Source organism: Phymastichus coffea, unplaced genomic scaffold (genome assembly GCF_024137745.1).
Source record: "Phymastichus coffea isolate CEN01 unplaced genomic scaffold, Cenicafe_Pcof_1.1 PCOF00095, whole genome shotgun sequence".
Lineage (NCBI taxonomy): Eukaryota > Metazoa > Arthropoda > Insecta > Hymenoptera > Eulophidae > Phymastichus > Phymastichus coffea.
Genome location: NW_026706906.1, coordinates 441,524 through 563,419, shown reverse-complemented (window position 1 = coordinate 563,419; position 121,896 = coordinate 441,524). Strand labels below are relative to the sequence as shown.

General features: G+C 40.6%; 8 protein-coding genes across 14 annotated transcripts; 4 read left to right on the top strand and 4 right to left on the bottom strand.

Moving 5' to 3' along the window:
- The first annotated feature begins 1,731 nt into the window (after nt 1-1,731).
- LOC131669656 (high-affinity choline transporter 1-like) lies at nt 1,732-31,711 on the top strand. Of its 2 annotated transcripts, XM_058944697.1 has the most exons (15): nt 1,732-1,933; nt 3,093-3,182; nt 16,206-16,399; nt 21,889-21,996; nt 22,514-22,742; nt 23,513-23,741; nt 24,047-24,284; nt 24,361-24,467; nt 25,621-25,724; nt 25,841-25,971; nt 26,046-26,317; nt 26,537-26,951; nt 27,303-27,493; nt 28,322-28,515; nt 28,750-31,711. In XM_058944697.1, exons 3-15 carry the CDS (start codon nt 16,231-16,233, stop codon nt 29,150-29,152), a joined length of 2,790 nt encoding a protein of 929 aa, XP_058800680.1. In that variant the 5' UTR covers nt 1,732-1,933; nt 3,093-3,182; nt 16,206-16,230; the 3' UTR covers nt 29,153-31,711. The 2 variants fall into 2 exon arrangements, with proteins under 2 accessions (XP_058800680.1, XP_058800681.1); XM_058944698.1 differs by lacking the exon at nt 3,093-3,182.
- Nucleotides 31,712-31,851: 140 nt separating this feature from the next.
- On the bottom strand, nt 31,852-43,924 carry LOC131669613 (serine-rich adhesin for platelets-like). 2 transcript variants are annotated; one of them, XM_058944615.1, is made up of 10 exons: nt 43,726-43,924; nt 40,599-42,754; nt 39,870-40,517; nt 39,405-39,776; nt 38,964-39,293; nt 37,833-38,888; nt 37,183-37,748; nt 35,460-37,111; nt 34,951-35,381; nt 31,852-34,388 (listed from the first exon to the last, which is right to left on the bottom strand). In XM_058944615.1, exons 2-10 carry the CDS (start codon nt 42,633-42,635, stop codon nt 33,666-33,668), a joined length of 7,815 nt encoding a protein of 2,604 aa, XP_058800598.1. In that variant the 5' UTR covers nt 42,636-42,754; nt 43,726-43,924; the 3' UTR covers nt 31,852-33,665. The 2 variants fall into 2 exon arrangements, with proteins under 2 accessions (XP_058800598.1, XP_058800600.1); XM_058944617.1 differs by having other exon boundaries at nt 34,978-35,381.
- A 991-nt stretch (nt 43,925-44,915) lies between these two features.
- On the top strand, nt 44,916-46,935 carry LOC131669654 (zinc finger protein 135-like). Its single transcript, XM_058944693.1, has 4 exons — nt 44,916-45,295; nt 45,433-45,863; nt 45,935-46,045; nt 46,132-46,935. Exons 2-4 carry the CDS (start codon nt 45,435-45,437, stop codon nt 46,930-46,932), a joined length of 1,341 nt encoding a protein of 446 aa, XP_058800676.1. The 5' UTR covers nt 44,916-45,295; nt 45,433-45,434; the 3' UTR covers nt 46,933-46,935.
- A 2,029-nt stretch (nt 46,936-48,964) lies between these two features.
- On the bottom strand, nt 48,965-65,985 carry LOC131669653 (protein dopey-1). Of its 3 annotated transcripts, XR_009302388.1 has the most exons (29): nt 65,453-65,985; nt 64,596-64,873; nt 63,779-64,134; nt 63,055-63,230; nt 62,708-62,971; nt 62,015-62,620; nt 61,410-61,948; nt 60,600-60,991; nt 60,147-60,409; nt 59,462-59,841; nt 58,863-59,377; nt 58,463-58,780; nt 57,952-58,386; nt 57,559-57,869; nt 57,269-57,467; nt 56,796-57,197; nt 56,378-56,514; nt 56,092-56,245; nt 55,646-56,017; nt 55,431-55,569; nt 55,188-55,359; nt 54,905-55,116; nt 54,674-54,826; nt 54,401-54,596; nt 53,498-53,509; nt 52,853-53,020; nt 52,664-52,772; nt 49,178-49,479; nt 48,965-49,085 (listed from the first exon to the last, which is right to left on the bottom strand). XR_009302388.1 is itself a non-coding variant. In XM_058944691.1 (28 exons), exons 1-28 carry the CDS (start codon nt 65,506-65,508, stop codon nt 49,258-49,260), a joined length of 7,521 nt encoding a protein of 2,506 aa, XP_058800674.1. In that variant the 5' UTR covers nt 65,509-65,984; the 3' UTR covers nt 49,252-49,257. The 3 variants fall into 3 exon arrangements, 2 of the variants coding, with proteins under 2 accessions (XP_058800674.1, XP_058800673.1); XM_058944691.1 differs by lacking the exon at nt 48,965-49,085 and having other exon boundaries at nt 49,252-49,479; nt 59,477-59,841; nt 65,453-65,984; XM_058944690.1 differs by lacking the exons at nt 48,965-49,085; nt 53,498-53,509 and having other exon boundaries at nt 49,252-49,479.
- LOC131669655 (uncharacterized) lies at nt 49,938-52,635 on the top strand. Of its 3 annotated transcripts, XM_058944695.1 has the most exons (4): nt 49,953-50,065; nt 50,157-50,318; nt 51,517-51,710; nt 52,124-52,635. In XM_058944695.1, the coding sequence occupies exons 2-4, from the start codon at nt 50,246-50,248 to the stop codon at nt 52,406-52,408; spliced, it is 552 nt and encodes a 183-aa protein (XP_058800678.1). In that variant the 5' UTR covers nt 49,953-50,065; nt 50,157-50,245; the 3' UTR covers nt 52,409-52,635. The 3 variants fall into 3 exon arrangements, with proteins under 3 accessions (XP_058800679.1, XP_058800677.1, XP_058800678.1); XM_058944696.1 differs by having other exon boundaries at nt 49,938-50,318; nt 51,517-51,680; XM_058944694.1 differs by having other exon boundaries at nt 49,938-50,318.
- A 1,576-nt stretch (nt 65,986-67,561) lies between the features above and the next one.
- On the top strand, nt 67,562-69,702 carry LOC131669634 (mRNA-decapping enzyme 1B). The gene is made up of 4 exons (XM_058944642.1): nt 67,562-68,156; nt 68,340-68,981; nt 69,062-69,362; nt 69,429-69,702. The coding sequence occupies exons 1-4, from the start codon at nt 67,945-67,947 to the stop codon at nt 69,693-69,695; spliced, it is 1,422 nt and encodes a 473-aa protein (XP_058800625.1). The 5' UTR covers nt 67,562-67,944; the 3' UTR covers nt 69,696-69,702.
- Nucleotides 69,703-72,293: 2,591 nt separating this feature from the next.
- LOC131669635 (BMP and activin membrane-bound inhibitor homolog) lies at nt 72,294-97,042 on the bottom strand. Its single transcript, XM_058944643.1, has 3 exons — nt 96,753-97,042; nt 72,970-73,281; nt 72,294-72,586 (listed from the first exon to the last, which is right to left on the bottom strand). The coding sequence occupies exons 1-3, from the start codon at nt 96,898-96,900 to the stop codon at nt 72,294-72,296; spliced, it is 753 nt and encodes a 250-aa protein (XP_058800626.1). The 5' UTR covers nt 96,901-97,042.
- Nucleotides 97,043-107,099: 10,057 nt separating this feature from the next.
- LOC131669636 (uncharacterized) lies at nt 107,100-114,677 on the bottom strand. Its single transcript, XM_058944644.1, has 4 exons — nt 114,551-114,677; nt 113,862-114,021; nt 111,972-112,346; nt 107,100-107,254 (listed from the first exon to the last, which is right to left on the bottom strand). Exons 1-4 carry the CDS (start codon nt 114,633-114,635, stop codon nt 107,176-107,178), a joined length of 699 nt encoding a protein of 232 aa, XP_058800627.1. The 5' UTR covers nt 114,636-114,677; the 3' UTR covers nt 107,100-107,175.
- Nucleotides 114,678-121,896: the final 7,219 nt, after the last annotated feature.

Genomic DNA, 121,896 nt, shown 5'->3' with positions numbered 1-121,896 from the left:
AAAAATAAAGAAAAGAAAATTGTCAGGCTCAGGTAACGGTTCGATTTTTTTAGAAATAGAAAAATGAGAAACGAACTTATTGTTAGTGGGGTTCTTATTACCTGTAGGTAAATACCTAAAAATTTGCTACATTAGATTTAAAATAATATAACTAAATCTACGGATTTACTTAATTGGATTTTTATTTACCAGTCAATATCAACGAATGTTAAGCATGTTAAAGCATAGAATTATTTTATGCGGTGTATTTTTTAGAATTTTTAAGTTTGTCTATAAATATTCTTTTAGTTGATTCAAGCACGAAACGTGAATATTAGCATAAATGCAAGATGAGGGCATGTAGAACGCTTGACAATACTAGTGAATCAATTGATTTGAAATATTAATATTTTATTACTGTCTGTTACGTAGAAAATTTTCATTAAGAGTACAATTATGCATCAAGCGCACTATAAATATTCAATTCTAAACTACAAATATATTATTATGCTTTACTCAATTTTTAATAAAAAAAATTACATTTCTCAAATTGTCGCGGAGAAATATAATTTTGATAATGTTGCAGTTTTTTTCGAAAGCATTTTCAATAGATTGGAAAACAACGTTTGCTGTACAAAGTCTATTTCAAAAAATACTCCGTGAAACTAAAGAAACAACTTTCTTGTTAAATTCGAGTGTGAAAGTAACTAAGATTTTCCAGTGATTGAAGAAGCTTAAAGAAAAGAGGGTAACTCAAACGAATATACTGGCGCTCCAGCTTCTTAAAAAAGTGCAAGCGTGAAAAGGGTCAAAAACACTAAGGAGAGGAGTGAAATGGAGGGGACTCGTGGGGTAGAGAAAAGATAAGAAAGGTAAGAAAGATGAGCTCAAAGAAGGCAATAAGACATAGATTACAGCGTAGAGATTAATTTGAAGAGATTTCGTGAGATCCTAATCTGGTTACAATTGCTGCTAGACCTTTAAAAATAACTGGCAGTTAATATTTCTTACTTTTTCAAACTTTGTATCTGCACTAAATTCACAGTACATTCTTTTTTTATGATTGTTGACAAAAATAATTTTTTTACAATTTTTTATTCACTACGACCTTTCAAATCATATAATTACAAGCTACTGAATTAGTAAATAAATTGTCCAACAATTTCACGTTTGCTAAAATAAAAACAGAAATATAACTTACGTTATTTAAAAAAACAGTATATTTAAATCTCTCAATCCCATCTATACAAAATAGTAAGAGAAAAGAAAGTTTGCATTCAAAAGGATCAACATCCAGGCAGAATCAGCTCCAAGCGACGAGCTTGCAACATAAAGAGGACAGCAACTCAACAGATTATCAAAAAAAGAAGAGAAAAAAAAAGAAGAAGCAGCACACTCCATGGACCTGAATCTCTCTTTCTCACCCTGCCTCGCACAATATCCTTAATTCCCCGCATCACGCGGAGCAGAGCAGCTGTCGTAGAAAAATAAGGTATCAATAAGAAAGAGTACAGTTATAACTGCTTCACGCACGTACAGTTGTGAACGTAGCTTGAAGCAAGCTCGCAGCAAGAGAGAGAGAGAGAGAGAGAGAGAGAGTAAGTCGGGGTGGTACGGATCAATACGCGCACGTGGGGCGCTTTTACCCTCGCAGCTTCCTTCATCCCCGCGAACTATAGAGCCACCCCTCGAGGGAGGAGGCTGACTGCTACTGCCGGCGGATGCTGCCAGTAACGCGCTTGCCGTCGCCGCGACGACGATTTTCACTCTCTCACTCTGCTTCAATACTATCGGTTCTGCTACGTATCTTGTTTTTTTTTTATTTATTTATTTTCTTTTAATTCTCGCTCAAGGTGACGTCTCAAACGAAGCTGCTGTTAAAATTCGGAACTCGAGCAAGGATCGGACAAAGTGCACACGATGGAGTTTGCGTGAAGGAAAGAGGCGTTGTATCGTAAGTGCGCCCATGCGTTTCTGCGTGCGTACACGCTCCCGCGAGCTTTTCTCGTCTTTCTCTCCCCCTCGCACTCTTCGCCCGAGTCGAGTAAGCGTGAGACGCTTCACTCCCTTGGAGCACGCCGTGATTATTATGGCTATGAAGATTCTTCTCCTAGTTAGAGTTTCTTCTATTTTTTCCTTTGCTTGCCCTCTGTCTGTCTGTCTGTCTGTCTGCCTGTCTGTCTGTGTCTCTGTCTCTGTCTCTGTCTCTCTCTCTCTCTCTCTCTCTCTCTCTCTCTCTCGCATACACGCGCGGTAGTAATATGGACTACAGCTTTTTAAGATTCATACAGGCATGACGACACTGCAATTATTCACGTGCTTACTTTATCTTGTGTATACATTAGTCCAACTAGTGTACATATATGTAAGAATTTTTATACTTGTCATATTTTGTAAAAGTCACACTTGAAGATTTGGCTAATATCGAATATAATTAGGGTAGTATCTTGAAAGTCATTGAATAGATCAAAAGCTAGTGACGAAATGCGATTATTTTCTTGCTCAAAGAAAGCATTGCACCTGATTTAACAATTTAACGATACTTGATGATGTCCTAACTGGAATAAATCATGACAATGGAGCTTGATTATCCTTGACAATTCGAACATAAAAAAAGAATAGTTCACATTAATAATTAATTTGAGTCAAAGCTAAATATCGATCGAAAAGTGTTTTTACATTAAAAAAATTCTATAAAAACACAGAATATCTTTATTGTGAAATGAAAGTCGCCTACAATTCACTACACTCGAAAAGCAAACTTAATATCTATTTGTAAAAGAATCACGTAGCCAATAATAAATCGAAATCCATTAAACTCATTTCGTTCTTATTGTAACGGCACAGCTGGTAAATCAAGTATTAGCGAGAAGAACGAAACAAGCAATAATCATAAGAAGCAGAGGGAGAGAAAGAGAGCCGGAAGAAAAGAAAGCACAAATCACGTTTCGAGAAACTTCATCGTGACTACACTCGCGGTGTGGCTACACTCCAATTAACCTCTTTTCACTCTCTATATCTCTTTCAACGACATATCTTTCCTCGAGTCCCAGACAAACAACAACAAAAGTCAGTAAGGTTGATTTTTTCATAATTTCATCTGATTTGTACAGTAGGAGCAGCGACGGTGCGGTGACTTGAGGGGAGAGAGAGAGAGACAGAGAGAGAATAGGATGAGGTGAAGCACGGAAATAACGCTTCAGGTGAGTGACTTTGTTTTCGTGGCCGGCCATTGTCGTCTCCTCGTCGAGTTTATTCACGGAAGAACGTCGTCTCCGTGGAATTTCTTTGCACGAACGTATACAGACGATCGCGTGCTGTGTGCGTGTGTAAGTACTGAAGCTTGGAAAATTGAATCGAGCTTGCGTTTGACGTGGCTGCTTGCGAAATAGTTTTCCGCTAGACCGATTCAATTATGTAGTTGATAAACTTGTCGAATAACTGCCACACTCCAAAGAGATCTCTTTTTTGTCACGGCGATGTCCTGTTGTCAATGGCAAATGCTGCTTCGTCGATGTGCTTTCCACGTAGGATTCGCACGGACGGAGCGGATAATTAAAAGTTTGCCGTGTTACAAGTTCGGATGGCTGCTTCATTAGAGAGAACGGAATCTTTTCATTACTCGATGTCCAGTCACTTTCTGGTGTGTATTTTTTGTCGATTACGAGTAGTAGAAATATCAAAATTGGAGTACGCCAAAACGTTGGAGTATATAAAATAAACTTTGTTCATTAAAACGACTGGCGAATATGTTTATGACAGCCCTTCAAAATTCGCGAGTTTACAAAGTTTGCGTGCCGCGAGTTAAAATCCATTTAGGACGTGAAGCTTTTACGACGAGCACGAGTAGAGCAGATCATAGAAGCGTAGCTTCGTAATTAGCTTCCTTCGTATAGGCTTAGAGAGACCAGATATACTTTTACAACTTTTTTTTCAAGTTTAAAATCCGCACGTAGCAGCCTATGCTAGAAGTCCCGCAATTTAATTCCATCTGTGAATAAAAAAAAGATGGATAAGCTAAGAGGGCGAAATGAAACAAAGAGAGAATTTCTTGATAAAATGAGAGGAAAATCCGTGTCGTTTTTCTTTTGCTCTTCTAATATTTACTAATCTATTGAGTCGTTAAAGCTCGTACTTTTATGAAGATTTTTATTTGCATGAGGTATTAAAAAAAAATAATCAAGGAGCAGGAAATTCCAAGAAATTTTAATAGCACGTATCGCTGGAAATTAAAATTAAATAAATCTCAATGCTATTACTTATTTACTAGAAATAGGAACAAAGCCAGCGAATTATATCCGTCACGTTGAAATTACCGACTACGTTAAAACAAAGATCATTGTAGATAGGGATAGCATGAACCATGTAGCCTAATTGGAGCACAGCAAATGATTTAATATCAACGCTTCGAACTGTTTGTTTTCAATTCCTCTTCAGAGCTTCAGTTATTTATAAATATAGTTTATATTTAAACGTTCGTGATTTTCATCGTCGTTGTACAAGTTCACGTTCGTCATTACTTTGTGTTGTTGGTTGTTGGAATCTCAATGTTACTTTAATTTCATTGCATTATGGTAAGAAAGATAACAAATCTATGGAAATTTCACTTCCACTTTCAGTGAAGTTAAAAAAAAAAGAAAACCCTGTAGAACGACGACGAAAATGTCGATCTTCGACAAATCCATTTATACTCGTACATCGTCAAGTAGAATCACGAACTTTTAAGCTTGCACTAAATTTGATTAAAAATTACAGCTCTTAAGAGTGACCGAAGAACAATCCACATGATTAGTAATAAATAATTTCCTGTGCTCCGATTGGGCTTAACACGGTTCATTCCATTCCATTCTACAATCATCCCCATACATATTGGAGCATCGCGCACAATTAATGAGTCCAACAAAGAAGCAGGAAGCAGATCAACGTCGGTTCGAAACTCATCGTCGCAATCCTATAGCGCGTACATCTCTAATTTTTAATGCAATATGCTACGTCCCACGAGACCGTCCACGAGCGCATTTCAGAATTGCAAAAGGCAGCCGCGTGCAATATGGATCAGGCGCGAGACGCGTGCCGCGCACATAATGCAATGCGCGATCTGAAAGAGCTGTGAAACTGCAATATAACTCAGGCAGGCTGCAAAAATCTATACGTCACCGCGCCACGGACAATGACATTGTCGCGCACCCTCCGATGAAAATTTAAATCCACCGGAAAGTTTCTCTCGCGGTAACCTTCCAGATGCCAGCACACAAACATGTAATTGATGTATTTCAAATTTTTAACGATATTAGCAATGCAAATAATATTCTGAAAGAAGATTGCAGTTGGTATTGTTGACTTCTGGGAGCTTCTTCAAATATTGGCACGCGAATATCGAGGAGTAGTTGGCTTTTAATAAGCGCCTCGAAAAATTTAAATAATGTGCCGATAAAAAAAAAATCGGACTTGAAAACGAATCAAGCAGAGCCGGACAAAGATTGCAAGTCGCAAAAGCGAAATAGAAAAAGAGGGAGATAGATTGTGAATGCGAATTGAGACTTGCCTCGTATTGGCGCGGCGCACGACTACTCGAGAGACACATTCTCCCAATGCAACCTGAAGCGTTGAATGACAGACCTCGGTGTGTGGGGAACGCACGCGAGCGCGTCGACTTTTGGGCTCTCCAACGGTATTTTCCTCTGTGAAATCCCGCGTGCAGCGCGTCTGACCAATGCCGAACCGGCATTTTCCCTCGTCGCCGTTCAATCTCGCGGAAAGAAGCTTGCTACGGTTCGCGTAATTTTTTCATCAAATCCTTTCTTCTCTTGTTGGCCACGCTACTTTCGAAAACTCACTTCGAACTCGATGTTACTTAATTGGCAAGCCGCATCAGAAAGGAAATTGAAGTGCAGCGTCCCAAACCATAAAAGCCGCCGCGGAGAGTGAAACAAATCTCATCGAGCTTCAGCAAAGTGCTTTGAGAAAGAGTTCTCTGTCTATCTCTCTCTCATTTCAAAAACCAACCTCGTCGTCGTCGTCGTCGTCGGGGCGGCGGGGGCGGCGGCCGACCCCATTCGCGAAGTACGCGACTGAAAGGCAGCTGGCGCGTTGTACGCGCTTCCGGCTTCCGGACTTACGCTCTACATTCATAACCTGGAAATGCCTACCTCGACTTATCACCGCGTATGGCTTGTAATAATGGAGCGATCGAAGGCACGTGTGTCGCGCGACGACGCTTTTAATTAGACCGAATCGGGACGGCTGCTGCTGGCGGCGTAGCGACGAACTCTGCTAATTTGCGAGAAAGCTTGCATCCGTCTTTTCTCTGCGCGCGTCAATTCAAAGCTTGTATTCAGAGCGTGTGTGCGCCGTGCAGATGTTGAGCTGAAAATTGAGCGACGTGGTTCTGCGATTTTCTGTTCTTTTTCAACGAGCCCTACGGAATGTACGCATGCCCGGCGAAAAACGTGTAAAAAATACTGTACTTAACGTGTTCGCCAAAGAGATTATCGTCTCGTGTGAGACAACAATCTGCTTTCCCGCACTGCTCAAGTAACGTGCTATTCCCACCGCGATTGGACTTTTACTTTCAGTCGTTCGACCGCGTTAAGATTTGGAACTGGAAGCCATGATTATACATTTCGAGTGCAATTTTCGTATTTAAAAATAAGCTGCATTCAACTGCAGAATTCTTTTCGTATCATTTTGATGCCGTATCACAATGAACAAAGACAAAATGAAACTGAATTTCGCAGGATGAAAAAATGAAACTAGAAATAGAAAACTGTTCAAGATGAAATATCGTCTTAAAGCTTTCGCTTGAGTAAGCGTCTTACTACCTAGTAGTAACGACCCGGACATACTCAGCTTCTCGACTCAAAGCTTCTCTATAAAGAAATCTCCTCGGGTCTTCTTTTTCAATCTCGTCGCACATTAGGTATTAAAGACCATCAAAGCTCGGCTACACACAGCATTATGGACTTAATGTAAATAACGTGTACTATATATAATACCATTATCAAAATTATAGGCCGTAATAAATTATCGTTCAAAAACAAATTACTATTTCCAACTAAGCATTATGCGAAACTTTGGTAGTTATGCAAGCTTCAATTGAAATATATCTCGCGCGAACGGTAATTCTAGTTTGCCTATACGAATATTAATCTCTGCCAGCAAGTTATTTCGATAACATGATCTGACAGGTGAAAATTTCAAATCAACAACTTTTCCATTCCCAGCAAAAATAATAAAATTCAGCCAACGTGTATGTATCTACTCTCTCGATGGATTATGAATTGAAGGAGATCTCCAACAGAACCATCAAAACTTTTCTCTTTTCCCTATCCATCATGTATACTACGAAAAAGTAGTAGCGTGAATCTACACAATGAAATTTAATCCACTCTCTCTCTCATTGACAACTGCAATATCGAAAATTCTAACTAATCGCCAAGTTGCAACATCCCTTCTACCCTCGGCATCCAGTAATCCATGGCATCAAACTAATCGCGCGAGTTTGGGGATCAGCCCTTCTGGACCAATTTAACGCGCGAATGAAAAACCCAAAGGGATCAAAGTGTTATCGCGAACTTGGAGCAACTATTTTCTCTACGTGTAGCCTTGCACGCGCTCGGTCGCGCGCGCGTGCACACACACACTCATACTCGAGTTGCTTTCCGAGACCCTTGCAGGTCTCGACAATAACATGAATATTCATGCAGTCGCGCGCCAACGTTAAGCCCCCTCCAGTTTTTAGCGATGTATTGCATTTTTCTCCCAACACCCTTCCGAAAAAAAAATCTTACTCGAAATTCCAAGTGGGTTTGCGTATACGTTAATGTGTATACGCGAGAGAGAGAGAGAGAGAGAGACAAACATTCAGCGCTTTTATTTATCTGGGTTAAATAAATTCATTTACATGCAAATCCCGAGGCCGAGCCTGGTGGTAGTGCGTTTACTCGCTTTGACCCAGTGAGCCTTTCCACGACGGCCCGCGGCTGGAATGCAATCTCTTTCAAATGAAATGGAGTTTTCGATTGAGTTTATTCTAGAGATCGCCGGCGAGAGAGAGAGAGAGAGAGAGAGAGAGAGAGAGAGAGCTTCCCAAAGTTTTTCAATTTTAAATACGTCCATCCGCGTGCCAACGGCAAATCAAGGTTCCAACGAAAAATCCATCACAGTGACAAATCAAGGCGAAGTCGTTGAAATACGCAGACAAAACATCGGTATTAAAGAGCGCGACCGAAGAATGAGCGTAAATCTCGGGTCTCGAGACGGGAAAAATAATAAAAAAAGAAAAAAAAAAGTGAGCGCGAGCCTGTCGTCCGCGCTCGGAATCTCAATGTGCGCCCGAGTGTACAGCCAATGTCCCGAGACTCCCTTTTTCTCTCTCCGATATATATTGCATCCAGGGATTTCCGCCATCGCACCGTTGCGCGTTTTACCGGTTGACGAGTCGCGCGCAGCAGCAACGTCGGATTTGACGAATATTTATCGTAATACGAGCGTATTTATTTGCATGCTGTCGCTGTTGCATTTTCGACTTGTCGGTAGAGTCGTATTTGCCTTGGGATTTTTACTCTGCCGACTGTTGTACCCAGTCGACGCTCTCTCTCTCTCTCGTTCTCTCTCTTTCTCTCTCTCTTTCTCGTTTATTCAGTATTTAAATGATCAAAGTCTGTGTTTGCGTCTGCGTAATACTGTTGATGTATTTGAGAACTTTATCATTTCTTATGGTGATTATAGTATTTACATAAATTGCTTGCCTTTGCACACTTTTTTGTCATTCACCGGTATCTGGGTTTCCTATTGCCTTTTCATTGAAACCATTCATTTAAACCATGCGTGTGCAGGCTTTCTCCGGATTCCCAACAGGTCACACTGTTCTTAATGTTTTCTTTTGAGCAAAACTTTGATTTTTTTATAATTCATCCTTTTCTTTATATATACTTTTGATAGTTTTTTTATTTCATTACACAGTAAATTCTTTTCAATGGTTTCCCGTCACCAGTCTTCTGCCATCAATTTCTCGTAAATGTGGTCACGTATTGGCACTTGTGTGCGGTCCAATCAACTATTGTCGAATATGGATACAGATACGTTACGCTACGTTAATTAATCATCTATACTCGAAAAAATATTAAAATTAAATTGTTTGAATCCCTAATTGACTCTACAAAGTGCTAGTTTTCTATAAGAAAGTTGCTTATCGTACTATTCGACAAAAATTTGTACAGCAGAGCTCGATCGTAACTCTTCGATGGTTCTCAGTTAATTGATTTCTTTTATATAATAGTTTCGCGAGCTAAGTTGCGTATGGCTGTTAAAAAAGAAGCAAAGTGTTAACTCGTATCGCATTAAAATACACGCTCGTCTTTGGTGGCTTGAATAAGCCATAAACATCACGTTGACCGAAACCCCAAGTAAAACTCGTAAGCTGCTTTTACCCTTATAATATTTTTTATAATTCACATTTGCATGTAAATCGGGAGAAACAAAAATGCATGAAATCAGCTGCAAAAATAGCTTGGACAAATAAATTAATCTAAAATCAATGGCAGTACACGAAATTCACTTGGACCTTCGTACTACTAGAAACTTCTTGTACGTAAATGCAATGATGATCACATTAATAACGATACAATTCAAAAACACAACTAAAAGGTCTAGCACAAACAACCACAGCATAATTCTCTGCAAAGTAGAAACCGCAATAAAATTCAGATAATCCCACAAAGCTCGGATCAATCAACGTCAAAATCGAAATATCCATGTGCTCTCCTCGACCGCATCACAGTCCTAAAAACCATCGATTCTACGAGCGGTTGGGGGGGGGGGGGGTCCTATTAATACAGATTCGCGACAGCGATTGTTAATAGCGTTCGCCTGGGGTATATTGCTACACGTAAGCGCAGCAGCAGCAGCAGCGATGTCGGTTCGCTCATTAGACGTTCTCTCGTCGATCGATCGATCGCCGACGTCGACGCTGGTACAATAATGCTGCATGCGCTTCGGTGTATATCGTCACACGGGCGTTATTAATCATGTTAGCCGTAATGAAAGGTTAACGGCAAGCCGAGACTATTTATAAAAGACGACGGCAGAGCCGTGATCTTTCGACCGAGAACTTTTGTTACAGTAGCGAATCGATGATACATGTGCGCGTTCCCGCGCCTTTACATCTTTTTTAGCGCGTTAATAATGCCGCAGTCGCGAAAGCTGAGCCTTGTTCTCCGAACGATGCTTCATTGCCGGCCTAGAAAAGTGAAACAGATTTACGGACACGTTTTCCCACGAGACAGAGCGGACAAGCCATTGGCTGTGAAACTCGCCTGGCTTAATGGCTTTACACTGGCAGTCTCGTAAAAATATATACGTATATCTCAATTTGTCATCTTTACTCAGCAATTCCAGTTTCCTTATCTTTCGCGGTAAATATACACATAACGACGTATCATTCCGCGCGGATCGCGTTTACGAAACGAAAACGAAACTGCCTTTTATTGCCAAACTAAGATAGATGCTAGCTTTCGTCGATGATGGAGTACGGAAATTGAAGTATAGTAGAGAAAAAACTCGATCTAAAAGAAAGTAAATTCATTTTTAAGCAGACCTATCTGCTGTAAAATACCTGTCGTCGATTTGAAAATCTGTTTTGGTTATAAGGGTTTGTCAGAGACGCGAGACTCGTCACAAAATTTTGGACTACATTTTTTATCTTTGAACAGATATAAAAAGAATATCAAGTTAAAAAATACATTTTTGATTCAACTTTTTCGATCAATTTGAGATTTCTTTTTTCGACATTGCCATCCCAATTTACAACGTCTTTGACGAGTAAATTCATCGAGTAAAAACAATTTACACCCTTGCACACAAGTTTGCGCAGCCTGTCAGATAAAAGAACGTCAAAATTAATAATTTCTTTCGCGCACGCAATCACCACGCTTTGTATCAAAATTTCATAAAAAAGGTTATGGATAAAACTTTTTTGCAAAAGACCAAAGCCTCTTGGTCAGGTCGAAGTAAAAGAGAGCGAAGTGAATAATAGTCCATGGAGCAAGACGAATTCGCTAAATTTATCAGGCTTAAATAATTGATCAATTAGCTTGGCAGTACTGTACAGCTTTGAAGCTTAATCCCTCTTCTCGGCCGCAAAGGCAGAGGAAGATGCTAAATTATTGATCGACAAGTGGAAAGGGAGAGGAAAAGTGGGGAAATTTCATTTTCGCAGGCATCATAGGTTATTTGTCTGGTGCTTTTGCGAGAGAGAAAAGTGGATGTAGTGGAGAACAACAGCTCATTCACCGACGGAATAATTGACTTAGTTTGGCCCACAGTTTGTCCGTGGCGAGCTTCTTCACGAATCGGATCAATTTGGTGGGGAACGAGACTGGGCTAGAGAGTATGTACCTATTGTTATAGAGTGGCGACGTTGAAATTTGATCGGGACACTCGTGCAAGGAGTAGTATTTACAGTGAAATATTGATAGAGCCGTACATCTTTCAAGGCGGAAACGACTTTGAATCTGTTATCAGAGTCGCTCGACGAAATCCAATGTTAACAAGAACACTCCACGACGAAAACTTTGGAATATTACTACGTAGAACAGGCGGAGGGACAACGTGCAAAAAAAATGTGCACTTGCAGTAAGTGAGGCGTGTCCGTGCAGTATCGAGAAAATCTCGTTCGTGAATAAATAAATGGATTGCGAAAGAGATAGCCGATAGTCAGGCGCGTGATATATCCCTGAGCTTGCAAGTCCATCTCAAAGTTCACGACCCGAATAGCCGATATCTGGGTCACTTTTGAATTTTAATCTCAACGTCCTCGCTCGCCGCCCCTCCCCCCCTCTCTCTCTCTCTAGCAATTTCGAGTTCTTGAACCCGAAAGAGAGTAACGAAAGCGAAAAATCGACATCCGTGCATCCCCTCCCCCCTCTTTGCTCTTTGCAGCCGATATTTCCAATTAGACTTTTTAATAAAGTTGCCCGACTGGCCAGCACGATTCCTCTCCGCAAATGCTAAACATTTCTTTCCTATTCCGATCGCGGCGGCGGAGATGATAGCTTTTATCTCTCCTCCTCGCTGTTTTATTCAATTGACAAATCCCACAGAGTACCTCGCCAATTACCACTCACTGCTTTCTTTCGTTTCGGAGAATCCACTAGAAAGTTTATTTTGAATATCGACCGACCGCGTGTACCGTGAATTTTCGCTCGAGCTTGCACACATCGCAGAACAGAGCATCGTGGAATAACATCCTACATTTTTCACGTTTACCAGGCAATCGTTGCTCGCCTCAATAATTAAAAAGAGCCGCGCCGAATATAAAAGTCAATAATAATTTGAGCGATCGATATCCACCTTCAGCGGCAATCAAATTAACGCAGTAGAAATTAACGAGTTTGCCAAAGACGACCGTGACTACGTATATCAGGGCACTCGAATTATGCGTGTTGATGCGCTTGTTTGCGCAGCTCTCTCTCTCTCTCTCTCTCTCTCTCTCTCTCTCTTCTCTCTCTGCTGCTATTCCATAATTGGGCGAGATACGCTCTTACACTGTATGTTTGAGCTTGGCAATCGATATTCACATAAAAAAAATAATAAGAAAAAAGAAAGAGAAGAGATCGGAGAAAAATACGCTTGCAATTGCAATCATTGGCAAAGAGCGTGATTGCTAATAGAAGGGTGCGGATTGGAGAGGCACAGTTGTAAAATGGAAATTGCGGCCGTCTAGGCACGCCGAGAGCGTGTTAATACCATCGAAGCTTTGTTGCGGATATAGCATCAATTTGTTCTTGTTTAGCTGTTCAATTTTTCAGTTTCGGACCAAATGAGATTCCACCGAGCTGCGGTTTCTGTTTGTGCTTCGTTACAAGCTTTTAACGCGTTTTAAGCATTCTATTTCGCGAGAAACGCTACGGCAATTATAAAATTTATTATTAATTCCACTTGTCTCTTGCGTCCTTCACAATAATAACGCTTCTTCAACCCCTTGACTAACAGTTAATCAAAAGTGTAAATATTTAAATAACTTTGTTAAATTTGTATAATTCAGAGTGGTGGATCTAATGCATCTTTTAAATAATTTAAAAAATCACTTCGATTTAACAAATACTTGACAAATAAAATTTTGACATTGACCTGACGTTTCTCCCAAAATTCAACACCACAACTTTTGCTCTCAATCCCTTCTGGGTTCTGTATGCAGAAAACTCTTCTTAGTGAGTTCGAGGATCCCAAAAAAAAATTAACGTATATTTATAAAAGCTATAAAAACCTTGCCAATTGAGAGTTTCGATATTTGGTCACATATTCAAAATAAATAATTATTTGATAAAATAGAAGTTGATTAGTGCTTTAATTTTTATTTTCACAATCAGTTGGTCCTTTTCTTTGCATTCTCATAGCAATCAAACGATAACTCTCATAGATACAAAAGCACAAGTAGACTAACAAAAGGCATGTAAAATGAAAAAAACATCAGAGAGGGTTGTTGGTTATAGTAAATGACGCCGCGGGCGTCTTCGTATACATATATATCGAGGTAACGTGGGTTGCAGCATTTATAAGGCCATGCTACGGAGATACACACACACACCCATGAGGGCGAACTACTCTCACCAATTGTTAATACGTGCGAATCTAGCCGTTTACCCTTTTCGTTTCCCCTTCTATTTGATCCTGTGATTTCCGGATTCGTTTGGAACATTCGTTCTTTGTCGTCCTGCTACGCTTTATTGCATTGTAGAAATCGAAAAGGTTATATCGTGCAAGCATCTCGAAAGTAGGCAAACGTACACTACAAAATCGACGATAATGGCGTACCAAGCTATTGTACTTCTCGAGTATAGTTCCCAAGTAAACCCGCGCGGTATTTGTACTCTGGAAAGTTCAACTTGTCCTACTTGAAAATAGTCAAGATTGACTCTTCGTAACTTAGCTCTTGTCAAATAATTATGAAGGAGGAAAAAGGGTTCTATAAGAATCAAAGTTTATTTTGTTATCTGAGAAAAATTGTCTTTGTCTTTCCGGCCTCTTTGTCAAGAAACCGAGTGAGCGGACAAAAGAGTCAGAGCAGAAGAAAAAAACCGAGAATAGGATTAAAAGTTCCTCTCTTTCCCTTTTTCTTCCATCAGAGCGAGAGCTCGAAAGACTCGCGTATCCATTTTTTTTGTAACAAGTGCAGCGCTCCGCAAAGTCACTCCTCGCTTCCTCTATTCAACAACTCCCTGTATTCAATCTTACAGACTTTTGACTATGTGTTCTGCAAGAACAGTTTTTCGTTATGTATTTCGATCCACGACAGTATTGGCTCTGTTGATGCATCGTTCTCGTCCGCGCGAGAGGCAACCGCAAAGAAGTCTACAGAGCGAAGCATTTTTCCGGCAGTCGGCGGGCTTTTCTACGTACTTTTTTTTTTTTGCGCGCGCTTTAATATACTGGGCGTAGACGCTGAAAGAAAGGAAGCTACCGTGCCAAAGTGACGGATGGTGGAAGAAAGTAGAAATCCGGCGAGCGCGAAAGCTACGCGCAGTGCGAAATGACTTGACAAAGAAATCGTTCTTTTCGCATCGTCGACGCTGTTTTCAAGGACTGAACGCTAATTTAACGCAGTCAGATTTATGTTCTTAAGCCAAGTTTTTTGCGGTACTCCAACTGCCGTCAGATAAATGCTGTCGCATTCCAAAAATAAAGTTTCTTTCAATGCGAAACGATAAGAAAATTTCATTCAAGGATTACTGAAGCTGAAGATTATATAGGAACAATCCTTCATTCTCCAAGCAGCCACTACGTTATTGCGACATTGCGAGAGAAATCGCTGAGTTTAATTAACAAAGCCCTCGAAAGTTTCGCGGACTGCCCCTTGTAAAGTCAATCAAATAGAGCGAGCGAGGGCCGACGATCGCTCACAAGATCTCACTCGCAAAGTCCCTGCCAGTTAAAAAAAAGTCGGACTCGCTCCCACACTCCATCGTCGTCACGGCGAGTCGAGATTAATATATCTGCAGTGCGAACGCGAATCCCTAAAAAAAGGAAAAAATTCCATGGCGGCGCAGCGGCGTTGTACGAAAAGTCGAGGGTTGCGAAAAATCTAAAAAAGAAAGAAAGCTCGTCTGGGCGCTCTCTCGCAAAGGAATACAGCCTCGTTAAGTTTTGCGCCGCGAGCCACTCTACAAATCCACCCTCCACTTTGTACACACTTTGCGCACGCAGCCAACGCCATTTAATTGAGCCTTTCGCCGCACCGAGCTTTCCGAGTATCGAAATGCACTGCCGTGAGCTGATTTTACAATCCATTAGTTTCACCGATACTTACCTACGATTTTCCTAAGTTGCTAGGAGGCGATGGATTTTTTTTGAGGAAGTTCCAATTTTCAATCGACAGATTGGAGGAAAGACTTTCTCGCAAATCAAAAAACTAGAGAGAGAGAGAGGAAGCCACGTTGAAGGCGCAAAATCGAACGAAGCTGTTCGACCACTCATTCTCGCGTTTGTTTGCCAAACTTTTCACCCGCGGAGATATACTGTCAATTTTTTTTTCCTTTCCGAGTAAAAGATTGCGTTTGAGCGAATACAACTGAAAAGTTCGGATAATATTTTCCGTTTTAACAGTGACGTAGAGTGTAAATTGCAATTACGAATTTGTAAAGCTGGTTTGTAAGTTTTGCTTGGGACACGACACATTGTATTTCCAAAGTTGGAATTGAACCGATTTAAATATTCATTCCAATCGCGCAAGTAGCGTGTGTCAAAGTGAATGTCGTTTCGAACAAAAAAAAAGCTTTTTCACCTTTTTGAGTATTTAAAAATCAAATAAATTGAAAAAGGTCGAGAACAATTTTTTTTCTTTTTCATTCAAATGAAAAATTCTCCGTTTTAGAATTTTTTCCCGCGGCGCTCAGACGTTAAGTTTTACGTAAAAAACGGAGTAACGGGGAGCACTTAGCGTCCCGCGCCTACACGTTTTATTTTTTTTCTTAACCGTCGGAATGAAAATAATTAGAAGCGATATTTTCAAGAAGAAAAAAAAGATAGCGCGTGTTTCGAAATCCCATCAGCAGAAAAAATAAGAAAAAATAGAAAGAAAATTGACGTCCGCGTAAAAATCAGCGCCATAAATCGCCAAATAATGTTCATAAGATGTATGGCGCCTGCAAAAGTTTCCTCTCTGTCGCAGCGTGCAACGAAATCGCGGCAACAGCGGCGTTAATCGGGTAATAAATGTGGCGTTGCAGTTGCAGCAGAGGCAGTGAGAGAGAAATGTACGTGCCAGGGGCGGCAGGTTTAGCAGCGTTGTATGCGCTGCTCCTCGGGCTGGGCGTCTGGGCTGGGGCGCTCAACAGGCGCAAGCCACTAGCTGCCGCCCACAACCAACTCATACTCGCTAGACGCGAGGTCGGACTTTTTCTCGGGATCTTCTCGCTCGTTGGTAAGCTAATCTTCTGTCTGCGCATTACGTTTGCTATTTAGCTTTGTCCCCTTGATTTTTTCACTCGCTCGGCTCTCCTTCCGGCAGCCTGTTTTTGTTTTTTTTTTGGTTTCTTTTTCAGTTTCACTGGGCTGACTTCCTAATTACCTGGATTTTAGGAATCGAGGGTATATGATTTTGCATTTAATAGAATCTTTTTGACTCATTGTACTAATATATTGAGCTGTTTCGCGCGAATTCACCAAGTTTACTAAATTCACTTTCTTCAAGAAAGGAAGCCCTTCAGAAATTTAAACTATGAAATTTATTTAGCAACTCATCTTTAACTCAAATAAACCATGAACGTTACAATAGATACAATAAACTGTTACAAATTGCCCTTGTTCTAGTATTTCCTTATTTATGTTAGTTGTTGTATTGTAGAGCTTTCATTGCGTAAACGAACCTACTACACTAATTTTGCTGCGAGGAGGTATTGAACATTCTTACATGATTATAAATCACGATATAAATACGTTATTAATTGGTATCAGATAAATCTTGAAACATTTGTATAACGAAGTAAAATAAGCAATCACATTTGATAAAATGTGTAGTTTTATAGTTGAAAAGAGATCGTCTGACAAAATTGATGAATTCGTTTAGAAATTCAACATGAAGTTGGTTAATTTATAAAACTAACTGTAGTGCCGCTACTTTGAAAAAATTGTACGTGGACTATTTGCAGCGCCAACACTGCTTCGGCCAAGCAGTTACGCTTTTTCGAAAGCGTGAAATCTCATCCTTCAAGCTACGCGACCTGTCACATTTCTGCAAACCAGCGTAGACGGGCGAACCGTTTGTCGCCGAGGAGAATGAATAACGCTCGCGGCGTTTCTTTGCGGCAAACGAATCTCCGCTGCGAGGTACGCGCGCGATGCCACTGCCGTGTAGTGGCGCGATCCACCTGTGGTCGCGCTATACGTGTATCGCATCGAAACTATCCGTCGTACGTAGCGGCGCCAGCGCGGTGCAGCCGCGCTATTCCGAAACGAAGGTAGCCCCGTACCTGCACAGTTGCGGTAAAATATCGCGAGTATGTCGTAGTGCGGTGCCTGCCGCGCCACTGCCCGGCCCTATTGTGCGCGCGCAAGAAAGCTAATTGAAATGGAAATCGTAACGAACGAGTGGTCGTCGCGGCTAATTTATCCGCGGCAATTAGCTGGCATAATTGGCGCTCGAGAGTTAATACCCGTCGCGACAATACCGGACTGCAATTGCACAATCGAAAATGCCGACTGTTCACCACGCGAACCATTAAAGCTCGGCGGACCAGCCGCTTCACTGCATCGTTCCTGGGAGTAACCGACAAAGGGCGCAAGAGAAAACTGTTTTCTCTCGCTCGTCGGGGCATTTACATGAAGGAAGCCGCCCGCTAGGCAGAGCTGCGCAGAAAGAAGCGAAGAAGGAGCTTGTGCTAGGAATGAGAGAGAGGCAGTGGCGAGCGTTAAATCCGATTTCATGGAAACGAGTGCAATAAAGCGACTACGCGCGCGGGGCCTTTATTACTTGCCACCGACCAACTCCTTGGCTGTTCTCGGCCGAAAAATCGAAAAAAAGAGGCAGAAAGAGAGAGAGAGAGAGAGAGAGAGAGAGAGAGAGAAAGGGCGAGAGAAGAAAGTTGCGCGCGCGCGCGCCCACAGTCCTTGATATTCGAGTCGAGTGGCCTTTGGCCTTTGTGCGCGTCTCGCGCAAGCCGCGAACAATGCATCGCGAGCACAAGTCCAGAAAACAGAGACGAGTACCGTCCGGTAGCTTAATTGGCCCACCACTGCCACCCTTCGCGATCTTTTAATTATGAGGAGCACCTACACGCCCAAACAGTTGGCGAATATGCAGATCCATCCTTTTCGTTATATATACGTGTACGCGCGTGTATATGTACGTTCAATTTAATTAAGAATTGTCACGGCTTTTTTCGAAAATCGCAAATGTTGCACCTGAGGAATATGAGTTGTTCATTCGCTTGATCGCAGACGAAGACTCGTCTGGCTCGAACTCGCTGGAATTTCGGCGACGTGCTTGCGAGCGCGAGCGTTCGATTAACTTTGTTACACGTGGGGAAACGTGCTGCTCCGTTCGCAGCAGCAACACCGGCAGCTGAGTCGGTAACGAGCACCCATACGGTTAGGATTTTTTTTCTATTTTTTCGCCGAGTCGCGTGTTCCAGTTTCCTAAAATTGATGCGACTACGGTGGAGCATCTACGACGAACGACGTCGATCAATGCCTCTAATTAGCGAGGTAAGAACTAGTGTCGTGTCGTAAAAAGAAAGGCAACGTAAACTTAATCGAATGATACGCAACGTCGAAGAAGCAATTAGGTTAAGGCGATCCCGTGAAATAGAATCTCCATGAAACGTCGACAAGCAATCTTGCTTGAGTGTTAAAATGTACTTAAGGATTCGCCGTGGCGTTTGAAATTCCCACGGAATGATTAAGACTGAAAGCGCGCGCCCAATTGACTTGCAGCCGACGGCCTGTCGGCGGAGGAGAGAAGCTCTCGGGCAAAGTTTCGACTTTCGGGTATTAAACGCCGCTACGCCGGCGACGACCTCGAGGGAAATCTGAATACACAACCGCCCACTCCCCCGGCCCTCTGTCTTCTGCACGTACGCGCGAGCTTTTATAAGGCTGATTTAATGCGACAAATATTTTCAGCGCCCCGAGTCGGCCGCGCGTCGGTAAATAATGCGAGAAATTTGCCCCGGTGAGCGCCGCGAAAGTTTCGGGCGTGGCAGTGCGCTGCCGGTCGTCTGCTGTGTGTGTACTTGTTGCGGCGTGCGACTCGCTGGATATTGTCGAGGGATGAAAAGTTACTGTTTTCACAGCGGCCACCGACGAAGAACAGAATTAGAAGAACGACATCGAGCAAATCTACAAATGAAATTGAAAAATATCGATTATACAGGAATTAATTAGACGCAAACAAAGTTCCGTTTATGCGCGACGTAGCACTGGTGCCTCTATAATGAATGACATTTACCTGAATGAAATCGCCGAGTGGAACCAAAGAAATGGAATTAATTTTTTTCCAGTACGCCGAACCCTTTCAACAAGATTGAAGCTTCGGCGCTCGTAGCTAAAATACATTAATTAGCGATGAAAAGAGCGAGCTATCTGTTACCGAAGAATACGTATATTTTTTCACGCTATTTCAATGCGAAGACTACTAGCTCTTTAATGAAAAGAAGAAAAAAAGAAACAAAAAACGTTTGTTAAAATAGAGCAAATAAACTTTGTTTTCCGCGCGAATAAAATAACGGGCGTTTTTCAAAGCTTTATTGTATATTTTTTTGCCCCGCGCGATTAATCAATTTATGCATCAGTGTAGCGCGTGAATACAGGCGCGAGTAGCACACTTCTCCACGGTAACGTATTCAAATCGTTCAAAAATATCAACTTTCCGACTTTCAATGGACTAACGCCGAGCAGGGAGCTTCGTTCCCGTTCTCGCGACTTTTTCCTTTCACAATGCGCCGATGACGCTTTAAAAATATAACTAAACGCGAGTGGGAATTGCCATGTGCGCTCGCGCATCGTCACGCGCCCGCATAAACCACTTCTTTGCTCGTCGCATCGGAATCCAATTTGAAAAAAGCAGGCGCAAGCGCCGATAAAACCAAACTCCAATACCAGGCGCGCTAATTCATTCGACTTATCGCGAAAGGCTTTGCAGACGACCAAGGCTGCACGCGAGCGTTGAAAAGCGGTCAACGCAAAGCGCGCCGGTATAATAAAAGCCAGCAGCTGCGCATCCCGACACCCCGTTCCATTTTGTAAATCGCGATGGACCATTACGCTAATGAAGCTGCTATAGCCGCGGCGCATGAATGCGATCGAGAATATATGGGCGAGTGAATGCGTGACCGGGGCTTCGGAGAACACTCGAGCGGCGCCAAAGATGGAAAGTGCAACATCCTCACGGCGACTCCTAAATGGACTTTTGATAGACATCGCGCACAGAGCTGGAAAAAAAAAGCACAGACGGACTTTGGGGGGGGGGGGGGGGGCAGAAACGCACGGGAGATGCATTTTTGCATAACCAGAACGCGGCATGAACTTTTTCAACCGAATGTAGATTGGACCAAGATATTGAGTCATGAAATTAATTATCAATTTTTTTTTGGACTTATTCGGCATTAGTGCTGATAATGAACGAATTCATTAGTGCTGGTTCAACGTTTTTATTGTTATGTCACCATTGTCAGTTTTAAGCAATGTTGCATCGCAATTTTCTTTTTTGGGACTTTACGAGTGCTTACAGTAGTTATCTTTTGTTAGCTGTGAAACGAGGTCACGAAAAATTACTCAAAAAATTGTTTAGACACCTTTGTTTTGAAATTCCTTTTTTCACGAGCATAATGCAGCCACGCTGAAGAAATATGGTACAGAAGTTCACTTTGATACGATTACTGTTCTTTGATTCACTATTATTACTGTGTAAATTTAAAAACGCGACTAGTATGGCTTAAACTGTATAGATAATAATTCCTTGTGTATTCGAAATTGGATTTTGATGCCAATAATTAATATAACAATTTTATTGGTGGGTTCATTAAAAATCTCCTGCAAAATTTTATTTTTTACTCGCAAAAACACAGTTACGCTGTAATGTGATCAAAGTCCGAGCAAACTTTCTCTTTACAAAGTGCACCCTCTATCACATTGCAAACACATTGAAATGCGGCTACGTTCGATATATTGAATTTGGTTTATATACATAGGATGACGTTATTGCAGGGAGGGGAGGGAGGTATAATATTTTCAGGGATTTACCACTTTTCTACGTGCGAGGAGAAAGCACTATACGGCGCTGCTAAATCGGCTTTCGATCGCTAAAGTATATCATGCAAGAGATATATTTTCTTCAACAGTCCGGGCGCGAGGACTCGATTTACGCGCAGGTTTGGGAGAAAGCACACATCAAGAGTTACACACATGTGCGAGAAAGTGATTTCAGTAAATGACCACGCGTCGCTCAAATCACTTTCTCGCACTAGTATCCAAATGTACTACGTTAGTCGTAAACGATAATCCGGTGGAGCAACAGATAAAAAAAACAGTATGGGTATATGGAATTGGCTCTTGCGTTGCATTTCCATATGATGTACACCGTTCTCCTGCAAAATTATCCGCGATAAAGGTGCTGTATATTTTCACGTGGAACGGAAAAGCAATTATCAAACGGTTTCTACTGAAATGTACAAGTAATAAACCCAGCGCCAATAGAATATAAATGGTTCGAGTCAACGCCGTTTTCGCGCTCATTACACGTGGACAATAGACCTATATATTAAAACAGCATACCCCTCGTCAATTAACCTTTCACTGAGAACTCGTCATTATCGCAATTAATCGAGATAGAATTGTCGATGCTAAAATCTAGCAGACAACTCTGCCGATAGGCATAATAATAATATCAATTCTTTACGCGCGCATATGTTACAGCAACGTGTATCGGTGCGAGTTTCGTCAATGGGACCGCAGACAAGATATACAGCAGAGGCCTGGCCTGGTGCCAGATACCCATTGGCTATGGGTTCAGCCTACTCTTTGGTAAGCTTAACAAACAACCAAAAGAAGCACGTATAAAAGACGATAAAAGAATATCGACGATGAGGCGAAGGACAAGGCCAAGAGGGATTTGTCGACAGACACACGTGAGAGTGTGGCTTTTCACTTTCACGCGGCCGAGGCGGCTTTTTTCTCTCTTCTTGCCCGAGTGCATATATTGAGAAAAGCTCTTGTTGGGATGACTGCTTTCGGTGGAAGTTGACGCGAGTTTTGTGCCGACGAGATCATGCATGTCACAGGGTCATTTATGCCACTTTAATATAATCATACGATTCGAAATGACCTTTGCCCGCGATAATCGTTTAAAAATATAAACCAACAGCGCCATAACTACTCGAAAAGAATCAAACTACAACTCCCTCTCTCTCTCGCAAATCCCTCGCGAAGCCCAACTTATACGTCCAAAATCATGATTAGAGCAAACTTGTCCGAGTAAACTCCGATCGTGGAGGATTATACAAGTTTTCGGCAGTGATGGTAATGAAATTAACCGTGCTAGGCGCACTGCTGTTCGCCAAGCCGATGCGCAAAGCCGAATACACAACGATGCTCGAGCCCTTCCAACAGCACTATGGAGCCCGTGTAGGTGGACTTCTGTTCTTGCCGGCGCTGTGGCACGATCTGTTCTGGTGTGCTGCTGTGCTTAGGGCTTTGGGCTCTGCCCTTGGCGCCGTCGCCAACATCGAGCCGAGCATCGCCGTCTGCGTTACTGCACTTTTCGTGGCCGTGTGAGTATGCACGTACAGTTTTCCTATTACGTGCGTCATTGGCTTGCCGATCGACTCATTTCTTTAGCGAGCCATTCACTTGTACGACAACTTTGACACGTTTTGAAATTGCAGTTTGGACGTAGCAATTTTCTTATACCAAATGAATCTTGGAATCATTTCAGCAAAGAAAAAGAACATTAGTTCTTGGTCGTTAGCAATAGTAAAGCATTTCTTAGAATCTTTGACAAATCTTTGATAATTAATAACCGAGTGCATTCAAATACGATTATCGATATATATTAAATCGACGAATTTTCGAAATGCTTCTATCGAAACAGCTACGGTAGCTAAAGTACATTGATACGCAATCCTGTATAAATTATTCTCAAGTTAGTCAACCGCAAAATTACAAAACACACGACAGCGGCATTTTAAAAAAACAAAAGGGAAAAAGATAAACCTGCAAGTTATTCAGGACTAACAAGACTAAATTTAAATATCGGAGAAAGACCATCACTTCACAAAATGGAGAAGCCACGGCCACGGCATAGTCGCTCGCGAGTCACACAGACAGGTAGAGGGGAAGCCAAGCAGGTATCCTTCGTTGCCTCGACAGTTGGACAGGTAGCCGCGTTGGCACGTGGGTGGGGATGACGACCTTAAAGGTATAAGCGCAAGAGGCGGGATATACATCGGGCGTTTCACGCCATTGCTTCGGCAACGCAATATGCCATAAGAATACTTTTATTCAGGGCTCGTCGGTATCATGCTGATATTCTTTTCTGCAGATACACTGCGAGCGGAGGACTGTACTCGGTACTATGGACGTCTGTGCTGCAACTGCTTTGCATTGGCGCTGGTTTGGCGCTGGCTTCGATCTATGCAGCACTTCATCCGGCAGTCTCGTTCGAAATCAAACTACTCGCCATGGATTGGCTCGGCGAGATTAGAAGCGACGATCTTGGCGAGTGGCTTGATTACATGCTGCTCGCTTTCTTCGCCGGGATTAGCTGTCAGGTGAGATTGTTTTTTTTCTTTTTTTTTTTTTATTGAAATTCAATCGAGACATTATTGGACGAAAAAAGTTACGGATACGTCACTTGAATAAACACTGAATCTGTGGGTAAGCTTCGTAATCGATCCAACTATATTTACATTTAATATCGAAACCGATATTACACGGTGTGCCGTCGAGTCTAGCGTACGTAGTATTCAACTGACGTACGACCAAGCGGTGTTTGAAGAGCTTATATACATATCCGATCAACAGATTAAATATACATTTGACGAAAGTGTAGATAATTCATTATCGATTGTCGCAGGGCTACTACCAGCGAGTACTCAGTATCAAAAGCGCTGCATATGCGCGAACATTGTCAATAGGCTCGATGATCGGTTTTCTGGCGTTGTCCGTGCCTTTCGCTATGATCGGCGTCATTGCACTTGCGACCGAGTGGCCGAGAGTTGATTTCTTCAACATGACCACTTGGTTCAGAAGTAGTAATTCTGTGTTTCCGATTGTCGTAAAATTCCTCACTCCGCAATGGGTTTCGTTTGCCGGTGAGTTATTATCTCAGATTGCTTGTGAGACTTGCGAATGCTATTATGTTGGAAATCAATTTTTTTGTTTGATCAGGGCTCGGTGCGGTTGTGGCTGGTGCAATGGCATTGGCTGACTCGTGTATGTTAAGCATCGGTTCGTTGTTCTCAAGAAACGTTTACAAGTCAACGATGAGACCGAAGGTGAGTTTTTCTCTTTAAATCTGCATGATTCGTCGCTTTCTTTTCTAATTTTATTACTTAATGATTTTGACGCGCTTGCAGTCCTATCCTCTTTATCTGCTCTTGTCTGCATTAAATTTAAGAACTCACCTTGTAAAAATTTCCACAAAAGCTTTCTCCCTTTCTTACCTTTTAAAGTTATAAACTACTTAGACTCTTAACTCCTCACTTCCACTTTGCCTTGAAATAACACTATTTGACCCTTCTTCCTTTCTCGCTTTGTCGCAGCAATTTGGCTCAATTTCAGCGTAGCCAGTGGACCTTTCAAATAAGCCGTATTGGAGGATGAAACACTAAGATCTTGCAACAATAACCTTTCCCTTTCTAAATCCAATATCACTTCTTTGATCCGCACGTCTTCAATTCTATTTTGCGACCGTCATGCAAGTGGTCTTCCATTTTAGCAAATATACTTCTAGACTTTTGATATTCGTACCGACAGAGATAGCATAATTTTTCCAATACAGTAGGATCCTTTTTTAAAAAGCATTGACCACTGTCGAACCTTACTTCTCTTGTGAATTTCATGTCATTTCTATGGACACTTTTATCTTTTACAAGTGGACATGAAATTGCACTTAAAATAATTCATTCTACCCGTGTTGGGGATTGGTTTGATTTTCTGTACGACGTATTGGATTTGTTTCTTCTGACCAGGCGTATCATATCCAATAAATCGAATTTGTTAATGCGACTCAAAACTTTTCAGTCGGGTCACCGATGGAGTATTTCTTGGTTTTATACGATTTTTTTCTTTCAATCGACAGAAAAGAGCTTTACCTTTGACCACCTTTACTCGTGTAATGCTCTTTTTTCATATATACCAGTATTCCGAGTCATATTCTATATGGTTAAATTATAAAAGCAGTGCTTACACGCAGTTACATTACGATGGTATACTTTTTTGTATTAGAAATTAATTCATTTATTTTTTGTCTCTGTTTTTTTATTTACAGCTTTTCCACTTGAATTGCTAGCTTTTATGAATCGCGTATTTACGTACATTCCTTTGATATGATCGATATTACTTCATATTCATTATTGCTTAAATATTAATTTGGGCTATAAAAAGTTTCATTGAGGCAATAACAAAAAATATTGTATTTAATCGCAGGCTACCGAACGAGAATTGGACTGGATTCTTCGAATATCCATCGCAATAGTTTCGTTCGTTTCTGCTGGAGTTGCTCTAAGTGTCAGAAGTGTACATGAGTTAGCGTAAGTAGTCTATGCAACCTTCTCTCGCAAGGAATACGATTAGAAACAAAAGTTTACATTGTCAATATTACTGAAACAGAAAATATTATTGAACTACAACAAATAAAATCTTACAGGCATCTGGGTACGGAACTGGCATACGTGGTGATGTTTCCTCAACTTTTGTCAGTAATCCATTGGCCATCGTTGGTCGACTCATATGGTTGCCTCGCCGGTTGCGCCGCTTCATTAGCGATTCGCATTTGCGGTAAGTTCGCCAATTTTCCAACTGATAAAACGACCTGAGCGCGCACAAACAAACAATAAGATAAAACATCCCAGGCGGTGAAAGCAAACTTGGCATCCCAATCTTTGTCGAATATCCATTCTACGATCTTCGCAGCCACGAGCAGAAATTTCCATTCCGAACTGCAGCAATGTTAGGCTCAATCTTCGCTCAGTTGATCGTCAGTTTCTTCACGCGTAATCTTCTGGGCGAGGGTTACCTGCCACGTTTTTGCGATCTTCTTGGCGTTTACACTGCTGGTACTAAAAATCCCAACGGAGTTGTGCCGAGCAGTTCAGGAGCCGCTCTCATCGATTGCACGATGCACGTGAGTGATTGAGAAAAAAACGAAAGTCCATGTGATTCATTTTCACGCTTTTCTTCGACTTACACGCGCTGAACACTACGCTATCTTATGTTCTTCATATTCGTGTAACTTTTAATATCGAGGCGCGCGAGATAAAAAAAATATATAACACAGCGACGTGTTGTGTTAGATTTAGCGTAACGCTTAACCACTGATTACAAAAGAAATTTCGTTTCGTAGGACGCATCGCCAGGCCATCTGTCGGACGCGGGAACCTTATCAAGCAGTCGAACGGATTACGACGCGAGTAGCACGGACACGCAATTACAGCAATCGTGTCAACAACGTTACGAGACTATAAGCGTGCTGTACAATGAGTCAAAACCACCAATTTCTGGTGGCAGTAGTGCGGCTCATAAAGCCAATCAGAGTCTTCAAGGGTTGCATAATCTTCGAGAGTCGATGAGTCCGAAAACGCCGACCGCCACGGTTTCTGGAAGACCTGGTCAAGCTGCTCATCATTATGCTCAAATGATTGGAAGTCCCGTGGCATCTGGACAGATATTGGGTGTAAAAAATTTGACTCTTACGCCGGCTCACGTTGGCGATTGCATTCAGCCACCGAGGATCATGAGTCCTACTACACCGTCTATTGGTTAGCTTGGAAATAATGTACCTTTTCCGTTAAGCTTCATCTTATAAAGATATTATTATAAATATTAAATACGATATAATTAAATTTCATTAAATAAGGATAGAATGCATAAAACATCAATTCATTGCACGATTTTTTATGAAAGAAATAGACATGATGTGAGTATCATGATGGTGATCAAATATAAATCGTATTTATTAATTTAGAGCATTTTTAATTTTAGAGAGGTTTTCTTGTTAAACAGTAGAAATAAAATACTAAATTGAAATATCCGAAACCATACTAAGAAAATAGAATTTCTAACGCATTTGAATAATAAATAAGTTAAATAATATAATTTTCATTACTCAGGTACACCTTATGCAAAAGTACCTACGACAATTCTTACCAACGGGAGGCTCGAAGGGGACAAAGCAGGAGATCGGAGCAACATGGAACTAAATCTGAACCTTACCGACAGTACTGGTATAGTGAAGAAAAACATAAAAGGTGTCAAGTTGATTGGGATGGAGGGGGGGACGCTTAGGAGGCCATCTTTGCAGGCATGTTTACCTTATTATCTGAACTTTTCTATTTTTTACGATAGACTTTGACAATTTGATAAAAACTTGTTTACAATCAGAATGTTATAAGAAAATTACGATAACGGTTCTATGAATTTGCAATGATAAATAAACATAACTCACCGACACGCAGCACGGTTTAGTTGAAACACTTGAGTGTTATCAATTTCATACATCGAATAATGTATATTGCCATGGGATATATTTGGTGAAGATAATTTGTTATTCCAGCCTTTAGTGGTTATACTCCTAATTGTACTTCATTTTATTTTATCTCGCTTACAAAATTGCAACTTTTCTCTTTCAACTATTTTGCTTCTAAAATGCGAACCGCACACAAACAAATTATTACTACACAAACAAACGAAAGCCGTAATCATTTAAATATTTAATTTATTCACTATTTATAATTATAAGCTTCTCAGAATGAAATATAAAATATGTCTATGATGGCAAAGCAAAGAAATCTGTTTCGTAGCCTAGCGTGTCCGCACTTGCGAACGCAGCAATCGCTAACTGACTTGACGCTGCTTGCCGACAAATTCCATAAACAGGAACGTTTGACAATGGCGGCTGTACGCGCTTATATCTTATTTTATTTAAAAAAATTAACTTTTGTGCTAATATTCTGATAATGCAATGTATATACATTTGTTGAATTCGCTTTCTTAAAATTTACGTAACAAAATGGGGTAAACGATCGGTTGTCATTTGTGAAAATAAAGTCAAACCGGAAGTTCGTATTTTCGTCAATCATCAACGAGACACTTGAAAATTCTGATTCATGTCGAAATTACTGATTTTTAGGGAACTTTTTCACCAACGCCATCGGTAGAAATGGTCAATATATTTGACCGACGGCAAAGCAGCGGATCATTCGGTCCAAGCTCGTTATCACCGATTCCCGGTGTCGAAGCTTGCAAAACCCATGGCACGGCAGCCCACGGCCAGGTTGGCGCCGAGCACTGTAGAATCAAGCGTGGAATCGTTAGGCATCACAGGTAAGGCATAGATTTTTCACGTTTAATTTAACTTTTATTTGCGTTCCGATGAATAATTAAATTCGATTAGCGAATCTCACATTGCATGCGTCTTAGATTTGTAGTCCGAGTTAAAAAGCTTAGCGAATTGTGAGCGCTAATTCGCATCGATTATGATTTAATTTGAAATATATATTTGTAACGCCATACTTAAAAATTATCACTCATGAAACTCACCGAACGCTCGTTCAAAAGCGCTAATCTTCTCGACAGCTTCAACGACACGGGTGACCGAGCGCTCACGACCTTAGCCCGCCAGCCAAATTATCCGTCGATGCCGTTGCGAGCGGAGGAGTGCCGCGTGAGCTTGCAGCGCAAGGATTGCAATCAGCAGTATCAACAGCAGCAGCAGCAGCAGCAACAACATCAGAAGAAGTCAACGATCAGTCTGATGGAAACGGGACTGAGGCCTGACGGGATGACGACGTTGAGGAGGGATAAGAGCTGTCGGTCCGCGCATCACGCTGCTATGACCAGATATTCCTCTTGTCTCGAAGGCGGAATGGGACATATGTTGGTCAGCCCGACTTATAGTATGTACACGTCCGCGGTGAAGAGCTGTTCTTACTTCGATGACGAAGCTGTCAGCAGGTTTTAAGCTTATTCTTTTCGACTATATTTGCGTGCAATACTCTAATGTGCAATTTAGTTGGCATTTGATGGTCCGTTATGAAACTTTGTGCAATAACTTAGTATTAACTAATTCGAGCTTTTTCTTTCTTTTTCATAAGGCTGAATTGCTATCTCTAACTTGTAATCGTATCGCCACACTAATGGCATTAACCTTATACATTTCCAATTAAGTCTGAACCTAATCAATTAATATATCAGGGAGAAGTCTTGCAATAACTAATATATACACCCCTATTGAATTCCTATCTGAATATTCTTCAATGAAGCGTTTTTGGTACTATATATTTATATTTCTAACCGTATTTAGCGTTATAGATCTTTTTATATATGCAAAATCAATTTTTTATCCTAATCTTAATATTTTTATTTATACTAAAAAATTTGTATTTTTACGATTTAGTATATAAATACATTACCTAATGTAAATACCTAAGCCACCTTGAACTCTCATCGAACTGATTAATTTGAATGAATAGTTTGATTCATATTGAATAGTTTTTTGTAAATATATTGATCAAACGATTTCACAGTGATGTGGCAATAATAATATTGAATTTCAACATTTTATAACCGAGGAGTGAGATAATATGAAAAGTTATAGCATGTGACCTAAAATGTTGTGTTTACAAATAGGAATACGTCCAGAAAATGTGCAAATTCACGACAACTCTACAAAAAGACATATTTTTGCACCAAGCTAGTTAATTAGCTACTTAGAATAGGAGTATTTATTCAAAAGCAAGAGAGCTGATATTTCGATTTATATTGTTTTTTCGTCAATGCTACTAATTTTTAAATGGTCTGCTCTTTTGTAAAAAATGTAACGATTACCAACAAATTTTACGTAGCGAATTTCCGGTACGAACTATAAAAAATTGATGTACATTTAGACTGTAAGTCCTTATACACCTTTCAGGAAAATTTATTAAATATTTTCATTAATTAAACAGTCCATTACTGCTTGAAGCTGCCTTTCGTTTGCTTTCATTTGAAAATAGACAATGGATATTTTGTTACGTTTTTCATATGAATTCCTGATTATAAGTTTTTTTTGCTATATTATTCAATTCCTATAAAGCATCAAAATTGAACTGGAACTTATATACACGGAACCTACCTTTTTTAAAACATTTACACTTTGATAAATTTGAAAAAAAATGTTGTATCTTTTTCAAATGATTTTTTAACACTTTTCTAAGTGTTTTACACCCAGAGAATTTCTTTTTTTACCTAGCAAAATGCGCGAATTTTCTATACTTTTGTATAAAAAGAAAATTAATGTATGGAAAATAAACCAAAAACGTACATCTTATACCTGTTATCAGTATTAAAAAGTAATTTAAAATTTAAGAACGAATTTCCGTCTATTATGAATTGCGAGCAAATGTATATGAGTAATAATTACAAGGTAATCAACCAAAGTTGATTGCATTAACATTAGAAATTAAAAATAATTTATCTCGGCGAAATTAGATCGTAATGAAAAAAAGGTATGCGTACCTTCATACATTGTAAATTATTCTATAATCGCATAGTTAACGCATAATAATCACAACTGTAATTAAAAATAGAATCTAAGGTGCAAGTAATTATTTCTTATAAGAAGAATCAATTTTATTTTTTATGCTTGATTATTAGTAATTATTTTCAGAAACGAAACAATAATGGCCACAAAGTATATTAAGTGTTTGTTTTAAATTCGTCTGAATTATAGTTTTAAAAAGTGCCTCAAAATTAAATGAATAAAAAAGTAATCAGCAATCATGTCTTCAAAAGTGTCTAATACACATGTAATACGCTAACAGCAATTAATACTTTCTTGGGCGTTTGATGTATAAAAAAATCTACACATTTATAAAAGGAATATTTAAATGTATTAATAATACACAGAAGTATGCAGTATAAAAATGTAATGCAGAAGTAGAGGTAATTAATTTTAAAAGAATGTAATTTTTTGAACGGATGTCCGTAAACGAGTGACGTCGAATGTGAATTATGTGCCAAAGCTTAAACGAGGTAATGCAGTATAGTAGTGTATATCTCTTGCCTAATTGCAGATGCTTTCAGGCTTGAGTACAGATGATTAAAAAATTATGCATTCCAGCTCATTATACGCATTTTAGTCCTATAGCAAAATTACCAAAATCAATGTTTACAAATTTTTCATGAAATAGTTTCACTGTAGGTCTATTGTCAGCATGAAATTATTGATAAGTTGATTACATGTTAAATTAAAAATCAGTCAGCTTAATGCTGTAATTTCATGTTTCTTCATTTAAAATCTAGCAAACTTTTTGCATAAAATAATCTTTAGGCATGGCAATTTTGTATCTATATTAACTTTAATTATTAGACATTTTAGTCATACTATTTTTATTTCTGTATATTCTCATGTAAAATTTGAATTATAAACTGTAACATGACAACTTATTTTGTACTTATAAGTCACTCGAAAAACTGTTTAAAAAACACAGTGGTTGTAAAAACATGTATCTAATCTCTAAATAAAGTGAAATTTTTTAGTCCATAACCGATCAATTTATTAAATAATTAACATTCATTATCCTCACTTGTAAGCAACCACGTCAACATTTCAAAATAAAATTAAAATTTTATCTGGTAAAAATAAAATTCAGAACCCAAAGCTTTGTGGTATACTTAGACTTTTATATTTTTACAAAATAATCTTATATGTACAAAAAAATTTGCTGGAAATCTTCAACAGCAATCTAATGATACATATTAGTAATGTATTAATTGAAGCTTAGAATTAAATTATCTTCATAAGACCATTCAAGTACCTTATCAGAAAGTTAAAAATTAAAGGTATAAAAAAATAAGATAAAAAATGTAGAAAAAGTGTCACATTTATTACAGCAATGCGGTGTCGTAATGATTCATTTACATGAAATAATAAACTAAAGTGGCGAATATCAATCGCTTTTTAATTAAACGTTCTTGTATAGAAGAACGTAAAATACACTTGAAAACGCAAAAATTAGATACATCTTTACGTGAATATATTCGGCATAATTCCAACAAATGTATATTTCTTTTATGGCTATTTCGAGGCGCCTTTTCGAACCTATTTTATACAATAATTTCTTTCATTAATAACGAAATTGGAATCTGGTTCAATTATATTTTATGTGCTTTCGATGACCTGAAGTATAAAGTATTACGAAATAAAATATTTTGCTGTATTTCTTCATATTTGGAAATGAAAAATTTGTAAATTTTTTTTACTTATCAATATTTAGGACATGAAAACGCTGATATTAACGAAATATGAAAATAAAATCCAACAGCGTTTTCTAAAATCTAAATAATTGTTTTTTTTTTTCAATAAAAACTATTACAGCCAAATAGCAATGTACTTAGTAATTTTTGCAGCATATTACTTTTTTTATTTTTGTATTCACCTACAATATTACTTGACTACTTATATTCAACTGCTTGTCTAAAAATACAAAATCAAACGAGAATTTTTATAGTAATATTGATTAACGATCTAAAAGTAATCCTATTAATCTTTTATCAACCTAAATATGAGCACTTACGGAATACTATTTGAAAAATATATGAAAAGTTATGTATCAAAATTTTCATCGTGAATTCAGCAAAGTTATTTCGACGTCATAATGTTACACGTTTTCCGTCGTCATTAAAATGATATTAGATATTCTACTGTTTTTACGTTATACTTATTTTACAAAGTTAACTTATTTCTTTTCTGAAACACAAACAGGCGTTTCTGGCAACGATTTTTTAGATACTGTTTTGCAGAACTATGAAATTTGAAAAATTACAAAAATTGTTCCAATAATTTTAGGATTTTCACATTATCCATGCGCAACTTCTTTTTACAAATTATTTTACAACTATCAAGTTCATTTTCTTTACGTTTAACATTGTTATAACAAAAGTGACGATCTCTTTTACTTTATAGTTAAATAGTTTTGTTCAAACGTTTCTCTAGAACAGGCGACATTGTGTGTGTTTTGGAATTATTCTATAATATAGCGATACACCGCTTCAGAAAATTGTGGAATAATTAATGACCTCTTGTCGTAACTACGCGTATGTATCAAACATCAAAGTAAGTTGGTGGAAACATTATTATAATATGAAATTCAAAATAACAAAAGTTCAATAATGATCTAAGCACAAATTCAAAGCATTCACACAAATATAAACAATACGCCGATACTATGCTCAGGATAGATTTTCTTTTTCTCCAGTTTAATCAAACTATCTTTACAATTACGAAAAAAGGGCTATAGATACGTTTTGCAATGCTTTACATAAGAGCAAAGCTCGTTGTACTCACTACAATTCTTTGAATGAACTTTCGTCTCGCTCTCTCTCTCTTTTTCTCATTAAGATTCAAAAATTCCACAGTTTGTCTCTTTAGATATTCGTGATAAATCTCAAGAGTCGTCCTCGATCTCACTGTCATTATTCGCTCTTCGTCGACATCAAGTTCTCCTCATGTGAACTTCCATGTGTAACATCAAGTCTTCTTTGGAGGGATACCTCTTGTTACAAAGCTCACATGAATGATTATGACTGATATTCATGTGTTTACGTAGTTGATCTTCTGTGTCGAAGATCAACGGCGATGGACAGTAGTCGCACACGTAGCAACAGACTTGATTGGCACCACTATGCATCGACGACACGTGCTCAATCAATTCGATACTAGTTGCACAATTCAAGTTGCAGATGCGACAAGTAATGCGTTTATCCGTGTTACTAGAAACACCCGGTGGTCGACTGGTAGGTACGGCGTGGCGAGTTCTTTCGGGCATTTGGCTGACGGGAAGAAGACGCGGAAGTTGTTGCTGCTGCTGCTGCTGCTGCTGCTGCTGCTGCTGCTGCATCTGTATCTGCTGCTGTTGTTGGTGATTGTTCGATGTAGTTGGAAGCTGTTGAGACTGTTGTCCTTGTTGAGGCAATAAATGAATTGTTTCGTGGGCTCGAATACCGGCAAGACTAGCTGAACGGTAAAAACAATTTGGATGCTTGCAGGTGTAAATGATGTTCTTTTGTGGTGCCGGTTGTCGTGGCTGCGATTGTGGGACGCTTTGGTAGTTTACGGTGCTGTTCATTGTGGAATAATTTATGGTGGTTGAAGTTGGCCCATACGTTTTTGAAGCGGATGGTTGTTGAGGCGGTGGATTATAAGTGACGGTGGCACCCTATTTTAAATAAAGAATTTTAAATTAGCGATAACTTTACAAAAAGTATTTATTAAAAAAAGTTGCAAAATTAGGAAAAATATTCAAAGACATAATAACTTTGTCACGTGCAAGTTCAAAGCAAAAATACTATTGTATACACTAAACTGAATCATAATATCCCATAGAAAGTATTACACAGAAAATATAATCTACGGCAAGTAACTAAATAATTCCAAAACCATTTACTCTTTATTCCAAAAAATATGTGATTTATATAGTCACTTTCTGTGCGTATCAAACAGAAGGTAATAATAGTAATAGCCCACGCTTTAGTCTTGCTCAGGCAGTTTCAAAAAAACTTAAATTTAACATGCCGTAGTCATCGCTCAACCATTATCGATACAAGTGATAATGTTCAGTACACATTTATTTTTGATACTGAAATTTTGAAACGTCAGTTCAGATATAATTAGACTTACATCTCTTATGCTCAAATGAATTCATTGACACTTTCGCTGATCAATTAAATTTTTATACACTACTAAATAAGAGAGTACCAAGCAAACAAAAAACTATTTACCGAGCTGTAACCCCAAACCGAACTTACGGTTTGACGGTTGCCCATATCGTCGTAACTTTGCAAACTTTGTTGAGGAATCCTAGTTGCTGCGCCAGATGGTCTTTTCGTTTGCGGTGGAATATTACCCGTCGTACTACGCTCAGGAAGATGTATGGAACTTGGTCGGCCAGATGCTATGGAATTGGAAGTGCTAGGGTAGGGAGGTGGAGGCCGAACAGTCGTGTAGCCAGTTCTGTTCATCGGTGCTGAGTTGATTGCTTGTCGAAGAACACTCTGTTGTGGTATTGATTGTAACGACTGGGTTGTATTATAATTTATGTTTGACAGCGACGAAGTGGTAGTGCTAGTCGTTGGATACCACGATTGCTGTTGTTGGGGCGGTAACACAGGTTGATGAGGAAGTACATTTGGCATCGCTCTAGTACGCATATCTGAAAAATAAAAATGAAAATTAATAAATTTTGAAGAATACGATGTACTCTACAATAACATGTTACAATATAGCATACATGTACTGGCGTTAGAAGCGTTTGATCCATTGGACATGTTCAAAGCCAACTTCTGCTTCATTTGGGTTAGAAGCACAGAGTGAGAATCATTAGTAGTTTCCTTGCTAGCCGGTGTGACCATTGGTGAAATCATCTGCACAGGAGTAGTACGCTCGATTTCACCCATAGCTCGATGCTGTTTCTCGTGTTGCTCGAAAGCATGAGGCGTTTCGAAGCTCAGACCGCATATCGAGCACAAGTTAATTTTTATGCTCTGAAGCTCGGCAACCGAGCGAACACGTAAAAAGGATTTTGTTTCAATACTTTCTGGAGCTTGTTGCTGTGGCTGTTCATCTGACATAGCGCCAAGATTGTCATTTTTGTCTTGATCAGAATTTTCGCTAAGTTCGTCTGTCACGAGTACCACTTCAAATGGCTGTGGAGTCAAAGTATCAACTTCCGCGGGTGTAGCGTTATCGTTGCGATTAGGTCGACCTTTATCGGAATTCGGAGTGCTGGTGCTATCGCGATTTTCTTGGTTGACAGCCGTTGTCTTGAGAATCGTTTCGAAATTTGGATTAACTTTAGTCATGTAAACCTTTTTCACGGCAGCAACTGAATTCGAGTTGTTTGAAGTACTTGCTGTTGATGAATCCAACACTGGACTGTTGGACCTTGAATCGAGCTCTATCGTTTCCACGACCTTCTCAGTGGCAGATTGTTGTTGATCTCGAGAAAGAGCCACATTTGAGTGTTGTGTTGGACCTTGAAGTGCACCTTGTAATAAGCTACGTATCTCGGTGTTGTTGTCCTGTTTGGCAGCCGTGGCATTTGGCAGTATCACCATGTTCGTTGTTGGTAGCATTATTTGATTACCAATAGCGGGAATCGGTTGGCTAATTTGACTAGGTAATTGTAATTGTGGTTGATTTGGCAATTGAGTCACTGTCATTGGGCCAACAAGAGTTCCCTTTATATTAGGATACTGCACAACCACTGGGTGTAATCTTCGTCCTCCGTCCACCTGTATATTATCAGCCACATAAAAAGTTGCAGTCTGTGTGGCTGCCAAAGGTAACGGAGCCGTTGAATTTTGCATAGAGAAATTTTGAGTCGTAATCTTCTTCTGATGTACCAACTCGTGTTCTTTCATTGACTTCTCGGTCTCAAAACCAAACTTACAAATATTGCACACGTACCTAGCAGTAACAAAATACACGAGACAAGTAATTACTTCGCTCTTATGTACCATTCGACAATGACGTTCAAACTTCTCGTATGTGTAGTTGGCCACGTCATTCGAAGGCACGACGTTACAAGTTTTACAAGTGTACAACTCCATTATGGGACTGTGCACGCGCTTCCAGTGTTCTTTCATTTCGTCTAAGGTCTTGCTAAGGCCACGACACAAACTGCAGACAAACACTTGCTCAGTATTGGAGACAGGCAGCCGAGAGAACTTTGTGATAGGTGTTTTAAGATGGTTGCGATCGTTGCAATGTTTGTCGAAATTATCTTTGCTGACGTAATACTTTTTGCAAAGATCGCAGATGAGCTTGATCATTTGAAGCCGACTGTTCTCCGGTGGTTCTACTCGTGGGATGACAGATTGGGGAGATTGACAAGGATGCTGCTTATGTTTTTGAAGCTCAGGGTCTGAGCTGAATGGTAATCTATTAAGTAAAATAATTATAAATAAATAAAATAAAAATTACATTTTTAATTTCAAATAAATAAAACTAACCTGCACTCCCGACAAACATGTTCAGCAATATAAAAGAATCCTTCCTGACTTTTACTAGTTGTCATAGTTCCGTTAACGTCCTCTAACACAGAAACCACTGACAACTTGGGAAATGAGTAACGACTAGCAACAAAATTCGGCGACTTTGTATGATTGAACCAATGCGAATAAAAGATCCCTCCAACACCAAAGAAAGCCACTTTGCAGATGTTGCATAGAAAAGTTACGGTTCCTGTACAGTTTTTCTCGGCGTGTTCCTCCAAGTGAGCACGCATTTCCAAGAGTGAGTTTAAAACGCATCGACAGCCACTGCAGAAGAGCTTTGGAGATTTGGTCACTTCGCTATTAGAACGCTTGATACGACACTCATTACTGGTACGGTAGTGCACCTCGAAGCAGTCGCGGCGACGATAAATGACATTGCAACCCGTGCAAAGTAGAACCATTTCGATATGTAAATCTTGAGTTGTTAACTCGTGAACATGGCATTGGCATACCGTTAAAACTTTATCGTTAGATGTGACTGGTAGACTTTGGGTGGTGGCTGAAACATCCAAGCCCGAAACCTGCAAAATTACAAACATTCATTAAATTTTATAATGTAATATTATTAAATGTGTGTATATTTTTTTAGTATATTGAAACTGTACCTGTTGTGAAATTGCATCAACTAATGAAGTAGCGACTCTAGCATCATCAATAGCCAATTCATCGGTGCTGACTGCTGTTGATGAACTGTCGGTACTTTTCCTATGTTTCGATTTCTTCTTCTGCTTTTTGCCTTGGGCTTGTTCCTCGTCTGTGTCTTCTGTTTCGCCAATTTGTTGAAGTTTAGCGAGCTTAGCAGCCTTATAAGCTTCTTGAAGGTCTTTCTCATTGTGCGTCATTATATGATCAAATAACAGTTCTTTTGTCGCAAACGTTTCTGAACATATAGTGCACGTGAGATTATTGCTATTACTTTGTTTCAACTTCTTTGATTTTTTCTTCGACGATGCAGGACCTGGAGCGCTTTTTTCGATAGATTTTGAAGAAACAGTTGTATTAGAGCAGGATATTTCAGCAGTACTATGATTTTCATGAACGTGTTTTTGAAGTAACTGTTTCTCCGTGAAAATTTTGTTGCATAGAGTACAAGCATGCACTTCCGTTCCATTGACTAATATCATTTCAGAATCTTTCATGCGTCCGACCGAAACGTTATTCTCATGGGTATCACATTCCGCGTTCGAATCGACTGGTCTCATATTCTCAGCATCTTCTTCAACGGCTGCTGGCTGACTCAAGACTTCCGAGATATTGATTGCCCCGAAGGTTTTTTCTTGTGAATTCGTCTCTGGGGAGAGCAATGAGATTGCAGACTGCCCGGCGGACTGCTTGTTCGATTTTTTGGGAGATTTGCGTTTCAGGCTTTCATTAATGGTACTTTGTTCTGCATTTATATCGACAGAATCCATAGGAACTTGTACCTCCTCGAATGGCAATGGTTCGTTATCTTGAGATTCCATATCGGAATCTCCATCACCACGTACATCAACCGTACGAGTGTACGATGTTGCAAGCTTAATCGGATTGACACGCCAAGTGTCACATGCAAAGTTTGAATTCATCAGCATGTCGATATACTTGTTTGTCAGCAATTCAATTTCGCCAGCTGAGTAGTCCTTGTAATCGCTACATACCGCCTCCAATTTTATAAGTTGAACCTGAAAAAGAATAATCTAATGTCAGTTTGTCTTTTTTTTACTTGATTATTAAGTAAAAAAAAACGAAAACAATACCCTAATGTTTTTTGTACTCATTTCCTTCTTCCTGTCAGACTCCATAAGCTCTGACGCAGACTTTGTGACCTTAGATAGTAATTTATTCTTTTGAAAAGTGACAGACCTTCGAGAAGTAGTAGATGCACCACTTCGTGAACTATCACTTTGAGGTGTACTCAGAATTTTTTTAGGCGTGATTGATTTATTTGCGGAAACAGTGGGTGTTGAAGGTAACTGTTCACTAGAAATTTGATGGTTGAGACTAGGAATTTTCTGACACGTACTCTTACTTGAGCCAGACGGAATGAGTCCCATCTTTTCCATCTCTTTATTGAGTGTTTCTTCCATCTGAAGATTAATAATTAAAATGTTTTGTTCAATAATAAATAATTTATATATAATACAATACAAACAAAAATAAAAATAAATACTAGATATCTTATTGTAAACAGAACATACCGACTTAAGATCTCGAAATAGATCCTCTTCCAATTTTTTATTGTCTATTTCGCTTGTACTAAACACTTTAATGGGTTTTTCCATCGACATGCCAATATGCGGAGTCTTTGATCTTGTGGGATATTTCGAAGTACCAATTATCTTTTTCTCAGCGACGCTTTTACATCTCATTTCAGTTTTCTTAAATACATCTAAGGCTTCCATATTCTGAGTACGCGAGCAATCCTGTTCAGAGTCTTCATGATTAGAATCTTCAACTCTATTCTGACGACCAACTCGTGAAAATTCCTCGACCTCCATGTCATTCTCGTCTCCATCCAGAATACCTTGAGTATCAGATTTGTTACGATCATGTAATATTGATCCTCGAATCTGTAAAACATTCAATTTTTGAAGATTAATTATTTATTTTATATGGTAACATTTCATGGAACAAAGTTAAGAGTTTAAAATATGTATGCAGACCTGCGATCTCAATTTTCTGAAAGACGACTGATTATCCTCATCCGAATCACTAAACTCTTCTAAATAATTGACAGGTCGCTTTTTTCTTTTAGCATATAAAATTGGAGATTCTGAAGAAGTCCTACTAGATGCACGTCTTCGCGACCTGGAAGTAGACGTTCCAGTAGACTGACTGCTAGTATCTTCGGTTTCTTGACTTGGTCTGAACGATGAACTAGAATCACTTTCTTGAGCTGTTTCTTGCATAGTCGGAGGAGTAAGATTGTCTTTGGTAGCTTGTCTTGATTTAGAAATAGGTCTTTCTCTATCAAGTTTCGTCTTTGAAGTATCACTGCTACTTTTTTTCATAATTATGCGATTATAATTTTTTTTTGCACTAAAAAGATCAGTCTTTGCAATATATTCTTGAATTGCAAGATCATCCATATCCTCCAATCTAGTGAGCAAAACGTAAGCATCAGGTTTGACATCGGTCGATTTTAACGATGAGTCACTATCAGAATGATCATGTTTTGTACACTTGGTTGAAAAAAATGAACAAATAGTTTTTCCAGGCGAAGGAACTGGAGTACCAGTTTTATTTGGAGTGTGAGTTTTAGTATCTGATGATCCGACTTTGGATTTTTTAGTTTTCTGTATTTCCTCATCCTAAAATTTAAATTTAAAGAAAATTTAAAGTAAAGACTTTAATGCTAAATAAATATAAAATAAATTTATCTAATTACTTACCTGATTTTCGTCATCTGAACTCAATATTCGACGTTTTCTTCTGAATTTCCATTCACCATTCAATACTGGTGAAGTGGTCGAGCTTCTGGTATCTGAATTATTTAAAGGTTCTGTTGTAGAGTCAAATTGTTCACCATCTTTACTTGTTACATTATTTTCAGTTTCATTTTGACTTGTGTTTTCAGGAAGTTGATTGACTTCCTTTGAAACTAATCGATCAGAAGTAGGTTCAGGGGGTGCAATTAGATCATTAGATGGAACTGAACTAATTTTTGGTGCAATGGAAGGTACTTCAGTCTGAATTGGTGCTTCTTCAATGATAAGTAGTTTATTTTTACCTCGAAAGGGTACTACTCTTTGACAGCTCCAGAAATTTCGCACTATTGCAAAGGTTGATGTTATTGATTTTGTATCAAACTCTTCCGATAAGGTGTCTGACTTTACACTAACATTACTGCGCCAATTAGAACATTTTTTAACACTCCCAGAGGACCTCTTTCTTTCTCTTATAGTATCTGTTTTTTCTGACACAGAATTAGTTTGCTCTTCTACACTTTTTATTGCTGTGTCTAATTTTGTACTCTTGGATAACTTTGATTTTGCTGTTGTTTTATTGGTAGAACAATCTGAATCCATGTTAATTTTATTTGAAAAGTCAGAAACAACCTTTGTATCTTTTAAAGGAATGGCGATTGGTTCATTGGCTAGCTCATCAACTTTTTCTGATAGAAAATCAGCCTTTACACTATCATCATTTTTTAAAGATGATACAGATAGAATTTTTATTCCTAAAGTAGACTCTATGTTTAAATTGACATCTTTTGGAAAATCAAACAATTCAGTTTTATCAGCTGCTGTGGAATCCAGGTTATTGGTATCTTCTTTGGGTAAAGATTTTTCATTGCTTTGATTGTTTGAAGAATTGATTTCTATTAGCCTTTCAGGTACACTAGCAATGTGTTTTCGAATAGTTTTACCTACAAACGGCATTGTACGACTACAACTTAGTTCTTCAATTTTAACACTTTCTTTGGTTTCAATTATTTTTGATGTGGATCCTTGTGATGGCTGATTTATCACTTTTTCATCAATATCCATCACAGATTGTGTTGATGGTGAGTTGATCACTATTTTGCTAGTATCCATCATAGTAGATTTTGGACTTTTCTCAATTTTGCTATTAGTTTTATCATTGCTTTCAGTTTTCTTATTTGATTCAAAAAGTGATTTATTTACACCTTCAGTTCTACTTTCTTTACTTTCTGATGGAACATCCTTTCTATTAGTTTTATTGTTACTGTCAACTTTTGGCTCTGTCTCTCCTTTCAAAATTCTATTAGCTATCTCATCCCTAGATTCTTTTGTTAGTAATTTCCCAATGAATGGCTCTGTTCTTCTGCAACTGAAATTTTCTTCTTCCACATATATCGCATCTAATTTATTTTCAAGTTTGAAAACACTTGCATCGGATATGCTGGACATTGTTCTTCTCAAACTTTTTTTTCTCTGTGAACTTTCTCCATCAATAGCACTAGGTTGCTTTTTCTTTTCAGACTTGAGATGAATGGATTCATCTGTTTTTATTTTCAAACTTTCAGTTGTCTTAATATTCTCACTAGTATGGTTATTCTCGTCAATGCCATTAACCAGTCCTTTACTCAATGGATTTATTTTAATATCTTTTGCATATTTTTTTTTCTTTTTCATTATACCCATTTTCCACTGAGACCTTTTTCTTCTACGCATTTTATTTTCTGTTGCATTGATTATTTTAGGCACAGGATTTGAGTTAAGACGGGTGACATCTATTGAAACTTCCTTACAAGCACTTAAAGTTTCATTAGTATCAAGGTTAGATAATTTTTCTTCTTTTTTTTTATTCTTCATTTTCAATGCAAAATTTGTTTTAGCAAACTTCTTTTTTGGTAAAGTTTCTTGCATACCATTTTCCTTCAAAGAATTGTCTTCATTTTTATTATCATCACTTTTATTGTCTATCTTCTCTAGATTTGATGTTGATTCTTCTAAGGACTCCATGATGTTTTGGAATATTCTTATAATAGTGAATGATATATTTTTTCACATAACTTACAGCATCAATGAGGATATTTCGGCAGTAATCATTTTTAAAGCCAAGGTATACAGTTGACAATTACCTGCAAAAACAGATATGTTTATCGAAAAATATTATGCAACTTGTAATAAATTCTTGGGAACATGAAATGGTTCTGACATTAGCACAATCAAAAAAACAGTTCAGGAAACAGTACTACTCAACAGTTGCATTTACAGACTTAAGTAATGGTAAAAATTTGTCAAATATTAAACATTTAAATAATAATTCTTGAAAATCAGCGTCTATTATAATACATAAAATGATAATTTAGATCAGTGGACAAAGAAAACATAACTTTTTCTAGGTTAAGTTCACTCATCCACGAGTTACGAGTCGTAAAAAAGTGAAAGGAATTGAAGTAAATTGTCGAAATAAATTCATAGAATAATTAATTTTAAATGAAAAAAAAAATACTATTCATATGTTATATTTATTTAACAGAATCCGCATGATTAACATCATAATTTGACAAGAAATTGCGTCACTCCATTGATAGATATGTTCACGATTCTGCCATGTAAATTTGCTTATCAAACTCCTCTACATTAATGCTCCATAATTTTAATATCGTTAATCAATAAAAATCTATAAGGTTTCACTTGCATCGATTATGTACAACCACTAAAATCACTCTTCTATTATACCGGAGAAAAATATAGCGAATAATGGCAAAAAATGTCAAATGTATCTTAAGCGCTATGAGTTGTATACTCTTAAACATTTTCTTAAGTTGAAGAGTATTCAACAATGAAATGCACGACTATTCCTAAGAACTGTATCTATCTATCAATGAATAAGTAAGAATAAACAAAAAATTCTATTCAATATAATAAGCGTACGTGCAGTTCCACCCATTTTTTGCTTCTAACCTAATTTTTTTTCAATACACCAATATTCACGTCTTACGAGCCTCAATGATGATTCTCTTACGCGATTCTACACCCCAAGAAATCCACGTCAAGTAGATGTATAAACATACATAGCAACGACATTTTTATTTCGTATACGTACCTTTTGGAGCTGCTGCATTGTGGCATAATATACAACGACCGAGACAATGACGACCAAGCAAGATCAATTAACGTTTTTCATTTGCACTGGATAACTTCCAGGAGAGCTTTCGACAAAAAATCCGCTCGAAAGCCTTTTATACTCAAAACAATCTCGCGGCTTACCAGTCCATGGAGTCCATCTGCAATTTTTGCTTACTACACTTAGCCACTACTTTACTCGCCGCCGCACGCGCTGTACTAGACGACTCGACAGTCGACTGCCACTACTGACAATGGCGCGCCTGCGTGGGTGAGCTGTAAAAGTCCGCGAAAATTTTCAGACCGCAGCACGCTTGTCAATTATTTTGAAAAATTTGTGATCAGTACAAGAGGAAATAACGAAGTGTCATTTGTATGCAAACTTTCTTGTCTTGTGTCATAATAAGATAATTTTCATATTTGTAAAATTATACTCGTAGCTTCTCTAAAACTATGCGAAAAAATAATTTCAATTTCATTGAAATAGCAGACGAATGAAACAAAATATTTCATTATCAATCTTCATTTGTTTGAACAAAGATTTGTTAGTTATCATAACAGAAATGTAGACGAAGCTTATGCATAATGCAGACTCCTGGAATGGAGTCGATCAATGTAGGTGCAGCTTCGAGATAAAAAACGTGTGTCACACACATATATGTACAGACTGTAGGTTGGAAAGCATTGGCACATATATATACATATATACATACATGAAAATGCCATGCATCCTACGAGTAAATAATGTGATAACACATTGCAAGTTCATCGCGTGAAATTTGATTTCGCGCGAAGAAATCCTTTGATACGTAAAACTTTTAAAACAAATGTATCGTGAAGTTAGGTAATAATTTTTTTTATGAAGTGTTCGTACATCTATATTATTGAACGCCGAGGCCAGAAAGAGAGAGAAAAGAGAGAGAGAGAGAGAGAGAGAGGAGAGGAGAGAGTGGCGAGAAAGGAAAGAAAAAAGAAGAGAACGAAAGCTACAAAGGAACTCACGATAGTGGGAGAGAGAGAGAGAGAGAGAGAGAGAGAGAGAGAGAGAGAGATACACTCAGCAGGAAAGGAAAGGGAGCGGGATATTGGTATATACATATAACGAGTCGGGAGAGAGGAGAGGGAGAGAGAGAGAGAGAGGGAGAGAGAGAGAGAGAGAGAGAGAGAGAGAGAGAGAGAGAGAGAAACAGACAGAGAAAGAGAGAAAAGAAAGAGACGCTCAATGCGCCATGTGGAATTATTGTAGACTTGCAAAGAAATTTATCCTACGAAATATAGTTTTACAAAACCCGGAGTACCGAGTATGTTGAAAAAAAGTCAACAACAACAATAACACGTGATAATGGAACATAGAGCTTCAACTTTTGCTATCGCGGAGGACTCGATTCGACGCTTTCGTCGCTCGCTGCCTCGCGCTTGGCTGTTTCAGGGATAGGCTCTCTCCGCACTTGTAATGACTCTGAGCTCTGCTTCGATTGAGACGTCAATAACAGCAGCCGAATTGTTTCTACTTTTCACTTTACTTTTCGCCTTTTGAGGCAACTACTTTTGTAAGTATTCATTTGATTACCATGAGAGAAGCTTAATCTTTGAATGAAATAGTCTAGGAATCTCTTAATCAATACACAATGTTACAAGTTTCAATTAAGAATTTCAAATATTTGATTAAAACTAAATTATTTTTCAGTAATGTTCAGAATGGATGGTGAAGATCATCATATGATAGTATCAGGTGATGTTGAGACTATAGTCATAAAACCAGAATCCATAGAATTTTTGTTTGAGACAGATGATCCTATCTGGTCAGAAGAAGATTTGTCAGAAGATTCAGACATAGAGCTTACTAATTCTAACTACGATGAGTGTTGTTTTGTTACAAAAACTGGAGAAATTGTTACTATCAATAATGAAGATGTCATCAAGACTCCATTTTACTTAGAAAGTTATTTTATAGATCACGATTTTAGAAGATCTTTAGAGATGTCTCAACATGTCATTGAAATAGATAGAATCACTTGTTATGAGTGCGATATTGTCTTTTGTAATGAGGATAGATTACTTGAACATCTTATGACACATATTGACATATACAGAATGGGTTGCAATATTTGTGACAAGGTCTGTTAAAATTTGTATTTGATTTACTGTATTTATAACATACTTGACTTTAAAATACCTTATATTTTTAGGATTTGAGTTTAGAAGAAAAATTTCAGTTACATATGATGGCTGTTACCTGGCAAAGTGTATACTACTGTGATTTTTGCAGAAAATCATGCGCAGGTGTCGTTAGATCTAAAGTATGAAGTTCCAATTTTATTCCTTATTTTTCAATATACTTAGAAAATATGGTTAATTATTAGTAACAATTTTTAAAAATTTTTAGAGTCAACCACCACCTCAAGGTAAATTTTACATGTGCCACGACTGTGAATATCAAACTAAACAAATAATGAACATTCAAAACGGTATTCACATGCAACAAAATATAAAGACAAAGCCAATACATTCTCCTGAATCACCAGTGTTGCTTCAAATACCAGCACTAGTACCTATACAGCAAGAGTTGCCATCTCAAGCTTCTCATACAGAAGTTTTACAAGATCATAAACAAAAACCCAACAATGAGGCAAAGTATGAAGAATTTGAAAAATGTTCTACTCACAACACTACCTTAGAAGAACAAGACTGTTACAAACCTTGCAAAACCTTGCAAAACCTATCAAAACTTCCTCCTAAAAAGAAGGAAAATAAGAAGCATATGACATCGAAACCTAAAGTGCAGATTGTTAGTGAGAGCATGAAACAAGCTCTTAAATTAACGACGCGAAGTCGTACGAGGACTCAAAACAAATTGGCAAGTAGTTACAATTGCCGTTATTGCCCGTCTTCATTTGCCGAAGATTTCAATTTGATGACGCACCTGCGCGAAAGGCATGAGTTTCATAAGCTCAGGTACGTGTGTAAAATGTGTGGCAAAGACTTTAAGCAGCAACGCTGCTACGAGAATCATATGAGCTTCCATCAACTGGCCAAGAATCACATGTGTTTTGTGTGCAGTCTCGCCTTTTTGTCTAAATGCGAGTTGGAGCAGCACGCGAAAGTTCATGACAAAAGCGAAATCATAAATGCGTACTGCGATAATGTTGCTTTAGATTTACGTAAGAAAAAAAGTCGTGCTGCGTGATGAGCAACGTGCCAATGCTCGGTGCGATGTGTCTTATCAATTTATGAACAAGGCTAGTGTGTAATTGTTCAAATTATTTTGTACAATTTTAGTTTATTCATAACTTCAAGATGACTTTCTAGAAATTAGATAATATACTACAATGAACATTATACAGTTCATTCCTTGGTTGTTGATCTTATTATAGTTTATTGCTGATATCACGAAATTTCGTAAATTATTCATTGAGTTACCGTGGAACAAAAGATATTTATTCTTTATCAAGTATGCACAATAGTAAATAATATTTACTTTTGTGTAGCTTATAAATTCTATGAAATTTACCATAAAAATGAATAAACTAATAAACTTAGTATGATTAATTTTTTAAATATAAGAAATACAATGCTGAAGTTGATGAATTTATTATCATACTTGTTTGCATGTCTTTACGATAAGTTTATAATTTTCAAATGCTACGTTATAAACATTAATTTTTCCAATCAAAATTTATCTTTTTTTCAAATTATTTTTCAATTAATTTAATTTCGATCAAATTCGAAGATGGAAACAAAAAAATTACTCTTATATTTATATTTTGTAATTGTAAATAATAGAAAGCAAAAAATTGAATATGCTATTTATTGTATTGTAAAATTAATTTATAGGGCTCGTAAAATAATTACATTGATAATACAGAAATGCACGATCCTATCGTGCTCTTTTGCAAAATGATGATGCATACCGTACTACAAATTAAAATATCGAATGATTAGTTATAATTCAAAGTAACTAGAAAGCCATCTTATGCGTTCAAGTCTCTTACAATTTTTTTATAAGTGTCTACGTGCAGCTTGAATGTTTTATATTTTATCGTATTTACGTAGCAACATGATTCGTATAGTATGCATAAGAAAATTTAAGGGCTCAATGATTATGAGTATAAACGGCTATGTACTAGCGAGAGAAAAAACAAAGTAGCATTTGGATTTGGTGTTACTGACAATTTATTTTGCATTTAATTTAAATAATTACAATGTCACGATTTAATTGATTGAAGGGCCTTTAATTCAAGTTTTTACGTGAGTACAAAAATATTACAATATAAATTTTTTCATGAGCCAGACATATACGTGATCATTACATTTATACATGTTCTTTTATAATAAACAAGCATACATTATATTATATTTGTACAGTGTCATTTTTTAATTTTTAAAATATATACTTTTCCCTTTTCTCTACACGTTCCTTTTTCTATGTCTAGCCTTTTGGGCAAGTTTCTAACAGCACATTATCATAAGGCGGCGTACACTTTTTTTGTTTCTAATTCTGTACGACGTGATTTTAGATTTTTCTTTGTCGCATTCCTTAATTCATATTCCAGTGCATGCAGATGTATTTCCATACTCTGTCATTTCCTCTCTTGACATCACGTCACAAGCGGAATTTGCACTTTCATACGTATTCACAACCGAATGAGGAGACGATTAAAAGCTTAATAGCAAATGATTTCATCTTAAACATATATTATCAACATCCTTATAAGTAATTTCACATTCAGATATTCTACTTACAATCAACATAAATTCAACGAAAGCATTCTACGTGTATAAAATATTATCCACGAGTTTTCTTCATTCCAAACTCGTGAAAGCTAAATTCAACGTTTGATATATTTTTAAATTCAAAAACAATTTAAATAGTAAACTGTATGTACTATTAAAACGAAGTCAAGTACTTCGTTGAATTTTCTAATAATTTGAATGTCTAAATAAAATTGACATGAGTACTTGCAACATCATTATTGATATGAATGCATGTACGACATAAATCACACAATATCGTTCTCTAAATCTGCACAATGTATATATAATCTAATAAAAATAATTTATCTATTGTACTTTAGAAATCAACAAAGTGATCATGATTAATTGAACCATTCTCGCGATGCATACATCACGTGTAATGATATATCTACACTTGTTCAGCAAAAATTGTGCTCGTGATCAGAAAGCGAATGAAAATTAAGGGAACTGAATGAGCACCTAAATTTTAGTTACTTATTTCCCAACGTAAGCAACTAGAAAAAAAGCGAGACGCTTTATAATCAGTCTTGAAAGCAAACTAATCCATACCTTACTGCAAAATAGAATCTGCACCTTCAGGACTAGCTAATCAAACAAAGTCAAGGACAAACATAAAGCTCTGATTAGTAGCACTCGTTATCGCGATGACGATCACATGTGTATATATATAGTAGCACCTGACGATAATAAATGCGTGATTGACAATTGATTATTATCAGACGAACGCCAGCCCTGGCGAGAATAACAGCGAAAGCTACTATCTGGTAGGCACACTTGGTATCTTCTCCAGAAAGTCTTGCTCGATCACCGCTTCTAACTGGGCAACGTTCAGATGGGATTCTGACTGCGTCGACGTACCCTCGCGGCGACGACTCAATGCCACGAAGAAGTGATGCAGGTCTTGCAGCGAGCGTATGTTGCTCGATGTGAGCAACAGTTCGCCTGGTGGTTGCGACGACGGCGATTCGCCGTTTTTGAACTGAAAATGAAATACCATTGCAGTTTCCGTCCTAATTTTCCATCGATTGACTTTTTATTATTCTTAGAGATACATTGTTTTCGATAAACCGGGAGGCATCTACTATCAAATGCTTCATTGCGACGACAAGCATTCTGTTTACTACCTGATAGCATAATTCGCTAGAACGAAGAGCGCATCAAGGTAGCAGAACAACCAACGGAAAATTTTTATTGCCGAGCTTTTCGAGAAAGAAAAAAGCGATAAAAGAAAACGTTGATGCTAGTAATTACAGCGACTAATTTCCGTTCTCGCTTCGTCAACTGTCATTTTTAAAACGCATTTATTTTGAACGACTCCCCGAAGAACCAGAAGAACCATCGAGCACTCCTCCTCAAAGAGTAGTGCGGGTCTGCAGGAGAAAAGAGACGCGAGTTGAGCGCGCACGGATCACCTGCAAAATCTGAAAACTCCGGCAAAACAAAATCGGGATAGTTGGCTGTAGTCCAGCCGCGGGCGTTATTTATACCGTACGGTCTCACGCCGAGCGCACGGGCTACGGTATTCTGCGTCGCTCTGACTGGCCGTCAGTGAAACACGTCCCCAGGTACGAGCGGCGCTGCGCTTGAAAAGCCAGCAGCGCCCAAGCCGCTCTTCTAATTAGGCGATGCGGCAAAATTGAAATCGCTCTGTTGCAGGAGCATCGCGGCGAGAGCTTCGCGCCGCGCGCGCACTCGCCCGAACACTCGGCGCCGAGCGAGAGCATAGTGCGCGCTCGGACGCCGCCATGGCCAGATCATCTTTAATCGCCGCGACGACTTTCTGCCTGCTTCTGCAGTTTGGATTCGCCAGTCTTAGCCGTGAGTAATGTCGTGCTTGCAAGCTCTCTCCCTGGAGATTCCGTGCTAACCCGCGAATTCGGAACAATCGGACGATTTCCGGAAATTCGCTGACCATGTCTAAGATCGGTCGTCGGAATCGCGCACAACGCGCATAGCTTTCGCGCTCTCATCAATTGAGCAGATTCTAGAGCGCTCTCGTAAATGACTGTAATTTACAGTTAATTACAGTTTGCGATCCAATTACTTAAAAAATTTTTATTTTATTTTTGAAATACGCGCGTTGATAAGTCACCTTACCTTCATTTAAATGACAAAAGGCTGCAATTCTCTTGTACGATGAATTAACATGACGTCAAAAGCTTGATAAGACATTACCTCATAATTGATCTACGCGCGAGCTCACAATTCGTTCACAAAAGAAGCCAAATTTAGTGACAGTCAAATTACGTACTGCAGTAAAGTAAGCCCAATTGGAGCCTTCGTCAGATTCACAACAAGAGACTCACTCGACACAAGCAAAAAAATTATTTTGTCATTATCCAAGATAAATTTAGCTGAGATTTTTCGAAAATGTCATTATACGTACACTATGAAATTCATTAACAAAACCCTTTAAAAATTAGTTACGAAAAGGAAGTGGATCTAGATCATTAAAGTTCTTTCAGAAGTGTTAATACCTTCCGAACTGTCAAAAAGCACGAATCTCCAAGAACGCGTGGCTCGGCCAACGGCAAAAGCACTTTTGACGCGCCGCGTTACACTATTAGGGCATGCTAAAACTCCCATCCGCGTGCTTTTGTTAGAAATGATTCTTCAATGAACTTCAGCTTAATAGTTCGCTCGTTAGAAAATTATCTTTCAGATTCATATAGTCAAGTTTACGCAAGACTAAGTCTCAATTGGGCCTCAAGTGCTCTCTCACTTTGATTTTTTTTTCATTCACGTGTGAGACGTGCCATTTTACAGCGACGATTACATTTTCGCATCAATCATGAAATTTACCCGTTTCTTCATTTGAAAATAACCTACTGAATCATTACTTGCTTTCGTTGTTAATTCGATCGTAGTTTATGATTGACTCAATGTTAAATCACGTAAAAAGCTAAAACGAAGCAAACGCAACAAAACTCATAGATTCCACTGAAAACAGTCGCGACTAATTGCAAATTTCAAGAGAGCTAATAGATCCCTCAAGTAATTGTGAACATCATTGCAGAATACACGGATGACTCGGACTATGACTTTAACTATTATTACAAAGATCTTCCGGAAAAACAAGGTGCGGGACGTGCAGAGGATGACTTTTACATTGCGAACGAGTCCGAGGAAGAGAGGAGTCGTCGACTGATGGTAGAGACGCAAAGTGACCAAGAGACGGATGTAAGCGCGTGCGACGCGACCACCAAGGCGGTTAGAGAAACAGTCGTGGATTTTTCTCTCGATTGATCATGAAGGCTTAATTATTACAATGGCAAGCTGTATTGTTACAGCCGTCTTGGAACTGAAACCTTTAACTGTTCGCTATCGCGCTTTCGCACTCACGCTCATTATAATGCAATTGAATGTTTCTTGTTAAACACGGTCACTGAATTTAACAATTCCGTTGAGGTTGGAATTGGCTGATGATCTCATTATTCGATTTGGAAATCAATTGACCACGCAATTAGCAATTCAGTTTAGCGATGAACACTTTCAATCAAAATCAATGTAGCTGTCATAAACGTGCAATCGTAAATAACAAGTTTGCTGCTACGTATGCGTTCATTTCCTAACCCCGCATAAATCTTTCAACTGCTTCCATGATTATGGTCCTTATTTTTCAGCCAAGTAGATGGCCACCTCAAGAGCGCGTCTATCGTTACACGAAGCACCGAATCCCTGGTTACGACTACGACGAATTGCAACTGAGACAAGAACGTTGCGACGATCGCTCCGTGTGGACGCATTGTTTATGTCAGTTCACTTGTGCCCGTCCCAACGTCGTTGACTGTTATACACCCTGCGATAGCGGCTGTGAGTGTCGCGAGAATTACGTGTTCGACGAACGAGCTCGGATGTGCGTCAGACCCGAGGAGTGCCAGCCTGACGCTGATTATTTGCTATATTAATTGTCAAACACGTTCGTTGATTCTTTTTCAACACCTAGGATATAATGTGTGAGTGTATGGATTTCTTTGTTTTGAACGGAACTGATGGATATTGTTGAATATCGCGTCTAATTGCTTTTGTACTTTATATTCCTACAACTTTTAATGCTTTATCGTTGGACCGAAGACAACCACTTAAAGTTCGTACGTAGATCATCTTACGATTGCGCTTTTCTATTTTGTTCAAAAGTAAGATTACTAAAAAAAGATACTCACTTTACTATCCATAAGTCTTGCTATTCTAGTAATATGTGGCACGAAATCAGAATTACTATTATTCTTCGTAATACCTGATGCAGCGTCTCCAACGAACGCCCAGCGATACCTAAAAAAGAATTACAAATACGAACTGTACTACGACTCTTGACTTCAAATTGCATTGCATATGAAAGGAAAATCTCTTACATTTGGAATTGCGGTAGTCGATGCGCGGGCAGCAATAGCGCAAGATCTAGCAACTTGGCGGCGGCTAGTTGAAGTTGCAACCAATGTGGATGTCCGTGCGCTTGAAGACCATTGCTGGCGTTTACGGCCCATGACGAATCCAGCGCTGACAAAAGCTTGATGTGCGAGCTATTTGTTCAAGAAATGTGTTGTGATTTAGTACAACCTATATCTGTGTACTCATCATTCTAAAAATATACTCGAATTTTTTCTTCTTTTCTCTTAATGGCAAAGCTGCTACAGTACTAAAGACTGCAACTATTATTAACCGGATAGACTTTGTTACTGAAATGTAGGCTTTAGTATGGTAGTGATAGTAAATACTTTTTTTATTGAGACTCTCAAGCTGTTGCAATGAAACGCCTAATTCTTCAGTTTTACACAAAAACTACACTAGCTTATCTTCTACTCTTTTTATAATAGAAAAACGAATATTGTATATATATATATATATATATATATATATATATATATATATACACATATATATATATATAGAGAGAGAGAGAGAGAGAAAATGTGAGGATAGTTTAGCAATGACAATTGAAAAGGGCCCTTGTCGCCGACGAGACGAACTTTCGCGAGACATAATTTTTGATGTATTACCTGCTCTGACGACTGACAGTCCCAACACCAAACAACCAAATGGTGGCACCGAAAAATCCCCATCAAATCGGAAGTTGCCAAAACAGAGCGAAAAAACATCACATCATTAGGATATGTCGACTGTTAGTAGGGGAATGATTGTATATGTATAAGTAAACTGTAATTTTTATAATTATAGTACTTTTAAAAAATTGTCTCAATGTCAAAGTATTTGTATGTTGAGTTAATAATAATATATGCTAATAACCGTCTACTTATTATTTAAATGTATTTAAATTTGCTTGGCTATAATAATAAACTAGAATTTGTAATAATCATTACTAGTTTAAACTTTTATTCTATTTATAAGTCAACATTTGTAAACGAGAAACAACCACCAACAAAAGCTACAGTATACACATTAATAGATTACATACTTTTTTCAAATTTACGTTAAACCATTGAAATTACAAATGACCATTCTTAACTGCGTGTAATACTAAGTGCACAAAAAATTAATAAATAACGCTCAAGCAGCTTGTAAGGTACGTGATTATATTTATTGTAAGTGAAGGAAAATTATAGTGGACTTGAGGTAATTGAATACAGTGATTGATGCCATAATTAATGATGCTGATAAAAGCGTAAAGAAAGACCAGTAAGCATTCACCTCCAATTTAAAAAGCATATGACTTAATTATTCCTAAAACAAACTTTTTTTTATGAAAACTTTTGATGGGTTAATAAGTGATAGTCGTCGATTATTAGTAATTTGAACAAACAAATTATCAATTGATAAAAATAAACTAGTTCACAAAATATATTTATAAAGTTGAATTAATTAAAAAGACAAATGATGATATATTAATATCAAAACAATGCAAATAAGCATAAGTTTGAAACACAACGCAAGTAAGTCCTTACCTGAACTCTTCCGTGTCGGTTGACAGTTCTTGCTCAATGTGCAAAAACACTTGAACTAATTCGCTGACAATGACCGGCCACAAAGACGTTGCGTGTTGCGGTGAAACGCGGAGCAAAAGTACTCGGAAGCAAAGAAACACTTGCGCTTGAATTGAAGGAATGACTTGTGGTAAACGTAAACTTTCAGCAAGTCGTTCTACGCGGAATAAAATTTTATTAATTTTAGAAAGGCGAGAAACTAATGCGTCTTTGAATCATGATCGTAAGCATTACCTTGAATCTCAGGCATGTATTTGTGATATTGATCCATCTCGCTACAGAGAATAACGAAGGCCAGTCTTTTCAAAAGTTGCGCTCTCTGCTCATATTCTATCTCTTTCGATGAGAATATACTTATGGTACTGCTTTGAGCTACTGAAACTTTGGCTGTAAATTTTATTCAAAACTAGTAATGATGACTTAAATTTTAAATAATAACTAAGAAATATAGTTAATTAAACTTACTCAACAAATCTCTAAATGTAGTATTGTCATGCGTCATCAAATTGTCAATAATCGTCCTCCAAAAAGGCAAGCAAGCAGCTGTCATTTGGAAAAATGCTGAGTCTAATAGCAAATCTACAACATCTTTTCGCCAAGCTTTCCGCGTATACGGATAGCCAGATATTGAACTAAGAAGTTGCGAGCAGGCAGTGAACGAAGCAATATTTTTCGTTCTGCAAAAATGAAAAATTCATAAAATCATTCCCATATTTAATGCCAAAAATTTTAGACTCAATTGACTTACGTATGGTTTTTCAAATAAGGTGTAACATTGTACATAAGATTTGTCAAAAGCGTAGCAACTCGTTCCTTTTCCTGCGAACCATAGCTGACATCAAGTAATGGTGCCAGAATTTCCGCTAGTACAGTCTGCGCTTGAACACTATATGCCGAATTTGGCGGAGTACCTGGTGTTACTGAAAAAAAAAGAAACGTTATAAACTATATGATCTGTAAGATAAATATTCAAGTTTTAAAATATTCTTACCATTGCCAGTCTTTCCTTCTTTGCCATCGGATAAACCTTCCGACACGTCCAAAACGTCTTCGCGTACTGCTAAATTTCGTCGCAACCAAGTGGTTTGCTCGAGACACGCTCCAGCTATTTGAGAACACGATTCAACTAACTAAAATAATATGTTAAGTATGTTAATTAATCAACTGTCATTAATTATTGCTATATCTTATTCTAGTAGTATTTGCCTTTGCTGAAACATCTTGCAAGTCTCTTATGTCCTTTTTCTCTTGCATGGGGGGACACTTTTGTACGTATTCGTTGAGTATGGCCAATAGAAGAAATTGTGCTGGCGCAGTCAAAGATAATCCATCCTTCAATAAACCCAACAGCGAAGCCCATGATTCAACAAGTGTTTGAGACGTATTGCTTTGCATGTAGATATACAATAACTCCAAAACGGATACTTCCAATGAGAAATCTTGCTTCACGCCACTAATTGGCGGTGGAGATTTAATGACTTGATGCACAATTTGTACCAAGGTATCTATTGGCATGACTCTGATTGCACTGACTAATTGCACCAGTATTTGCTGATTGAGACAAGCTTCTGGCAATATCTGAATAGAAAAGTAGAACAGCAATGAATATTTTTTTTAATTATCATAAGAATAGATTAATGATCGACAGTTACCTTTTTAGAACTAGATGGTTGTCGCCTTTCATGCCATGCTACAGCAACTGCAGCTAAGAAATTCACACCATGGTGAAAGGAGATGGGTGAAAGAAGCTCTAATAACTGATGTTTTACTACGCGAGGACTACCAATTACACAGGTTGCCTGTTCACTATAACATATATTTCACACACTGATTTCGGCAAATACACTTATTAATGGTAACAAGAAATTTTTTTTTTCATTAAGGACAGATGATTGTTGAAATTTCAATAAATCACTGGACATCTCAAATAATACTTACTTATCTTTTGTGACGAGTACAGCTTGCCAAAGTGCAGACAATGATGCAATTATTCTAGGCAAGTGACTTAAAGCCATTCTTCGAGCATTTAATAGTTGTTCATTCGCAGAGCTCTTATCTTTTGGATTACTTGACTCCTGTGAATAGAGAATCGTAGAAATTAGTATTTCAAACGCTATCAGCTATTTTAATAATATTACATTACGATACAAGCGCGGAAAAGTAGATTCTTGTCTCGTGTTGCGTTTACGCCCGAGCGAAGCGAGGGTGGAAAGGTACACGAAACTCTTTCCCGGACATGTGCCGTACCGTATTTTTTTATATGTGTGAAAAATGCGATTTTCAATGCACGTTTTCTGCGAGCGTGCGGGAAAGACGCACTTTGCGCACGGAGTATCGAAAAAATATGTAATCTTACTGTAGCAAGAGGTGTAGGCATAAAAACATGAATAAGGTTGTTGAAGATTTGCCCAGGATTATTTCCAGACAAGCCAGTCTGTATAGCACTGTTTGGCTGATTAAATGAAAAGACAATCTGTTGGGAAGAATCAAGCAAACAGTAGTGCATTAAAAACGTCAAAGCTTCCAAATGCGTAACTGTGTAATCAGCAGGTAGGCAACATTCAACCATACTAATATCTTCATTTTTCTTAGTTGAAATAAGTGCATCTTCGTTAACGTAATATGATGCCAATTGTTCAATATTATGGCAAAGTTGGTGAATGACCGGCATTACTATTTGCGTTAACGAAGAGCCCATGAAAGGTAAACTAGATGTCACTAAAGTTGTCCAATACTGATGCAAGTGCCTCATATGTTCCTAAAAATATAAACATTAATTAACTCAATGGTACCACACATTGACCAAATGACACTACTTCATCTATTTACCAGTTTCAAAGCACTAAGTATGCTTGCAACAAACATAGGTTGTTGCGGGATCGGTGCTCCTGAAATGTATTTTAAAGTGTTTCCAGTCAAACTCGGAGCATTTTTGTATGGGCTTATCGGTGTCGGTGTGGTGGACACCACTTCTTCGCTCTTTTGTGCTCCACATTGATGCTCCAACATTATTAATGATAATAGTAACCTGCAACAACATGTGTAATAACATTGACTATTCTGCTGCTCATTTTATATCTCAGTCAAGTTTAAAAGGTCAAAGGCAACATGTAAAGTACCTTAATAGTTGCATTTGAAAGGCTTCTGTATGATCGCTAGCTCTAAATTTACATTTATTAACATCATTTTCCGTGAGAGGATCATTGAACTGGATTATCTCTTCAGTAAAAGTGAAAACCTCGTCGCTATCTTTCTGTGCATTTTTCATCGTTAAAACGCTTGAAACGAGGCAATGAATAGCAACTTTCTGGACTTTGCATTTCGTTAATAAATCTATGATATAACAACTGAAGCCCTTGCCAGAATCACGGACTATAGGTATCAGCTCAGAAAATATAAGTGTCAGTAATTCTGTGCTTGCTAATTGAACCTGAAACAAATCCCCATATATGACAATTCGATCGATATAATTTTTTTTTTCAAACTCCAGTTAACAAAATAAAATAAAGTACCTGTCTATTCCCTGAGATTTCCTCTTGTGTTAGTCTCATTTGTCCCAAGTTCGGATAGTAACTTCTCGCAAAATAAAGGCATACGCTGATTAGCAGCTCCAGGTACATGCTACTTCTATAGGCTGCCAAGAATTCCGTATTGGCAATATCGCCATGAAAATTTCTACCAAAAACACTTTTTCGGTGTCGCGCGAGCAAATTTAGCAAAGGGCCACTGCGCGGATTATTGGTAACACCAGTTGTTGCTGCGGCGAAGAGGAACATACGTGCATTGGTCATTAATTCATTACGAAGGATTCGTAGTGCATAAAGACTGCGAGTTGAATCATAAACACCACAGTAGAGCAGCATATGGGAGTGGAGGTTGTGTACACCCACGCCACCGGTACTATTACGCTTAACACCACCACTGTCAAGCTGGATTGATTCTTCGCTCTAGAATCATAATTGAATCAAAAATTAAATGCCGTATATTCATAATGGATTCCTTTTTAAAAGAGAAACTACTTACAATTTTATTTTGCTGATTGGCTTCGCACATCTCAATTACCCTGTCTACTACATCATTCAGCACCTCTTCAACGACACTCACACCGCTCGAGTTGCTGAAATATTCCTCGGCTGTTGTACTCGTTTCCAACTCGTTCTCTTCGTCGCCCATCGTCCAACTTGGTATCTCGTTTGTAGCCTCAAAGCTTCCAACGGCATCGTTCACCTCGTAATTAGGATTGTTGAACTCACTGTTTACAACGTTGTACTTGCCTTTGATCAATGTACCCGCTATCTCCCTCGCGCTATTCGGCATCATTACAATATCCTTCTTAGATTTCTAAAATTAAAATGTCATTCCATTAGCCACACGTTACGACGAATAAGTTAACAAAGTTTTATGAATATTGGATAAAGTTTACTTGTATCTTATTCCATATTTCAGGACTAGACTCTATACTATTTGTGATAGAGTCCAGTGATGAAGATCCAATGTCTCCATTAAGTTTCTTCATATCCTCGCTTTTCTCTTTTACTTTCGTCGTATTTGCGAGGGTTGAATTGACAGACTCGAACAGACTCTCGTCCAAACTACCCGTGGAGCTCCTGGCAAGTTCTGGCTTTTTGAACCTTCTCGCCGATTTTAAAACTTCCTCTACAGCAACGTTCGAAGTAGCGCCAGTGCTACTTCTCTTTGATATTATCGAACCATCTTCGAGAAGCGAATCAAAGTTGTCTCCGCCGTTCATTGAGAGAGGATTGACGAAAACCGATATCTTCTTATTGCCGGATATACTAGGCGGAACTTCCAGTTCTTTCATTGTTTGATTACGTTCAGTTACGTATTGAGAGCCATTATTGTCGTTGGTAAGCGTTGTCACAGCAAAAATACGTTTCACCTTTACCGGATTGATCAAAGACTTTTTCTTACGTCCGCCTTATCAAAAAAAAAATTAAAAGAAACATTAATCAATTAATAGTAATCAATGGCAAGTAGTAAGAATATGAGTCGTGACATTACTATTTCTAAAAATACCTTTGCGCCACTTCTTATCATCGGCACGATCCTCTTGTCCGTTGCTAACATGATAGATGACATTACCGTCAACTGAGCTAATGGCATAGATATTTGTCGCGCCCTCTGCCTCATCCTGTATATTCTCGGATTTCTCTTGTAGCGTCTGAGGGTCACTCTTAGTCAATACGATATTGCTGTGTTGAATGCTGACGTGAAGCACACTCATGCGACAGGTCGATGAATCAAGTAGCATCATAAGCACGGGGTTGACAATGCGCGAAATGTCATTGCGCACTAAGCAGTGTAACAACCACGACTGCGATTGAAGCTTCAAGGGTGAATTGTCGGGTAACTGCAGATTGTCCAGCAACTTGAGTAGTGATCTAAAAAACGATAAATTATGTAAATTGTATCACTTTATGTAATTGGCGAAGTATATACACTCATTGCTTAGATAAATTAAGCGAATTATATAGTCTAACTCAATCAATTTACATTTCCAGTCGTTAAGCAAAAGTAACATTTCAAAGTGTTTTCAGAGCATCAAATCATCCTCCAGAATTAGCAAATTTAAAAAGAAATATCCACAAGCAGCGGAAAGCGCTCGACATAACTCAGTGCTTTTTTTAGGCGCTTTTTTAAAAATAGAACTGTCGAGCCTTCACATACGGTAAATCATAAAACTCACTTGTCGAAACCTCGTAGAAAACCTCTCAATCGTGGATTTGCCTCGATATCACGACCTAAGTGCCACAGTGTCGAGAATCTATTGCACGCCTCGATTCTCTTTTCCATACTCTCATGCATGAGAGCCGAACCAATGACGTCCTCGACCGCGTCGCAAGAATCATGTAGCGCGTGATGCAACTCGTGTAAAAGCTCCACGCACTTTATCCTATACTTATGCACAGGAAGTTCGCCTAGATGATGCCATAGCGAGTGCGCAAGAATCTGTAATTTTGAAAGTAAACAATCAATCAAATTAAAACGTTTGTTTCATTGTTTAACGAGATCGGTAACTAATAAGCTCGAGTAGTTTACTTTAGCTTATGCTACTACATTTTATGTATTTTCTTTTTTTTCGCAATACGACTGGGATTAAAAAGAATTTACTGCGTAGAAAATGTGAATTGAACCATACTTGAAAAACATTGGTGTAATTCCTCAAAAACGACACGTGCCACTGCTTCAATAACGGGACAATGACAACCGTTGTGATGCCCTCGCCATGTGAAGATTGATGTGCCGAGTCACTGTGAGCTTTCGATAATGCAACTAAGTCCAAAAACGTGGCGATGCTAGTGAGCTGCAGAGACGGTTGTTTACCCAGCCAGCAAGCGCAAACAATTAGAACCTTAAGCCATTCGGGTAAGATAACTTTACCGCGTGGTTCTTCTTCCTCGAAAAGGCCACCGTCACCCGGCAAAAAGTATGTCGGGAAAGTGGATAATTCAACCAATAGACTCGAGGCTACTTTTAGCACTTCCTCCCAATCGGACTGATCGATCGACTCGACGTATAGATGCAGAATATCTAATGAACGAATCATAACGGACATTTAGAGTTTATTGCGAAAAATTCGCTAATTATATAGTTGCATTTTTTATTGCGATTGATATAACGCAGATGCACGATCAGTAGGATCTCAGTAAGTAAAATCGATAAAAAACGGATATTAAATGAATTTATGGTTTACTTGTGCCGTGTTTTCATATTAATCACAATCTACAAAAGGCTTTACGAGCTTGTATCACTCTCGACACGATGTAAATTTCAAGTTGTTCAATGCATGATATTAAATGTATACGCATTAAATATATATTAAATGTATATAATGTAAAGGTATACACCAATTGAAATAACTTTCAATGTTTAACGTGATAACGGGCCATTTTGCACCTTGAAAGAAAGATTAACTCACGTTTTCTCTATTATTAATCGAGTGACTCACCTAACACTTTATCGCCAGGCGATGACAGCTCTTGATTGAAGAATCCCGAGTCCTCCAAATCCAGTTTAGACTTCAACAATCTTTCCAAGTGTTTTGTGCGTTCGTCGAAACTATCCTTGCTCGACGATACTCTTAAATCCTCAAACAACTCATTCACCAATCTTTCCCTATCCAAAATACGTTTTTCGACTAATTTAACGTAGAACTGTTCGTATAATCGTAGGCACTTTTCGAGCATCGAATGCTGTATTTGCTGAGCTGGCGATGGACCTCTACTTTGTGAATTTAGCGAGGTCATTGATGATTCGAAATTTTTCGAATCTACGCTCAAACTGTGATAATTCGATGATTTTAGATCCTCCATGCTTTTATTTCGGTTGATGGATTTAGCATCCTCACTGACTACAACGGAAATATTTCCATTGTCCGCTGAAATTGTATAGGCGTCTGACAGTTTGGATGTACTTTTGCTGGATTTTTTTTTTGACTTTTTGTCATTCTTCTTTGGAGCGCCGTTTGAGTTTGCTCTTCTACGTGGACTAGAAAAGAAAAGATGATGAAGTAATCACATGGAACAAAATTTTTTTAAGCATAATTATTTTTACCTAGGACTCCGCTCTGAAAATAAATGGTTTGCCGATTCGGTTGGCTTGTTAAGTTTACTATCAGATTGACTTTTCTCCAATGGAATAGCAACCAATCCACTATCAGCAGAGGTGACGGTACCGTTAATATCTGTTTTAGATTCGCCATCTGTTTTCTCTAGATTGGAGCTTGCAGATACGGCCGGTTGCACTTTCGCCAGTATCTTGCCGCATAATTTCAAGCTCTGGGTTATTTCCGTTGGTGAGAGACAATCGATACGGCCGGACAATTTATCGATAATTTTGTGAAACAAACTGGGTAAATGCTCAGATGGAGTGTCGATGAAGCCATCCAACGAAACAGTCTCCAACAAAAATTCTGTTAAAGCGCATACTTCACCCAATTCGGGCATACCACTACCGACGATTTTCACGAGTGGCTCTTGAAGATTCAAATTTCGTTGATACCGCGATCGACTATTATTGTCACTTTCGCATGCTTTTTCAAAGAGATAACCACAGTGAATCCATACGTACTGTGGCTCTAGCGTCGAGAATAATAAATTCACGGATTTAATCACCTCGGTTGATTTTGCATTTTTACCTGTTACCGCGTTGTAAAACGTTCTGCGAAGGTGTAATCAATGTGTCAGTTAATGAAGAAAACGACGATAATTTGAAAGCTACCCATTGCTATTTTTATCGTAAGTATACCTGAAAACTTCATAAAGAATATCATCGAGAATAACAGGTCCGATGTCGGGTTTATCGAGAAGCGAGATCAATATGCGGTACGGCCTCAAATCCTGTGGGCTTTCCTCGCAAACGGTTTTCAGCGTTGACTTTATCGCCTCAATCAGCATGTCCTTGGAATAAATTTCGAAATAGGCAGCAGCGCTCTCGGTTGCCGCCCGGTTGGCTTTTTTCTTCAGAATTGACGTGTTTACTTCGGTGCCAAGAAGCCATGCGAACAGCCGTCTTTGAAACGGAAAGAAACAATAAAAAGGAAACGTACAGGCACGATGAAAGACAATGGTGTGTTAAAAGCCGTGAGTAGATACCTATTTAAACTCATGTCACGTCGCAGTATCGTCGTCAGAGCAGCCGTGAGTATGTGCACCATATCATTTCTCGATAGTTGGCTGTTGTGTACGGGAAAACCTACCAGTAGCAAATCTAGAGCGCTCCTTTGTACCAACACCGAGTTGTCTTGTACTCCGGCGCATAACGCTGTCACCTAATTTTATCCGAAAAGATATCTCTTTATATCGCTAATATCATTTTACTTTATCAATTTTATTAAAATATTGTCTTTGATTATTTTATCGGAATCCATGATGATTCATTTTAAAAATAAACTTCTATTATTACTTGACCATATAAATTTTCTAAATGTTCAATAGTTTTTATATCAGATTAACCACTATGTATTAGAAAATGATAAGCCGCGTTAAAGCAAAAATTAGATAAACATAGATAGCGCGTGAATTCTTTGTCGTAAAAGTATTTTCTATACTTAAGATAACATTGGGCTGAATCAGCCTTTATCTTTGAAAATACAATCTTCACACCAATGTGGATTTTTTCATCTACTAGAGTCAAGTCTAAAGAAAATAACTTGTAGAAACAGGTTTCTGTGATAATAATGACGAAATTTATTGTTACAGCATATTTCTGAGATCATTTAGCTGATTATTAATTTTTTATAGTTATTGAATCTTGCAAGAAGTGTACAAAAGCTAAAAATGTATCAAAACAGAATGAGTCAATGGAAAGTAATCTTACCATGATGTCAATGTTTGTTCCCATCATGTAGACTTGATCTTCCATTGGTAACTTTTTATTGAAATGCGATAATGCAAAAGATATGGCTGGCAGTCGTATTATAGAATTTGAAGCCAAACAGTCCCACAGGCAGGCATAAAAGTATTTAGGACCAACACCTTCACACACTTTTTCCAATAACGAGTTGGTCCTGTCAAAGTGATCAGAACCTTCTTCTAATCCTGGAAGTACTCCACTAAGAAAACCACTTAAGCCTGGCCTCAGTCTTTCTCCAAGAGGAACAAAATGCGTTTCGTAGACAGTCAACAGTGGTGGCCTTACATTCATTGCTGCATTACCCAAGAGAGGAAAGAGACCTTAAAAATAATAGTTGCATAAAATTTTCAAAGCTGAGTTGTAATTTGATAATCTTATCAAAAACACTTTATAAAGTCTCTTTTAATGTAACTTTAATGATAATATTCTTTTTCACTAAATGTATCAGTAAGCTCTATCATAATGCTTTCATTTATTAGTGATTAAAATAACTGCTTTGAGATAAAATTTTAAATATATAAAATATATATTGACAAATAACTTTGAAAACTCATTAAATGCTGCTGACAGTAGCAACAATAAATTAATATTTTTTATTCAAATCAATCAAATATAAATTGTTAATTGAAGAAACAAATATTTTGCAATAATAAAATAGCTTATTTAATAGAATTAAAAGTTTAATGGCAGGGAATACTCTTTGTAGCTCTGAAATATCACAATAAACCAAACTGACAACAAAACTATGCTAATTCTATTGCAGACACAGACTTGGATTTACCTGCACTATAAATGAACAATTCATGACTCAATCTATTTGTACCCATGCATTTGAATATAATGTCATAAGTTTCCAAAGCTTTGAGATGAACACCCGAGGGCAAAGCTGGGTGCATACATTGTGCAAGTCTCTTAGATATCTTTATTCTTCTTGGTATCACTGGAAACTTCATATTACCCAACAACACTTTATTGAGTTTACCCAGGGCTGATATTAAATCTGCCCATTCACTGGTGTATTCAAAGCTCTTAAGAGCTTTGTCCACTGAGGAGACATAGCTATAAAAAAATATTAGTTGTCAAACAAATTATAAATTGTGCTCCACGCTGTGCTCATCATTGCAAATTACTTTATGTATGCCAGTAATTTCCATTGTTCTATTCGTCTGGGGAACTCTACTTTAGATTATCAATTGAAGAACAATTTAAAATAACTCTGATTACTAGCAAACTAAAAATTTTCCTAGTATTAATTGGGCTTAATTAATTTAAAAAATGAATTATCTAATCACAAATGTGATAATGGCCAAAAGACATGTCATCATTTATTTCATGTAGACTAAGGAATGATAAATCATTTAGGCAAGCATAAGTGTACAATCACTGTCAATTAGCTGTAAACATTGATTAAGACGCCATTGATCAATTTTCTAAATTTTACATCTTATTTATTCATGCTCCAAAAATTACAGACAATGATTGCTTGTGAACGCACACTTATGTCCATAAAACTTCTGAAGTGTGTTACTTGCGCAACGACTATAGACAAACTGAACTCATTGTGATATGGCCATACAATATTGAATCATCCGTGAAAGCTCACGATTAAAAAAGCTAAAATTAAATGAAACTACTTACACTCGATATTTCGAGTCTTTCATCAACTCGTACTCTTCGAGAGCGATGGAACTCATCTTGGCAGCTGTTGTCACGACACTTGCTGAGTAAAAACCACTCAAGTTTGGATCACTCACGAGATCCAGTGTCCACGGGCACCAACATTATTTCGTACTATTAGGAAGTAACAACATTTGCATGAGAGACATCCAACATCACCCGCGTACACACAACTAACCGACCATAAAACAACAATAATAGTTTTGCAACAACACACACGTCCGTTTAGCTGGTACTACTAACGACAAAGTCGAAAACGAAGCTGCGCAGCTGATAACCGTAAAATCAACGATATATAGGCCAGCACGCAGTCAAAGAGAACTGATTATAGCTTTCGTTTACTAGTCACCCGCAGCATTGATGACATTGGAGGATGACGTTAAATTTTTCTTCCCATCGTGCTCTCCAACGCAATACTGCTGCGCGACTAGCGCGCGCTCACTCGCGTTCCGTTTTTGCTGAAAACAATCCTGCGTGTGTGATGCACATACATACACACAGTGCTGCTGTTTGGCTTAGAAAAAAAGGTGAGTAATCGCTCCACGACTGATTTTCTTATGTGTCATACAGCATACAGGCAGCACAGGGAATAATCCGAATAACTATTACCAACGTCTTTTCGTCTCTCAATGATGGCAACACTAATTCGTTAAGCTACACCGATCAGCTGATACTATATTAGCTCTCAAGCATATGATAGACCCTGATACAAAAATAACTTATTTTTATAAAAAATGACACGCAATTAACTTCGATATAATTTGTATCATCTCAAAATAACAATTTTACAATTTGTATTCTTTGGAAAGTCGAAAAAACCAAAAGAACGAGATTTTCAATCTCGAAAATTTTATACTTTAACACGAAAAAGTTGCATTTTGAAAAGAAATCAATGCTAATAGATTCCTTTTAATTTGTACCGACTAAAATTGCCATAATTATAATTTGTACCCTTTTGTAAAAAAGATAAATCAAGTTTTTTAGAGTAGCATTGATCGTGTATATCTTTATCTCTACTGGATGGCAATGGCTTTCTAACAGAGAGCCTAGTTTCAGTTTCAGTTTCACTTTACTAGATGGCGGTGGGTCTCTTAGCTGAGACTCTGGTAGCCAAAACGCATGCGTTGACTAAGAGAGAGCCTATATAATGCGCATGCGTGATTAAAATCATCGATACGTTGACCAGCTAAAATTTTTTTTCAGAATAGGCCCCCAGACATTAATTTATAACCCGCGAAATTCAAAATTTTAATTATTGTCGACGAGTGAGTAATGAGCATCGATAACGTCAAATTAAGTTAGGTCAAGAATTTTTTTGACAAGTTGTTCCACTGCAACTTATCAAAAAAAAAACCCATTTGATGTAATCGATCCTGAATCGTCGAAAATAATTTTAATTTTGAATTTCGCGGGTCACGATTTAATGTCTCATCAAAATAATCATTGCAATCGCGCATGGCATGCCCATATTATCGACTCCCAGTTGGAGAGCCCCTGCCATGCAATATAGATAAAGATGCTACTCTAAAAAACTTGATTAAGCTTTTTTTACAGGATATGAATTATAATTTTTGTATTTTTAATTGCTAAAAATTAAAAGAAATCTATTAGCATTGATTTTTTTTTTAATTTAACATTTGAGCGCCAGAATTATAGATTTTTTGGCTTTTTTTCAATTTTCTGAGGGATACAAATTGTAAAATTTTTATTTTTAGATGATACAAATTAAATGGAAGAAAATTATGTGTTATATTTTATGAAAATTATTTGTTTTCTTACCAGCCCTGGCAAACAGCGACCAAAATTTATTCGTAAATAAGATATAATCCAATCGATTTGCAAAATTTCAATTTAATTTGAAAAGGATTTGTACGCGAGGATCGAGGAAAAACGTCATTTGCCCATTGCCGATAAAGTGGTGACCTTCCGAAAAATTCTTCCACAAAGTTCTAAAAAATGTGACTCTGGCGCTACCGTGCAGATAAGAGAAACAGCTTACAGCAGCTTGGCGGGTATTTCTCCATAGTCCATCTCTCTTTCATTTCTGGAAAGCTTGTAAGTAAGACAAGGACGCAAGAGCGGTGCTAAACAAAATAAACGCATATCGAGACAAAGACAGAGCGGCGGCGGTTCACTAAATTTTAGTATAGCGTTCGCTGGCGTTCGTTACAAAAGCAGCTGCTGCGTTTCCGCGTGTAATTAACGAACGTAACCGAGTCTAGTTTTGAACTCTACGTTCATCCAGCCGCGTTGACGTAAGTAAGGTGAGCAAGAATCGCGTGAACCCTCGCGAGTTGATTAGTTTGACATTACGAAAGCGTCGAGGTTTTAACCTCCAAATCGCCGCCACGACGAATCTCTCAACACAAAGGGAAAAACGGCCACGGCCGAATAATAACAATCAGTGCTCTCGTCGTGAGCAACAACAGCAGCACGAAGTTGCAAGAAACAACATGACGGCCGACGTATCCGAGCTACGTATGAACGTAGCTGCTTTGAAACGCGTGGATCCTTATGTTAAGGATATCCTCGAAACTGCTACTCATGTCGCCTTGTACACCTTCAACGGGGATAACAATGAATGGGAGAAAACTGAAATTGAAGGTGCACTTTTTGTCTATTCCCGCATCGGCGAGCCTTATAATAGTATTCTCATCATGAACAGGTAAATACTTCAACTACGTTTACTGACTTTTTTTCCATAATAATTTCAATTGCAATAAGGTTCAGGTGATTCAGTAATTATCAATATTTAGTTAATTCTAAAAAAGAGATGCTTGTTGTCTCATTGTTGACTTTTAAATCCATTGTTTTTCAATAGTGTCCTAAACAATTTATATATTTTTAGATTAAACACAAAGAACCAGGTTGAGCCAGTTACTCCGGGCTTGGATTTACAGTTGCAAGAGCCTTTCTTGTTGTACAAAAACTCAAAGGGGAACATTTATGGCATTTGGTTTTATGATAAAGATGAGTGTGTGAGAATTTCATCAATGCTAAATAAGCTAGTTAAGGAATCTGATACTATAAATAAATCAACACCAAAGAATAAAAAGACTGTACAAAAGAAAGCCAACAATGTCGATATATTCAGTATGTTGAGTAAAGCTCAAGAAGACTTCAATACGAACAAAACTGGAAGTGGAGAAAGAGGACCAAGAGGTATAGAGCCTAGATCTCCAATGAGCCATGCTATTGGAGAATTATCAGGAGCATTGGCGACTATGGGCATGGCTCAGGATGTTACATCTAAGAGTGTTATGGACTTTTTTGCTAAAGCAAAAGTAAACACTGGACATTATAAATCTGAACCACAGGCAGGTCATGTTGTCAATGACAGTAAACCACTATTAGCTCAAATGATGTCACATCCAGTGCACATCACAGCAGCTCATACATTAGAACACATAGAGAAGCAGCATAGGTCAATAACTCCACAACCTAGTGTTCAATCAATATCACAAGGAATGATGGCTTTAAATAATCAAAGGTAAGATGTATTTGTGATTGTCATAAATAAAAAAGAAATGTTATGTAGAATGTTGAAATTCAATGTGATTTTGATTTCAGTTGTGAAAATTCAATAATCACAAAGCTCAAAAATAAATTGCCACCTCAATCAAACACAAATGCACCATTACCAAGTGGATTGGTCAAACAGGAATATTCTCAAATAGGTACTGATGATACAAATGGTTCTTCAAGTTTTCTCAGGATACAGTCACCTACATCAAGCCATTCAAATTCTTTATTGAGTCAACACAAGCCAAGTCCAGGAAATTTTGGAGGATGTGATGCATTTCACAAGCAGACCAACTCTGTACCTACTAATCCAGTTTGTTTTGAAGCTTTATTCCATCAAAGTACAATGGTAAAATATTTGGATTTAGAAATTCATTAATTTGTAATTGAATATTAATTTTTTTAAATATTACAGTCAAATGTATGTGATGACATAATTGCACCACAGCTTACACCTAAACCATCATTGTCAACCAGTGGTTCAGCACCTGCGTTAATTCCTCCAGGTATGTTTGCTGCACCAGCAAGTCCAGCTATTCCAGAGCCACTAAACAGACCACTAGAGCCTTTAACTAGGAATCAACTACTTCAAGCTTTTAATTATTTGTTGCGCACTGATCCAGAGTTCATGAACAAATTGCATGAAGCCTACGTTAAATCATTCAGTGAAATTCTCTCTTAGACGCGCGAAAATTCGAAGCGTCTATATTTAGCATTAGATTTTTTTTTGTAATAATGTTGCTGTACATGTAAAAAGTTGCTAAGGACTGATGAAAAAAAATACGTGAACGTTGTACAATATAATGTAGCATTCCTTTTGCGCAGGTGTGATGTTTTAGAGAACACGCTACTATATTATGCTCTATTGTATAATGTATACGTATAAACAACTCTTGAGAGTTTGCATGAGATTAATAAAAAAAACGTGCACTCTTTCAATGTCTTATTGGAGAACACGTGAATATCGACGCAAAAGTTTTAGAATGAAATATGTATGCTATTCATAATGTTATACAATAATAAAGGTTTTGGCAGCTAAACTTTTGGGTCAATTTTCAAATGTTCTTGTAAAATTTTAAATGCAAAGAGCCAAGTACTTGAAGCAGTATTTTTATACTCAAAATGTGTAATAATGCAAGTGTTTCAGATGCAAAAGGTAATGATACAAATTTAATCAGTAAAGAACAAGTGAAAGTAATTTATTTCGAAGACACAGTGCGACAACTTTAATTGTTTTACGAGAGGATTTTACGGAAAGAACTGTGATGCCAAGAAAAAAACAAATGAAAAAAAATAAACAAACGGTGAAAAAATGATTTACGAGAAACTTTTATATAGTGGTGCTTCAATAATTGACGCTGTACTTACTGAATTCGTAGTATGACAAGAACAATTCGTTTTACATATAAATGACGCGCACCCCTTTATCGTCTATGAAAAATAACAATGTGTGGGTGTTGGCGTGCAACTGATGTGTATGTCCAAAATAATAAGTATAGAGCTATTTAAATAAGAGAACAAACAAAAAAGAAAAACACTACGATTGGAGTTTAAAAGGAATTAATAAATGAATACCAGGTTTTTGCAAAAATTCTGTGTTTTGTATTTTATATTGTATTATTTTTGCCTAGGCTCCTCGGATTTTTCTAGCCGAGATGATCGTTTTACATGTCATGTTACATAATTTGTAGTAACGATATACAAGTATGATAGAATCATTAATTAATGCATAATCGTATTATCACAATATTATATTTTTTTAAATGGAATACGATTAAATTAATGCTCGATGATTAAAACACTCGTATCTCAATATTCGGCACTCCTCGTGTATTGTCTCCATTTACGTACACATAATTAATATATAAAGTTTTATTCTTCAGCAACGTTTTGTTCTAGATAACATAAGTAATGGCATTTATGCGTTATACTTCTTTGAAGGCAGACAATCATGAATAACAATCGTTCAAGTTGATCAAAAGTAAATTTTATAAATTTGTTAATAAAAGTACAAAAACAATTAATTACTTTAATTGCACGAAATAAAGAAGTACATTTTAGAACAAAACGACTAAACATAAATGTCACACTGAATATGAAATAGTTTATTCTCCCATATTTTATTTACAACTATTCTTGTATAAAAAAGCAATAATTCATTCTTTATTCAAAAATACAAATAACACACATTCGTACAACGTAATTGAATTAATGTCGGTGATGTTGAAACCAAATAAAGTGAAAAAAAGTATTGTTTATTTATAGCAAAACTTAAAAATTAGAGAAGAAAATAATGTACAATGTCGTTAGTTCAGAGAAATTCACAGCCGTATAGAACTTATGTGAGGCACACTTATGAAATTTTCATGGTTTGATACAGTTGAAAAGAGAAATGAAAATCAAGCAGTTCATTGAAGTGTCAAAAGATGAGTTTGAATTACATTGAAAGTTGCGCAGAGCTGCATTACTATGCAATATGTATATATTTGTTCTATATAAAATTGGCAGAACCTCAATCGTAAGTCCAAAAATGCCACTGCTACATATCTTTAAAAAACCTTTACTCACAAGATAGATCTTATATCAATCGCAAATGTGATACCTAAACTCTAGCCTTATTTTTTACTCTTAATCATTACATACGAGCTACAAGGCAATAATTTATATAAAATCTATACAAATTCAAAAATTTCTTAAGGCGACAATCATCTCATCTACGTCTTATCTACAATAAGGCTCATTTAATTTGAGACTCGCTATAGAACTTTGAACTGTGTGTGAAAATCGGTCGCTGGTACAGTTTTGGAAATAAGTGAAACAAAAAATTGCTCTACAGCTCTTTGCGACGAAGCAAATGACTAGAAACTGAAGAGCTTTACGAAGAAAAAATAATATGAAAAATGAAGGCCAATCTATTTTGCGCAATTGTTCGTCTGAAATTTTCCAAATCTAATCGTCGCATGAAAAAATCCGAAGAAGAAAAGTCCTACTTAGTCGATAGAAAAAAAAGTATTTCCTATACAAAATAAAAAAGACGAGATTCGCAATCGGGTTCGCAAACAATAATAATAAAAAAAAATCGCTATACAATATGAACATAATGATGCGTGAAACAAAAATGATGAAATTTTGCTGGAAACTGGAAAAGCATTATGTGAATGAAAGAGGGAGCGAGAGAGAGAGAGAGAGAGATAAAGGAAAGAAAAACAGAGTATATGTCGTCAAAAGAAAAAAAATGTTGAAAGTCTTTGGCCCTTGATATAAACATTACGCGTGTCTCTTAGACGAGGGGCAATTTATTGGGATGATGATGGATAATGTGATGATGATGGTGATGATGTCCAAGTAAAGGCGGTGTCATTTCCGGCGTTATCAGCCCATTAAGTTTGTCACCTTGCGACGGTATTGGTTGTAGCAATCGTATAGCAAGCGACGCAAGGATCAATAGCACGACAAAGCCACAAATTGGCACTGCGATCGTTGCTGTCTTGAACCAGCCATCGGACGTTTGCACCGCTTGACCCATCGCTGGCTGTATCGAGCCGATATACGTTCGCTGCTCACCTAGTAATACTGCAACAAACAAACGCAAAGAAGCTTTGGTGATGAATTAAAGTACCGATACCAGCGTACGAAACGCAGGAAAAGAGATTCGCTCAACGAAACAAGCCTATTCATAGTGCAGCTGTTGACCCGATTGCTTCGGATATCAAGACAAACGTTTGAGTCCCGTGCGCGACTGATTGCCGCCACTGAAACAGTTGGCGCGCATATACGCGATCGATTCAATCATCGGCGACTATTATCGTTCGACGCTGGGTCGCTGCAAAGCAAGGCAAACAAGTGCGACACGCTTGCGATCACCTCGGAACGCGGCCAAACAGTCGCAGCACTGGAACGAGCGCGCGCCACTCAGTCTTAACCCGAGCCTAAGCAACTCAAGGGAGAAGGCTCACCTTGGAGGGTCTTGTTGAGGCGACTCCTCATTGCCGGGCTGTCCACGTGATTGCAGAGGTCCTGCTGGCAGCAGAGTTTGCCCTGCGGGCACTGGCGCTCACCGGAGCTCTGCTCCAGGCAGCCGCTGTACACGGCGTGCTCCGGTCGCGCGCTCACGTGCGTGGGTAGCTCGGTGAAGCAGCCGTGGCGACCGCGACACATGTAGCCTTGCGACACGCAGTGGGGCTGGTTGCAAAAGCAGCGCACCTCGCGCGACAGCTTGCTCGGGTCCGCGCGGTGATGATGAGAGTTGCCGTTCCGGGCCGGGAAGTCTGCAAACAGAGAGAGAGAGGGGCCCGTTCGTTATTTCGTTGGACACGCTGGTTGGTGCTTTCGCAGACCAGCCACGAGATGCGCATCACTCTTGTCGAGGGAGCATCGTTGTACACTCGCACGACCTCGTTCGCTCTCGTGGGTGGTCTCTTCCCTGTCACGCGCGCGCCATTCTCCTCCCTCGGATATCCTGATTGGAATGCGCTCCACAGGTCTTGGCATGTTGGACCTCCAAACGCCGAAATGGAAAACGGTGCGAGAGTCGCAACGGCAATGATCAAAGGGCGTATGCGTGTATCTATAAGTGATCTAAAAGTAACGAGGGGGAGAGAGAGAGCGAGAGAGTCGTAAAAGTTATAAAGATAATATGGCTACGTGTGTTTTATGCGCGCACCGAAAAAGCTTTATACGCGAATTCTTCGTCTTACGACTGATTCGGCGCCGTTCTCGCTGCGCGTGAAGGCTACGAGCGCGGCCTCCCGACGCGCGCGCTCTGCTCTTATTTTCCCTCGTTGGCGTTCAAAGTTCATTACGATGGTGCGCGACACGAGGCCGAGAAACGACCACGAAGGAGAAAAAAATGTACGCCTTGATTAATCGGATTCAGCGTGCGTACTTGGAATTGAATCGCCGCCGCCGCCGCCGCCGCCGCTGTCGTACCACTGGATCAATCAACGTCGGCTCGTCTTAATTAGCGCTGCGCGAATTATCGCGCGACCATACCGCTTCCAGATACTAATGTCAGTGTATCGCTCGCAGCGAGCGTTGACGCGCCACGCGGCGCACGAAGGAACGATCGCACAATCGAATTGACAGACCGGTCTAATACTTACAGTCGCGATCGCAGCCCCTCTCGCTTGTCAAGCAGATACGCCCGGCGCGAGCACACTGCCAATCAATAATTAAAAGTTGGCCTCTCTTTCGCGAGCAAAAAAAACAATTGAGTCATTGGACGCGACATGTCTTGTTGCTCGTCGTCCCCGTACAAAACAAGTCTCTGCGCGAGAGAGTTTACGATCGAACTGGGCTATAAAGCATCGATATACGCACAGTCCCGGTCGCTTGGCATGCGTCGAGTAAATAAAAATCGCAGCCAGAGATCCCTTTGTCTTTTGGAGGAGAGAGAGAGAGAGAGAGAGAGGGAGAGAGGATATTCGATGGGCGACGACGGTAAGGGGGCATGTTCCCTTCTTCTTCGTTCGTCGCTAATAAGCTTGCGGCGCGCTTCCCTCTCCTTCGCCGGAGGCCTTCGCCGAATAAAAAACGCTAAAACAGTCGAGTCACAAAAGAACGATTAAGAGCCACGAAGAGCTGGAATGTCTAAGAGAGAAGACTCTGCCTTCCTCCGTTCGCTGCCGCTTTTTCGAGGGCTTTGAGAAAGGCGACAGTCTTTTTTTTTTAATTTTTTTTTGCTCGATTTACCGATGCGCTTCCAGTCTTTATTGGTTATGAATTTTTTTTCGGCGTGAATTTTGTTAGCGTTGTCGACGAGTTTCGGCTGCGCGAACAGAAAGTACACGCACGTCATTCGTTGCTCGACATTGTGGTCAGCCAATTTCGCGGAGATTCGATCGAAATGCCGCGCAAAAAAGTATGCGTGTATAATATCGGTTAGACATTGTCTGTCGCTCGTCGTGTGGGCTCTTTTCTGAGATAAGAGCGAAGGGGAAAGAGGGAGAGAGAGAGAGAGAGAGAGAAAGCAGCGGGAGGTCGACGCTGTCGCTTGTTGCGGAGAGGCCAAAGAAATAACTCAAGGGGCCCTAGGGAGGCCGAAAACAAACACACATCGTCAAGCTTCTCCACCGTTCTCGTTATGCGTGCGTCTACGGCATATTAATTATTTCTCATCTCCTTCCCTTCGCGTAGATGGGAATCGGAGAGATGACTATCGAACACACCATGTTCGACGTATGTATCCCGACTTTTTTTCTTGAACGAATGAATGAAGAGAGAGAGAGAGAGAGAGAGGGGAAGAGAGAAAGAGAAAGAAAGTATACACGAGGATAGTTTCGATGTCGGAACGATGAATGGCGAGGTCTCGTTGACACTGGGTCATTATGCCGGCATAAATCTTGGCTCGTCGAATTTTTCAGTAGGTCGTGACAGACGGAGGTTTCGGGACAATGCGTATAATATCCGCGTATGAGAGCTGCATAAGATCTTGGATTTTTTGGCACTACTACTCTCTCAGTCACGTGTCTTGTTGTAACGAGAGATAATAGTTGTTGAATTTTTGTATTGAGTGCTGAATATTTATGAAATATTCAACAATTTACAAAAATACTAAAATCTGGAGTTAAATTTTGTGCCTTTAATCGAACGATGCTGATGTTTACGTTGATTTATTCAATTAAGAAAGCAAATTCGTTAAATAATAAATAAGAAGTTCTATTAAAATCTATCTATCAGCATGTACAGGAAAATAAAAATCGAAAATTTATTGATCAGTTCTGTGCAAATATATCGAGAGCCACCGTTTGTTTGCAATTACCAACGCATATCTATACAAATTTCCGAAGCCACAACTTGCCGACTACATAATCAAACAAGTATGGCATCGCGAAAAAAAAATCGGCCGACCTGTCAAAGCCAACATCGACAAGCAAAATTCCAATAAAATAAAAAAGTTCATCAAAGCCTAAAGCCGAAAAACGTATACAATCATTTGGGCCCATCGCATCAAAAAGAAGCAGCGGGCGCCTACAACATCATCCAATTAACCGACGGATCTAATCGTCGCGTTTGTTTCCCTAAAACATAAGAAGAACAAGAAGCAAATGCAATTAAAATCAAAGCGCGGATGATTAAACCTAACCAAAGACGATAAATTCTGCAAATCACTAGGATCAATAATGTTAATGGGCTATTACTGTTATCTTGTTTCAACCTGTTGCGACTGCGCGGATAATTCCTAGGCGACGCTCGTTAATTAAGTCGTCCATATCGCAGTCGATCGCATCGCGAACAATTCCCATTAGCTCGACCACTCGTCATTGTTGTTGCATCGTGCTTGCGCAAATGCGCGCGCTGCGGGGATTATACATCTCGCGCGGTGCGCATCTGTCAAACTCAACGGGGCTACCCGACCACAAGTGAAAAACGTTTATTATTGTCACGGCACGCATTTCGCAACGCAAACTCGCTTGGCGCCGCTTCAGTTATTTAGCGCCGTCGGTTTCTTTGTTTCTTCTTTTTTATTTTTAGCTCTTGCGACGGCCAAACAAAGCTGGGAATTCGCAGTTACTCGAATTAAATTTTCTAAGGGTTAAATAGCGGATTGTTCGGTGAAAGTCACGATGGTGCGCGGAATAAGTTTTAGTTCCGATGAATATTATTTGAGCGAAGCTTCGTTGACAGAGTATACGAGTTGTGTTTTTAGTTTGCTTCACTGTGTAGAGCAACGCAATTGTTGGAGGTAAGCCGTCACTAAACGCATCGCTGGGATGATATATATCACTACGAAAAATTGAAGTTTACCACATGGATATCTTCGCAGATCGCCTAAATGGTTGTTTGTTCAGGAGTTCGGATTATTTCTAAAATATCACGAATTTGTATCTCGAAACGAGTACCAAAAATTCGCCAGCCGAGAAACATTTTAACGGCGCACTCGACGCACGAGTCGACTATTTGAAGGCACAATTCCAAGTCCAGCGCAACTTGTTACAACAAACCGCTTCTGCAGCAGTAATTGATTCCTCAAAATTTCTGCGAACTCGAGAACGGCAAGTGCGCAACGCTTTAAATACACGATGCGGTGACGAATGGGCTTTTTACCGCAGCCAAAATACAATTGAAAAACTGAAACGACCATCCTCTCAACTTCCTGTTATATACTTCAACAGCGTTCGCGTTTCAAGCTCTTCGCGAATGGGTTCAATTTACCTCTTTGACTCGCGCTGCGTTATTAAAACGAGGTCATGATTCATCCACGGTTCACACCTCACCGACGCCAAGTAAATCCCGAAGGATCTAAAAGAGCAGCTCCCCTTTGTCGGACATTCGCGCGGTCGTTGACGCTTGGCCCGCGGTGTAAGCGCGCCACTTTAGACGCTTTACGACGTTTCGCGCCTCGATCCGGTATTCCCTGCGCGCCAGAGCGCGCGAAAAGCCGCGGGTCATATGCATATATTTGCGCACGGCGACGCTCTTGCTTCCCGATGATTGCGAGCGTTCGAAAGCTGCGCGTTCGATGCTATTTTCGAGCGTGCTTCGTCACTTGTTGCTTCAGTCCCTGCTCCGAATGTATTCCACTTGGTCTTGTTCCGCTGCGGTGCTTGCGATGCTCGCTTGTCTCCACGCGGTGGCGGGTGTACTGATTTTAATTATCCCACGCGAATAATAAAAGAGAGAGAGAGAGAGAGAGAGAGAGAGAGAGAGAAACAGATAGAAAGAAAAGACCTCGTTGCTCATTGGGCGTTTTCCGCGCCTACGAATGGTCAGAGTCACTCGTTTAAAGACTCTCGACGCAGGATCTTGTAATAATTTGTCACTTCCTCGTTATCCCCGTGAAATCCGTAACGATTTCAATAACCAATACGCCATCAAAGCATGATTGATATCTCAGTCGAGAATACATATACATAATATCTCGTAAAATATGCCGTAGCGATGCGCGCACAGCAGTTTTTTTTTTTTTTTTTTCAATCGTCGATCGACTCCAACAGGTTTACATTTTACCGTTTAACACGGATCCCTTAATAGATAACCATCGAAAAAAAAAGCTCCCGCTCGTCACACACACTCCGCCTTTTTCTGATATATTACGCAATCGGCCGAATTCCGGCTAATTCGACATTCGTGCGAGATCTTCAGCCGTGATAGCGCGCGTCCATTACAAGCTTGCAAAAATGCGAGAAACGCGCCGAAAATAGAGTCATTATAGCGTGTGCAGAGGCGGGGAGAGGGGGAGGGAGAAAGCGACGTGATATCTAAAATACAGCCTCGCAGTCTGTGTGCCTAAGGAATCTGCCCCTCTCTCTCTCTCTCTCTCTCTCTCTCGCGGCGGACTTTCTGGGCGAAAAAGAAGAGCGCGAATATATAGCCGGCCGTGAGAACGCCGCCCCGGACAGGTTTTCGAGAGAGAGAGAGAGAGAGAGAGAGAGAGAGAGAGAGAGATCGCAAGATCGCATCGGTCCCCTATATATATGCTCTCTCTCTTTGATTTAAGTCGCGCAGGCCAAAGTTTGATTAATACTCTCTCCGCGCGCGTGTGCGTTTCGTCATATTTACTTGCGGACTTGCATCGTGAATCCTACGCCGGTAATAAGCATTCGAGAGAGAGAGAGAGAGAGAGAGAGAGAGAGAGAGAGAGAGAGAGAGAGAGAGAGAGAGAGAGAGACGGCTCGGTATAATAAATAATCCGAAATTTGTCGATCGACGATAAGCGTCGACAGGGGGTCTCGTGGAATTCGGGCGCGCGGATCGAGGAATTCCGACGACCAAATCAATTTCCAGACAAAGAAAGTCGCGCGCGCGCGCGCGCAAACGATAATTATAAGCGGCGACCGATGGGGCTTGCTCTCGGTCGACAAACCGCGCCGGCAAGAAAAGCCATTAAGTCGACGCTCTCTCGCTTTCTCATTTTGCGCGAGCTGCGGTAGCGTTACGCTCGCTCGCTTCTTTCGCCGATTACCGTGCACTGGCACACGGACGGGACTCGTGCGCTTCTCTCTCCCTTTCCCACGTCGCCTTCTCTCCTTCGACCCGAAGGTATACGACTCGGCTTGCTTGTGAATCGCCGAGAGTGACGGAAATGGGACAGCGCCGCGGCAGTAGACCACCGACAGTTGACTTCTCAATTTACTCGCTCTTTTCTCCGCTTTTTTCTTGCCTTGACTCTTTTGCCGTACTTATTATTTGTCGACGAACTGCTTATAGTGTAGTATCACACGCAAGCTCTGAGTGCAATTAAATGAACTATGAGAACAATGCGACCGAACTTGCGCTGCTGTATTCGTGAAATCAAATATATCAAACAAGAATAGATTGTTAAATAGAGACGGCAATTCACTTGAAAGCCATTTGATGGTCCCGGCGTGATTTACAATGGAAGAGATCGTTTGTTAATGAGTTACTAATGGTTGCGGATTCAGCTACACGTATAATAAAAATTTTATTTCATCCATACTGTTTCGTCTATTTAATTCTAATCGCGTTCACATTTTATACGACCTCGTTCCAGAAAAATAATCATGCGCTCATTGTGAATGCCCAACTAATGAAGAGGCGTAAAAAATCATAACCGAACTATCAACATTCTAATGAGATTCAAACAGAGAATTCGATTAGATCCAAACGAGACAAATCCGCATATAAATACCCAACGAAATGACGCTTCGCCTGGCATCGTCCCTTTCCCGTATCATCTCAAAAATCGCAAAAGGCTTTCACGAAAAATCCAAAGATTTGCTTTCACGTCAGAATAATCGGCTCACCCATATAAAAGCGATAATTGCGCGATTATTTACGAGCGACTGCGGAAGATATATAACTTTTTTTAATACTCGCGTAAGCCGCCCGTCGAGTTTCTTTCTCTCCCTTCTGTTATAACGATACTCACACGCGTGCGCATATCGTTTGTTTGTTCAGACCCCGTTGAAAGATATATATACATATATATATATATATATACACGTCGCTTTGATGGGCATTAATGCGATTAGTAAGAAAAGGATGACGTTCTTTGAAAAGCAAGAAAGAAGGGCATTTCCTGACTATTTGGATTTATGAGGGTACAACGACTTCTTATCACTCACGAGACGATGATGATTCTGCGAGCGAGTTATCGAGCGACTTGTTGCTGTTGCGATAGTACTCACCTGAAACATACAAAAGAAAAGCAAGACTGAAACAGGCAAGTTACGATCTCATGAAATTTGCATTCTTAAGATCACCATAGACTTAAAATAGCCGTATAAATTGATGGATAGATGCTCGAAAGAATAATATTTCTAAAAAAAATTTTCTCGGCAAACTTATCAGCGAGCGATAAACACGTCCGCGGCCCGCTTGTTAAAATTTTTCGAGGGAACTCGGAAGCATTCCGCGTACGAATAACGAGAAATTCCGACGAATCGTAAGGTTTTCATCAGACAACAAGCTGCGCGCATCCTCTCTCTGTTCGGCCCCCACTTGGAACATAATTACGGACGGAAGTGGCTGGCTGGCTGCCGACCTCTCTCTCTCTCTCTCTCTCTCTGTCTTTCGCGAAGGCGAAGCCGAAGGACGAGGCTGCTGCCGGCGGAGGCGCCAGATCTTTTTCCTAGACTGCCGCCGCCGCTGCGCGTTCGCCGCGCGACTGATTTATTTATGCCCTTTTCCGAAGTGGCGCGACGGCCGACTAGACGTTTTCCAGTGCGCGCGGCCTGCCGAAGCAGCTTCGGAAATTCTTCGAGGAGCGATGCACCCGACAAGAGAGTTTTTCTCGAGTGGGCCATGTGCTCCTGCTGCTGTGCAGTAGCTCCCCGCATGGGAGAGAGACGAGCGTCTGTTTACGCCGCGCGCACGTTTTCCAATGGTTTCTCAGAGACTTTGTAAGGCAAAGGGTTGTGCGTTTCGGAATGATTGCGTTGACTGCCGTTGTGAGCTATATTTACCTTTCTTTCCGTTGAAAATCTTACGCGCGGCGCAAAGGAATAGCTCGACGCAAATTCACGCCAGCCTTCAATTGCAACTTTCCAATGAAAACCCATTGGATGGTCGAGTGAAAAAGCTACGGCGCAGTGCAACGAACCTCCTCTCTCTCTCTCTCTCTCTCTCTCTCTCTCTCTCTCTCTCTCTCTCTCTCTCTCTCTCTCTCTCTCGCATATCTCCATACTACATCATCGATTTGATCGAGGGCTAATTTGCGCTGCGCCAAGTTAAGTGTTATTGCGGATTCCACCTTCCTCGCGCAGGTAGGCCGGCTTTTATTGCTCGATTGATGATCGCGTGCCTCGTGAGCGCGCGAAGGCAAAGAGAACATCGAGGAGAGAGAAAATTCGCGCGTGTGTAAGTATATTTACGTAAGAAAAATTGAAAGCGCCAGGTGCTTCGGGCTGTATCCTATAGGCTGTCGATTGTCGGCGTGGTTTTTCTTCCTTTTTCAGCGGATAGTCAAATCAATCGTATATTATTATTTCATTTTTTTTACATTAGTTTGTAGCGTGGTTGTCACAATGAAATCAATTGTTAATTTGTTACGCTACAAACACTTATTAGCTGTTTACTAGTCAACATCAATTTTCAAATAGACCAACAGATATAAATAAGCAATCAAATATTCACGAAAATTCGATATGTGCCCAATGTTATGCCAAAGTTAGTGACAAATTACTTTGACGATGACACAAAGAAATTGACATAAAGCCATCCATTGTCATATTAATCGTACCGTACAATCGTTGCATTTTACTGCAAAAAAAAACCTCAAAACAATCGACGAATCAGTCCAAATCCAGCGATCGTCGTCACTTCGATCTAATACATCGCGAGCTAAAGCGATATATCCATCCCCCACCTTCTTAAAGAGAAAAAGGCAAACAAAATTTTCCTCTTTTTCACGGCCGTAAGGCCATTATGAAACGAGCGCCAGGGCACACAACGTAAGAGGAGCTCGCCTCCTTAAAAGAAATCTCTCTCCCTCTCTCTCTGCGTGTACATCCATCGCTTGCAATTTTTTTCCGGACGATTTCGCGCTTGCGCGTTCTCTACCGTTTCACATTAAATCGTATCGGGTTGCCGTCGCCGTTTCTTCTCTTTTCTCAAGCGCAAGTCCGGGGAGTCTTTTGTCTTGAGTCGTGCGCGCACACACACAAGTCACTCGATACTTATCTCTTTCACGGATGCTTCTCTGTTTCCTTTATCAATGTCGGACTACTTACACGATTAATTCGTGTCGTTAATTGATTTTTCGGCCAAATAATTAAGCGAGTTAACGAGAGAGCGAGAGTGGGGGGGGGGGGGGGGGAGCGCGCCAACGACACATAATGAAAAAGGCTTCCTACGCGGTCCTAGACAGAGATGATGGGCCAGGCAGTGCACACATGCGGTTTTAAAAATAAGTGGTCCACTTTGGCATCTGTTCTTCTCCCGCTGCTTTAGCCTCGCTAATCGCCACGGTCTGCGCCCCCTCAGCTGGATTACGCTCTCTCGCAATTATGCCATCCTTTAGATTTTAGCCAAAAATTACGGCGGTGGCATCTTGTCCTTGACGCCGCGCGCTCGGCGTAGCTTAACATTTTTGAACGAGCCGGCGCGCTGCCCTGCCAGAAGAAAGCCTTAAAACAAGTCGCGCAGACGGGGTCCGCTGTTATATATACCTGAACCCCGCCGACGGATATCGTGCCGAGGATCCCCCACTGCGCAACATTCGGACTCCACTCCTCTCTTGTCTTTTCGAGTGGGCCCTCCCTCACGAAATAAAGCTGCAGGTCCCGTCGAATATCTTCGTTTGCTCGCTTCCAACCCAACTCGCGGCCACTTGCGCGCATGCACGCGCGAACTTTATCCGCCGGCATTCCTGCTGACGAGTCGTCCTTTTTCGTTTCTTTTGTTTGACGCGGGTACGTTAGAAGCGGCTTTCCGGACACTTGGACGTCACTTTGAAGAATTGACATCGGAAGTGCGTCGAATGCGATTCTCGAAAATTCACGAAACAGGATTTCGTCGAAGAATCGCTTTCCCAGTCTATAATGTATTCCCCAGTTTGAGCTCGTTAAGAAGCTACTTGTAACGAACGAGTTTCTTTTCTTCGACACGCTGATTGATCTGCCGATGTCCATTGCCAAATAAAATCGGCGCGGCGAAAAAAAATAACGAAGCTGAACGCGACGATTGAACGAGTCCTTTGTTTCGGCGAAGATCGATGTATCGAAAAATTAATCGGCGCTCAATTAAACGATTCCTCACGGGCGCGCGCGCGCGAGCACAGGGGCAATGTCTGGCGCAGGTATTAATAATGCATGACTCAAACTCTCATCGGATGCATTCAACGGCGCCCACTCGCCATCGCACTCGAGAGAAAAACCAACCAAAAGCGCGCGCGCTCCGATAAAATTCGAGAGACATTCTGCACCCCCTCTCGTTCTTAGGTATAGTTGTGCATTAAGAGCGAGTTACCCGAATTAAAATTAAATGTCGAGCGACATATATTTGTAGTTCAGTTTATCAGTTTTTCCATTGCTTTATCTTCTTCTCGAAAAATGAAATTTAATTGGCCGTTATCGTGCACGTGTTTCTTGTAAGTTGTTACAATTTGTACGATATCTTTGAATAGAGAGTTGAATGATCTAGACTGCGGCGGAAGCAGTGATGGAACGAGTCTGGGAGCATAATTATTCAGACACAGACATTTATCCAAGTAAATTTCAATTAAGTTTTTAACGCAAAATTTATTTAACCTACTCATTTGATATTCGATAAAGAGAAATCGATTAAAATAACTTATTTCAAACACAACCAAACCAAAATTTATATCTTCTAAAATATTCGTATCATTGTAAGAACAAGCAGATGAATCAATTTCTTGCTAGGTTTTTCGATATGATAGTTTTCACTAATCGGATCAATTAAGAGCTTTAATGATACAGTTGAAAATTTGAATGAGTTTTTCGAGTAAATAATAACTCTCATCTTATTTTGCGTATTGAATTAACATTGATTAATACATTTGTAGATGTCCGTTATACTTGACGTTCACGATGTATGTTGTCCTATTTTGTTAAATCGCTTGACAAGAAGGTAATATTTGATTGACTTTTATGCCTTGAAAAGAGCGGTAAAAGACCTCATTGAAACGATGGCTAACTTTTCAAATTAATAAATCGGCTAATAAAGATTCCAAGGGGAAAAAATTTTTTATTCGAATACCCGATAAAACGCATTTCAAATTTTATTTCCTGCTAATGTCATCAAATAAATGTTAAAACAATAACACTGCAGTCTATTTTTTTTATTTTTATTATCTTTCAAGAAACCCGTGTGAATTGAATTTTTACTACAAATCTTACAAATCTTAACTCGAAACTATATACTTGTTAATAAGAGGATTGCGAACTGCTTGGAAAACAACATTCCCAAAGACAGTTAAAAATGAATAGGTTAAATAAATGTTATACACTTAAGTTTATCGCATTTCCACGCCATTTTCATCGAACGAAGTGTTATCTCTTGGCCACCTATCATCCGATTCCAATCGAAGTACGCTGACAAACAATGCGCAGTGAAAGAACCCCAATTTCACTTGAAAATGTCATCACGCGCACTCGTTCATTATACGCGCACACATGCCCACGGGGAAAAGACGTTTCGCTTCTCACAAGAGTAGTAATAACCAAGCAGCCGCGTCTGCTCAATAATTTGGCAGCAAAACGCATGGACATATCGCCGGAGGACTGTTTGCTTCGCGTCCTGTAACTAGCCTCAAAAAACCGGCCCATTAACCATCCCTCCCTCGTTTTTACTCTGCGTCTGCAAGCAAGGCTGGCAATTAGCAAGAACAATAGGGAGAGAGGCTCTTCGCTCTCCTTGTATAGCTTTTTCTTTTCTTTTTTCCCTTTTCGCTCTTTCCGAGAAAGTGGGAGGGCCTCCCTTTTTCGCGCAGGTAGACATTACGCGAGCGCGCGCCCAACGATCTCAGCCTTTCTCTAAGCGAACCTGAAAATGTGATTATAATACGCGGCTGCGGAACAGACAAAACGAACCCTCTCCAGAGGGCGAATCCTCTAATTGCGCTGGCGCTGCGCTTCTTTGATTTTCTTTTGTACTCCTCGGCGAACGACTCGGAGCACGGAGGCAACTCGCTGATGGGTGCCGACGCGGGAAAAACCGTGACACGCACTAGAGAAAGTCTGCCTCGTCGCCCTTTCTCCTCTCCACCGCCGCCGCCGCCGCCGCTTTAGATTTCTCGAAGCGCTGCGCTCCTTGCGATAGACGCACGCGCCCGTGTGATACCTGCGGCGAGATTTAGTCTTTCTCACGCTGCGCCGAGGCGCTTAATGAACTTTGGATTATTATCCGCGCGGCTCGCCGTCGTTGCCGCAACGCTTTCGCCTCCTCGCGTGCGCCGCGCCACCCGAGAGAACGCGCGCGTGGCTTATCGCGATGTGTCATAATTCTCTCATTCCGATGTGGCGCTTACGCGCGCACAGAGATTTTTCCATCGATTATTTCGCAATGGCGGACGAGCTAGCGCTCGCGTGCATCCGATGCCGGTCGCCCGACTGCTGCACGAGTGTGCTAATGAAGGCAAGAAAAAGGAAAAACAAAGGCAGTAAGTCCTTCGTTGTATACACAATGCGCGTGAGGAAAGTACGCACAGATCCGATCAATCGCCGCTTCATTAATCCAATTCGCAGCAACGCGGCGCGGCCTAAAAAAAAGAAAAAAGAAGAACAAAAAGGAAAGGCGGAGCCACCTGTAGGCTTGCGCTGGAATGCGGCCGCGCGCCCGGACGAACCCGGTCATTACACACATGTATATATAGTCCGCGTCGGCGAAAAGCAAAAGGCCGCGAGATCGATGCAATTATACTTGATTGTATCGAAAAAAAAAAAGAAAAAAAAACAAATTCGTCATTTAGCTAATCACGCCTCTAAGACAGACACGTCTATTTTGTTTCTGGCTTGGCCTCTTTCTATAGTGAGAGGATGACAAGAACCTTCGAAAAATCCGAGTACGCGAAGAAAATGAAGCAGGAACACACGCAAGCTCTCCCCCTCCCCCCAACCCCAATTCATTCGTCTGCATCAGCGACGGCAAAATCGAAAATTGATGCTTCTTCGTCGACGCGAGTTGTCCGACCCTAACGAAATTCACGCGTAAACGTTGCGTCCTGTAATCATCGGCTTGTTCTCTCTCTCTCTCTCGACTCTCCGTCGAAAGGTAATTAGAGCCGAGCTCCTCGCAATTTTCTCTTTTTAGCTTTGAGCAAACAAAGCTCTCCGCCGAAAATCACCGTGTGTATAATTTATTTTTATACCTTGGCGGAAAGAGCGAGAGAGGAAAAGCTGACGGCAGCGCGCAACAGGTTGCGAGCGCGTCCTTTAAAGAGAAGTTGGCCGGTAATTGAAATTGCTCGAGCCGCGCGAGTTTGTTTTTGCTCAAATTGCACGCTGCCGCGCTTGAACGCGCCGATGAATTCGTTCCGCCGGGCTTTCGACAATTTACGGAGCTGGTCATCGTTTTGACTAAGAGACCGATTATGTGCACTCTCAACGCGTTTTCCAAACTTACGCCCAACGCACGGGCGATCGATCGCGTGTACCTGGCGAGTGCCGCTGCCGAGTCGAGCGATCGTCAATTGCATATCGCCGAACGTCTCAATTAGGGGCGTATCGCTCGAGAGGACAGCACAAGGCGTATAAGGGAGTACCGTTAACGGCAGGATCCATCGGTCGCGAAGCGACGGCCCGATGTATGATTTATTAATGGGCACGGTGACAAGAGGAGGAATCGGATGGAGCGAGCGTCGCTTTCGATTGATATCTGTGGGAGCGTGTGCCGTCGCGCCGCCGCCGAGCGACTTGCGATCGTGCACGCGATTATATGCATGAGACGCGCCACATAGCGGCGCGAGCGACGGCTTCCCTAGGATTATTATTATGTGCGCTGCGCTGCGGTTACCTGTTCCTCTCGCTGTCACGCGTGCCTCGCCGCTCTACTTTACTCATGGCGTTGCCCGTTTCTAATTGTCAATTTATGCACTCTCTATTTTAATCGCTGGGCATAATCTAACCTTTCTTTTACTGTAGACTTCAGTTGGGTTCGCTTTGGAATTCAAATGTAGGTTCGATGAACGACGGAATATCACGATCATCCATTGAATTTTTTATTACAAAATTAATTATCGCGGGACTTTATGAATGAAAGTTTTAACAATACTGTGTTGCAAGAATCGTATGTTCGAATACAATGACATTGGACAAAGTATTTCGACTACAAATGCTTATAACAAGTAAAATGGTGGTTACAATGTATAGTAAAGATAGTAATCAATTCATTAACAGATAATGGGGAAAATCAAAGACACCTAGTGGCCAAGAGATCGTGAGGCAACATGTCCCGAAATGCTTCGGCCTATTTGCATTGCAATAACGAAAAATCACGACGACCGACTTTATATTTATCGCCATCGTTAGCCGACGCCAGCACTACCAATAAAAAGCTAAATACTCGGTCCGGCAAAAAGCATATTACGTGCGAAACGGTACAAACTAGCTCGCGGCGAGTTAATCGCGACTAAAAAGCGCGAAATTAACAGCTAGCCGCGAGTTCCAAACACAAAGGAAAAACAAGAAAAAAGCGGGACTAGTTAGAGACTTGGAGCGCGAGTACGTGTCCACGTAGCTTTTTTTTCAGTCGCGAGTAAAAGGCTTATTAGCGACGAATGATGTTATTCAAAGCATTTTGCCCATTGCGCAAATCCTATCCGCGAGCTGTCGAATAAAACCGAAAAAAGTTCACAACACAGTCGGGCTCGCGATCGCGGAAAACGTGTCCGTTCGGGGGGAGGGGGGGAGACACAACGTTGCCATATAGAAAGCGTCTATTTACAATCGGGACTGATAAGCGAGACTAAATGTCCGTTACATGTGTACGCGCGAGATAGAAAGCGTTGCAGACCTGACGTAGGTTGCACCGCTTTTGCGCTGTTCCTACACATCAGATTTATCTGCGGTGTTGTGCATGCCGCGCGAAGCGTACGTGACACTCGTTCCCGAAAACCAAAAATTAAGGCTTCATTTGCAACGGGTTACATCATGCCACAGCAATCCAGTGCAATTAAAATGCTTGCCTCTCTCCTTCTCGAGAGAAAGAGAGAGAGAGAGAGAGAGAGAGAGAGAGAGAGAGAGAGAGAGAGAGAGAGAGAGACAGAGAGAGCGAGTTTAAGTATCCACCACCCCTTCGCAACGTGAGGATTATCTCGCGGGAGAAAGAGAGAGGAAAAGTCGCGAGGCTAATGTGCGATTAATCGCTTCCTTATACGGTGCTGGATTTTTTTTCTCTCTTTCTCTCCTCGAGTTGTTATGGCCTCTTTGGCTACAAGCTGGAAATGACGCTTTATCAACGCTTTTTGTCACGACGTGGAAATGAGCCATTCTGGAATTTTTCGATTTGTACTCGCGATGTAATGATTCGGTTTTTTGTCGATTCGAGTACTCATCTGTGAAACACAAAGAACGACAAATTGGGCAGGGATCATTGACGGATACGCACGTTAATGTTTCGGACTTCCGTAAATAAACGGCTACATTATCAAAGCCGATAGAAAATGAACGGAGAGCCAAGGCTACGTCGCCGATTGAAAATCAAATCTAATTAACGGCGAGCGGTAAATCCTGCCGACCTCAAATATACATAAATTTTCTGTGCACGCGCGGACACCGCCAATCTCCTCTCTTTTCTTTTGCTTGCCAATCGCGTGCGCGAGCAACGAACGCATTAAGCTCTCTTCCCCTTTTTCCGCCGATCTATATAAACGCGCACTCGGCTCGCTTGTGTCACAACGCGTCCGAAAATAAATCACCGAGCGATATATACTCGGATTGATAATTGCTTTTTTTTCTTCTTTCCTTTCGCCGCGTCCGAAAGAGACCTCTGTGTAGATATTGAAAGATCGACAGTGGAAAGTTTGAGTGCGCGTCCAAGGCGCAGAAATCGTTCGATGTGCTTCAGCGCCGCGCGCGACTCGCGATGCACGTATCGCCGCGGAAAAATCTGCGGTACAATGAAACACGCGTTGAAATTGCGACAACGGCACTGCACTTTGCCTAATACGCGCGGCGAAGCGATGTGTATCGCGCGAGCCACACAGCAGCGAAAGTGTAAATCCTTGGAAAACAATGCGACTTTCTGATGTAATACCTCGTGGCTGCTTTTTCGTTTTTTCACGCTGATAAAAAGAAGAAAGTCAGCACTCGAACGATTGATGTATCATTGAGCTCGAGACTTTATTGCTCCAGTTTTTTTGCTATACGCCGGAGATCGACTTTATGAGTTATTGTTTTCAATTGCACCGCAAGGAGGGTAAGTCTGCATATATTTCTAATTCGATTCGATGCCGAAATTGTTGCGCAAAGCTTTAGGGAAGTCTACAAGTTTGCAACAACGAGCGAGTTCACAAAAAAAAGAAAAAAAAACAATGACACGTTCGTGCATAACTTTTTGTGTTCGTTGTGCAAATAAAAAGAGAAAAACTCTGTACAAGAAAACTGCAAGTCTGGTAATGAGTATTTGTAAGGCCACACTGTAAAAAGAGATAGCGCCTTAATTAAAAACGGAACCCAGCGACTAAACGTGACGCTGCATTTATATTCTTCACTTTCGAAATACATAAGCGATGACTCGTGCGCGCTGTACGCAACAATAAAACGCATCTTATACTAAAAATGTATTTATTGATTCTGAAACCGTGACTCACTTGACTCACTGGCCAGCAATGTTATGTCACACAATATACATACGCAGTATTTATAGTACATTTCGATACTAGTGCGAGAAAGTGATTTGAGCGTTACTTGGATGTTTCAACAGGCTACACTTTCTCTCACACGTGTCTATTTTTATTTTTCGATAGAACGTGGGTGAGACGAGATTTGAAGCATGCCTGGTTTGCCCGAACCTGCGTAATAAATCCAGTCCACGCGCACGGAGTGTCGAAAAGTTCATTAGACTTGGCAACGCTATTATGTATCGCAAATACTCTCGAGAATTCCATTAAATCGTGCGCGCAATTAACGCTGACGGTGAGCAGTGGCTAATTGAGCGACGCTCGATAATGGCTTTTTTTTCTCTCTCGAGTCGCCGAAATATGCTTAATTGAGAAATCGTGGTGGGTTTAATTGCCAAGTCGTCGACGCAATCGTCATTTGAAAATTATGTGGAACGTCTACGATTAATTAGATTTCTCGATATATAGGCAAATGATAGTTGGTTACTCTCATTGCCGCGTGCATTTGGATTCAATGTGACGAACTGAGAGATGTGCTGAGAGTCAAGTCGAATTAACATACGAGTCTTATGGGAATTGCGTCCATGTGCGACGTGGAATAAAGCGGTCATAAGAATGGATTGAAATGATTTCTCATAGCAACTAATAAAGAAACAAGAAAATCCAGTGTTAAACAACATTGAATTACAAGTATGCTGCATTTTTATTTTTCTCGGCGACTGATCCATTTGACAATACTGAAATTTGATGTATGTGGTAGTAAATCAACTTTCTCCATTTCAATCATTTCGTTTCAAAAATAAATAAATAAAAGTCGTAAGTAGATGGTTATCAATTGCCTTTTTTTCTAAGAAATACAAGGCCACGCGGATAGCAGCACGAAGGGAAGAAACAATGGGCGTTCAAAGTCGAAAAACTCCCGCACAAAGGGACGATCAAGTTGCTGAGCCGCGCGTTCGCTTCAACAAGAATGACGAATGTGTGCAAGAGAGAATTGAAGAGACATTCGTGTCAATCGAACCGATTAGAAAGTTAAATTCGAGCGCTTGTATGATTCAAATGTTTCATTAGAAACTTGTCTCTCCCCCCCCCCCCCCTCCCCCCATCAAACCCGAATTACAAAGTCCAAACGTGCAACTTGCAGTTGGATGTTCGCGCACAGCTTTGACAACCGAGCGAAAGAGAGACAGATTATAAGTATGCATGCCGAGAAAGGAATCGCACGCGGAATCAGCAACGAGTTTTAAATGTGACTGCAGTCGGCAGCAGCGCCGCGATGCGTTACGCAGTCCGAATAGATTTTCAGGGCTCGCTGGCTTTCGCGAAGAAAAGCCGGGCGAATTATGACATTTACGTGCTGTGTGCGTTTGACATGCCAAGCAACGCTCGCGATTGCTTGAGCATTGATTTCGTTTGCCCGATGCCACGAAAGGAATCGCGATTCTTTTGACGTGTACGTCGACTTCGTATATCAAATGCAAACAGTCGCGTGCTGCCTCTAAAGATTTACAAGTGGATTTGCCTTGCCTGGCCCTCGCCGCGACGTCCATTTTTTTGTTGTACGCTTGAAAAAAACAGCATTCACAAGCACCGCGAAGTACTACGCGTGACTTCGTTAGTTTTTTTTTTTTTTTTTTTTCGTCGCCGTGTAATTTACATCTCATCGTCACGTAAAGTTGCTTTGTTTATGCGCGAACGCGATTTCGAAACGAAGAAAGAAACGAATCTTCGAACTTGAACGTTCGGAATCCGAGTAACGCGCGAGTAGGTTTTACGTAAGTCCGTCGTTAGTCCGCAAAAGGCGTCGGTTAAATACGCTTTGGCCATACGCGCGATGATGGGGAAAAAAAAGAAGAAGGCCGAATGCATCAATCCTCACTCGAGAGAGAAAGAGGTGATGCCTCGGCTACATGTGCGACTGGACTGCGTCCAAACGGCAGCGCGTGCCAGCGAAACAGCGTGTGTCACAGTCTATTTATCCGAGGTACTCGGCGATTTTTCATACGTCCATCTATGCAACGCCGTATTTTATGCTTCGAAACGAAGCTGCGGCGCATATATGCAAATCGTACGCGTTTTACGAGCGCACGCAATACGCTGGGCAAAACAAAGAGCGCGCGAACATTTCGAAGATTGCTTTGCGCTCTTGGCTTAGATAGATTTTTTACGACGATTGTCGATGTGAAATAATTAATTTAATTACTCGTCTTGTGAACGCAGCGGCGAAGGTTATAACTGCATTGCGTTTACCACGCGCACGTCATTCAAATCCACCGTATACAGTTGCTCAATCGTCGTTGCAATTAACCGACTTTGCGATCACAATTGCAGCTTGAAAAAAAAGGTCTGTACCATACCAGCAAAACTCGTATATAATGGTCAAGCACTATTGGAGTTTACGTTTCCGCCGAGGCATATGTAAAGATCGTTATCAACTTGGTCAATTAACTGTCTATGATAATGCACCACATACTTACCGCGAAGTATAAATTTTGCGCGAGAGACTTATTAATAAGCTTTTTTAACGGTTGTGCAAGTAGGGAATGCGGTTTGGGACATTGTTTGCTGAAAATCGCTATTGTGAAAATGAAAGTTATCAATCAAAGTTCAAACGTTGCTTATGCACCTATTTCGCAAGGTAATGCACAAAAAAATAACGGTGTCCGATGGCGAGAGAGCCAGGAAGTGCACACAATCTCGCGCAGTGGCTGTCGGTGTTCATAATTGAAAGCGCCAACGATAGTCGTTTCGCAACTCACGAAAATTAGCATATAATCGAGAGCGCTCGCTCTCGTTTGATTCCGATGGCTCGAGTGTCGGGGGGGGGGGATTTTTCTGTTCGACAGATAATTATTTGTTCTTCGTCTTGTTCTTTATTCGTAGACGAAAATATCGCTTGCCCGCCCCGCAGAGCAAGAATAAACAGGAAGACCAGAGGCGCCCGCAGCCAGACTCAACGAGAGGCTCCCTTGTATAATACGTAAGACAAAACGCGTGCGCTCGCACACGAAAATAACAACAAAAAGAGAGACGGAGAATTGAACGAACGGATACGCTGCTTCCGCGCGCGCGTGTGTGCGCGACTTTTGCGAGATTTTCGTTTTGATACGGGGAGTGGCTGCTGTGACGGTTTGCAATCGTGTTACTTACGGCTACTTTCATGTTGAATTAAATTATTAGCACAGACCTCGACGGACCTAATTAAGCTCGGTCGGTTTTTAAAAGGTTGCCCGTCGAAGCCACGATCTCGCCAAGTTTTTCACTTTCCCTAAATGCAACGGACCGAGAACACGAGTCAAAATACAAAAAAATAAATAAATAAAAATATAAGAATCTGTCGGTAATGCGTTACGTCGTCGTTGTAGTCGTCACGCACGCGTGCTCGCCAGACTATAACGACGGCTATTTTTTTTTGTCGAGAACGAGGTGCAATCGCCGGCGCCAATGAGACCTTCAACTTTATACCGGGTATATCGTTATCTATATATATACGTACGTATACATGTACAACGGCGCCGGTTCTTTTGTCCGCAGTCGTTTGTTTTTTTTTTCGTTCGTCGGTGGCGGCGATCGATTGATAATAATTCGTGATTCACTCTCGTGACTCACTTTTCATGCGGCAGCGGCAAAACATCTGTTGCTATACGCGGCTCTGCCAAATTACACATGGGAAAAAGGGCGGTTTCCGCTCTTCCAGACCTGCCAGGTAGTCGTGTGCTCACTTAGTGAAATCCCCGACTTCCGATGCGGGGACTTTTATACGCGCACCGACACCGCCGTACCATACTGGAATTTCAATATTTTTTTTTCTTTCGTTTTTCCATTGTAAAATTTCTCTCGCGCGCCGTTGCAGTTTCGATTCTTATGAAATTTCGATATGTCTGCGCTTACTAAATGGTATATTCGAAGATGTTAAACATAAAAGACAACGTTTGACGGCTAACGTTGCGGGAAACCTTGTACACAGACTTTTCCTGTGCCTGTAAGCGCTTTCGAACATTCGATTGCTTTACTTGCGCGAGTAGTACGAGCAAAGCGGTAATAGTAGGCGTCAAGCAAAACCAATAAATACAAGAGAGAGGGAGAGAGAGCGAGAGAAGAGCAATCAGCCGAAGCCAATACTTAACGACCGGCGCGCGAGAAGAAAATAGGCAGGGACGCGTACATGTGCTGGCATATCTGTCTTGTATATGTTGGCGAACAAGAAAGTTTAGAAATTGAGCAATTACGCCAGAGGGAAAATCTTTCACTGTCATTGTCTCTCTCTCTCTCTCTCTCTCTCTCTCTCTCTCTCTCTCTCGCTCTTTCGTTGTTTATAACGCGATAGCGCGAGCCGATATATCCTAGCAAAAGTGGCTTTCTTATCAAACAAAGTCGCGGCCCTCTCTCCCTGCTTCAATTTTCAAGAGCGCGATAACGATGGCGAACAACAACTCATGGCTCGCTCGTGCCTTATCGAACTTACAGTTGGAGCGACGCAAAAAATTGATTCGTTTTACGCGCGAAACAGGTCAGACAGACAATTCGAGGCGATGGCTGAACCACGTTCATTGGTCGGCATTAAGTGAGGCGGTTGCCGTAAAACGAGCTCATTTTCAGCGTCGAGCGACGGACGATCGTCATTCAGCTCTTTGAGGCCGAGGCTGGCGCGGACAGCTTTCCTCGCCTCTTCTATCGCTGTCATCGGTCGGCGAGCTGCCTCTCGACAGTCTTACAAATAAATTTCCTCCTTCAACGAGTGATCAGAAGCTAGGCATAACGGGACGCAAATCGGCGCAACGGCGCTAACCATGTAGACGCGCGCCCAACATCAGGCCGCAAGGCAAACGCAAAAATAAATAGCCACATGCACATCTCGACTGGCACTCATTAATTAAGCCTGAAGCGCGCGACGCCGCAGCGGAGAGCACAGACATACTTCCTCGCAGTATATTTTCGCCGCCGCGGAACTTGAAAACACGACGCGCAGACACTTATTGCAGTCGTAACGAGCAAGTAGCCTGCAGACACGTATGTAATTCGACCATCCGGCGCCTTGCGCCTTTAATACATCTATATAACCTGCAATTACAAGCGTGGCGCGCTGCTATTTTACCAGAGAGAGAGAGAGAGAGAGAGAGAGAGAAAAGATAATAACACAATTGTGATATGCTCGTTGCGTAACGCGCGCAGTATCGAAGAAATGAAGAACGCGAAAATAGTCGGAGACGCCGGCAGGCGTCTCCTCCAAAATAGCACCGGCGCCAACGTTTCCCGTAAATATTTAAATAAGCGGTTGGGGGAGAACGATCGTTGATATTATCAAGAATCACACTGGCGCGCGAGAGCTTTCCAGGGATGATCGTTAATTTTAGGACCTGGTCCGAATGTCGGGGCTCCGCGCACGATCGTAATCGTCGTCGCGGCGGTGCGTAGCGGTGGTCCGTTCGACGCTCGCCGTCGATCACGTAAAGACATCCATCGCGTCTTGGCGCGGAGCCGCGAAGGGAAGTGTCCTAGTGCCAGGTGACGCAGACGCCGCCGTGCAGCGATTCGAGCGTAAATCGATCGACCTCGCGGGGGCAGACAGTCGTGCGCCTCTTCGCCCCTCCGAGTACGCTTATCTGGGCCGAGATAGCGGCGAGCTACCGCTATTTGCCACCTCGCAGTATCCCCTGCATTATTATTATTTGGAGCGTTTGCGCACGACAGCTTCTTCTTCGCTATCTTATCGCGGGTACATCTCTCTGTGGCATTTACATAATCTACAGCACGGGGCCGATCGCGCGGCTCCGACGTCTTCGCATTCCGATGACAATTAGCGCGATCTCAATCGCGGTCGTTCGCATTCATCGGCCGGAGAGAGAGAGAGAGAGAGAGAGAGAGAGTGAGAGAGAGAGAGAGAGCGAGCGAGGTCTAATTTCGGAATTCAATTTTTCTCTGCTCGCGCGCACTTGAAACTCTCTTGCCCGTAGCGCGAGCCGTTGCAAACACTCCTTGCCTTGCCGCGCTATTATTAACGCTCGCGCGCATAACGAGGAGGAAGTGCGCGCGGGCCGCGCGCGAATTTTAATTGCCGGGAGCGAGAGAGGCGGTGGAAAGAAGCGCGTGTAATATTGGAACCGAGTGACAATAAAGTACGCTTAATTGAACGGCTTGAATTTAAATAGATGCACGCCACTCATAAAGGCGCACGTACGGCATGTGTTCCAGCTGCGAGTACACGGCGCCGCAGCGGCAGCAGGTTTATGTTTCGGCCTCGTCGCTCTCTCTCTCTTTCTCTCTTTCTCTTACATACTCCCCATCGCTTTTTCCCTTGAACCGCAGAAGAGGAGACTCTTCTACTCAAACACGAAACGAGTTTTGTTTAGTCTCTCCCTCCCATCCCTTTCTCGCCGAATGGACGCCTCGTTATGTGCGTTTAAAAAAATATATATATTAAACCGTTGACGATAAATCGACGGTAGCGAAACGAGATCGCAGCCGGATCCAGCAAGGCATGTGCTCCGTCATGTGATCTTTGAATGATCGCGGTGGCAATCGATTTCTCCTTAGCCTGGCTTGTCGTCGCGGTTAACCAGTGCTTCGATCTCTCGGGTTCAATTCGACGTTTAGCATCGCGGCAACGAGATCACGCCACGATTCCATACACGTCTAGACGTTCGGGCTGACGTTTTTCTCTCGTGGCTATATTTACCGTGCGTTAACCTTGCAAACGGCGGCGCGCGAAAAATTAGAGCTGGCGCCTCGTACTGTTTGTCGGCCAGGAGAGTTTCCGCCTCGGGAAGCAGGTCGAATCCGATTGCCGCTCGGCGCTGTCGCATCGCCATTGTGAAACCCGCGAGAACTGGCCGTCGCGAATACCAAGCGCAGCGATGCACGCGAGCACAGAAGCGCGTAATGGACTTTGACTGGCCGTCCGAAAGCCGATCGCCGGCCTTTATCTTAAGCGAGCATTGGAGTAAATGGGCATCTGCTTTACTCGCGATTCAATCGTCGGCGAGAGAGAACAAAGCGACGCGCGCAGAAATATAGGTGATGATGTACGTAGCGTTTTACCATGCGGATCGGCGTCGTAGCGCTCGTCGAGCAGCAGCTCGTAGTCGCCGCCAGAAGCAGCCAAGTCAATCGACGCCGCCGGGACGGCAGCCGCAGCAGACGCCGCAACGCACAGTGTCGCCAGCACGATTATCTCCCGGGGCACCATTGTGTCTCTCTGGCCCTCTCTCTCTTCGCGTTGATCGCCAAGCACTGACTCGAGGGAAAAATCGGAGCAGCCGATATCGCACACTCGCGCCGATTGTCGCTCTCTCGTCGGAAGCTCGCAAGCGAAACCAAGGCGGCACGGCTGAGCGCTCACAAGCGACTGATGGCTATAACGAAGCGGCGCTCGCCAACAGCAGAGCGGCAGCAACAGCAGCCGCGCCGAGCGCCGTCCCCGCGCGAGCGGATAGGCAGTGGGGGGAGAGGCATCGAAAGCGGCTGTGGCTCGCTCCGCGCCGGCTGCACGCTAGCACGTGGACAAGAGAGAAGTCTGTGGCGTAGTGGCGCCAGCCGGCTGGCGCTCACACGTGTGTCGTATGCAGTCTGCGGGCACGGCGCTGCTTTGGCTTTCGCTCGCCTGTCTCCTTGTCTATGCCCACTCGTTTGCCGTTCTTTTAACGCTCGTTGGCATGTAGGTCGCCGTGGATCTGCATTTCTGTTTGTTGTCAACGGGCCCACATTTTCAAACTCGAATGATCGATAATCGTGATCCGCCGATTTCGTGATCCAACGAAAACAACGAAACCGGACGAGCTCTCGAGTGTTTGTCTCTCTTGCACTCGAAGGGCCATTCATTGTAGCATAACAAATACGCTTATCAAGGACGCCCGTATTTGCCCCAAAATATCGTAACTCCGCAAAGCCGTCACTTAAGAAGAAAAGAAAAAAGAATAAAGGAAATGAAAAGCACTTCGTTAACTAAGCGTTTGCGTGCGGAGTATTGGCTTCGGCATATACAGCCGTTTTGTTTACGCGCTCGCGTGTGCCATTTTGACATAGCCAACACAGACGTACGGAGGAAGGATGTGTGCACGCCCGTGTCGTCGCGACGACGCGTCCCTTCGATCACTTTTATTCGTCTCGCCGTTCCGTCTGGCTCTAGCTAGCTCTCTCTCTCTCTCTCTCTCTCTCTTCGTTCTTTACCGTCCGTTTTATCGTTGCAACCGCATCGCGCACACCTGGACGAAGCGATATGTACTATATATACACACAAAGAGAGAGGGAGGGCTTGAGAGGCCACCAGCGCCGTAGCATATTGAGACATGTGCGCTCGTTGGCAATGTATTTGCGCCTCGATTTGTATCGATCGGCTTGCGTGTGGGTGCGTATTGCTGCGCGAGTTTATTCGGATAGCGATTCGAGTGTCCGTCGAGTACTGCTAACGGCTGCTTCGCTACATAACAATGATATCTGGCTAATTTTTGAAGATACCATAGCCTCAATTGCCGATGTATTATCCAAAGCGTACGTTTTATCAGCGGTAATGACGATAAAATTTCAATTTATCCAGCACGAAATTGGTCCGCCTCGCGCACACGCTCCTTGAACGAGAAATCGGCAATCGTTATCGATCGACTGTTATTGTCATCCCAATCGAGCCAATGTCAGCGTGAATTTATGATTGTTTAATCGTTGCGCAGATGGGTATAATTTTTTTTTTCTCGTAACGTGCAGTCGATGTCGACCCGAGATACATAATCAGCGAAGTCTGATCGCCGCGCGACCCATACGTACATACATACTTTCGCACCGTTCGATCGTGATGACAACTCGTTAATTTCTACGCTACTCTACCCCGATAGCCGCTTACAAAATACTGTAACAGTAAGAGGCGCACGGCGCGACGATTAAAATTTCTGAGAATTGAGTCAGCCTCCGGCACAAAAACCGAAAAATCAATTTATAAAGCGTGATCGTGCTGTTGTACTTTATAAAGCCGCATCGACGGAAAAAACAAAATAGAAAAAAAGGACACGTTATACATCGCATAGAACAAGAAGAAGAACACACATAGTTGCCGTGCACACGATCGTCGAACGTAGCGCGCGTACGTATGAGAAAAAGAAGCGCAGGAAGTGAATGACTCGTAGAATGAAAATAATTCGTCGGCAGCAGATGAGAGGAAGGGACTGCTCTGCTCCTTTTCTAAATTGACGATGAATGGTAACTTTTTTTTTTTAATGAGTTCGGTTAATCATGCCTTTTTGATGTTTGGATAGGCTAATCTGAAAAGGGGTCTTCTATGCAACTTTAAATGTCATCGCTCGCGACAGGTATGCTGAAATGCTATTTTGACAACTCTTATGATTTGTACGAGTTTTATAATGCCTGTGGAGTATCTTGATTTCTATCGTCTATAGATGACGAGGCGACTGTTTTGCTATGCTTAATTTTTATGTTTGATAATTGGGCTACCTCCAATTTTGATCATTACAATTAGATTGGTTTTTGCCAGTTATTGATTATTTTTTTCCAAGATATATTAAATTCTTGTTAAATTCACGATCTACAAACAATCGATCTGCGGGTAATAAATTATATTTTAAAAAATGTAGTTAAAGAGATGCGATCTCGATAACATGTCGCTTTTTCATTGTCAAGCGAATTAAAACAGAAGACGTAGAAAGAAGTAAAGAAGGAACAAAGAGCTAATTCAATAAGCGAAGATTTGGACAACGAACGCGGACGCAGCCATCCAAAGAGGCATGTGCGCGGCGCGGGCGCTTTTCGTTCTCCTATGATCCTTACCTGCGCCTCCGAAGATCAAGATGACTAACGCAGAGAGGGCCGAAAGAGATACCTACCTGGTCTCGGGTCTCCCGCACAAGAAGAAGAATAAGAAGAAGGGCGCACAAGGGAAGACGGAGAAGAAGAAAAAAGAGAAAAGGCGGCGATACTTATCTGGAGAATTCGGTCGGCCAGCGCAACATCCACTTAGCGGGCTGATTGATTTTTTGCCTGCGCCGACACACAGCGACCAGATAAGCATCGTACATGTCCTTCCCTCTTTTTTTCCCGGAAAAAAGGGGCAGTCGACGCGCCCGTTTTTCCGGATGTGAAAACGAGAGAGATTTTACGGGTGTACTTTTTTAAAGTGGAGAACTGTGTTCTGATACCAGCCGCGCTAATTTATACGACAAACCGGATTTTTATATTATCACGATTATTTAACTTTCGTCTTATTATTTTTATCGAGTGTGCGAGCAACGAGATTTTATTTGTCAGTTTGTTCCGAAGATAACACGCCACGTTCGCCGAGAGAATTTAAGTGAATTTTGCTATAAATCCAAATTGGCTTTTTTTCCGAATCGCCTCGACATTGGATTGCACTCAAAAAAAAAAAAAAAAAGAAACAAGAAAGAAATATATATATATATATATATATATATATATATATATATATATATGTAAAAGGACATGTATATCATTTAAGCGTCATATTAAAGTGTATATAACTGCCTTGTCTGTTTGTCGTTTCTCACACTCTCACAACGGCGGAATTTTTCGGACTTTATCGTGTAATTACAGCGGCAACAGCGGCAGGCGGAGAGATCACATCCGTGTGTATACTATACTGCTTCAATCTCTCGTCATTTCATTTTCCCTTTCATCTCGCGGGCTTTTGTCTCTCTCTCTCTCTCTCGCTCTTTTCTGTCGACCGCCAGTGTCGTCGCATGCAATTTGTCAGCGTTCTGTAATTATCATTTCGGTTCCTTTTTCTTTCTCTCGAGAATTGGAACGCGACTCTTGTTATTACGCGCGCGCGCGCGCGCGCGGCTGCTTTTGCGGCGGGAGAGCGGACTCGAATTGTAGTTGGAGTGTGTGTGCAGGGTAGGCCTTGAAAACGAGTGAAAAGCCAATTTCGGTGAGCGATGTGGCTCGCGAGAGGGGCAAAGTTAGAAAATGCCGTCGATTAATTCATCGAAAATCCGGATTGGTACACCGCCCGTAAATACATCGAGGCGGCTGGCAGCGAGGAAGCGCTGCGCTATCGCACCTGGATTCCTCGCGTTGAAATCCCACGGCTCTCCGCGCCGGCCGTGCTATACGCCGATAATCCCCTCCTTCCCGCGGCTATCTTTTTCGTTTTATACAGGGATGATATTCCTCGACAGGCAGGATCGAACTCGCCTTGCCTCGCTCGCGCAGCTGTTATCGCCAACGACACGCTGCCGACTAATGGTCCCTCTCTCTCGCCCGTGTGTGCGCGTGCGCGCGTGTGCGAGTGTCAGGTATGCAGCTCCCTTTCGTCGTACGTGCTCTTCGCGCCCAACAGTTTTTCTTCTTTCTCGTATGGGCGTGCAGATACCATCGCGGGCTTTTCTCGCGATGGCTCGTCTTCCATTCGAGGAAAAACGCGCGCTGGAAATGAAAGCGCATCGCGGTATATTGTCGCTGACGCGTGGCTACAAATTGTTCCGCGAGCCTGAGAAAGAGAAAGGGGTTTAACGCGCACAGAGCTGCATACGAAATCACGCGAGAAGGATCTGCCGTTATTGGGAAATTTATATCGTGCTTGGCGCGACGAGTGCCTATAACGGAGCTTCAGAGCGGACGCGCCACGCGCTTTGATAAATGTACAGCTTCGACAGCGATCTTCAAAGAACCGCGCCTGACTTGCTCGCGCTCGAAAGCTAACGTAGAACGTCCACGAAATTAATTTGCTCGGCAGACAGAGAAACGAAAATAGAGGAAGAAGAAGACGAAACGAAGACAAGACAAAACCAACGTAGCGCATTTTCAGACAGTTACTTACTGGGAAAGCTCGCTCTCAGCGCCAGTCTAGAATCGGAGCCGAGAAATCACGCTGGAGAATAAGATTTATCGTCCTCGACCGCGCGATCTTGTTGGCACATGTCTTATTCCAATCGACCCTGTATGCGTACAGATACTCGCGACTGTTCGATGAGCAGTTCACGCGTGCAATTAATTGTTCGCTCGCGCCCATTAGATTCTCTACTAAGATGACGACGACGTAATTTATTTTCGGCTGCGGCGCTCGTCCATATACACGCCCTCTCTCTCGCGCGCGCAGTGGCTTATCTCTCTTTTCATCCGCTGTGTAGAGGGCCTCCCCGTCTTGTATGTCTTCTTCTGTTTTTATCGTTAAGACAGCCTTTGCTCAATTATTTGCCGAGGGAATTTATATTTATAGCCGGCTTTCGTAACAGAGGCTTCACGTAAGTTTATGACCTCATTGTAAATCTGCGCGTAATCGAGTCCTCGAGAAATTTTGACAGGCTCTGCTCGTATAACGAGAACGTCGGGAACGTAATTTTTTTGAGGGAGTAAAACAAAGGTACGCCGGTCGTACCGATCGTTGTATAGCATCTCTGCACCCCGCGAATAATCAATTAATCAATCGATCAATTTTCCTCTCTGTCGCTCTTGTCGTTTCATCGTCGATGTCCAGTTTCAGTCGACTCACCCGATGACTAATTACCTTGAAGCACCTGGCTAGCAGCAGCGCGGCTCGCCGATTTTATATATTACAAATAGGCGGGAGCTGCGACGGCGATTTCAACTGGAGCGCTCTCCGTGCATGCGTAGGTGGATCGCGCATCGCGAGATGATTCCATTGACGTGTCACTGCGATCCATTTCGTTCCAATTGGCTTATTAAGAATCGCTCGATGGCACTTTCAACGAATAAACGAGTTGCGCTGGGCGCTCGTTAATTACGTCAGGGAAAAAAATGGGAAAATTAATAGCCGCATATAAGCGATACCGCGTGTACACGCGCGGGTTATATACATAAATTTCGCGAGCGAGAGGCGTGCATTAAAAGCGTTCCGTGCGCGGACGACGTAGAAGGCATTATATGATAAAGTGCGGCTCGAGCGCGGGGCTCAATTAAAGTGGAAACGCCGCGGCAGCGCGCGTGGACCACACGCGATATCTCGACGAAAGTTAAGAAAAAGCGGCCAACGAGGAGCTTTCAATTTCGTTATTTCTCCACCTGGATTTCAGCGTGTAAGCGTTTTCATTGGCGCTTGCGAGTCGGCCAATGGAATCTTTGTCGCTTTTCTAACGAACAGCGTCGTCGAGCGCGCCTTTGTATCAATATTGAATTTCATACCTGGATCAAATCACGCCGCATACATGCAACATCCGTCGATATTAACATTTACGTTGATATTCACAAATTTAGCTATTATTTCAAACCTAATACCCTAGTAAATCTTTATTAGGTGTCAGTTAAGCTACAGATAACAGGCAGTGTATTAAGTTCGTTTCTCCTTCTTCTTTGTCTAAATAAATCGTATCGTCAGCTGCGCCTGACAATTTTATTTTTTTTATTTTTTTTAATACATTTATCTAAGATTTTTAATTTTTTGTAGGATATCTTCATGTCGACAGATGCGTCCTCTTTTTATTGCAAAAATATTGGAACTCGTTTGTAGGTTTCGGCTCGTTTGGAGCAGTACTTTTCATAAATTCTATTTCAACATTTTCACTTTCAGCAATATAACTGCCATATTTTACTTATTTATCCATGACAATTTTGTCGTTATAATTATGTTTATAAATTTAATTTCTAATCTTTTTTTTAATTACTGTACCAGATGAACGAAGTAGTTCAAAGTATTTTATTTATGAAATAATCTAACGATTTAGAATTCTCGTCATTCTTCATAATATTTATTCGAAGCTAAACTTTGTGACAAAGATATTCAATAAATATATGTGTGCTAAGAATAATTGGGTTATTGGGTTATATGTGTTCAAAGAATAATTGTAATTTGAGAACATTAAAATTGTACTATCATATTATTCTAAAAACAGGCCATTAAGTGAACATGGACGTTTTCTTTTTTTAATGCCTACGACCTGTTTTACTTATTTTTTATTCATTCAATTAATGAATATAAAGTCAACGTAAAAGGACTCGAGATATTTATTAGCACGAATTTGCTGAACATGTCATCTACTATGCTAATAATATTGCATGCCCTAATATAAGCCCAATACACGTACATACACATATATATTGCCACATAATGGTAACTCATGCGACTACTTTTTAGCAATGAGATCATGAATAAAATGACTTCACATGGCAGGTTATCACTTTTTTATATAGGAGGATTTTACACACACCATTAAACGCGCTGACGCAGCCATACGACAGACTGATATGTTTTTATCTTATGTAAAATGTCTGCCTCATACTGAATTCTGGAACATACTATTTCAACGTCATAAAGCTGCAGAATTCGTTTAGAAATTCTGATAAGGTGTCGACGATCGATTAGTTTAACGTGAAAATTATATAGCGAACAATACGTTCAGTTTTCTGTTCATTTAATATTTGTAACTATTATCAAATATTAATTTGTTTTTTTAACGAAATTCTGTAGAATGCATCTCTCAAAGAGCGAATCAAGTTATTCAACAACAACCGAATCAATAATATCGTTTGTATACAATAGGTATGACGCATTGATTGACTGTAATAGCACAAGTGACATTTAATTGATATAGTTTGTTAAAAATAACCACGATTCAATGAAAAGTATCATTCACTATCATATCATTATCGTACGATTCATCTCCTTAACGAATCACATTGGGATTTTGATACTTTTACATTTGCACCGCGGTATTGTGCCCGACATGTAAATGCATATACTCTTTTCTCGATGAGTTAATGATTTCTAATTAACAGCTACGAGCATGTTTCGTTATTGCGAAATCGTCTTCCTCGATTTGCATTTACGCCAATGATCGACTTCTTTTTTATCGAATTAGTGCATGATTTTCCAACGTCGCTAGATATAATCAATGCTAGATATAATTAAATTGTATTTATGTTTTTTAGGACTTATATATATATACGGTTGGAATGTAGGGACTAGTCTTATTTGGATAAATTACGCGAATGTCGAAATCATTTTTTAGGGATAATCGTGTAGTTTGCGTCGGTCAACTATGAATATAACGGAAACTTGGAAAATTGTTTATGGTTATTGTACTTGCAAATTTTCAAACTAACAGTCGCGTATTCGAAGTCCACCCGAGCAACCGACGCGCCTGTCGACAAATAAACTGAGGCGCAGATTAATAACGCTGAGGCAGACAGCGGAAATAAGAGAAACCGCCTTGGATTTGTAGAAGAGGGCGTGGAGTATGGAATATAGAAAGCCACGTCATCATGATAATACGTGCAGTCATACGGGAATCGGTCGGACTATTTGGCCGACGTCTCCGAGCTGTTGTATAGATGTCGAGGCGCGCACAATTGGCACAGGCAGATAGGGAGAGGGTCGGTGGGCTTTTTGGTTGTATTTATTGCATTGGCGCTTGTCGACTTTTTAGTATTTACCAGTGAGCGCCTGGAGACCTGGCGTCGTCGTCGTCGTCGGGACAGGAGGACGACCGACGGGCTCCACAGGAAGCTACAGTCGTGCCGGCGACGTGCCTCGACGTCGCGACCGCGTGGCGCGCAGCTTTCGCTTCGTCTCTCTCTCTCTCTCTCTCTCTCTCTCTCTCTCTCTCTCTCTCTCTCTCTCTCTCTCTCTCTACGCGCGAATTCGTTTTTATCAAATGCTACCCAACTCTTTCTACTCTCACTCTATTAGCCGACGACGACATAGACGCGAGGGTGTGTATGTGTCTGTCTGCCTGTCTGTTGTCGATTCCATTTCCATGTTGTCTATTTGCTCGTCGTGTATACAAATCGATCTGTTGAGCGTCGTAAACAGGATTATTATTAGTCGCCACATTTGCACCTGATGTCGAAATTGCATTGCCTCTTCTCTTTTATATAAAAGAACAGTTGAATGTATATTTTATATACTTTGGAATCTCGATAAAAGTTACTAAACATTTAAGCTTCCAATTGGTATCATATATTATTCTCCTCCACTAATTTTCGAATAATTTTGAATACGAGAAAATTAGGAAATTTTATAAAATATTTTACGAGTATGTAATTACACGATAAGCAGTATCGAAAAATGAACGACTAAATGAAGGATTTCTGCAAAAACATTTTCTCATTTTCCACGTCACTAAATGTACGAAGCAATAATTGATACGAGCGAATGCTCAATGTTTCATTAAAAGTCGCCTCGTGAGCATATTAATTGGCACTTAATCTACTTAGGGACTTTGTAGCATAAATATGCTTGTAGTAAGCGCGACGCACACAATATTCATATCCGTAGATAGCTAATTTTTCCATCGGTAACAGCGACAAAAATGTCGGGCTGGTGTGCTTGATTACTTTTCGTTGGAGCTGATTTGCATGAGAGAAGACTGGAAATTCTTAGAACGTTAACGGTATGTTAATTATCAATGTAATGAGCGAATCAAGCTTATAAATTTTTGCGACAAACGCTCGCAGACAAACGATAGAGCAACATTTCTTATCGTATGCGTTTCTATCGCGAGTTTATAATTACGAGCTCTCTCTCTCTCTCTCTCTCTCTCTCTCTCTCTCTCTGTTATGTTACATTACATAGTGTTCTGCTGGCAAAATCTTGAGAAATATTTAATGTTTATTCGATATCTATCTTTTACTGTATAAAATGTTTAGCTTTATACATTGTTGATTAAGTACGTTTATTTATATTTGACTGGCAATATTTAGACAGATAGCGCTTCAACGATTGTCGATACAATGAAGAATCCCACGGATATTTCCGCAGCGAGCAAGGCAAAAACATGAATGATAGAGACGTTTGAAAAAACAAGCAAAAAAAGAAAAAATACCGACACATACACTAATAGATTGGAAAATTATACAGACAAACGCATATCAGCGCTGGCATAAAGTATAATTCCGAAATCATAATCGTAAAATCGCGCGGTGACATGATCGCGGAGGAAAACGATTAAAAATACATCGCGCGCTGAGCAATATACGCAGAGTCGTTCAACCTGTCCCGCTCTCGCAGCCTCGGCAAAGGCCTCGCGAATTGGCGCAGAAAATTTGGACGGGGCCCGTCCTGGCGCGCGCAATGCCGCGCACCTTCGAGTGCTATTATTAGTGATTGGCGCCTCGCTGCCCCGATAAAAATCACGTCGGCGTCGCGAAGGTATATAGTGCGTTTTATTTTCAGCCTGGCGCCGTCGTCGCATGACCCGTGCGAGCATTATCATTCCGCGCGGCGACTCACTTTGTATATGCCGAGCGCGACGAATTCCCAATGATTAAGCGCGCCGCGCAGAAGCAAAATATTCAGACAATCGACTTTGCCTCGTTAATTCTTGAATATCAATGCGCACGTCAAGATTCCGAATATATTGCCACACCAGTCCGCGTTCATCGACTTCTTTCCCTCGGCATATCCGCATTAATCAGCTTGAAAGCTTGGCAAAGCGCATCGACAATTATGCAAGACCAACTTACCGTGACACCAGCCATTTGTCCGTTCGCGTGGTGCGTGCTCCTCGCACGTCCTCGTCGTCGTCAAGGCGAAATCCGGTTTCTCTCAGACGCTCATGCCGCTGCTGGCGTAAGGGTTGAGTATCCTGGGTAAGCCGCTGCTGGCGCCGCTGACGTTTAGGAATCTGCGACAGTACAAAGACGACCAAGCAACCTCATTCCCTTGTCGTACTTGTCGCCGATCGGATGCGATTCGCGGCGGGTGAGCGATGGCGAGGCGGCGATTATCCGCGAGCAAAAAGGGAGGTGAGGGACGTAAAGCAGCTGCGACGAGCTTATCTCGGGCACTTCCTTAACCGGCGGAGCTCGTACCTACCACACGCGCCGAGCAAAAGAAAGATCGGCCGGCTATCGGCGAAATACCGCGAGACGCACTTAAGGCAGCTCTTATTGGGCCCTAATTCACGTGAGCGCGCGCGCACGCGAGGGAAAGGAGCAACGAGAAACGTCTCGTTATCTGCGCCGCATTAAAAACCGACGATCGCGGCTGCGTGCCGATGAGTTTCTCGCCTACGACTTTGCCTTCGTGGAAAGATAAAGCGCCGGGGCGATGCGGCGCGCAGCCTCTCTCGCTTGATAAGGTGCGAGACTTTCGTCAAGCGGCTTGTTGTTATATTTGCGCAAGTGGAAAGTGCAAGCGGACGCCTCTGAACGCACGGCGTATTCTACTGCAGACTTCGTGGAAATTAGCGCTTGTATAAGATGAGAAACATGTGGCTTGCCGGCAATCGTTCATATAGATAAGCTTCAAGTATCCTATGCGGATACGCTTATCCAGCTTTTCATTGTTTTAACCATCTTGTTATTTCTCGATTTTTATTTTCATTCAATTAGATCGAATGCCGACGCTTTGAAAGAATCGAAAGGCGAGAAAATCGATTTGCGAGTGAGCACGTTATCTCCATGCGCGGCTATTGTCTGTGCGGGAACAAGGATATCAATGGAATTTCGTTATGTTGCGAGGTCAAGAAATCCCATTGTACAGGCACAGTCGCCTCTGTTATAATTCATTTTCAGCCGAACTCAAAACCACCAACTATTTTCTTCACCATACTGTGAACTTCACTAGGTAACCTTCCCGCGACTTGTAATTTCCAAGCTCAAAATAAAAGTAAGGACGAACTTGCCACGAGTTTTGAAAACGGCGTATCCGAGCTTCAAGGAAATTGTCTGCCACTGAATTCAGCAAAATTGTTCAAAAATATGATTCCCACAGTCACAGCGAACGAGTGTAAAATTTAGGGCCTGCGTGAGAACTTTCAGATTGTAATTATTTTTTTTCCCCTGTTTCGTCGATAACCCTCGCATTTAGCATTTAGAAAAATAGAGCGGGGTCTCCTCACAGAAGATAACTGCCGACATTTCGAGCAAATAAACGTGTCCGCCAGGCAGAAGAATGGAAGATCGTAAAAGAATGCGCCAAAGCAGCAGCAGCAACAGTCCCTTTCGATGATGAGGAGTGAGGGAAACTTAAAACTAGACCCATTGGCCCGAAAAAAAAGGAACAAAAACAAAAAACAACCAAAAAAAAAGGAGGGAAGCTGCGCACGAAATGAGACGTAAAGCTGATCGGCGAAAAAAAGATCGGTCCCCATGATCTTAGCGACTCGAAAAGCCACTTAGCCGTAGGGAGGCCCACTGCGTTGCACATTAGTCCCCTGAGATTAGAGGCTATATAGCACCGAGTTGGCTCTCTCTCTCTCTCTTTCTTTCTCTTCTGATAAGAGGGCGGCGCGACCAGACGGCGCTCCAGCAAGCGACGCGGCGCCCTGGAGACTGAAATTTAAGCAACCGAGGGTTGCATTCAGTCTACGTGTGTGTATCGGCGCGAGCGGCCAAGGGGATATGTGCGAGAATGCGGTCAGCGGCGGTAAACACGCATTTGGAATCGCGCCCGCGAGAGAACTGTTTGCTTCGACGCGATTATCGTTTTGATGCTAATTTTCTGCAGATGTAAATTTTATTTGTGGGAGATTCCATTTGCAAGTTAGAATACAGTCGGCCGTAGGTATAATATTTTATTTCATTTATGTAAGGCCCTCGTTTCGAAGCGACAACAATTCAATGTCGTAATTCAAAATTTTTTGTTTTGTTGAATTGTTATTGACAAAAAGACATTGAGATATTACGTATTATGTCGCAAATTTCTTCCTCGTGGTTCTATATTTTAAAATTCGTCGATGAATTACAATTTACTCTGAAGTAAAACGAACAAAACGTGTTTTCGATATGCACACCCAAGTTATTTTTTTCTAATCGAGTTCAAAGGTGATAATCCATGTGGTAAAATCATTCTCAAATACAGCCGCACTTGAGCAAATATTAGTCGAAGGCGTTGATAACCAAGCGGAGCTTTGAGCTTCGACTAGTACGGCATTTGTATGTACATAAAACAGTAGTGGAAAAAAAGGAAGGACATGTTTGCACGGAATTTGGGGAAGCAGCGAGTGGCGGATAATCGAAAAAGTCGCGTAAAAAGACAAGCCGGAGAATTGATTTCTTGGCACGGCTTATCGGCGCGTTGACGCGCCTTATCGTTGGAAAAGCGCGCGCCCGACGAAAAACTGTTATCGAGGCGCCTCTCTCTAAAGCAAATATAGGCTACCTTTCGATAAAAATTTGTGTTTGCTCCTCTCTTTGGCGCCTGTCCCCACGCATTTTAGTGCCTTAGTGCCACGAACGATTTCTTCGCCGTTCCATCTTTTTATTGTAGCCGCCTGTCCCTGTTTATTGCTATTTACTTTATGGCAGCTGCGCGCGCACTTTTTTACTCTCCCAGATTAAGGCAATACCAATTTCACGATGCCCCTCTGATAAGGCCAAGAAGAAAAAAATGTTTACAGATTTACCCGTTATTCGCATTGAGGAGGACATTACCTGCCGATCTTCGCGCTCCCGATTCCGCTTATTCTCTCTCTCTCGCTCGCTCACTCGTTCGGTAATATTGCACGCGAGTTTATTTCGACATTGGACTTTATAATCAGCGTAATATTCCGGGACTGATAAAGCAAAATGGCGATATATAGGTATGCATTTCGTTGCGCAAGCGAAACCTCTTTCGAGCAAAAACGTCAGTCGCGAGCCTTTCTCCGGCTCGCTAAGCAGAGACTTTCGACGCGATCCAAAAACAAATTTAATTACCGTTCATCGAGGGGAAAAAAGAATTCGACAAACGCGCAGCAGCTTTTTTGCCTTCGGATAGCTGCTGCAGAGAGGACAACGAAGAAAAAAGCTCTCGTGGTAATTAACGCAGAACTTCATCACGCGCAACGCCGCCGCGCTCGCTAATTAGACGGAACGGCAAAAAAAAAAAAAGAAAAAAATGGCTTCTCTAATCACGCTTCCGTCTCCGACGTTGGAATTCGCGTTTGTTAAAAGTTAAAAGCACCCGGCCGTCGTTGCACAGCACATCGGTTTATGAGTTAGGGAGAATACAATCGTGACCATGTAATTGCGTGGATGTTGATGGCGCTGTCATCTTTAATAGGACTTTTGGAATTTTAGTTTACGTTATTTCAGAAGGTATAACGCTTGAAAATTTTCTTCCAGTTAAGTGAAAGCTTTCGATTTGTGTCCGTGAGTTTTTGTCGATACAATCACAATGAATAATTAATTCTGATTCGATTAAATTTCGAACGGTTAATGCATATCTGTTTTTAGGTTTCGACTTTCTGTACACGAGCTACGTGCGAGATTTCGTCATTCGCAGGTTTTCAATACGATCAAAACAAGATAATCAAATTGAGTTGACAAACCTCTCTTTCCGATTGATACACGTACGCGTGAAATTTTTTCTTTTCCTTTTTTTATTCAATCGAAGCAGCACGAAAATATCACCAATGGGAATCGTATGAATGTTATCCGGCATGGAATGCGATAAATTATGATAATTGAAAGGCGAAAACGAGTTTGTTTGACGAGTCAAGATACAGATATCACTAGAGAGACAGAGAGAGTGTGTGAGAGAACGTGAGAGAGTGAGAGAGAGAGAGAGAGAGAGAGAGAAAGAGAGAAAGAGAGAGAAAGAGAGGACTGACGGTGCCATTAGTTATTACGCAAATTGATCGGCTCATATATGTGTGTGTCTGAAGTATCGAACCTCAACCGAGAATTGAGAGGATGATCAGGGAGGGACTGTTGGATCACGCTAGCTTCTTATTTGCATTTCACCTATGCGTACCCTTGAATTTTTGTCGGCACCAGATCCTCTGTGGGAACTACACGGCTAATTCGTATTTGCGTGGATGTATCTGATTTTCGTTGGATTCGTGTTGCCCCTTACAGCAGCATATGATTAGTTTTTGGAAGAATAGAGCTTTGAAAATTTTCGGAGCACAGAACAGACTAATTGGACGTTGCGAACGAAGGGAACAAAGTTTCTCCGCGCCACTCCATAGCTTAAACCGTGATCACATTTGTTTGTTTGTTCTGCTCGTTGTTTGACATATTTCTTTTTCGTTTTTCGACGCCATCGTTACGAAATATTATATTTATCTCGTAAATCAACCAACGAGAATAAAGAAAAATTTATTTGCGTGCGTATAGATTTATAGAAGAAACGATTTTCAAACATCGTTTTCTTTTTATTCAATAAAATGATTAAAAAAAAACTCGAGGAAGAAAAAACAAAAAAAAAAGAAACAAAATTTAGGAGTGAATCCGTCTGGCGTGCGACTTTACTTCAGCGTAGGCACACGCATAGATTTCTCGGAATCGCCTGTGACGCGCCGCGTGGAAAAAGTCATGGACGACGTATCGGTCCTACTCACGATAATTGAACAAAGAGGACAATTCGCGCATGCGAGTGGTGTGCGCTTTTCGTGGTTACGTGTGTGATGTTACCTGGTGACAACGTAGCAGGCGGCGAAAACTGATATCAAGGCAGCGATCGCCAAAACCAAAGCAGCCACGTGTAGAGTCTGCACGTGCTGGGACCTGGTATTATCATTCGGCAGCAATGATCTAGGAGGGTAATCGTGGCCACGATTGGTTGGGAATTCAGACGTGCTCTCGTGGCTCGATTGGCGATCTTGCGGCTGCGCGGAGGTCGTCTCGAAGTCTTCATCGGCAGCGTTGCAATAGTCACGATCGTCACAGCAGGTAAGCCGTGGCCACGCTGCTCTACCTACTTGCTCCAGTGAATTGGAATTGCTGCCGTATTGCTCGTCACTCGCACCACGCCAGGTTTTCGTTTCGCACAGTAATGGCGTAGCTCCCCTGTACATTTTTTCTCATTCAATTGGGCGACATGAAGAGAACATTGATGGGTAGAGTTGAGTGACTCATGTTAGTACTATTGATTAATTATAGAAAATTGGCGGAAATATTTGATAAATAATCAATTACTCATTTTTGTTATTGCATTAAGTTTTAAAATATTGAAATATAATTGCGCGTCTCGGAAAGTTTACTGAAAATATTCTGCATGACATCATTAAGCATCCTTCATCGATCGTATTTCGTATAAATACATACGTTGAAATCATATTATCTCCGCCAATGTTCACAGCAATTAGTTAGGATTCTTTTTCACAAGCGATTCAGCGATATCAAATATTCCTCGAATTGGCGAAAAAAAAAATCCATGACCTCGTAGTTTCGAGTGTGACCCGTTCGATGAGCTATTTCTTTTATGTAATGCAAAACATTATCTTGCGATTGTCACCGGCTCATTTTTTTCACGACGTTGCACAAGACCAGTGTTGAGTCGATAAAAATGCGGTATTCTTTTTTGCACGCGGATACAATAACAGTAAAGATTGATTGAACTGATTTGCAATGACGCATTCATAGCGAAAGACAACAAGCAGATAGACAAAAGGCTGTGTATGTGTGTGAAAATCTCTCGCAACTAGTTGCTGATAGTCCTAGACCAATTCAATTTTACGATGTTTTGCAGCTCTCGATACAAGAACTTATAGATAGAGAGATCATATCTCGAAATATACTTATAGGCACGTAAATAAATACGATTTTTTCGCGCTCACCACACTCTATTTGCATTTCGTAATATCCGTGCGCCCAGATAAAAGGTCTGGAAAATGAAAAAACAAGAAAAGTAGACTTGTCTACGTATATCCATTGACGCGAGTACGGTATATTAGAAGTTTTATATAAGAAAAAAAATTACAAGGATTTTTCCTGCGTCGGATCGAGGCTTTTATCCAAAATTGATATCATCTAAATAAACCCGTTCTTTCCGTTATTGAATTCAAAATCTTCAATGCCATGCGCGTTCCGAAAAAAAAAGAAACCGCCGAGCGCAGACTGAAATAAATTTCTTTTATTTTAATTAAGTGCGACATTTCATTAACTTCATCTCAGCGAAATCGCCTGCGATCGAAAATATGATCGAAAGTTATGAGTTTTAACCCCATAGATAGGACGTCGTGAGCGTTAATGACGTCAACGGATATTATTTTTGAATTACAGAGCTTACTTCCGTGCTTTTTTAAGCAAAAATAAATGACGATTCAGCAAGCGTATGTTTGCGCCGATACAGTCGATCTTTTTCTCGTTTGTTTTTCTTTTTCCTCTATTTTTTCTGATATTTCGCAGCTCGTGACGCAAAATAAAACCGTTCGAGAATGAACAACAAAAATGAAAAAAAAAAAAAAGAAAAGAAAAAGAAAACAAGAAACAAAAAAGAAAAAGTCAGCACACTTGACTCATCGACGATTCGCGGCGCAAGGTGGGAAAGAAACAAAACGAAATGTATTATTTGCAACGTACTCGGTGCATCCGCGAGTGGTCTTGATTGCCGTGCTGCCAGATGCTGCCGCTACCGTAGCCTCGGCACTGTATATCAACTCGGTGTAACAGGAGAAACGTGTCCTGCAAGTCTTGGCGCCGCTCTCTTTGCAAGCTTTGCTCGTGCACACGCATTTCCTGCCTGCGATACAGTTGTGTGTTGCGTTAATTAATGAATTTCAATGGTTCTTTTCTTTTTTTTTCTCTCTGTCTCCTGCATTTATCGCGCGTGCGTTACGATAGTGTACAGTAACGGCTTCAGTGCGCGATGTATATAATAGCCGATTATTATAGATCCGTATCATAGAATCAAATGAAAAATAAAATGTAAAATAAAATCAATGACGGCCTGGCATGTCGCATGAATGTCGCATGACAACAGGATTCAAAAACACAGATCGAACGTCGTCTATCGAAGCGAGTCGAGTGGACGATTTGGACAAATTTTTCTGAACCTTTATTTATCTCTTACGTAACGCTAGCGATCGAGTCGATTAAATGTATCAACTTCGACATAGGTATATATTAATGAGAGATTGATCGGTTAAATTTCGTATGATTCAGATCGACTCCGATATAGATATTGAACGCACAATTATCGTTGCTCTCGCGTGGACGATAAGAGAGAAAAAAAACGGCAGCAAGAATGTTGAGTGTGCCATAAAACTTACCAGACGCGCTATCGCAGCTGAAAAAAATGAAAAGCACAGCAATAATCACTTTCAGCACTGTCAAATCAACAGCCGAGCCGATCATTATTCTTCAGTGAGGGGAACCAAGAGGAGTAACGCGCGCGCGCCTTATCAGCAGCGAGAACTTTTCGGAAATGCCGAATATCTGGAGGAGAGCGAGAGAATCGCGTTTCTCCCCGTGGTTATTCCACTAATTTTAGTTCCTCCCACTGTGGACCAGCTTTCCTCTCTCTCTCTCTCTCTCTCTCTCTCCCTTTCTTAATACGCCGCACGCGTCAGTGCGCGGCAGCGCTCACCTCCCAGTCTGCGCGTGCGTGTGCGTCTATTTTAATTCCGACATCAGCAGCTTTTGCGATCGCGAGAGAGCTGCTTGGCCAATGCCAGGAGGCCGTGAATCGAGAAAAAAAAAGGAGAAAGAGTTAAGCGATTGACACGCGGCGGCTTCGACAGATGACGTGATTTTCTGGATCTCGTCAATTATACATGCGTACCTATTAGCCGCTTTCGTTTTACCTGACGCTTCATCTTGCTAGTATGAAATTGTGCTGAAAGCAAACTGTTCTTTTGATGTGTTCATTGTCTTCCCGATCAGAGGTCGATTCGATTTTATTGCCTTTAGTTCAATGATATAATAACACTGCAGGTGCGCGCGTGCGTCAATTCACATCGGAATCACATTTCGGTAATAAGGAAAAAGGTGTATTTTCATATTTTCGTTGCCGAGCCTCTTTATAATTACTTTTGCATTTAATGTCGATGTTTGTGAAAGTTTTCGAAGAACATTTTTCGACGGAATAACACAGATGCCCGTGACACGTGTAACACTTTCGAGGCATCCTTGTAGCAGCAACGCTCTTCGTCACTTATTGCGCCTTCGTCGCGGCGATCAAAGCAATCTGCATTGTTCTCCCCTCGTAGCGATGACCGAGAAACAGCTGATTTCTTTCTTTTCGAGAGGCTCGTATATAACATCGACCATGAAATCAGCTCGCGTAAAAGCAGAGGCAACGTTCGAAATTTCAATAAAGAAAGCAAATATACACGCGGCCGTAAAAATGGACGATATTGAAAACTTACAGGAGCGGTTTATTAGAGCGAATACTCCCTGAGAGACAGAAGCTGTAACGGGGAGCGTGCACTTATTATACGCGTATTTATATGTTTAATCGGGCCGAGTATATTTTCTTGCATTTCTTTTTTACGACGCCAACGTCACACATGTATATGGTCACCTCTTAAATTCGCCAATTTATTGGCCAAAGGCAGCACCGACGACGCTTTTTCGCCAATGACGCAGAACAGAGAGAATCGCTGATTTTCTTTTTTTTTTTTCTTTTGTTGATGTCGTTGAAATTGCATTAATTGTTCGTCGCTTACATATGTGGTGGAGAAAAAATAAAATCGATTTTTACGCGACAAATCGTACATCGTACCAAGGCTCGAAAGAGAAAACGCGACGGCGCTAATCGAAACGTCAGTCGTGCTAGTTTATTCATTAGTATGACTTTGAGTGGAGAGGGGAAAAAAACGATCGGCGCCTGCTGGCTTCGCCTCTTACTATTTAATGCACGCGCGCGGCGACGCGAATGCCTCGTTTTTCCTTTAGTTTATTGAGCTGCTGCTACCGCCGTCGCTATTATATGGAGTGGGCTGATAGATGTAGGACAACATTTCATTATTATTATATTTTTTTACGGAAAATATTCATCGCACTATAATGAAATACATGCGCAACAGGAAACTTTTCTTTGTGATACGATTATCGAACAATAACATTAATGTCTATGCGTGTTAGTAGTATGGTGCATCCCATTATTTGCGGCACTCAATATTTATTAAAGTGCAATTTCATGTCCGCTAATATAAATTGTTAGTTCATTTTATCATTCAAGAATCTAATCATTAAAGAAATGCAATGGTTACTAATAATAGTAGCCACTGCATGCTACTGAACATCTTGATTCAACGGGTCGTTTCGCTGTCGTTCATTGCCATCGTATAATTACGTAGGCTGAACCGATGAGATAATGTGAATCGTTAGAGACATGCTGAATACGTATATGTGTTCGGCGAAAGGATATTTAAAGATTTGCTGACGTTGTCGTTTCAGTTGTCGATCGGAATAAAAATAAATCGGAATGATTTGAAATGTCTGAAAATAATATTTGGTCCCCTGCGATTCCCAAGTCGATCGATCACTATGCGTACGTGGACGGCGGGCACAAGACTGTCCTTCGCCAAAAACAAGAGGAAAAGCGATCGCAAAGCCAACGAACCGAGTTATTCACAAGTAATCGTTCAATTAAAGCAGCAAGCGATGGCTCGATCGCGCTCGCAGCGTTGATTAATTCCGCGAAACGGCCGAAAAGTCGTACATTCGAGAGCCAGAGAGAGAGAGAGAAGAAAAAGGAAGGGTTCAACGCGAACAAGAGCAGCGCGCGGGTAATTAAAACTGGCTCGTGTAACGCTATCGGCCGCCGCCGCCGCAAGTACATGTACAGGTTCAATAAAAAAAATATCCCTCCGCTTTATCTACCTAATTACCAAGCTTGACTCTGCTGATGTTAAATTTGCAGCAGTTAACTTCGCCTTTTATCGTCGACACGGCTTTATCGTTCCTCGACTATTTCGTTATGCATTTATGCGCGTATCTTCTCTCTTTCCCTCTCTTTCTCTAGAGAGACGGAGAGGAAAACAACAGTCACGCTGTATCGCCACTGCTTTGGGATTATCATACATGCAGAGCCTTTCTTTTTCATGCAATTGCCGACGATGATGGGCGCTTTCGTTCAGTGAGGAAAGGGAGTCAGTCTGTCGTGAGTTCGAGAGTAAATGATGATTCTATAATTTATCGCGGCAGAGTTTTTTTACATTTGCGAATCGACGGATACCCATTTTTCCTTTTTCTAATTGAGCCTTCATAAGTTTCATGAAATATTTCTCTCTGCAAACAGATGCGAGCAAGATGGAAAGAATATAATATCGTAGATGTCTTCTTTTTTCACATTCATTCGTGATAACGCATACACGCGCGCGCGCGTTAGTTTGCTCAAGATTTCACTTCATCAAGTCTCAATTATGTAAACACCTTTTCTAATAAATTAGCATAAGTTCTTTGGTTAAAAGATTTATTGCAGATCCATATTTATTCAACACATCATTCGAAATCGTCGTCACGTAATGAGTAATTACAACTTCAATGAATAGCAAAAGAAGAAAAGAATGTCAAAGTTTAATGGCATCAAATTGCTGGCAATTTATGGAGTGACAAATTATTGCGGAAATAAGGGCCTATAATTCAGTAGCATCCCTTCTTAAGTTACATGTACATGCACACGAGCGTACGTCAAATCCGGTTACGCGTAAGTGCACTTCATATTCAGATAATGACACAACGAGCGTGAAAAGACGGAACATCAGCTCGATAATTTTGCACAAGTCGTGGCGTATAAAAATGAGAAAAGAGAAGCTCGAAATCACTTGACTAGTTAGAGGCACTTTATCTCTTTCTCTCTGCGCGTTGTGGTCGCAATCTTGTTGCATCACAAATTATTTTCAGGCAGATTGTCACGAGACTTTTGTGATTTTTCTCAATAATCTTACGTATTATTGTGCAGTGTTGTGCCATATTTAAGTCTCAATACTCAACGAAACGAAATCAAACAGTGATCCGATATAGAAGTTTTGAATATCAAATTTCGAATCCAAATGTTAAAAGAATGATATATATTAGATTTTTATAATTTAAAATCATTTTTAGTTCATATGTAGAACTATGCTGCTCGATATATGGAAATTAAAAAAAAACAATCCAATAACCATAATATCTGTGCGAAAACCATACAAACCATACCAGTATATAGCAATTCTTCTCAACAAGAATGAAAGAATAAAAAATGAATTTTTCTGAAATATAACGAGCGCAGTGTAAATCATGCCGGTACATATATTTTACATCTCTGTTTCATCAGCAAGTATATATTCTGCACAATTTCATTTATGAGATTAAAGCACATTTGAGCCGTTCGTTCGCCGATCCCGTGAGGGACGCGGCAGCGTTCGCTCAGGTATTCAGGCAGCGCGACAGGCATACAGCGTGTCCTTCTTTTAATCGCTAATGGGAGTTACGCCCATTCCAAGAGGGCTTCTCTTTTTCATTCTTATACCGATCTTCATCCCTTGCCTTGTACATAGCCGTGGATCTCTTACAAAGCGGCTACCGATTATCAATTAAAACTTAATTGCGTCAGCTAATTGTTTGGACATGTATTTCTTGTCAGATTCTTTGTCTCTGTTTTGCTTTTTTTTACTTGTGAATTGATTGCACTGCTGGGATCAGTTGTACCTTAATAATTTGGATTTTTACGTGTAATGATTTTTTGTTATGCTTAATCTATCGATTAAAATATGTTATAAAATTTGCAATTTCGGTTTATTCTTTTACGGACATCAAATGAGGTTGAACAGGGGAAATTGAAAGTTTTAGTTATTATGATATTAGAATCATATTGAATAAATCGTATTGAAACTAATTACATCTTGAACTATTTGTAAAAGTTTTGATTTTCTTTGCCAAGCGTCTTAAAATCTACAATCTACATCCAAGAAAGTCACCGTTTATATAACGTTTTTTTAATTAAAAAAAAAAAAATGTTTACCACGTTTTTGTAAGAATGAAAGTGAAGGAAAACCGTATTGGGAGAGCTCATTTTCTTCGTTAGAGTTTGCACTTTGGATCAAGCGGGGCAATGTTTTAATCAATTTTTTTTTTCGTCTTTCAAAATTAGTTTTTAAAATTTTATTAAAAAATTTTTGGAAAATTTGTTGAAATGGTATATTACTATTTTACTATTTTAAGCGTGAAAAAAATTATTTAGAAAGTACTTCGCTCGTTCCAAAGCAAATCTTGAAAAATAAAAAATGAGTCCTTTCATAATCATTTTCGTTAACTTCAACTTTCAGAAAAGTGCGAGACTCAATATTTTCAGTAAAGAAGACACTGTACAAACGGTGACATTGTGTTGCGTAGATTTAATAATCTTTTACGGAGTACTTAAAAATGGTCAAAAATGTCTAGTATGATCAATTTTCCAAGATTATACATAAGACTTTGAATTTTTCTGGCTCAACCCCATCTGACCTGCTCAATTCTAAATTCAATTAGTATTTTTCATTGCCATTGCCTGGGTATGCGTTACTTACGATTTTCTAATTTTCTTGTTAAGGCAAATTATCATCGCAAATTCATAGGTTAAAAGTAGAACCGATGCTTCAGTGATTCCAATCATATATGAAATTTGGAATGCCGGTGGCCAACTAACGAAGACAGATATATAGCGAAAGAGCTGAGACGGCGCCATCGAGCATCGAGGCATCCCTGAAACAACATAGTCTTGCCCCGGCAGCAGCAAAACAAGCTATTTGTTTGCTAATCGCTGCGCGCGCAAGCAAACGAGCCACGCGAATGCATAAGAAGCGCACAGAAGTTTAATGTGCTTGGCTCTGAGCAATCCGAGAAACAATAAAAGCCGACGAATAAGCAGAGACACAGCGACCTTTAAGCAAGCTGCTCTTAATCCAAATTATCCTCGTTTTCTTTTCTTCTTTTTTTACTTTCTCGTGAGGCGGGAATGCGCACAGGGCATTTTCAAAAAGTCTATCATTACGCTGTTTTTCTGTCAAACAATGGCAGGAAAAAAGAGAGACTCGGCCCGAGTAACGTAATCATAGACTTTACGTCGGTGGAAGAGTTTTGACGACGAAAGCCGTCGTTTGCGCACCGCGGGTCCATGCTCGTTGTTCTTCTTCTCATACTCCCAAGGCTTGGCGGCGCGAAGCTTTCGGTGTGCCGCAAGTATCGCTCGTTGGCTTTTACGATCTCGGCTAGTTGATACTGAAGGCCAACTGACGTGTTTCGAAGGCGAAGGTCCCATGGCGCTGCTACAGTTGTTGCTGCTGGTTTTGCTGATGGTCATGCTACGATTGGTGCTACGCAAAAAAAAAAAAATTATATGTTAGTTTTTTTATTCTCTACGGCTAAGCCGCGGATCTTCGCAATAAAATTGAAAATGCCGAAACGAAAGTGTTTTTTTTTTCCTGGCAAAATCGTTTTATACAATCATGAGGTATGCCGTAAAAATCACTATAAGTACTTTGTTACGAAATTACTGTTATTTGGAGTAATTTCGGACCACTCGACGTTCAAACAATACGTCGATAACAGATTTTATTGCTAATCTGAAGTGGTGGCATGAAAATGTTTGATTAAAACGATCAGTGACGTCAACGCTAAGCTATCTTTAGATGGTCATTACGGTAAAATCGATCAAAAAATCATTCAAATACCCTAATTATAGCAAGTTATTTCTAGAATATGGTTTTAAATAAATTGTGCTAATGAAATTTCCGATTCACAATTACTATCCAAAACATTATTTACTAGAAAGTTGTAGCGTTACAACGATGTTATATCCATCAGCAAATAAAGAATAATATATACATTCACAAATGAACGCTATGAATATTTGATCAAAGCAAACATTCACGTACAAATGAAACATCAATGACATCATTATGAACTGTTAAAATCTCGAATGTATTATCAGAAAATGAGGACGAAAGCTTCAAACGTGTCGCTGCAATCTGCATAATTAACAAGCACAAAAATCAATGTGTGCACACACAGGCGTTTGAGCGTTCATCTCAATGAATATAATCGACATGTTTATTCAGAAGACGTAAAACAATGCAACTTACTGAGATGAGTGCAGCTTGGTTGCGGAGCGACAAACATAATTTTCCGATGGGCCTGCAATGCCGCTGAGGTCGGTATTATGTTTATGGAAATCTCATTTCTGTTGGCCTGATGCTGCTGCTGCTGCCGCTGCTGGCGACGTGAAGCTGAATTTCGATTGTTCCAACCTCCATAGCCGATAGCTTGAAGATTCTGCTTGCAGTTGGTCACGACGTACGTTCCTATCTTTTTTTTCGTTGTGCAACAAAGGACAGATGTTTTTTTTGTTTAGTAAGTCATGGATGAGAGTTGACAATTTATTTCTTTAAGTTGATTGGGTTCTTCTTTTAGTTTGGAAAATATAGTACTGTAAGCTAAAGATAATAGCGATCGATTGGATAAGTGTATACTTGGTTAACGATACTCTTTTAATGAAGAGAACTCAATTTGTTTGATTACGAACTGGTAGTGAAGACATTTACTTGATTACATTTATCTTTCATAATGGTGCGCGTTGATGCGAAATTGAACCACAATTAAACGTCATCAATTCAATCATCAATTTATGCAAATGAAACATGCGGATGTGTCT

Excerpts from the sequence above, each read along its gene's own strand:
- LOC131669656 (XM_058944698.1), top strand. The coding sequence starts at position 16,231 with ATGTACGTGCCAGGGGCGGCAGGTTTAGCAGCGTTGTATGCGCTGCTC. Across the intron at positions 24,468-25,620 it reads AGTCAACGATGAGACCGAAG|GCTACCGAACGAGAATTGGA; the intron begins GTGAGTTTTTCT and ends ATTTAATCGCAG. Across the intron at positions 25,725-25,840 it reads AGAAGTGTACATGAGTTAGC|GCATCTGGGTACGGAACTGG; the intron begins GTAAGTAGTCTA and ends AAAATCTTACAG.
- LOC131669613 (XM_058944615.1), bottom strand. The coding sequence starts at position 42,635 with ATGGAGTCCTTAGAAGAATCAACATCAAATCTAGAGAAGATAGACAAT. Across the intron at positions 39,294-39,404 it reads TATTTCGAGATCTTAAGTCG|ATGGAAGAAACACTCAATAA; the intron begins GTATGTTCTGTT and ends ATTAATCTTCAG. Across the intron at positions 37,749-37,832 it reads TTGATGCAATTTCACAACAG|GTTTCGGGCTTGGATGTTTC; the intron begins GTACAGTTTCAA and ends GTAATTTTGCAG.
- LOC131669654 (XM_058944693.1), top strand. The coding sequence starts at position 45,435 with ATGTTCAGAATGGATGGTGAAGATCATCATATGATAGTATCAGGTGAT. Across the intron at positions 45,864-45,934 it reads GTTGCAATATTTGTGACAAG|GATTTGAGTTTAGAAGAAAA; the intron begins GTCTGTTAAAAT and ends TTATATTTTTAG. Across the intron at positions 46,046-46,131 it reads CAGGTGTCGTTAGATCTAAA|AGTCAACCACCACCTCAAGG; the intron begins GTATGAAGTTCC and ends AAAAATTTTTAG.
- LOC131669655 (XM_058944694.1), top strand. The coding sequence starts at position 50,246 with ATGGCCAGATCATCTTTAATCGCCGCGACGACTTTCTGCCTGCTTCTG. Across the intron at positions 50,319-51,516 it reads TGGATTCGCCAGTCTTAGCC|AATACACGGATGACTCGGAC; the intron begins GTGAGTAATGTC and ends ACATCATTGCAG. Across the intron at positions 51,711-52,123 it reads GCGACGCGACCACCAAGGCG|CCAAGTAGATGGCCACCTCA; the intron begins GTTAGAGAAACA and ends CTTATTTTTCAG.
- LOC131669653 (XM_058944690.1), bottom strand. The coding sequence starts at position 65,508 with ATGAGTTCCATCGCTCTCGAAGAGTACGAGTTGATGAAAGACTCGAAA. Across the intron at positions 63,231-63,778 it reads GAACAAACATTGACATCATG|GTGACAGCGTTATGCGCCGG; the intron begins GTAAGATTACTT and ends GGATAAAATTAG. Across the intron at positions 57,870-57,951 it reads AAATCTCAGGGAATAGACAG|GTTCAATTAGCAAGCACAGA; the intron begins GTACTTTATTTT and ends GATTTGTTTCAG.
- LOC131669634 (XM_058944642.1), top strand. The coding sequence starts at position 67,945 with ATGACGGCCGACGTATCCGAGCTACGTATGAACGTAGCTGCTTTGAAA. Across the intron at positions 68,157-68,339 it reads AGTATTCTCATCATGAACAG|ATTAAACACAAAGAACCAGG; the intron begins GTAAATACTTCA and ends ATATATTTTTAG. Across the intron at positions 69,363-69,428 it reads TATTCCATCAAAGTACAATG|TCAAATGTATGTGATGACAT; the intron begins GTAAAATATTTG and ends TAAATATTACAG.
- LOC131669635 (XM_058944643.1), bottom strand. The coding sequence starts at position 96,900 with ATGGTGCCCCGGGAGATAATCGTGCTGGCGACACTGTGCGTTGCGGCG. Across the intron at positions 73,282-96,752 it reads CTACGACGCCGATCCGCATG|ACTTCCCGGCCCGGAACGGC; the intron begins GTAAAACGCTAC and ends CTCTGTTTGCAG. Across the intron at positions 72,587-72,969 it reads CCTCAACAAGACCCTCCAAG|TATTACTAGGTGAGCAGCGA; the intron begins GTGAGCCTTCTC and ends TGTTTGTTGCAG.
- LOC131669636 (XM_058944644.1), bottom strand. The coding sequence starts at position 114,635 with ATGATCGGCTCGGCTGTTGATTTGACAGTGCTGAAAGTGATTATTGCT. Across the intron at positions 112,347-113,861 it reads ACCACTCGCGGATGCACCGA|GGGAGCTACGCCATTACTGT; the intron begins GTACGTTGCAAA and ends AAAAATGTACAG. Across the intron at positions 107,255-111,971 it reads GCCTGCTACGTTGTCACCAG|ATTCCTAAACGTCAGCGGCG; the intron begins GTAACATCACAC and ends GTACTGTCGCAG.